Genomic DNA, 112077 nt, shown 5'->3' with positions numbered 1-112077 from the left:
CACACAGACGTTGAATCAAAACAAGCAGAAACCGTTTATCTCTGCCTGATCTTAATGGCCTAATAAATGAACAAAGCTCATTAGTATTGTTGTGGGCTCAAAAAACCCTGTATTGGGGAATGAGCCAGGTGACAGGTGACAGGTGAGCTCAGGACACTGACCTCTTGTTTGGGATGAGCTATAGACACAACCCTGGCAGAAAGAGGGAGGAGTCAGCTGGTTGTTGTCTAGAGCTCAACATCCACAGGGCGTTTCCTTCTATTGGCCTCTTCTGTGTTCCTGAGAAAGCAATCTGTATTAGAATGTTCTTCTCCCGCCAATACTTCCACTAGGTCCGGCTTACATTAGGAAGCAGCAGACGGGGGGGGACTGCCCTTTGAAATGAATAGTCTCGGGGAATAGCCCCCATCTGTTGATCAGTGCTCCAGGCCGATTGCCAAGGTACAATCATGTAATCATGTAAAAGTATTTGTATGACATGCATGCATTGTATAAATATATGTACTGACTTCTAGGCGGGCTTCTCTGGCTGAGACGCCTAACGTATGTAACCTCCAATTCCTGGCACAAATAAAGTGAACCTTTGTTAACCGACCAACGACTTAAGACTAAAGTTCTTGTACTATTAAACCTAAGCCTTTGGACCAAGAGAAAAGTCCACCATAGTATCCAGAAAACATGTCCAGGAAGGTTAAAATTCAAAGGATTACTTTATGGGAAAAAGCAAATAAGGATATGAATCATTAAAGCTATATCCTCTCAGTTGCGCACATCTCAGACAGCTTTTAATAATGGGAAACCTACGAGGAAGAAATAGGTATTCAATAGAGAACAACTGTTATAAACCCCCTTCTACACTACACAGCATAGGATTAACTTACTTTAACCCCAAAAATCTGTATATTTTCAAAAAGCTAATCTTGTTTTGTTCACACACATGCTGCTTTCAAGTAAACTTTAATTAAAAGCATAAACAATAGACAATATTTACATTTTTCAAACAGGGAAGTTGATATTTGTTTTTACAATTTCACTTCCCCAATGATTGACTAAATTAATATAGAAAAGTAAAACCTGTATTAGAGAATCCTTGTCTATAGCATAGTCATACACAGTACAAGTGGTTGCTTTGGCAGGAGTGGTCATGTGCAGTAAAGGTCCTGACAGGGTAGAGGATAGTGCACTCTTCTCTAGGCAGAAACAGGTAGGGACATTATAATTGCCTTAGCCTTAAATGTATTCTATACTTACATATGACTTTACATAAATGGTCTATACAGTAGGTATATTCACAGGAATTGTTATGCAAAAATGTTGCTACATAAAAAAAGTCCTCAAGCCTTTCTACAGGCTTGAATACAAAAAGGGCATGAAAAGATACCTCTCACTAGATATAAGTGTCAGTACTGTCCAAAACCATCACACGTCTTAAACTATCATACAGGTAGTTGAATACTGAGTACTGTACAGCAGTTGTCCCTGTCATAGAAAATACAAAGGTGGAGAACAGAAGGCCTTTAAGACCTTTACAAGTACTGAAGGATTGATGTCAACTATTATTGATGTCATGTTCTTGATGCTTGGGGTTACTAGGTGCAGGAGGTCTCCACAGGAAACATAGAAAATAGTTTAAAATGTCTCTCCCAGTTGTGTTGGTTGGTATATAGAGACCATCACATTGGCTCTCGTCTGTCATCTGAGTATCGTCAATATTGTAATCAAGCTCTTGACAGACACTCATGTGAACCAATCACAGGGATATATTTATACGACAAAGCAGGCGTCAACTCTTCACTTATTCGATCGTAGGAGGTGATGAGGTCACTTGTCTCTCTCTCTTTTCACTCCATCACCATGGGAACACGATGTGTGGCATGGTCGCATGGCAGGGTTCAGCGTTGATAGGTCAGACCATGGAGGTGGAGCTTGAGACACCCTGGATGTTGGTGCTGGTTGGCGTGCCACTGATGGCGTTGAAGATGCCTAGCGAATGAGAGAGTGTGTTTCTCGACCCATACTCAACAGCGATGATCTGACGATGAAGAAAGAAGTTCAGACATCAGTCACATATATGAAAAAAACCATGACTGAGCTTGAGTCATTTATAACTGGATAGCAAAGCAGCAAGTATCTACAATAAATCATATATTACCATCCAATCTGCTTAGGCCAGCGAAATCAAACAAAAGAGAAAGTTGTTATTGATATACAGGCAAAAAAAAAAACACAGAAGCCATTCAAGATCACATCACGCACTAGAAACAAAATCATGCAAGAAGAACATTTCCAAAATTTGTCAACACAAAGTCAGTAGATTTGAAAGGCTTGATAAGCTGTTGCTTGTCACCTGCTCGTGCATGATGTTGGACAGCTCTTTGGCCAGGTCTCTGTAGTTAGCCTTCATCTCATCGTGGTACTCCTGTTGATCCTCCTTGATGAGCTGCTCATTCACCCCCAGGGCCTGGCCACAGGCATCCACAAACTGCCTGTATAGAAATACACCCCACACCATTTACCACATATGTTTAGAGTGAGGGATAGCAGGGTGAAGGGGATGAGAGAGAGGAGGGGGGAAGGAGATACTAAGATACCAAAAGCAGATGGCTGGACATACCTGAACACCTCCTTGAGTTGTTTGACCTTGTTGTCGGGGTATTTCTTTTCTCCACTGTCATCTAGAAAAGCTCTGGCGTAGGCCAGGGGACCTGCGTTCACCTGAATGACAAAAGCATGTTGTATACGGTGAGGAGTACCAGGATCTAATGGATTCAAAGTCATACATTACTGATGAATATTACAGGGTCATCAATGCTAGTCCAACTAATGTGCTTGTTGGTCTACTTAGTGTACCTGCTGGTGTAACTAGTATACCTGCTGGTCTAACTACTATACCTGCTGGTCTAACTAATATACCTGCTGGTCTAATTAGTATACCTGCTGGTCTAACTAGTATACCTGCTGGTCTAACTAGTATACCTGTTGGTCTAACTAGTATACCTGCTGGTCTAACTAGTATACCTGTTGGTCTAACTAGTATACCTGCTGGTCTAACTAGTATACCTGCTGGTCTAACTAGTATACCTGTTGGTCTAACTAGTATACCTGCTGGTCTAACTAGTATACCTGTTAGTCTAACTAGTATACCTGCTGGTCTAACTAGTATACCTGTTGGTCTAACTAGTATACCTGCTGGTCTAACTAGTATACCTGTTGGTCTAACTAGTATACCTGCTGGTCTAACTAGTATACCTGTTAGTCTAACTAGTATACCTGCTGGTCTAACTAGTATACCTGTTAGTCTAACTAGTATACCTGCTGGTCTGACTACTATACCTGCTGGTCTAACTACTATACCTGCTGGTCTAACTAGTATACCTGCTGGTCTAACTAGTATACCTGGACGCTGATGCTGCCCTGCAGTTTGAGCTGGAGGCGGATCATGTCCACCTCTGAGGCAGAGCACAGCAGCCTCAGCTCGGACACCTTGGCGGTCATCTCGTCGATGGCCACCTCGATGGGGCTGAGGTCCGTCTGGTGCTGGTACATCACTGCTATCCGCTTCTTCACGTAGGGGAAACAGTGGGTGGCTGGGGGGGGGGGGGGGGGTCAGAGAGCGGTGACAGGGAAGATAAGGGGGATGGAATGTAAGCAAGAAAGAGAGGGGGTGGGAGGAGGGAACAAGGTAAACAGACAGACAGACAGACAGACAGACAGACAGAAAGGTAGACAGATGGTTTACTAATGAAAAAAAACATGTTAATTATATTTATAACTAGGAATGCTCATGTTCATCCATAACAAAGACAACAATAACACTGTAGGAGTGAGGTAGCTTGGGAGGGGGCTGCCTATTCACTCTTATCGCAGCTTGAGAGATCCCTTTACTTGCAAGGCCAGATAAGCACTGCACTTTGGGATTAGCTCTGTCATATAATAATAAACCCAGCCCTGATTAGACAACACTTAATGAAACACTGACCATGTCAGGAACACATCAGTAAACATGCAGTAAGTTCACCAACCAAGTATCACAGCTGTAATAAACCACCCTAATCAGTATCTAATCAGTATAAGTGCGTGAGTGTGTGTATGCACGTGTGTGTGTGTGTGTGTGTGTGTGAGACGTACTGGTGAGAACGGTCCTGCGTTTGCACTGTTCCTCCACCCCACCCTGCTTCTTCCCGGACACGGTGAAGGGCGTCTCAAAGACGAAACGACGGATATTGTGGCTCTTCTCAAAGTCCGTCTTCCTGTCCTCCAGCTCCTTGTCCTCCAGGTGGGGGGTCACATGGGTCACCTGGATGTAGGCATACTTAGAGTCCAGGTCCTTTGGGTTCACCTATAGAGATATATACATTATGAGCAGTGAATGGATGGTTGGATGTCCTGTAATATCAATGTTTAATGATTTACTGGTTAACCGGTTAATTCTTTTATTGCTCAAGGAAATGTTGTTCATGGACATGTGGTATTGGTAATGCAACTCATAAAAAACTTTATTCGTTTGGAAAAGACAGTCAAAAGCTTTGACCTTAAAGCACATCTTAGCATCAAATATACCAGCAATTAGCGCAACACTTGGACACCATCACGGTTAGAGAGAGCGCCAAAGAACACACACAAACACTCACCCTGCCAGAGTCCTGGATCATCTTCACATTCTCCTGACCAAACTTGTCGGAGTAGAGCTTGAGGAGCCTCTGGGAGATCTCAGAGAGAGGCGTGAACTTGGGCTCCTTGTAGATGTACTCCTTCCCATCCTCATCCTCAAAGAAGCCCTGCCAGGAGGAAACAGGTCAGACCCCACTCTACCCCAACCCTGCTGCTCTGGCCTGGCATGTACAGTACGTAACCACGGTGATGTGTTTCAGGCACAAGCAAATGCGAGGATGGCAACCAAAAGGAAAGCTATGGGGAATAATGCATGTAAGTTCATCAATACCTGGAGCTACATTTGAAAGTTAAACGTACATTTTATGTTCAAGTTATAAGCTAATGGAATTGCTTTAAAATAACAAAAAAACAACGGTATTATTGTAGGGAATTTTATATAAACATATGCATAACCAAAACAAAGTCCAAGCAATGAGAATTCGCCGCTTCCAACATGCCAAAGCAGCAAAGATATAACCAATGAGGGCTCCAGTGATCTGTGTTGTGTTTATCTGGAGGTCAAGCTGACCTGAGGGACTGGCCACAATGTCCTGAGTGGTTGAAAAGGAAGGGAATGGTAGTCAAATGGATTGTGATTATCGGGACCACACTGTATTGACTCAATAGAGTCCCTTTGGTCATATGCTTTTTAATGCTACCTGTTAACGATGTGAATCTAGCGTCTGTGTTTGCCTTCTTTGAAACTCATCCAGACACAGGTACAGAGATTGACTTCCTGCCTGTCATAAACCCATTACTGAACACAAAGCCAACAACCATGCCGACTTTCTCAGAAGGCAACACCAGTCTGTCACCATGGAGTTATCATGGAAATCAGGGTGTTACGGGCAGAGAGGACAGGTCTATTGAGTACTGTACCTACACTCCATTATTCTTTCACTCAAGATCATGCAGAGTAGCAAGCAACAGACAACATCTACACCTGCAAGCTGTTTCTAAACTCAGCCACATGAACTTTCGTCGGTTTCGTCCAATTCAGCACCAACACATTAATGTCAACGTATTCCCTCCACCAATCACAGAGCTTCTGATGAACTTTAAGTGTGCTAGTGCTGAGCTGGAACACAAACCCCTGGAGTCTTAAGTGTCCCTACAGAAGAGGAGGTGGCAGGTTCTTTAGCAGATGGGAAGCAGAGCAGTGTGTTAACAGTTGGCAAGGCGTCGCAGAGCAAACCAAGACACACAGCTATAAACGCATACAGCCACAAACTTACCGCCGCCTTGTAGGTGGAGAGAGAGGTAGAGAAGAGCATGTTAACAAAACCAAATAAAAACCTCCAGGCGAGGAGGTCAGATGAACATGCATTTAGTGGCAACACTGATTCATACGCGTTGCATGCTTTGGTAAGAATTATAAATTGCCCTAAATAAACAAAAAGCAGCATAAGCTGTATTTGAATACTTTTTAAAATACATTTGACCTCTTTACCCTCAACATACAGTATATCTGATGTTTAATTCTGTAACACTACTGGTCTGTTAAGAGTTTGTTTCTTGAATCCTGTGTTGGAGAAAAGAGAGAGCAGAAGAGTTCCCCTGTGACAGATGTCTCACCTGACCAAAGAAGGCCACTCTAAAGTAGGTTCCCAGCAGCCTCTTGCCAGTGTGCATCACCTCCATCACCTTGGTGTAGGCCCGGTGCAGTGTGTCATACAGGTGGGTCAGTTTCTGCCACACACACACATACAGCACACCTAGAACACCGGGCATGGCTCACTACTGATGCTCTGTCAACAACTATGAAATCTGAAAATCAAATATATTGATATCCAAAGTACGCATGTAGAAATGTTGGGAACTAGTGCGGAAGAATGGATCAATATGACATAAATATGTTATCCATTGAACTGATCCATTGAACTGATCATTTGAACTTGACTGTGAACGTTGGACGCGTGCACTGTGACATCGGAGTTGTAAGACAGCAGTGGGTGAGGTGAACACTGTGTCAGTGTCCGTGCTGGGAGGAAGTACCTCAAAGTCCCGCCGCTGCTCGTAGATGGGGATGACGAGCCTGTACACGTCAGAGATGAGCTCGTAGCGCTCAGCCTTCCACAGGCCATCCCCACACTCCTCCAGCAGCTCCATCAGCACCTCCTACACACACACACACATAGGCACACACACACACACACACACAGGCACACACACACACATATAGGCACACACACACACACACACACACAGGCACGCACGCATGCACATCAATTTCAGTCAGCTGACCATCGAACAGTAGTGCACGGAGTCAAGTCATTATGACAGCTCCATTCCCTGCTCAGCCATCTCTGTAACAGGTGACTTCGGCTCTACAGGGTAGATGGGAAGGAAATGGGCCTGTCTTTTATAGCTGGATGAGCCTAACACATAAAAGCGCATAAACCCACTGAGGTGAAACGTTAAAGCATCTGAACGTAATGTTCATGAATGCAGTACATACAGCAGCATCGTTTGCCAAGTATATCAATACCACTTACCCAGTTTACACATGAATCGGACACATTTAAAAAAAAAAATATATATATATATATATATATTTTTTTTTATCTTATTTTTTTTACTGTAAATGGCTGTGTCTGTGTCTGGCTGCTATAGAGCACCACACAGCACTGTTCTGATCAGCTGCCAGTGAGGGTGAACAGTGCAGATCTCTGGCTGATCTACTGGCAGATAGTAGAATCCAAAGGCTGCTTTGGTTTGTCAGGGCACTTATCTACAGAGACCCAGGGCAGACCTGACAACGCTACAAACATGCAAATACACGTGCCCGCTCACACATCTGCCTAGCCTACCAAACCAGCATGAGTGTACTTTAGAGTCATTGATAGTAACCTAATGGAGATAAGTCCTATAAAGACTCTTGTCATGTGAATCATGGCTGATGCCAGCTTACAGAACTGTCATAGATGTGGGACTACTGAAATGGGGAATTCTACAACCCACATCCTGTCGAACTTGATGGGTTAACCAAATCTCAGCAGAAGAAATACCGGTCACTCAGATGCATGATGGGAGCTCCCTCACCTCACTGAAGTGCACATCCTGCATGCCTACGTCTTCCATCATGGCCGCCTCCTCATCAATGTTGGGTGTGATGACGCGGAACGATGAACAGCCCTGCCTAAACATACCTGAAACACACAGAAAGAGATCGGCGTTTTTATGCAAGTGACTATTCTCAATATCAAACAAAAACATCCGAATAAACACACTCTAAAACCAATGAGGAAACCATGACACTACTCACATCTTTCTCAATTTAAAGCAGGCCACTTCAAAACAGTAATGTGTTCATTTAGCAGACCCGTGTTCATTTATTCAAACCTGAAACCTCACTAGACCACTCACCCAGAGACCATATTGACATGGCCTCCTTTGTAAGAGGAGAGGCAGTTCAGCACACACAGGTATGTCAGACAGACAGAGAGATAAAGACACATGCAGACAGGCAGACAAACAGACAGAAGGGTGGACAGACAGACAGGCAGACAGGCAGAAGGGAGGACAGACAGACAGGCAGACAGACAGAGAGACAGACAGACAGACAGAAGGGAGGACAGACAGACAGTGGAGGGCCTGTTAAAGAAGGTGCACCTCCCTAAACTCTCAAGTTGGCTTCATGTACTTGGCCGCGAGTGAAATGCTAGTGAATCCGTAGAGCCGTAAAGTCCTCTCACATTGCCTAACATTCTCTCCAGACCCTGACCTGAGCCTGGTAGAAACTCTTATCTGGAGAAGGCTAAGAGTCTTGAACATGGAAGCAAGGATGGAGGTGAACCTTGAACAGGTGTCTTTCTGCATCACACGTGGTGTCTTATCAGTTTGTGTTCATATGAAATATTATCAAGGATAAACAGTAAATGATCCCTTTAAATGGTCCCACTTATTCATCACTTCTTTGAAGCATTAAGTAGCTGATTTATAATGAAAGATGAGTTTGAATATTTAGATACATATCTTACTTTGTTTTTTACACTGGCCCCTTTCAATGGAGGTGTTACATTAGTTTACATACAACTCAGATGAATATGAATTGTTCTGCCTTGTATTTCTATCTGAGTTTAAAACATATATACTCTAGTATGCCTTGGAGTATAACATGATGTATCAGAACACATTTACTGAGCTAATGAAATAGCTAATAAAACCATTTGTCTGAACTATGAAAGACTGTAAACATGACTAATCACTTTTTTAATGAACTGCCCCTTTGACATAGGTTAACAGCTCTGAAGGAGCTGATTTCTACAGACTGAGGTAGTTACAGTGGTGCCACCAGGTGGATAAAACAGAAACTCACTTTTCCTCCAGAGATACTCCGCCACAAGAGCTGCTACATGGACGTAGCACATAGCTGCCTGCAGACCAACCAGAAACACACACTTAGAAAGCTTACAGTGGCGATAGAAAGGTTTATAATGACTTCTAATATGACTGCTAAGGACTTAGATACCCGAAACGACAACTTCACACATACTAACAAAATACTATATCCGAAAAAAAACGTTCTTGAGTTTGTAGGACCAGGATCTATTGGTTCAGCGCCTCCAGCCCGCCCCTGTGACCCACCTCAGACAGGTCTCCGTTCTTGTTGTGAATGCGGGCCATGCTGTCCAGCCAGGTCTTGCGCAGCTCGGGCGTGCTGGCGTAGGACTTGGCCAGGCTGTACTGGAGGTCCACCAGCATCTCCAGATCCTTCTCGTGCTCCTTCATCTGCTCCGTGGCCATCAGCACCGTCCGGATCCGCTTGGTGAGGTCCTTCACGTCCGAAGGGAACGCGGTGTGCTACGTGCGGGTGGAGAGGCGTTGTTGTGGAGGATTATCATATCCAGTAAAACATGCTTTACAATGGAGAATACAATGGTGAAAGGGTTTAGGTATGAACCAAAGGAGCAGTGCCTGCTGTCCTCACTTTAATGGTCTTGTCGCTGTTGGCACAGTTGTTGATAATGGAGAGAGACTGTTGGAAGCGGGTTCCTCCAATGCCGATGACATCAGCGATGAGCTTACTGACGGCAATCACCACCTGGAAGGATGTGAGAGAACAAACAAGCACACCCTCACTGAGTAAGCATCTCCCTTCCAGCCTTTGAAAAGGAATCTGTCTCATTTAGAGAACACACGCACACCCATGTACCTAGTTGGTACAAGTAGACTAGCATTTCTAAGAACTACGAGCCCTTTTCAGATGTCACCTGCAGGTGTGTGCGGACGAAGGACTTGCGGCCGGTGTAGTCAAAGTTGCTCTTCATGAGGAAGTAGAGGAGGTGGGCGGCGTCGCTGCGGATGGAGCTCAGCTTGGAGTTGCAGCACTTCAGGATCTCATAGCACAGAGACGCACACATGTCAGCACGGCCGTCGAAAAACGTACACGGGAACTGGAACAGAGAGAGAGACAGAAAGAGAGAGAAACAGACACAGAGACAGAGAGACAGAGAGACAGAGAGAGGGAGAGAGAGAAAGAGAGAGAAAGAGAGAGAGAGGGGTGGGGTTGTTAAAGAATGATGCGAATGGGAGAATCATTTGATGCCTTAAAAAATGCTAACCAGGCAGAATAAGCGAGAAAGACAGAAAGTCCCATTCTATCAGCCCAACAGCGAGCCGCACGCATTCGACGACAGCAGAGTGGCAGGTGACAGGTGGGCGTCTCCCTTACCTTGTAGATGAAGGTGCGCAGCGAGGCGAAGACCTGCTTGAGCGCTGCCTCTGACTGGGGGATCTGAAGGAAGCACAGGTGCACCTGGAACACCTTCTTCATCAGCGGGTTGTGGCCCAGGTCAGAGCTCAGCTGGGTCTGAACACATCGGACAAACATGGCGGACAAACATCAGGCACTGGGGCGACCGCGTCATCGCTGTTCTGACAGACTAAAAGACAACCAACGGCCAAAACACATTGAGCCAAATGGATCCATAGGGGAACTCATTGAAAAACCTTAGTGATGAAGGAGTCCTCCATTGCATGGTTTAAGGGACGAGATAGACTACGCTCCGACTTCCAGTAAACGTGTTTACGATAAACGCATTGCCAGGGTGAGTCAGCGGAGAGAGACCGAGAGAGAGGCGTTACCTTGAAGCCCTTGATGAAGGTGCTGAGCGTGTCCAGAACAGTCAGACACACCTCCGTGGTCACGTTAGTCTCCAGCAGAGACTGGCCGCACACGTCTGCGTCCGCTTGACAGTATGCTGCACACACACCACACACCAGGGGGCGACACTGAGAACCTGTATTACCCCCTCCCATGCCCCCCCATGCCCCCTCATTATCAAAGGTCACCCACTAGTCAACTTACCTCCAGAACTTATTGTCTGCTCGCTCATTGACTGAATTTACATGTTTAAATGCATTTTATAAACCGACCCACAGCCTTACAAGACTTACTGTTGTTAAAGGTGTGTGAGCTCTCCAGACAGCCCAGCTGTTGCAGGCGGGCGTGTAGTATTCCCGCCCTGTTACGAGACACAGGCAGAGTCAGAGACTTCCTGTCCTGCACTACAGGGCCCGCCCCCTCCTGGCTCCTGTTGGGTGAGGAGAGGGGAAGAGCACAGTGAGTGGTGGGCTGGGCTGTCATTCAGGAAAAAAAACGAGTTTGGTGGACATTCTCTGTAATTGATCGAAGCCTTCTCAATGGATTCTAAGATGAGATCTAAGGATCTAATTCAACGGAAAACTTTAGCTACAGACTATACCTGTGGAATGAGTAAACATAAGGTAAGAATATGGCAGACACTACAAAGACACACACACATATAGGACAGCGGGTCGAAGCACGCCAACAGCACACTAGCTGCAGGTAGAGGGGGAGGGAAAGGGCAAGGATGTTCCACAGAGTCCAGAACCAGACCAGGAAAAACATGGGCGTCTTATTAAGAAGCGGTAGCGTGCTTCAAGTAAAGGATGTGAGGTGAGGATAGGGTGGAAGGTGGCAGGTCGGGGGTGATAGGGTGGTGGGGTAGTCAGCGATAGGTCTTACCCAAGCGGGAGAGGAGAGGCCTGCGGCCAATGGCAATAATGACATTGCAGCTCGTCAGCAGTGTTTCAGCCAAGAGAACACACACACCAAGAGCTAGGGTTAGCAGAGAGAGGGGCGTCCTTACGCCGGTGGGTGTGTCCACATGTGTGTGCGTTTGTGTGTGTAGGTGTTTTCCCCTATCACCACTCAACGTGACACAGGTCTGTTGAAATATGAACCTGCCATATCATTGCATTTAATAAATACACACAATGAGTCCCATATTGAGGAAGTGCCTGTTAACTACTTTATTTTGCCATGAGAACTGGTGTATCCAACAGCACATTTACCTGGCAATGAATCTCTTCCCCATGTACCTGAACTGGTGGAGACACACTCTGCAGGATAGAGAGGCGACAGTATTAGCTGCATTGAACATGATGTCAGCTGTTCATGAAGTCTGAAAGTGATAAACTAACGAGGAAACCTTATAACAACTTACTCCACCAGTGTGAAGAAGTCCATGAGCTCCGATGGTGACGCTTTATTCCAGTAGGTGAACAAAGCATCTGAAAGACACAGAAGTAACACAATCGATTTAGCATCACAACACGAACCAGGGTGAATGCAAAGCATTGTGGTTATTGTAGTGCCGGGGACCCCTGCTGCATGGTCTCACCATCTGACATGCTCTTCAGCACGTGCAGGAAGCACATGAGCAGGTTCTTGATCTCGTCCCGGTCCAGTTTGTCACAGCGCAGGAGAGAGCTGCCCAAGGCAGACGCACACTGGTTCTGATCGACACAGGGAGAGTGTCAGAGGGAGAGAGAGAGAGAGAGAGAGAGAGAGAGAGAGAGAGAGAGAGAGAGACAGAAGCAGAAGAGAGAGACAGAGACACACAGTCACACACAAAGGTGAAAACGTAGTTCCGACCGTGGTCCGTTTTTGAGAAGATGAAAGAGGAGAATAGAAATTCTTGCATGTGTGCTTGGTAGTTGTGTCATAGAGAAACAAACACACAGAGTCCACACTGCACTCCACAAAGGCCCCAGCATGGCTTTCTGCCCACAAAGAAAAGCGGTAAGAAATCCCAAGTGATTTATATGGAAATCTGCTGTTGGAGTTGCAGTTCTTCAAGGCAAGAGAGGGTGCCAACACAGCACACACACTCCACTCCCTGGAGAGGGACACTCTTAGGGGGGGGGGGGGGGGGGGTTGGGGGCGGGTGTAGAGGGGTACTTGAAGATGTATGTCGCCATCTTCGTCTGGCTGTGTGAGAGTGGGCGGAGGGGCGTCCTGCAACCCAGCGCTGCCCTGTGGTGGGACGGGGAGGGGCGCCGAGAGCAGAGAGAAGTCCATGGTGACTCTCTTGGCCGCCCGGCCCAGTTGGGCGGAGTCACCGGGCTCCGGGGGGAGGGGGGGCACGTTGACTGAGTGCCTCCTGAATGTAGACTTGTCCCTCTGCCACCAGGGGAGGGAGGGGTGTGGGAGGGGGGGGGGGGTCGAGGATGGAGGGAAAGGGGTTAGAGGCTAAATATGTCTTTGTTGTCCCAGTTGAGGCCCAACCTTTGTACACACATCCAGGCCCCCGCCATCCTGAGGTGAGGTCAGCCACACTGAAGGCTGGACAGGGTCACGGACAACTGGGCATTTCACACACAGACTGCACATGTGAGACAGGCAGCACACCTGAGCAGATACATTAGATGGAACGATGTTGAGTCTGGGATAACCGGGTCATTTCACATTGTAACCGGACTGTCCTATCTGGCTGCCTCTTTCGGTCCATCTGTCTGTCTCTGCCTGCCTGCCTGCCCACCTGTCTGCCTGCCTGCCTGCCTGCCTGCCTGCCTGCCTGCCTGCCTGCCTGCCTGTCTGTCTGTCTGTCTGTCTGTCTGCCTGCCTGCCTGCCTGCCTGCCTGCCTGCCTGCCTGCCTGCCTGCCTGCCTGCCTGCCTGCCTGCCTGCCTGCCTGCCTGCCTGCCTGCCTGCCTGCCTGCCTGCTCGCCTGCCTGGCTGTCTGTCTGTCTGTCTGTCTGCCTGCCCACCTGTCTGCCTGTCTCTGCTGTCCATCGGTCTGTCTCTTGGTCACTGTTTATCCCTCTGTCTTTCTCCTTCATACCTTCTCCAGGGAGTTGGTCCTGTCGCTGCTCTTGTCCAGCAGGCTGTTCCCAGAGTCAGTGCTGACCAGGGAGCCTCGTGAGTCATTGTGCACAGAGCTGATGTTGTGGGTGGAGGTGTGGGGAGAGGCTGCAGTGACGAAGCAGAGGAGAGAGAGAACATCTGAGCTGATTCTCACAAATGGAGGAGAGAGTGTGTAAATGGTACACAGGATACCATTTATTTTGAGAAGAAACACACAAACACACATACGCGTGCACACACACTTCTCACCTGTGCCAGAGATGACTCCAAACACATCCTTGTGTAGACTGTTGTCCAGGCAACCCCCTAGCCTTGGAGGAGTTGCCATGGACACCCCAATCAGATAGTCATCTCTGCCATTCTAGAAGGAGAACCAGAGACGATGAACAAGAGCACGAGTCATGATATCCTGCTGTGATTCCACCGTTGACCACTGGGGGTCAGTCTTACGTTAGCAGAGTGGTTGGTTGTGAAGCAGGAGCTCTCCTTGACGTTGAGCCTGTAGACGTTGTCTTGGAGCAGGCCAAACAGAGGCAGGTACAGGGTGGCCAGTCTGGACTGCTGACTCTGGAACAACACACGCTGGGTTACTCTAGTTGGAGGCTCATCTCAAGTTACAATCCTATGCATCAGTTACTGGCTCAACCTCATCATTTGTTGCGGTTTCTCTTACTATAAATTGAAATCCATACAAGTATCTATGGGAAAGACTTCAATTGTGTTCCTGGAAGTAAGGGTTTTGATTGGGCAAAAACGTGGTGCCGGGTGGAGCAGATGAAGTGGGCAGTCTTCCTCACCTTGGCAGAGTAGCGTTCGTCGAAGGTATGTTTGATCATCAGGCTCTTCAGCACCTGGATAGCAATCTGACGGATGTCGTGGAGCTCCTGCAAGGCTCCGCCCACCTCCCTCAACAGCAACCCAACCAGGAAGTGGTTTCGACAGAAGTCATCAGTCAGCGAGTAGTCCAGCTGCAGGTCTTAGAGAGGATGTATCACGGGTGTGCATGGCTGTGAGTGCGTGTGTATAATGAGTAAAAAGATAGATCCTGTACAAATTACGTAAGTGTGTGTGTACCTTGAAAACTCTGGATCCTGCCTTTTCCAAAGGGCATGGGCAGGTTGAGAGGGATGTAGTGCTCATGGTTACACACCTCCCGCAGGAACTCAAACTTAAACTCGTACAACGTCTGTCGGACAGGAGCGGAAGGAAAACAAAGGAGTTCTGAAAGCTGAATATTCTGAAAACTCATTCCTCCACCTGTGATGACTAATTATTATTCACCAATAACAGTATACACTGAAAAGGAATCCACAACCAATGGCAATATCTTCAAGATGATGAAACTAACCTTGGGGTCTCCAGGTAAGAAGCAGTTGATGTAGTTATTAATCTGCTTGAAGACAAAGCCTCTGTCCATAAAGGTGAAACAGCGCTGGGAAGGAGAAACCCATGAGATAACAACCTTGTTTCCTCAAGACCGTACCCAGTGGTATGTCAATACACACACAAACACACACAGGAGTCTCTGTGTGTCCCTGTCTGGGGAGATCTGTCCTACCTTGATGAACACGGCCAGGCTGTGGTTGGCGTTCCTGGCTGCGTCCAGGTTGTCCTTGTATTTCTGGGTGATGTGAGGCATCAGCATGTTGACCAGGGTCTCCACCGCATGGTGGTAGGATGCAGAGAAGCGCTGGTTCCTAGATAGCTGGAGAGGAGAACAGAGAAAGGTTTAAGAAAACAGACGAGGAGAGGCGAGGAGAGGAGAGGATAGAGGAGAGCAGAGGGTGGAAGAGCTCACCTTGACCTTCCCACTCTCGATCAAGTGCTGAGCCATAGACTTCACTAATGCTTCAAAGAAGTACCACGAGTACTGTCAAATAGAAATATATTCAAATATCTTAGAAGAAGAACTTGCACCAACACACCCACAGACACACACACAGGGATGTTACCTTGAGCAGCTTGTTGCTAGTGAGAAAGTCAGTGGAGGGTTTGAGTATAGCTGTCATGGCTTTAGCTAGCTCCTCATGGACCATCTTCACGCTGCTGGTCATGTACGGTTCAGGCTTAAACACAAACTAGAGAGAGGGAGCCGAGAAGGTTCTTATCACTCTTAGCTTAGCATCATTTGCTGTATACCAGTTCTACAGACCAGTAACTACTAAGATAACTAAATTCCCCTTGAATGCTTTTGTCATGTTACAAACAGAGTAGGACTCTAGGCAGGCTTCATCTCACTGAGTGTTTTCTCCGGTCAGTGTAAGATAAGAAGTACAAGTGAAACCAAACCTTAACATAGGATCTCAGATAATGTTCAAGGCCTTCCTCGTGACACTGAGCTACAACATGCACCATCACCCTGGAGAGAATGAGAGAGAGGGAGAGAGAGAGGCAGAGAGAGAGAGAGAGAGAGAGAGAGAGGGAGGGAGGGAGGGAGGGAGTGAGACAGAAACAGAGAGATGATAAGGAGAACAAGCCAGCAATGAAGAACACAGTAATAGTACAAGCCAACACCTTATTAAAATACCACGAGAGGACTTCAAAGGGTTACAGCACGGTCCATACAGGACCTTTTAAATAAAACCCACATATGGTGAGAGTTAGCCACAAGTGAAGACGCTTGAAAACTAGAGGCTTCCCACGAACAAGAACAGAAGGAGAATAAGAGACAAACTGGAAGTCTAAGTAAGAGCTGACAGATTCCTGGGTACTTCAGCCTATATGGTGAATATGGACCCTAGATTATCAATGGAAGTGCACTTGCATTACACTGTGCTGACCAAAAATCGAAAGACAAATACAATTCAAACAATACACAGGGCATTTTAGTATAGACCGTGACCGTCACTTCAGAGGGAGAACGGTTGTGGTTGACTGCTCACCTGGTCACATTGACCGCCACGTCCTCGTGGTTGGCTCTGGTCAGAACGCGAAACAACTGGTTCAAAATAGTTGGCAGGAAGTTGACCATCACATGACCCTCCATGGCATGAAGACTCTGGAATAAACACACACCATGAGCCAATGAAAAACACATTCATCTGACTGTCATTCTCTTTGGTGGCCCCTTTATTCAACAATCTTGTATTTATTATTATCATTAGGTCTCCTGAGGTGTCTCTGTACCTTCAGGTACTTGACCAGCTCCCCCTCAGATGCCTGTTCTGAATTTTCCATGCTCTGGCAGTGGTGGAAGAAGTTGTGTAGATGTTGGTCCTGAAGGGAGAAAATACAGACATCAAGGGCTGGAGGTCCACAACACTGTGGACTGGATACTAAACACCTAACCTTCTTGATGGGAAAAGACTGCAAGTTAGAAATATAAGACGTCATCAGAAACTATACGTGCTTGACAAATAGGCATCAAATACTGTACCCACCTGGGTGTAAACAGTGGAGACGAGATGAGTCGAGACTTTAAACAAGGTCTTCCCTCCATCCACCCATCTGATCTCTGGACCCGAGTGCTGGAACACACCATGAGGAGAAGGCCTTGAAACCAACCCTATTCCACTCTCTGCTTTCAGCTAAACCAATGAGCCCAGCCTGACACAGCACTGGTGCTCCTTCACAGGAGGGGCATCTCATTTGCTTTCTGGGAGGATCTTCAGTCCACCGGATTAGCCTACATTTGAATGTTAATGCAGTTCTACTGCACACAGATGGGAAAGCCTCAACAAGCTTGCCAAACCAATCAAGCCTAATGAGACAAAAGCCTGCAGACAGATCTTCAGATGTATTATTGATTGGAAAGTAATTCGATTCATGATTTTATGCATGCCAAACACCTGATGACCACGACCGGTATAACCTTGATGAAAAAGAGAGTGTGAGGCATAAAGAATACAATGTTGGTCATTGGTTGGAAAAAAAAAAACTGACCCCACTACCCAATCATAAACCATCCGAGTGTTACCTTGACAGTGCCATCCTGGCTGGTGAGGTACCCAGGGGGCAGGCTGGCAGCGACAGGTAGATGCTGCTCGCTCATGATGACCCTGCCGTCCCTGAGCAGGGGCAACCAGGCAGACCCCACTACACAGGAAAACACACAAACACACACGATCAGAGGCAGTAACAGCTAGGGTTTTCATTACTGGACCTATGTCCCTTCAATTTCAGATCGTATTCCCTAACTGTGTGAATGTGTGCATGTGTGTGTATGTGTGTGTGTTTTACGCGTGTCCCACCTGGAGTCTCCACGAGGTCCTTCTTCTTGCTGTTGCTGTCACAGCTGATGTGGTAGAAGGTGAAGAGGAGGTGGTGCTTCTCATGGAGCTGGGTGGGCAGCTCCATCTTAATCTGGGGCCAAAACAGAGTCGCTATTAATCACAGAGACCTAGTTCCAATTTCTGCCCGAATCACGTGCGTTCATTCGCATGCTCTCGAACATGCTCTCGAATTCCAGTTCAAAGTTTGCAAAGCGTTCTTGTGTAGGTTGTGGGTGGGTTCTAGTGGAGCAGAACCTCGTTGTAGAACTCTGGGTTCTGTTGGTGGTGTAAGACGGCAGCGTAGGCCTGCTTGGTGATGAGCTGTCCTCCTGGACGGCCGTAGATACACTGGAGGAACAATGTTTGAAAACACGCCTAGTCAGCTCCGCTAAGCCCCAAGATATCTGAGGGGTTTCCCAATAAACATGCAAACATAACAATGCTGAATCATATTGAAATGCGATGTTGTGGCTGTTTTGGGGGAGGGGGTGTGCAGGGTATTGCAAGTTGATGAGAGGTAATGGGGGATGCTGCTGATATGTTTACCTTTAGGGGCTGAGCGTCCTCCTCGTCTGAGTCTTTGAACTCAACACAAACCGCAATGTTCCTTGCCTGAGGAGTGAGAAAAGCAGAGACGAAGAGAGAGAGAGAGAGAGAGAGAGAGAGAGAGAGAGAGAGAGAGAGAGAGAGAGAGAGACAGAGAGAGAGAGACAGAGAGAGACAGAGAGAGAGAGAGAGAGAGAGAGAGAGAGAGAGAGAGAGAGAGAGAGAGAGATGCTGAATGAAATCATTGATTTGGCCAGACTGCCAGTAGGCTACATTCATTTAAAATTACATTAAAATTTACATTTGAAAGGCCGTGCGCCCATGAGCACCCACGGAAGAAAACATAAATCGGCGCCTCTGCTTGCAGCAGATATATTAAAAGAATAATGATCAAGTTGAGAGAAACATAAATATGAAGTGTAAGCCTAGAGCATGTATTTATTGTGTAATTCCCATGATTCCATCCAAGCCTAGGTACCTTAGCAAAGGCTTTCTGCCCGTCATATTTCAGGTGTTTGGGGTAGACATAGAGGTGGTTGTTGTAGATAGTGAAGGGCTGGGAACACTTAGCGATACACGGAACAAACTCCTCCACTTCCAGTAGAGCGCTGCCGGGCTCGTTGCCCTCAAAGTTCCTCACGGGGATGTAGGAGGAAGTGACACAATCTTCAGATACAGGAAACAGGAAAAGAACCAGAGGAAAAGAACTGAGTGACATCAGCAAACTCATAACTGGTGGTGAATATAAGACTTAATTGTGAGTAAAAAAAAGAAGGGTTAAAAAAAAAAAGTTAGAAGATGTCACATGGGCTGGGGGATTGGCTGGTCCTACAGGCTTACTGGTCACATCTGGAGCCACATTGTCTATGGTCACGTCTAAGTTCCCTAAGATCACCGGAAGCTTGGCCATCTTCTCTGGTCTGAGAGACAGAGGTAGCAGTTATTATCAAGTGTATGGTTGTATTGAAACAAGTCAGCTGTGAAGTTTATTCCACTAGATTTGTGTAAACAGTGTATGCAAATGATCTGGGTCTGTCGAAGAAGACACTGCAGACTGTCTATCAGGACCTCATTGCTAGTTCTCGATCAGAACTTACTTCCTGAAGTCTGTCAGCAGTTTGAACATGTCCTCGTCTGACAGCTTGCTGCTGTCCTGTCTGTAGAGCGCGGAGAAACGAGCGCTTTTGTCCAGAGTCCCTGATGCGTCTTTGAACACAGGCCTGCGGAACACAAGAGAACCCTCAGAACCACAGAAGGAATGGGGAAGAGCTTCACAAGATCTATTTAAATCCTTTTTCTTTTGAGGTGGTGCTTTTCCACCGAGAGCTGAGGCTGTTCAGAACCATGTTTTACGATCAACAAGTTTGAGAAAACAGCAGTTTGAAACTTAGCACAATCTCTCATCCTGACAAAAAAAAGACAGAGTATCTTAGGTTTCCAGACCCCGGGAGAGACAAGCAGGTTTCTTGTACCTGGCTGCCCATGCGAAAGGCATCCTGTACTGGCCCAGTCGGCTACAGGCTGCCCTAGCATTCTTCAACACCTTCTGAGCCACCTGAGAAACAACATAGCAACATACCAAAAATAAGAATTGATGGCGGCTACAGAGTTTAGGAAGGAGGGAATTGTCAGCCCCCACTAGGTTAGTAAAACAAACCGGTGTGTGTGTGTCAGATCTGTACCTTGGTGGAGTCAGTGTTCTTCATGTAGGGTTCAGTACAGTGGGTGATCCCCCCCTGTAGGATCTTCTCTATCCGAGCCACAAGGAAGATCTCAGGATGGGGGCACGTCACTGAAAACACCCCCTGGAAAGCACGTAGATACAAGGGGATGGGTGTGGCTCAGGGTTTAGTATCTCTGCACTGGTGAACTTTGTCAGCCTCCTAGAAGAGACCACAGGGTTTCTATAGTGGAAGTACGTGTCTACCTTCCTAGGGTACTGTAGCGCCCCCTCTGGTAGCCCGTGGATCTGTCTGTCGCCCCCCAGCGCTCCATCCACCCCTCCGTTGACACGCTGATCCAACCCTGACCCTCCTGACCAAGAGCCGGACGTCATCTGTCGGACCAGAGGGTGATTGAGGTCCACATGGAGGTCTGCTGAGATCTTCCTGCTGTTCTGAACGTCGAAGAGAGACAGGACCACGTAGAAGGGCTCCACCTAGGGACAGGGAGGGTTAACTGTCTGGGTGTGCACATGGGGGAGTGTGTGGTCTGTATGTAAAAGTGATTTGTGTTCCTGAAGACAGGAGCAATGCTTAAGCGTTGGGCGTGTGTGTGTGAGTGTGTGTGTATATGTGTGAGTCCTCAGCAGGGCTTCTGTTTCTCTTTCCCAGGGCAGAGTGTTGTTCACATCACTGAGGCAGACCTCAGGGAGTGACAGCAGGAAACCACCATCAGACTGCTCCTAATGCATTATGGGAGTCCTTGGCTGGTTTCCATGGCAAAACACATTTCCTGCACCACAACACTAATAGCAATGATTGGATCCAGCTAGCCAGAGCACAGGGGCTGTGGATGATCTTCTTAAGTGATTATGACCTAGTTCCAGCCATATTTACTAAAAGTATATTTTCCAGAATAGTGCTAGTTTGTGCAAGTGTGTGCTGTGTGGTGTGTGTGCGTGCGTGTGTCATTGAGCCCTACATTAGTAGTCGGCCCATCGTCGTTTTCAGCAACACAGCTTTGGAGGTTGAAGGACAGGTCATGGCAGTTCACCAGCACACGCTTGCCAAACTTCTCCTCAAACTGCCTCACATCCGGCTCGATCCCTGAGAAGTCTAGTTTCTTTAGAGACATTACAGAAAAATCAGCCTGCGAGGTATACAGTGGCGTACCTTCCTGAAGTAAGCAAAATGATTCATTTCAATTCACACAAAACCGTCAGGCAGTTGTTCGGCCACCTGTGTGTCTGGGTCCAGAGTGAACAGCTTTAGGCGAGTCTCACTCCTCATCTTGGACTCAATATCTCTGGCGGTCTGGAGAGAAATGGAAAAGAATTGTAGATGGCAGACTGACAAAGCAGTAGGTGACTGAGTGGTCCAAGTCTTAATGTATCGGCTGCCAATTCATATAGGTCTTTCCATTTTCCATTCTGCAACAGAGCCAGTGGCTCTGACGCTGGTCTGCCTCCACACTGCCACGTTTCCCCCCTGGACACTCATCCAGAGAGCAGACAAGCTGGCCTCGTCTGGCCTCTGCATTTGGAGGCCTCGCACACACAGCTAAACCAGATGTGTGTTGGGTTGGCACTTTCAAAGCCAGTCTGGACCTGGTGACTAGGATCATGAGAGGAACAGCTGGAGACCTCTGCTCCAGACACCCACATCTGCACACAATCAATGGTGTTTGAGATCGCTTTCACTGTAAACTATAACACCAATATCGTCCCAACCTGCTCAGCATAGATCTAAGTAGGGCTTAGCCCGGGTGTCAAATGGTAGACCATGACCAGTGTGAAAGGGTGTTACAGTTTAGGTTTCAAGAAAAGACCTACCTGAAAACTGTCCTGAAAACTTCCTGTGGACAGATCAGTCTTTAAAAGTTCGTCATCTATAGGAAAAGAACAAAATGCCTTTCATGTTAGTAACAACGGCACTATACAGTATGCATAAATGAACACACAAAAAGGGCTACAGTAATCTTGAGAGCAGCTCAAGTATTTCACGGTTGACAGGTTTTCATAACGTAACATCCCCGTGAGTGATTAGTGCTCCAACAAAGTCATCTTAAGAGGGAAACATGGGTGGTCTGCCATACCCAAGCATGTACGCGCAAATTCGCACACTCTTGGACAAATATTCAACAATTTCTTCCTCTCTCTGTCTCTTTCTCTCTTTCTCTCTCTCTCACACACACACACACACACACACCCACCGTCATGCAGATCTCCGTTCCTCTTCTCCTGCATGGCCAGTTCAAAGCTGCTGTGCAGGATCTTGTTGAGGGTGCTGATCCAGTCGTCCATCTCCCCCTCGCTGTCTGCTGCCAGCAGGTATGTGCTCTTGTCCTGCATCTTCAGCTCAAAAGCAAACCGACGCACTTTGCTGTTCTGCAAAACCAAAAGATTTTTTTGGGAACGTAAACAAAAGTTTTTTTTAAATGTATTTAGGGAAATTAAACACTGTGCCTGAAACCAAAATGAGTGTTACGTCTGGTCGCTTTCTTTCATGTTTCTCTTACCTGGACCACCCCCATGCAGGAGTCTAGGAAGATGGTTCCTTTGGGCTCCTTAGAGGTCTTCTCATCCTTGTAGAAGTTGAGGTTGTAGGAACCGTCCCCAAGCTGGGCCAAGTGGAAGTACCTCCTCTTGAAGGACTTCAGAACAGAGCCGGAAATAGAGGAAGTAAACAACCAGACACTGAGAAGATCGTCTGGTTACTAAAAATACTGAGCAGGGAAAAAGAGCTGGGGTGATGGGGCGTGGGATCTTGAAAGACTTGAGGCTACCGTATTACATTGGCTAATTTAGTTTCCATCTGCGCAGAGTTGTTTTGGGTAATATAGTAATAATCACATACTATGGTGAAAACAACTGTATTTTTAACTGAACATAATACAGATTAGCTAAACCATAAACGGCCCAAATAAGGGACATTTAAACAAAGATAATGGTCATGGTATGGTCATTGCCAATGCTCTTATGAGGGTTGTAAGATCTATATGCAACAACATGATCAGTGTGTGCTCTTGGAGATGGATGAAGTAAATAGTTGAAGTGAAGGTACTGAACGTGTAATGAGTATGATGCAGTGCTTCTGAGGGAACCTACTCTCATTGTGACACTAATAGCGTTGTTCATGTTGGCTTTATACAGCCAGCCATGTTTGGAGACCCCTCCTTTCTGGGAGCCCAGCGAGGCCGTGTCCTAGAGAGGACAAAGGAGAAACACAATAGGTAATTAACATGTCACACACACACACATACATACACACGTACAAACACACACACGTCCTAGTGGATCTGGGGATAGGAGCTGCCTTCAAGGTCTTCTAAAAGGAGTAGCAGTGTGTTGCGAGTACTGAGGAGAGAGAGTTCTTCACTGCATGTTTTCAGCCGTCACTCAGACATGGCAGCAATAGCATGCCTATGACTTTAAGACAGAGTACTGTCCTCAGTCTGTGTCGGGGTCACTACTGGACAGGAATACATGTGTTGTTAACATCAAGGAGTTATGGGGAGAGAAGCACGGGATGTTGACCAGGTCAGTCTGGGTATGTGCCAGAACAATCAGAAGCAAGATTTTTTATTATTATTATTATTATTATTAATTAAGTATGAATTGATAAAACATATGTTGTTTTACCCAAGTAGGGTTTATAGTTCAGATTCAAATATAACGGATAGGTGATTGGATATAATAGGTGGTTTATTGAGGTACAATGTGGTACCAAACACAGATTGTCTGTTGAAGGATTGAGTCGACTTGAATAATGAGCAAGACAAAGACACCTGCTGGGATATCCAGACAAACCAAAGAGCCTTCTGGGACTTTTCTGCTTACCTCATCTTTCTCCATGTCTTCATCCACCTCAAACAGATGGACCGGCAGCTTCTCTGGTCTGGACACCTTACTGTACAACAACACATTCAAACTGTTTACAAGTAAACTCACTTTGAATGCATACACATGTGATACATAATGGTTTTAAAACAGCTCTGTCTCAATGCCTGACATAGAAACATGCCTGGTCCTGTTTGTTCTTCGCTACATTTTGTTAACAGCACATTTATCTTTGCTCCTACACTGCCTGTCAGTCTTGGCTTACAATGGAAATCTTACCACTGAATCCACAGTTGTTATTACTGGTGACATTGTTAAACTGGGACAATGACTCACTCTGTCCTACATCCTTCTCAAGGCCAGGTCTGAAATGCTAGTCCAAGTTCAGACACAGCTGAATGTTACACTCTGTAGCTAAAACTTGAGCCGCAGATGTAGTGAAAAACCTCTGACCTCCACAGGACGGAGCAAGCTCCATGGGACATGTTAAGTAAACAACGCCAAGGTCAGGGTCAGAGGTTGCCTCTTTTCATGCTCACTGGCTACAAGCATGATATGTAGCATCTGTAAAGCACATTCCCTCCACTATGTCCTCAGGGAGGGGGCCCTCTAGAACCAAAGACTTTGGGCACAGACCCCATGGGTTGTGGAATACCACAACCCCCCCCCCCCCCCATGATGTTTTGATATCAATTGACATCAGTCCCAGAATAGCCCCAGCAGGCCTTGCTGAGGGGAAAACAAAGGAAGTCTGTTGATTGTTGTTGTGGATTACCTCCACATCTCAGGAGACAAACACATTTCCTTTGTTCTAAGTATCTGGACAACACAATCGAAAGGCAGTAAACAAAGTGTGGATGGACTTAGCATGACAAATTAAGTTCCACATCATTTTCAGTACTTAACTCAAAATGAGGGTTTGCTTGATAACTTGTTGACTTGATGATCTTGATGGCAATTTTGCAAAACTTTTAGCAGGATTAACAGTTCTGCAGTACTTGCTTGTATTTACAGAGTCAATTATATCAATACTTTCTCCTCTTAGTGACCTTGGAATGAGGCCAATGTTAACTTCATGCCAACTCAATGTCAATGCCAAGTTGATGTGTGTTAACTATGCGAGAGAGGACCCAGCTCTAGGTCTGAATAGGTCTAGTACAGTCCCAAGTGTCTGTCCTACAAAGGCCTAGTTCAACAGAACCTCTAGTATTCCCACCAAGAGGGTTGTCAGTATAGCTGTGTGTAGAGGCATCAGAAGAGTTGTTTCAATCCCTGCAGCGCCACACCTGCTTTTACAGCTGAGCTTGCCTCCCTGCAAGGCAGCACAGCTGGTACTTACTTTGGGAGCTGGCGGAAATCTCCGGAATAATCTTCATATTTGTAATTGACCACATGCCAATCCGACTTGTATGTCTTGATACACTACAGATTGGAGGGATAGTGGGTGAGGGGGAGGGAGGGAGGGGAAGGGAGGTAGAAACGGGGGAAGGAGAGAGGGAGAGTGAGTGAGTGAACAGATGTAGAGACAAAAACTGAGAAGTCTTTTTAAACAATAACAAAGTGACACTCCTTACAAATGCATAGCGAGGAGAAGAATATTTTTCTACCTTAAATAAAAACCAAAGTTAAACCGATGAATAGAGGTTCTAATACTGGAAGTGTGGTCCAGATTCCAAAGCCTGACCACATTATATAATGGTTAGGATGATTAAATCACCTCATACCAAATTAGATTAGCTAGCAAAACATACACGCTTAGGAATAAAGGATTTGGCAGGTAGGCCTGGGTGGAGAACTCAATTTAAGAGCATGGTAAAACCAACCAGCTACTCACTCATTATGAAGTATTAAAACGACTTAGCTGTGTCAAAGTTCTATCAACCTGAATGATGGCTTCTCCAATTTTCATCGGTTAACCGTTACAAAGAAAAACATCTTAATCAGAGACATGACCCTCCCGCAACAGGCTGCAGCTGGTGATGATGTCATGACGTCACTCCCCGCCCCCACGCCACAGAGGGGAAATCTCCCTGTACTGCTCTAATCTGACCACACCCTGCCCAGTGGGACCCCTTAGACCACATGCCCTTCCGAGGACAGACACACACACACACACAGAAACAACCACACACACACACATCCCCACCCATATACTGTACACAGAAACCCTATTGGAAAGAATGTTAACCCAAATGCTCCTGAACCCAGACTATATGAAGAGGTCTACCACACTAGTAGACATACATACCATATCAATCCCCCCCCCCCAACACACATTCGAACGCTAATGAAAACCCGTAGCAGTCGTCAAGTGAAATATCTTTCAGGTTTGTCTGAAAGGAGAACTTGGTCTGTTAGCTCAGGTGTGTGTCAGTCTCACCTCCTGGACAAACAGACTGTAGGCCTCCTTCTCAGCGCTCCCCGGCACCGTGGAGAACGTGGTTCTACCCTGACGCCTGAGGGTGGAGATCTGAGGAGACAAAACACAAGACATCACTCATCCATGCTCACGGCTGGACACGGGACTTTGGGCCTCGTGTTCTGAGCAGAAGAGGACCACGTCGCATTGATGCAGGTAACAGAGGAAGCGAAACAACCAAAAATCTCTCTTTAAAGGGTGTTTTTGTCCTATATTAGACGTTATTACGCTCTGGGAAGCAAGTCCTTAGAGGAAATCAACTGTCTTTATTCTTGTTCTCCTTAGGGACGTATGGTAATAACACAGAAGGATGAGGGTCTGTAGAAAATGCCCCAGAGCTTCGTTGCACATCTAATTCTGCTCCTCTGGGACAGACTTCCATAATAGATTCAGACAGAGCCACAGACAGCAGTGAAACCAGGACAGGGAGAGCCTGGAGGCAGCATGACACCCAGACACCCATCTTCTGAACTGCTGAAGGGTTGTGAAAGTCCAGTGGTCCTCGTCGTCCCAGTTCATAGTGCTCCTCCGCTCACTCAACAGGAGCAGTGACACAATGACCTACTGTACTCTTCAACTTGTGGCCAAAGCTAGTGTTACATCTTATTTTACACAGCTTCATCCATTTCAAACCCACTGTGGCACTTTTGATTCTGTCAACAACAACAAAAAATGGTGTATTTATCACCAGGAGTTCAGAGGGAAGCACACCCTGCTCAAAAAAGCAAACACGCTATTGCATTACAGTTTGTTATTAAAGACATTTTTAAACATACACAAGATGAGAAGAGCAATTGCATTGTTACTGGGTTCCAAAGGTGTCAGAAAGTGTCCAGTTCAACACCACAGCCCATCCAACAAACACTGACCAGTCACCTCAGAACATCTTAACAAGTCCACGTCAAACTTTGTGCAACCAATTAACAGCATTCCTTTCACGCCCATTAACCCTGCATTGAATGGTTCCCAGTCTGGGTGCGTGTGTGTGAGGGAGTGTGTTCCTGTCTTGCTACCCCCCCAGGGGCGGAGGAGCTGGAGGATGTCAGGCGTTAAATCTCCTGGAGAGGAAAGGGCAAGCGCTCTGGTAGGATGGAGGGATGATGGAGAGATGCTCCAGCAGAGTGACGTGGGGTGTGGAGGGATGTGTAAATGTGACAGGCCAGAAGACTTCCTCATTACAGTACAGTAGACCACAACCAACCCGTTCTTTGCTTCGGTCAACCACTGCCCAAATGGTTACTTTACCTCCCCAGCAATCTCTCTCTCTCTCTCTCTCTCTCTCTCTCTCTCTCTCTCTCTCTCTCTCTCTCTCTCTCTCTCTCTTTCTCTCTTTCTCTCTCTCGCTCTCTCTCCCGTCTGTGTATGTATAATGTGTATTTCCGTGCGATTATGTCTGCTCATCGAAGTGTGAATGATTAATTGCATGCGAGGAGGGAGGGAGTCGGATGCATGCGTGTGTATATGTGTGTGAACTGTATGTGCTGTGCATCTGTGAGAACCACATGTGCTGTGGGATGTTTGCCAGACTGAAGTGGTTTGTCAGGATGACAATACTCACACTCACAGTCGGTGAGAGTCACTGTCACTAAGGGCTAGGTCTGACTAGTGACTGGCACAGAGAATACTGCCTAACAATAGTCACACTCATAACCTGACAGACAGCTATCATGATAGCCGTGAATTGAACAATGTACAGTGTCAATACTGTATTGATCATGATTTACTTTAGTTAGAAAAAACATGATCTTAGAGTGGAAAACGAATCCTTACTGTTTCTCTGTGCTCTCTGTGGGTAGACAAGCCAGCCAATCAACAGCCTGACTGCATCTGGTCTCCCCTGTCTGTCCAATCCAAGCGGACATACACCAAGTGGAGCCAGGAGCTCAGAGGCCATGTGTCTGGCTGGCTGGTGTTCAGGCTTGTTAATGGGAACCACATGGAGTGTCAGAATGCCTTGCTCTGCCCCTGACACACCTACCACACCCAGGCCTGGACTGCACCTGAGGGACCAGCACTGCCAGAGAGAGGCGCACTACCAAACACCCAGCTCCCAGCGTATTTCTGCGTGCTCCTACAGAACGCACAGGGCCATTAGGTACTACACAAACAGTGCAACGCACGGGAAAAAGGGTAGATTCCCACTCCCTAACTCTTCTGGCGACATTACAACTACGAGACCATTGAGAGAGAGAGAGATCTCTTTGTCTTGTTCTTTCTCGTCTTTTCTCTCCGTCTCCACACCAAGATCGAGGAACGGTGATGTAACATTTACTCAGGGTATTGGTTCCTTTGAACACAAACAACATTTCCACAGAGCGTGCAAACGCTTCAAGTGGCCTGAGAGCCAAAGGACACACGGGAAGAAGATTTACGACCACTTCCACATGCGGGCTCTCTCTCTGGGTGCCGCATTCTGAAGGTTTAAAGTTGTTCATACAAACTCAAATTCCCGCTGGAGCTAAAAACGAGACATTTTGAATTCTTCACAAAACGGTTGCTCGATGGAGGGAAAGTGGATGAAGGAGGGCTGTTGAGGACTGAACGGGTATTCTAGAACCTGCTCTTCTGTGGTGGTGGTCCATTCTCACCTGGAAGTCATCCGGAGGGAACTGGAGCATGTCCCGCAGCACATCACTGATGATCTGGGTCTTCCTCTGCAGAAGAACACTCTCATAGTCCAGCGGCTCGACGACCTTAGGTTTCACCTGGAGGGACACACAACAGCAGGTCGTTAGCTTAGGTGGAAGCTTCCGGACTGATAGCTTTCAATGTCAGAGGTCGAACCTCAACCTCGGGGACAGCTTCAAAGACTAAGCTTGGAGCAGAACTAAAATGTTTTTTTTATGGACGATCTCCACTGATATGTTTCGTATGTCAAACTCAATCAGGCAAACTAAACTTTTAAACCATGGACAGATCATCCGAGGCTTGTGGTCTAGTGTACATTGTTGTTTGACAGAGGCTGCTCCCTGGCACAAGCAAAGGGGATGAATGAGGCTTGAGAGAGGGAGGGCAAAAGAGAGAGGGATGAGAAGGAGCAGAAAGGACGGATGGAGCGGAGGGGCCTTGTGTGCCACAGTACCAGTCACTGTGGCATGAGCTCACACGCTGTCCTTCGGCTCACACAGCCTCTCATTGGTCCTCTCAGACTATCCTGCTGTCCAATGAGAGCTCGCAACTTCTCTCTTGGGAGACTGGGACTTCATACCCATGCCTGCAGGCTAGAGCAGGGGCATCGGTGCTGGGAAACAGGTTAAAGGTCTGCTGGTTCACTAAAACACCTACAGCATTCCAAAACAGAGCTTCAGCATTCCACATGAGACCCCCTAAGGGGGGCCACTCCGTGTCCCAAGAACCCCCCCCCCCACAAGCACGACAGAGATGAAGATGTTCTATCAGCTGTGTGTGTGTAGGATTGGAAGTGGACTACAGTAGGGTACACATCATGTCTGTACTCACTAACATGATGTGTTAGTGAATGTGATGTGAGTCTATATAGGATAGGATATGGCCTAACTCTGACTCTTGAAAATCCAGCAAGCTTTAGCCAGGGTCAATACAGTAATCTTTCCTCCTATGTCTGAGTTCTGTTGATGGCTTATTATTTCAAGTCAGGCTGCAAAGCGTTATTGTAATTCAGATTATTTGGGATTAATCCCCTTGGGTGCCTATCCAACCAATACAAACAGACCTCCGTCCAATGACATACGTCTGAACACAGCTTCACCTATAATTCTTACAATCCTGCAAGAGCCTGGAGGATGATGTCAGTATAATATTCCCTCAGTTTACAGTGGACCACATCCAGATATTCAATATGGACTTTCACTAATGAAGATCATCTGATAATCATAAAAACATCATCTTTATTTCCAGCTGGACACTCGCCACTGATGCCTGACGATAGCCCAGCATGTTTTCATCCAACAAAAACAGTCCCATATGAGCACAATACACAGCCAATCATCCGCTCGTTGAGACAGAGTCTCACTCAGAACACACACAGCATGTCTGGAGTGGACAGCATGGAGCAGGAAAGCTGTGTTCAGATATGGACTCAGGATTCTTCACCAGTGGGCTCCACCTCTCATGTCTGATAGCTAGTAATCTCAACATGTCTCTCATCCTCTATAGATCTCTGGTGACATATAGCCATGCGCTCTAGATTACATGATATGAAAAACCTGTAATCCGCATGTCATGCAACATGATTATGGAAGGATGGAGCAGGGAATAAAGACTTTCTGCGCAATGTGAAAAGTATATGTTCTAGGCACTGCATGCATAAAAGGGTTTGGTTAGTTTATTGCCCAGATAAAGTAATAAACAGTATTTTTTTGCAATGTTCTTGACTATCAGTGGCTAAATTAACAATATATTGCATTGTTAGAAAGTAGCTATGGATTACTGAAAATGTTATTTTAATGTAATAATTCTAAAACATGCACAATCTAGGCAAACAGTTTTGGGGTTCCAATTCATATCCACAGATTACAGGAAGAGTTAAAACCTGCGAGTGCTCCAGTTCTAAAATAAGGATTAAAAAAGGATTCAAGTCCTAGGAGACAAAGTGCCCTGAAACCCTTCATTTTCCATTGCAATTCACAAAGCCCATTAGTAACATTACCACTTAAAAATCAAAACATGTCAAATGAATCAATAGAACTCTTTCTGTTTTTAAGTGATTAAAAACAGGACCACCAATCACAAACCTTGAAGCCATATTACATGCTGTAGTGTTCAATAGCCCAGCTAACGTATGGACATGGTCCTGGATCCAGGTTCAACCTTGCCACCTGATGTGGCTCTTTCAGCCAGACTTACCCCTGCCACCTGTGGGGCGGCCTCCAGCTCTCCCTCTGCCTCAGCCAAACTCTTGTACTGCTGGGGAGACTCAATCACCAGCTCCTTCTTGGCAGCTTTGCCAGCCCGTCCCTGCATTCTCAACAACCCAGGTACAGCCCCCAGATTGAAGGCTATTGCAGTACTCCAACAACACAGTACACACTTTTTCAGCCTCTCGGTCACGGCTTTCTTGCAGAGAAAACCATGCTCAGTGGGTGTAGCTTCTCAGATCTGAGAGTTCCCCACTGGACTCGCCTCGTCTCAATCCCTACGACCCTGCCTCGCTCACTCTCTTCCTCCCTCTCACACACACACACACTCTCTCTCTCGTGCTCTCTCTCGGGGCAGAAGGAAAAGGGCCCCTCCCACTCCCAGCTGTGCAGCTTTGGAGGCGTGTGTGTGACAGAGTGTGGGTGTGTGTGTGCATGTGTGTGTGTGTATATGCATGCATGAGGGAGGATAGAGGGAGGGGCGACAATATTAGATCACTCTAACTCCACTCCTCAACAAAAGTTCCTGGGGGCCATGAAGTCAAACGGTCAGCTGAGCAAACCAGATCCACCTGCCACACTCTTTCACTGCTCAAAGAGAGAGAGAGAGACAGAGAGAGACAGACAGAGAGAGAGAAAGAGAGAGACAGGAGAGATACTGTATGAACACCTAGAATTACCTTTTGAAACTCCAAATCCCCAACAATCAACAGACCTAAACCGGAGTGCTCTTCCGACCCTCGTCTCTGAGTCTGAGCCTGTGTTGATAAAGTCCCACTCCGCAGTGATATTTGGGTCTTCCTTTGATCTGTTGCTATGGCGTCTCCTGCCCAGCAGGCATCCACAGCGGGGTGTGTGAACACACACTTCCCCTCATCCGGCCCTTAGACGGCCAAGCCTGGCTGACAGCATTCCCCTCTCCACTTGGTGAGGAAAGGTTAATGCCTCATTTCTGTCTCTATCTCCCTCCCTCCCTCTGACTTTCTCTCTATTTTTCTCAATCTCCCTTCTCTCTCCCTCCCTCTCTCTCTTCTATCTGTGGAGGAGCAGTCTGAGTGGCGGGGAGCAGTCTACTAAATCAGTTGAAAGTGTCTGTGTGCCAAACAATGATAACATTTAGAATTGATCATCAAACGTAAATTAATGTGAATCACTAATCTAATCTGGGATTCGTTTTTTTCTCTAATCCTATAGGAACCTGCCTACAGATGTCCATGAAAACATTAACATTCAGATAAAACACACCTTGACCTTACAGTAGCCTGCCATTAATCAATAACCACTCCCTCATGTTCTGTCGTGAATCAACAAACACAAGCCATACCAAATACATCCAATCATTTGCTGTGGGTTACAATCGTGAAAGTGAACAAGAGACAGATAGAAAGTGTGCAGGGAGTGGAAGGCAGGAGTGACACACAGAGAAAGAGCCAGGAAGAGTGAATGCCATGACTCGGGTCAGGCTGACTTCAAAGGGACAATCTCTGCATTGCAGTTTCAGCATCATCATTACTTCCAAGCTACTGTACATAGAGGAAAGACCGAATATGAGTGTGTGCGCACACACGTATCTGTGTGTGTGTGTGTCAGTGTGTGTGCGCATCTTCTCATAGTCTCTTTGATATGCCTGTGAACTTGACATGATTTTCATTATTTATGCCGTCAAAAAAAATGACAAAAAAAATATTCACTAACTGCTCAAGGGTAATCCTTCGCTATACCACTAACATGACCACCTTTGTGATATGAAAAGAATAACAATAACTGCAGTATCATTTAATTGGGCTAAACTCTTGGGAATGCACACTAAAATAATTGTGAAATCTTAGATTGGACTAAGTTGCAAGTTGGGCTGTGCTGTACCGGTTCCTCCTGTGGACTGTGTTTCCCATACTGATAGAGAAGCTTGTGTGACAGTATCAGTCACCATGATAATGAGGCTGTTGTAAATTGCTCCCACTGCCATCGCCATTCAACCAGACTTGTGGAAATGCTCTTGTATCCAGGCTAAACCCAGGCTTTGTACTTGGGTCTCGTGTGTGTGTGTGTGTGTGTACGTGTATCTTTGAAGTCCATCCGAATAATGTTTTACCATCATGCAGAAGACAGAGTAAGGAAACAAATGAGTGGAACAGAGAGAGAGAGAGAGAGAGAGAGAGAGAGAGAGAGAGAGAGAGAGAGAGAGAGAGAGAGAGAGAGAGAGAGAGAGAGAGAGACAAAGAGAGAAATAGGGTGCCTATTTGTTTCAGACAGCTTGAACCCATTAGATCATGTGAGCCCTCCACACCCTTCCCCAGACACATACACACACATAGACCGACAGGCCCAGAGAGAATTGCATAAGAACAGATTGACGTCATGTTTGGGAGCCAACCTTCACTACAAGGCTAATAGGAAGAGATTGAGGGTGTAACCTGAAAAGTAATTAAATATGCCCTATAGGCCACACACACAGATTTGTATATTTTCAAATATATTTTTATTTTAAGTGTTTACCAGTTAATCAAGTTAACTTAAACTACATAAGTGCAAAGGCAATTAAGTAATGCCCTTTAGGCCACACACACTCTCTCTTGCTACACTCTCAAGGGATATGAAAGCTATTTTAAGTGTTCACCAGGTAACAGGATGATCAGGTCAAGTCAACATGAACTACAGAAATGCAAGGCCAAATCTCAGCCACAAAGACATAAAACGTCCTTCTCTCTACCAGTCCCCTGCTGCAATACACTGAGGAGAAACAGGTAGCAGAAAAACATATGTCATCCATTTGCCAATGTGAAATCTAAGAAGGGAGTTCCCAAGCTGGATGAGTGATGTGAGGGACTCGATGATGTCACCACAGCGTCTTAAAGGCAGTGGAGACTCTCTGGTCTGGGACTGGTTTATTCAGGACAGCACATAACATCTCTGGGTTTAGGCCAGACATCTTGTAAACAACTATGAGGCATTAAGTTTATAATTATCATTTGTTTCCATAAAGGCATATTTGATCATGGTGAAAGGTAGGAGGATGATTCCAAGAAAAACTTGGAAGCATGGTGTAAACAGACATAACTTAGTAGCAAACTGGAAACATTTGTGAAAGCTTATAATGCATTATCCCAGAGAGTTAAAGGCTATAAAACCATTTAACAAAGTGCTAAGGCATTGTATTAGTGAAGCTTTCTGTGACTGAAGAGGAGAAGCCTTATTCTGAGAGAGCTCTTACCCTTAAACCTTGAGCCAACCTAGCCATCCTCCTTTCCCTCCTGCCAGACTACACTCCTCCCTCACCCCAACCATCTCTCACCTCTCCTTCACCCTCGTCCTCAGCGGTCATTGATCGGTCATTCAATCCCATTGACTTTGCATGAGGACAGCTTTCCTTGAATGGAGCTTGCCTCAGATAATGAGCTTGGCATAGCACTGTGTTAATCTGTAGACATGTAGATGTCTTCAGGACAAATCCACGAGAAGGCAATTTTCCAGCTTTGACATTCCTATGATCTTAAGCCACTTTACACACATCTACACTACACGGGATATCCAGATCACATGCACTTGCACTCACACTCATACAGTATACACACACACACACACACACAAACAAACACACATCCCCGTTTGGGCCAAATGTACTCCCCATACTGTATTAGAAAAGCTGACTGGTACACAACACTTACCCCAGGAAGACTTTCTCATGGGAGACCATTAGCAGAAAGCTGGTCATCTTTGCTGCCAGCTAAAGCTGAGCCATGTATAGTTTACCAGGCTTCCACTTAAACTAGGAATGATTCATGAAAGATCATAACACCATGTCTTTAACATGCAAACAGTTTGTAGTTGAGGATGGATTGGTAGAAATATATATATATATATATTTTTTACACAATTTAAGATGAGTATGTAAAAAAGAATACTAATAGGGTATGTTTCCAAAGCTAGGTTTACCAGTGCTGTGGTGGTTTTCCAGGACTGAGCCCCCAGTCTCAGACTCAGAATGTCCTCCTCTTCCTGCAGCACTCCCAGCTCTGCGGCGCCTTTATACACATAGCCACAGTTCCTCTCAAGGATGGAGCGAAGCCCCTCAAACAGAACCACACTGGTGGTGCAGCCCATGGTTCCTCCACCTACACCTGACCATCACCCTCCAGGAGAACGCTGACCTCTCACCCCCTACCTCCCACCTCGCAACCTCCGATGTCCACTCTCGGTTTCTGACCAGCTAGAGGCTGTCCAACAATTAAGAATCTTCTGTTCTGCTTAATTGTTATTTCCACTCAGGAAACCCCCACTTTGGTACGTCCATATTCCTTCAAGTCGACAGAGGATGAGGGAGGTTCTAGAAATCCTCTGTGTAATCTCTTGAAAGACAGATTTTTGTCAGACTGATTCTTTGGGCCAGTCAGCGTATAAGGATCTGTAGCAAGATGCCTGGAGCAGTCAAGTCAACTGAAGTTGAAGATTGGAGATAAAGTCCGGGAGCTAATTCTCTGGTTCTGTGCTACAGCCGTGAACCGCACACTCCTCTTGGGTTGGTCACCCTGTGGATCGCTCATCAGAGATGGAGGGATGAAGAACGAGTCCAGGAGGGAAAGAGTTGAGCTGCTCTCTCAGTCAGAGCAGGGCGTCGACTCTCCTCTCTCTCTCTCTCTTCCTGCTGGTGGTGCTGATGCTGAGAAGTGCTCCGTCTCGCTTCCTCTCTCTCGCTTTGTCTGTCTCCGTGCCCCTCCTCCTCTCCTTGACTCTCCCTCCCTCTCTCTTTCTCTGTTTCTCACTCTTCCATTATACAGTACACTCCTTTCATTCACACTCTGCTCTCCTTGTTAACTGTGACATTGTGGGCGACAGCCACAACTCACACACACGCACAGAACCCTGCACTATAAACCACTCATCAATATATTGGTATACAGTCATCATTTTGATGTCATTCTTTTGGATTAAAGGACAAATATAGAAACGAGCTGACTCACAATAGGCCCCCAGTAGTTGGACCTCCATATCCCCCCTACTAACTATACACAAACACACACACATTCACACACCCCTAAATGCTTTGACCTGATTCATCCCACTGTAACACAGAACAAGCTCTGTGCTAACATGGCTGAATGCTAATCGGTTCCTGTCAGGTTGGATGTCAGGTTGGATGTCAGGTTGGATGTTAGCACTGAAGACCAGAGTAGTGGGCTCAGTCCTTCCCGGACCACTTTTCAGCCAGAGAGAAACACTTCTCAGGGCTTTCCTTCTTTCTCTACCAGCACCTATGAATATTTCATGGGGACTTGACACAGTCACCTACTTTAAAGGGGCATGATGCAGCAAAACGGATGATGACAACCTAAGTAAACCAGTGAGAGAGAAGCGTGAGAGAAAAAAGGAGAGAGCAGGAGGAGAGGAGGAGGGAGGGGTAACGGCGGGTGTGTTTTTCCAGAGCGCCAATACATCAATCTAAGGAGGATGGATTTTCCATTGAACGAATAAATCATCCTTGTAAAGGGAATTTGTCTTTTTTTAATCCAAATGAAATCCTCCCCAAAATTTTCATCACAAAAAACATTGTCTTGTGAAATGTGCTGTGGTTTCTGTTTGTCTTCCATTCGCAAACCCCACCCCTCCATATAGAGCCATCCCATTAGGGCCGTCATCCGACTTGTGGATGCATTAACCTAATGAACGTCCAGAGAAGCCAACCCAGGCCTTTAATGCACCGACACATCTTCCAACAGATCCCTCCTTAGGAGTCACCCCTACACACACTAACAAACACACACACAGATGCACTAAGTGTAGTCATATATAGTAAACCATGAATGTGCAGTGGTGTCATACAATATGAATATGAGCGTGAATATATGCTATCATTGGAAACTGACGTCAGTCCCTGTAATTATTGTCTACAAGCACTTCCACATCCTCTGCTTCGATGCTAAGCATGGAGGCCCTGGAATAATACATTCTTCTCTCCATATAAACTTTTATTTAGAAATTTGTTCCCAGAAACTAAACTTTATGGCTTCATATTTTTACTCAGGAAAATGTCTTAGTGTACTTGTTAGTTTGGACAGAAATCTGGATTTCATCGTCTGACCCTTTTAACTGCTGTACCGTTTACGTCATGAGCGTCTTTTTCATCTTTGGAAAACCTAAATGAAATATGAGAGCTTCACATAGAAAGTTAACACAGTTGGTCTGTCTCCAGGCGGGGGAGAAAGATCCTATATTTCTAGTCATGCCCAGGCAAATAACTGGCAGGGTTCAACATGATGCTCTCCTGTAGTTGTTTTAGGCCTTCCTAACCCAACAAAAACCCAGAGCTGACATGTTTGCTGTCATTTCCTCTATGCTTTCTGACAGCACATTGCCAGCAGCAATCAACAGATATGTCTTCTCCTGTACTGGGAAGTCTAAGCATGCCTGAATATTTACTACATTAGATATAATCCACAACTTTCGTATCTCTCACACCGGAGAACAAGGACTGTATTGCTGAGTTTTTGCACCCATGGTGCCCCCTAGGGGTGGACTTTGGAAATGCCACCCAACCAATGCAAAGTCATTCCAATAGGTGCTGGAAGGCAAAACCTGAAACCCTAATCTATCATTGATGCAACAGGCCAGCAGTGCTTGAGACTTATGTATGACATGAAGACTTGTTGTCGCTGGGATCTAGAATCAAACCAACAACCTAAGATCTGGGTTCTGCTTCAGTGAGAGTACTTTTTGAGTGCCCCGAAGGTATTCATGGCATGTCAAAGTTGACACCCTTTCACATGGTTTGATCAGGGGAGATTAAACGACAGGCTGGCTTCCACCATGTTCATTAGGCACTGTCCTCCTAGCAACCAATAATCAAGTCAGCCACACACTGCCACCATTGTTTAGGGTTAGACCTACATCCCAAAGTAGGCCATGCAGTATTGAGTCTCAGATCAGACTACATTTACATTTACATTTAGTCATTTAGCAGACGCTCTTATCCAGAGCGACTTACAGTAAGTACAGGGACATTCCCCCCGAGACAAGTAGGGTGAAGTGCCTTGCCCAAGGACACAACGTCATTTGGCTCAGCCGGGAATCGATCTAGCAACCTTCAGATTACTAGCCCGGTTCCCTATCCACTCAGCCATCTGACTCCTAGACTACAAGTAGCAGCTAGTTTTTGTTGGATTTCCACTGAAGAGTTGGTATGACAAGTACTACTTCTGCAGTGTCAGACATCTCTGCATCTCGATCATTTGATAACTCATAACATGACACACATTCCACATGGCCAGTCTAACTAGTTGGATAGGGAGTTCATCTCAGGAGACTGGTGTCAGGTTCAAAAGGCACCACTTGCTATCAGCCTCCATAGGATGAGCACCTAAAATGGAATACGACCCCTCCTTTCTATTGTTCTTTCCTTGAATGGACACTTCCTTCATGTAAAACTATCAGAATTGGTCCGATAAAGAAAAGAAAAAGTACAAGCAACGCTTCTTTATGCAGCAGGAGAGTAGATCTGTTGCAATGAGCGACATTGTCTCTCTGAGATCACATACATACAGACTGGAATCTGCCCGGCAGGCATGTTCTTGTTGCTAAAAATGCTCAACCTCTTCCAAGACAAACCATGCGCCTTGCAAACAACTGCTAAAACATGTTCTGGTGGGTACAGACTAGCCAAACTCGAAAGGTAACCCAAAAGGTGAACAGATGAAGCATATGTGAGAAAAGGGCAAGAGAAGCACAACAGACAAACCCCTTTTGTAGCAGTACAAACCATCAATATAAATGCATTTTTTAATATACAAATGTATACATAAATATAACATCAAGAATAGAGCCAGCAACAGCCAGTGAGACCAGTGGGCCTAGTCCATCCATACTGTCGCCTGCTGCCTTGTATCATGATATGATGCCAACAGCATCAGAGTGCAAATCTCCAGATAATCTCCACAGGGTTTTCTTTCACACAGTAATCAGTACAAATCCCCCTGGAGCAGCGTTGAACCATTTCAACTGCTGGCCGCAGATGAGGCAAAAGGGGGGGGGGGGGGTATAGAGGTATCAGGGTCCACCACTGAGTCGCAAACCAGCCCTTGGAGCTGCTAAAAGAAATACATGGCTGCCCAGTATGGTTGTTGTTTGTGAGTAGATTTAAAAGCAGGGTGACTGAAATCTGCAACTAGAGAAAGTATGAAGTATACGCTGACAGATATCAGTCTGACTGCTTGTGTGTGCGTGTGTGGGTTTGTGTATGTGTGTGTGTGGCAGGGTGTGTGTGTGTGGGGGGTGCCCATGCATCATGTGTCTGTGTGTGTGCATGTGTGTTTATACGCCCCTGTGGTGGAAGTACACAGCAGGGCTTGGCATGCAAAACAACCCAAGTCAGCAAGGCAAAGAGAGGGAAAAAATGAGGTATAAAAACTGTCTAAGACAGCATTTCCTTCTGTTGGAAGTGATTATTAAAACTGCAGGAACTGTCTTTACAGCTCGGCAGCTTGGCCAGTGAGCACACCACTTTGTGTACTAAGGTATGGCCAGATGCCCACATCTACCAAAACTACACACCAGCTAAAAAAGACTGTGTGAGTCACTGTGTGTGAGAGAGAGAGAGAGAGAGAGAGAGAGAGAGAGAGAGAGAGAGAGAGAGATCAAAAAGTAGTGCGCTTTTGTGTGGGTGCATGTGTACCTAAACTTCCAAAATACTTTGCCGAATGGATGGTTCATCTCAGTGCTGCTTGTGATTTTCAGTGTTGGATTCATTGTACTTTGGCATCAAGAAAGGTTTTTAGCAGTTACAGTAGGAACGTAACATATGAATGATATTCATAATTCAGGGCCCTGGGGAGTCTTGTGTAAAACTGCGCCACAAAAGAAAAAGAGGGCAAGCTTAAAAATAGCCCCGACACCTACCCTGTCTTCATACATAATTAAGTATATCAAAGAGAGTGGAGGTAACTGCGCCTGTGCCACTCCACAGTTTATCAGATATTACAGTACAGATTTGTACTGTACACAACTGTTATGACATAGAAGTTACAATACCAAAAGGGTTATTAATATCACATTTAAAAAGACGATTAAGATGCTCCTAAATGATTTGTGCATGTGTGTATGTGTCACATGAGATGGGTTGGGCACCAGAAACAGCTGTCCCCATAACCCCCAGGCACTACGAGGTGATGAATGTGTGTAATGTAACCCACACAGCATGGCCTTCATCACGTATCCCAGCCAATAGCCATTAGGAGAAGGACTTGTTTCCTTATTGTGTCAGAAGATTCTCTGGACCCAGGCTACTGGTGTGAACCAATAAGGACCAGACTTTATTTCCTGATTGGGTCAACTTGAAATATTCAGTCAATCAATACACTTGTTGTGTGGCTGTTTTTATGAATGTCATGTTATTTCAATAGGCTGGGGACAATTTTGAATTAAATAAGATAAATAATGGTCTTCATATAAGGCTGCTTTCTGCATGGTCAAGCAAACACACAATCCACAATTCTTAAGGTTATAGGATGTCTCTCAACAAGACTATTCAGTGTTAAGTAACTTCTCATAATGGTGGAACACTGTAGAACCGGAACCACTTGCTACTTTCCTCTACAGTAGTTCTCATTCAGAGCCATTTCACTTCCCAGACGAGGAGGGGCATTTGGACCATGAGGAAAAATGTGTCTACTGGGTGGTAACCCCATTAGTTGAAATGTAACATGGGCTATTGATCATCATTAATAGCCTCCAACACCCAGCTATAGGTCACAGGATGCTCACCACTGCAGGACAGGGCTGTCAACATAGACACAATCTGCTCTCTATTCAAGTCTAATAAGTATGGGGTGAAGAAGGGAGTGTTGGAATTTCTGAAATATTTACCTGTAAAACATTAGTTTATTTGTCTACATCGGAGCCTGATGTTCTTTAAAGGTACATCTTGCCAATTTCGAGATTTGTTTCAGAGGGTGAGGGGGATAGGGCTACAAAGTGTATAACCCCCTCCCAAACACACTTGTGCTGCCAAATAATGCAAAAACAACAAAAGCATCACATCCAAGTAAGCACAACCTGCTTTTCCCTGTGATGCATTTGAACACTTGAACAAAGATGGTCTCTCAAGTGTAACTGACAGTCTATTCAGCTTACACAGCTATTTCAAGCTAATGTAACCTGATCTCGGTGTGTGTGTTTTGAGGCTTCAGGTAGCCTGATGAATAAATAAACATTTGTGGTAATGCTCTGTTTTGTACTGGGCAGCTGACCTCTGTCTTCTCTTGAGATGGAGGGTGTCCTTTACTCTATTGCCTGGAAGTACATATTAGAAAGTTGTGGATACGTTTCAGCTTTCCCAAAGGCATTGCAGGAGTTTCATTTGTGTCCATGGTGATTAGCTTTTGCTAGCCTGTCCGAGACTGGAAGGCATTGTTATCAGAGTTTACAACACACATGACGTGCATCGTTCTGCTTACCATCAACACCGACGTCCTCACAACCTCAGAGACGCTCTGTCTCAACTCTGCTGCGGTTCCTGGTTTGTTCAGACCCCGCGTGAACTTCCTCGTATCAGGTTGCGTACCCAGAGACATTGCTCCTTTCATAAAGAATTGAACTTTATAATAGTGACTATAGCTGTGGAAAACTTGGTGAGGAAAACCTTAAAGCCCCCGTTTCCGACGCCCCTTCCTCCACTGCCTTTAGTAGAGGCACACCATCTGACCAGTTCGGTCCTCAAGGTCTTTATGGCAGACAGAAAAAGCAAACATTTTTAGTTTACTCCGTAGACGCAGCATTTATTTTCCTATTCTTTTTTTTAATTACCGGTCAGGATAATACAGTCCCATAGCTGTCTCTCCTGCCTTTGCTTTCTCAATTCTCGATGTGCGCAAGTTATCGTTCCTGCACTGAATCGACTCTGACAGTAGGCACGCCCCCTTGCAATTATACCTTGCTACCCGACGCATGATCCGTGAAATATTGCTTAACCGCGTAGGCCTATTAAGCGTTTGCCAATGTTAACAGTTGCCATAAATGCTTACTGACTAAAATGCTACCGATAAAGCTTTAGACACAATTCCCTTTTAGCCTATCGGGAAACAAATGACTGCCAACCACCAATTCGCCTTTTGAACACAAGGTGGCAGTGTATTTACACTCAAATAGTTGGCAAAGGCATTTGGTGTCATATCTATAGTCTGCGGTTGGGGGCGCTCATTTTCTGTCTCGTCAGCCGTTGGGTACATTCGTTTAGGTTACAACAAAGTCTATGTGCCAAGCCGGTAGACTTGGAGCAGACTATCAGTTATAATGCTACATTTAAACATGAAAATCAGCGAGCTATGAATAAAGTTATTAATAAAATAAATATGAATACGTTTTGAGTTACTTTGTTGTGAGCTAGCCGAATGGATACCAGCTGTGGAGTAAAAAAAAATACTAAGAGTGGCGACCTGGTCCACCGCAGGATGACCCGGGATAACTAAACAAAATACTTCTTAACTACCTCAACAACAATCCAACCCCCAAAGCAATGTGATACTGGAGACTATCCAGAAGGCAATTTTCCTGCAATGAGGCGTTCCCAGCCCTGCCGCTCCGTCTGCCATTCGAAGCTCTGCCACGACCAATGCCAAATGTAATCGCTAGTTTAAAGCCAAGGGAACAGCAGAAGAAACGTCGAGCCAGCACCGTGATATACAACGACAGGAATAGCGTAGTATGCCGAAACAGACCAAAAGGCACAATCTTCAACATGCTACTACAGTACCAGATAGCTAGCCAGTTATCCGACTAGCGACGAGGCAACGGCAGAGGACCATCTTTGGCTTTTTCTCGTTATGGACTAGACCTCTTGGCGGACCCAGCTCTTTTGGCTAACTTAGCTTGGTAGCGTAGCTACTTTTCTTAAATGTTTATGTGCTTGCTAACGTATGACGCTTTCCAGCACTTGTGTCACAGCGAGGATGAAAAAGACACATTTACAAAATAGCTAGATACATTTTCAAACTTCGTGGGCTTGCTAACTACTGTAGCTGGCCATCCATAGCTGGTGTGCTTGCTGGCCAAATTCCTTTTTGTCCCCCCCATCTTTTTTTATTCCTTTCACGAATTTCCTTTTTTTTGTAGGTAGTAAGCACAAGCTTGCCATCTGATTTAAATTAGTTTTGCGCCTAATAGTTAACAATATGAAAACTTCATAGTCAACTATGTGTACACTTAGTAACAGTTTGCTAGCTAACTCGCTAGCTTAAAGATCAGATGAACTATCAAGTCCGCACAGCGTAGACTAGGTCTCTGGACAATCAATCAAGAACTGTATCGTGCGCTCTTTGAATCACTATCAATGTACTGCTCCGTGCTTGACACTTCAGTTCAAGTCATTGAACTAACATGATAGGAGTAACGACCGTTTGAGATATTTTAGAGTACCTAACACGACTTTCAAGCCAAGAGAGGTTGGACAGAGGAGCCGATGACCCGAGACATCGAAGCTGGGGCAATGCTGGCAATTGGACTATGCGTGATGGTGCTCCTTACTTCCGTGGCCGGTAAGCAAACATTTCTTGTTAAGCATGAACAGTTACATTCATGATTATGTGACAAGCGGTAAGAACTTCATTGAGCGGATGCATCTGGAAGTAAACCTGGTTTCAGCAGGGGTTTCTATCAGGATTGCAGTTAGACATAGCGTTGGTCTGCAGTGATGACTAAGGAACGTTAGCTAACCATGACAGCTTGAGTAGGTGCTTAGACATGCTTAGACTTAGACTATCTACTAGATTTACAGTAATGTTTTTGTTGTTGCCATGTAAATCGCTTCTGTAATTCAAGGGAACTTTCCAATACTGAACGACAGTCAAGTTACCTAGCTAATGTGGTTCTGGTGGTATTCTATGGATGTCACAAATACTTTATTATGTGATGTTTCATGTGACCCTGGGTTTGAGAGAGATATAATTTGACAGTTCTGTTTCAAGGCTACCGATGTCTGTGTGAGTGTCTCAGTGGGTGAGAATGAGAGCACAGGGATGGGACATAAGAGACATGATGATGGTACTTCAGTTACTCTTTTCATACTTGTTCATACTGCTCTTGGCTTTCAATCGTTGTCAATAGATCTACCTGACTGATCACACATCATGTACTGTGTGTAGGAATGGGGAAGAAAAAAAACGGTGAAGCCTTAAATAACCTAGCTGGTACCGCAGGGCCTTTTTGGCAGAGCTTGTGGCCCGCTAATCCAGACTTTGGGTTAAAGCCAGGCTTCTGTTGGACCTTGAGAAGAGTTAGATAAGATAACGGTCTACCGGGTTTGCTGAGCAGCATTCGGAGAGAAACGTGAGAGAGCCGAGCAGAGTGGCTGCAACCGTCTGAAATATGTAGCAGCGAGCAGGGTGGAGTTTGAGTTTGGTCTGTAATTTGCCCCGCATCTGTGATGTAGCGTGGGAGTGTTGTGTGTGTGTGTGTGTGTACGTGTGTGTGTGCGCGCATATATGTGAGCCTGTGTTACAGTTATCGAGTTCTCCAGTCCAATGCACAATCCAGCATCTCATAAGCCACAGTTTGACATTAGACAGTCCCTCTGGTACCATATCATAGTACTGAATGGATCAATGTTTTGCTGATTGCTTAGGTGGACACACACGTACGACATGCAAATTACGAAGAATCAATCCCTTGTCACCTAATGAAAACTAGTAAACACTCCAAGCCCAGTGTACTGTTACCCTCTATCATCCTTTTCTTCCACTCAGCCATGGTCTTGTGACGCTTGCCACATAACCCTGTTATAGATTTATCTTTCATATAGGCCTACTTTTTTGTCGTTCATGGGGTCTAGTTGCCAGTGAATTCTTCCAACACAGCATCATAGATATGCAGGAATGTTGTCCTGTGCCCTTGTGATGAAGATTTTGATGGAGGGAGTTGAATGCCACCAATGTCAACCCCACCTCACCATATGTTCCTCCAACATTATGCCATCAGTGGCTATCCATTTTTCTCCTTATTCTCTCTCTCTCTCTCTCTCTCTCTCTCTCTCTTTCTCTGTCTCTCTTTCTCTGTCTCTCTCTCCAGCTCTCTCTCTCTCCAGCTCTCTCTCTCTTTCTCTCTCTCTCTCTCTCTCTCTCTCTCTCGTTTTGACTCAGAAAAGGCTATGTTACCCTCTCATCATTCCCCCCCCCTCCACGTGTTTCACCTGCCACCCGCCATCCCTCTCTGTCCCCCGTGACTCATCTACCAGTGGGCGTTTGCCTGCTGCTCAAAAATCTGGAGCGCCAACAGTGCCAGCCTCACGGGCATCTGCACAGGCTACCTGCAGCGAGCAGGTGTCCCCTGATAGAGGGGAAGAGAGAAGACGGGTAAAGAGAAGAGGGAGATGGGGGGGGGGGGGGTAAGATTGTGCTCTTTTGAGAATGAGTAAAGTATTCAAGGATTTCGGAGGTATCTTTGAGGGGGGCTCATGTGGTTCGAGCTTTTTATTTTATTTTTCTCCCCCCCCCCCTCCCCCCACTTTCTCTCCTCCTACACTCGGTCCTACAGTGCGCCCGACTGATGAGGAGAGGCAAGGCCAATGAAAGAGAGGGAGGAGAGAGGATTACTCTGTATAAAAGTCCACCTCAGAGAAAACCTTGAGTGATTTTCTCCGCTTGTCGAGAGCAAGGGGGTGTTGGACAAAGCCTTAAGCTGGGTATTGTAGGCTCCACAGAGGGAGAGTGACAGGCCCCATCCTGTCTCCACCCGGGACCCAGGTCACAGCACCAGTTCACTGGGGATGCTGGATTGGCCCATGTCTTATGTGGCAAAGAATAGACATGAGATGTGTTTTGTTTTGTTCAACAAAGGCTACGTCCAGCATTCATTTTTCCCAAAAAAATGTTAGGCTATAGATTTCCTACCAACGCAGGTGTAAACTAGTTAGTCAACCTAATGATCTGTTTCTGTAAGTTCACAATAGCACCATGTTTTTCCCCCCTCTCTAAAGTTAAAAAAGAATAAATGTCTTTGTGCCCACTGCTCAGAATTGTTCAGTTTAGTTACTGCATAGCGGAGCACACACCCAATGGCCAAGACAAAAGCAGACCTTCTGGTTTGGGGGGGGGGGGGGAGAAAATTAGCGGATGTTTAAGAAAACAAAAGAGGCAGCCTTGGGATGGTAACTAGGAGCAACAGCCTATGATTAATATTCTCTCCTTGGAGACAATGGGCCTTGTAAAGCTACTTCCAGCCATCCCCGGTCTGTTCAGTGGTGGCCTTGCCAGCCTGGCCTGTATAGGACGTTTAGGTACAGCAGGCATACTGGACATGTGGAAGTGTTTACACTCAGACATTCAGACATTTTCAGTTTTAGATGGTCTCTCATGTTTCTGCACTAGGGTTGCAAAATTCTGGGAATATTCAAAGTTGTAAACTTTCCACGGGAATTAACGGGAACATACAGGAATTAACGGGAGTTAACAGGACATTTTGGTGTAATTTAATTGTATTTACCTTGTCATAAGCAGACGTGCATGCAAACATTTATAATACAACTTTCAAAAATGAAATTTGACCTTTTGTGAGTAGAACTTTATTCTTTCATCGAACAACAAAAAATATTAAAATGAACATGGCTTCAGTTTACCAAGAGATCAATATGCTCGTTAATGACAAACAGTATTGGGGAAAGTTCACTTTCTACCTGAACTAGTTCAGTTCATAGTTGACATATTTTTAATTGAACTAGTTCAGTTCATAGTTCATAATTCAACATTTTTTTACTTAGTTCACAGCTCCCAAAATGTATTTTAATATGTTGCTAATATAATTGAAATCCCGCAATACTGGAAATTAACAATTGAAATTACAATACCGCTCTTGGCCTCTACGCAATTCGATGCTCTCACACTTGCCAGGCATAGGGCTGAAACGTTCAGACGCAAAACTGATGTCAAAGATGTTCAAAAACAACAGAACGTTTTATGTTTATGTTTCTGGCAGACAATTTTCCCAACCAGCTGCATTCAGGGTCCAGCTGAGCTAGGCATGCATAGTATTGTTCTCAAGTTCCCTGTTATATGCTTTTGCAAAACCCCTTTTTTTTTTTTTTTTCCCGTGGAAACTTTCGGGAAACTTTCTGCCCCTTTGCAACCCTATTCCCTATTCTGCATCCTAAGCTATGCTACATGGAATCCTCAAAGGGAGAGCCTACATATTTATTTACTCCAGTCCAGAATATTAGACTCAGATGCAGTTTGGCCATTTGGACACTAGATGACTGGTTACCCCTTCACCAGCCCACACGGTTTTAGAATACAGTTAAATCGGATGACCCCAAGATTAGGCTAGCCAACAACACCATTGATATAGGTCACCGTGTGTGTGTCTTGATCCTATTTTCAGGGACTGTTTGTATGTGCTCATAACTGCATGGTGGTAAATGATCGCCTGTCGGCCATCGGCCAAGACGGGCTGAGTGTGCGGTATAAGCTGTAGTAGGATTAACATAACTGTACCAGACCCAGACAGACACTGGCTTTTGAGGGGGCCAGATGGACTTGTGGAACACCGCCACAGATTAGAGCCCCTCTCGACTGGGTCCAACTCTAAATTGGGGGTGTCAGGACATGCACCCCTCCCCCCCCCTTCGGCCCCCACACTAACAAAAACACCAAAACAAACCCCACAAATGGGTGCGTATCCATGGTCCAAAGCCGTATCCCCCTCCGCCTACCCCTCCCCATCTCCCCCAGGAGCCAAGGATGGGATGGCTGCCCTTACAAGTGAGTTGATTACAGGTGAGGTACCCCCCCCCCCCCCCCCGGGATAGAACATTCCAGCCTGAAGCAGCTTCTGTGTTCTGCTTCGCCTCGTTAACGTCAGCAGTGGAAAGACAAGGAGGCTGACGGCACAGTGATTCCGCGGTGTGTTTCACCACCACAGCTCTCCAGAAGGTTCAGCCCCATGTGTTTCAGCCCCGCAGCTCAGAGGAGAGGAAATGGGAAGGAGAGAAGGTGGACGGCAGGATTAGGCTGTTGCTTTTCAGTCGTGAGGCCAAGAAGAGGCATGGGGGGAGTGGGGGGACTGAGGAGGGGTGGGTTAGTCAGTACGACGAAGGCCGGGGGGGGGGCGTTTTTTGTAATGGGGGGGAGGAGATTAGCGAATAACTGGGCCATGGGTAAACAGAGAGTAGTCGTCCAATAGGCACACTCGCACAAACAGGAGAATTACTCCAAAGCCTTTTGATATGACTCACTGGCCCGGCACACTCTGACCCACAATCCAACACTGCAGCTGGAGCCAGCTCCACAGGGGCCTCGCTTCACTGGAGCTGCCCTGCTCTGAGGCGTAGTACTCTGCTGACCAATCAGGACGCACTGCACAGGACCTCAGACCAATCAGCAAACTCCAGTGTGTTTTGTGAGGAATTAGCGTGAAGATTGAGAAAAGTTGGGTACAGCGTGTGTGTGCGCGTGTGTGTGGGCTGCCCCTTACTCACCCAGGACATGGAGCTAATCTCCCAGCTAGCTAGACCCACCCCTAGTCAGGGGTTAAGGGGATTTTTTAAAAGTTTGATCCCAGACGATCACGCGGGGTGGCCTCTCCGTCATCTCTAACCACAGTTGGCGTGATCAGGAACCGCCCACGAGACAGCCAGGGCTCGTGGTGTAGTTATGGATATAAAGCCTGTGCATCAAGTGTGCCTTGCTACTCTCCCTCCCTCTCCCACTCTTCCTATCGCTCACGTTCTCCTCCTTCTCCCCTCCCTCCCTCCCTGTCCCATGTCTCTCAGAGCCCCACAGAGGGCCAGGGTTGACTGCTTATCGGAGGGAGGGAGGGACTCTGCTTGGCAGAGCGGCCATGCTCTGCCTACATGAAGTAGCTCGACCTTGGGGTCGGGCCGCAGTAGAAGCCCCCGCATGGGGGAGGGGAGGGGGAGTGGGGGGGTGCAAACACACCGGCACACCATGTCTCTACAATCAGTGATTACGCACATTGTCCTACATAAACACACACCAACACACTACAACAAACTCTCTCTTGCTGCCCTGACCCTCACTATCTCTCTCTCACTATCTCATTTATGGCTGCCTACTGGAATACCTAGAACAGGCCTCGTCCCCACAGAGCAGTAACCCCCTCTCGCTCTCACACCCACTGACCCACCCGAGGGGGAACACCCCCCTTTGAGACGGGAGTGAACGAGAGCCCGGGCCAGCGCGCCAACAAGAAGCAGATTGACGGGAACTCTCTGTGCTTCCTGACCCCGGGAGGTTCTCTCTCTCTCTCTCTCTCTCTCTCTCTCTCTCTCTCTCTCTCTCTCTCTCTCTCTCTCTCTCTCTCTCTCTCTCTTTCTCTCTCTCTCTCTCTCTCTCTCTCTCTCTCTTTCTCTCTTTCTCTCTTTCTCTCTTTCTCTCTTTCTCTGTCTCTCTCTCTCTAAAGCTCCCCGGTTTAGGATTAGGGTTAGGACCATGAGCGCTCGTCCTCGGGCCGCCGGCCCACGCAGACCAGCGATGGAGGCATGGGCCGGAGACGTTCGCTCAGGCTCCCCTGCTCCCCCGCTGTGGCCCCCCCACCGCTCTGCACGGCCACGCCGAGCCCAGGAGCTGGGGCTCGGACGGAGAACAGACACGGTAGTCGTGGTCTGAGGGGAAGGAGCTCCTCGCCCATCTCTCTCCATGCAAGGCAAGGCTGTTGGTCGTCATGGTAACGGATGTAATAAAAGTTGTTGGATGGATGGTTCTGCCCTTCGGCAGGTAGACACCAGAACCCTGGGAGGCTTTGTGTTCGGTGTTTCCGACCAGCCGTAGGAGGATGTGTGTGTGTGTGGGGGGGGGGGGGGAGGGGTGGGGGGGCTGCGACGCTGGTGTTCTTACACGGTGGGAGAGAGGGAGACATTCCGATTGGCTGACCACAGGCCTGTGTGTGTGAGAGGGTGTCTGCAGTCATGGGTGTGTGTGTGCGTCGATGCTTGTGTGTGTATGTGCACGTGCGCACGTCCTGAGCTTGTGGGCTCCAACTGGGCTCGAGATGGCCTGTTTAAGGAGGCAGTGGCTCGTCCAGCTCCGGGGTGTGAGCCCAGGACCGCTTAGGCAGCGGGGCTGTGTTGGAGCGCGCTCACACGGGTAGTAGACGTCAGACAGGGTGTCTCTCACTGTCTCTCTCTCTCGTTCCTTCTTCCCCCAGTCAGTCAGATCAGAAAGGTTAGTCCACAAATAGGCTGCCAGACAACCTTGAGAGGCCCGGGAAAGTCACCAGTCAGAGGTTTTCTCACATTGGGTCACTTGTCTGAAAGCTTTCCTCCCTGCTGTCTCCCCCCACCCAGCTGCGCAGGGCGAGGAGAGGGAGTGTGCCTTCACCGACGACCAGCAGCCCTGGGAGGTGGAGCGGGTGGCGGGGGAAGGCGAGGGCCGTGTCTCCCCAGAGAACACCACCACCCGCTGCCCCGAGGGCCGCCACTGCTTCGGCCTGTGGGAAAAGAGCCCGCCCGGGGACGTGCGTCTGGTCAAACAAGGTGGGCACACACACACACACACACACACTCGTCAATGTTTAGTTAACCCTTATATTTTGTGTAAGGCATGATTTAAAGACATGTCACCCACTTAATCACACTCCCCTCCCCCCCCCCCGCGCTACACCCAGGTTGTTGGACCCACGTTGGCGACCAGCAGGAGTGTCGTGACGACCGTTGCGTGGTAACCAACCGGCCTCCGCACACCCAGAACGGCACCTACCGCTTCTGCTGCTGCAGCAGCGACATGTGTAACGTCAACTTCACTGAGGACTTCCCCCCGCCCAGCCCCACCACCACCCAGCCCCTCTGTAAGTCACGCTACACACACACACACACACACACACCCAGCCCCACCACCACTCAGCCCCTCTGTAAGTCACGCTACACACACACACACACACACACACACCCAGCCCCACCACCACTCAGCCCCTCTGTAAGTCACGCTACACACACACACACACACTCAGCCCCTCTGTAAGTCATGCTACACACACACACACACTCAGCCCCTCTGTAAGTCACGCTACATACACACACACACACACCCAGCCCCACCACCACTCAGCCCCTCTGTAAGTCACGCTACACACACACACACACACTCAGCCCCTCTGTAAGTCATGCTACACACACACACACACACTCAGCCCCTCTGTAAATCACGCTACACACACACACCCAGCCCCACCACCACTCAGCCCCTCTGTAAGTCACGTTACACACACACACACACTCAGCCCCTTTGTCAGTCACGCTACACACACACACACACACACCCAGCCCCACCACCTCTCCGCCCCTCTGTAAGTCAGGGTACACACGCAGCCTCTCTATAATTCAAGGTACACCAGCACACACACAGTGCCAGCATTGCACAGCCTACCCACAGTAAGTTAGGATACTAAACCCCCCCCCCCCCATCTCCAGCACTGCATAGCACCTCTAAAGGACACGATGCACATGCACGTGGGTCGGGGGAGCTCTCCGGTTGTGGAGAAGTGGACACCCTGAGTGTGCAGCCTGCAGCCTCTCTGCATCCTCTCCTCTGATGGGCAGTAGCAGCACCAACGTCCTCTCAGGGAAAGGAAGCGGCTGGGGACAGCAGAGGCCTTTCAGCCGGCAATATTTCAGGCATTTTCCCCAAGCCGAACCGGAGGAGATTTCCTTTTCGCCCGGCTAATCATCTTAATTATCTGAATTGTTGCAGAAGGGTGAAGTGAGGGAGAGGCAGAAAGGAAAACCGAGTCCGATAAAGAGATGGGGGGTAGAAGGGGGGGGGTTCTTTGTATTTTCAGTGTTGTCAGTGTTAGTTTGTTTTTATAGGTTGCATCTCGGCCTCTGACATCCATGGGGATTTATAAGCCCTTAGTGACATTTCTAAATCAATAAAAGTTGTATTATATTGGAGATGAGCAGACAACAACAGAAAATAAAGGCTGAAGATGAATAATGGTTTGACTTCTGAATGAAAAAGGGCTTCTTCTCTGTGTGGGTGTGTCAGGGCTGTACGTGCAGTCTGATCCTAGACGCACTCAGACTCAGGTCAAACATACACGTACACAGCGTTGTCAAGATCCTTGTTGAATTCAGGTTTTATTCTAAAGGAGCGGGAGAGGAACCAGGCTGAGAGATGTTTCTCGTCGACCAAGTCAGTTCCTCTTTCAAGGTCCAGGTTTCACATCAAAACACACCTCTGTATGTCTGGACCATTATTTATTCAGGGAGGTCGACGCGAGCCCTCAGGTCGATGCAGTCTTCAGGAGTCGTCCTCGAAATATGATGTGTGACCGCAGTGCTGGAGCTCACACACACACACGCAAGAATTCACACACTCGCTTGTACGCACATTTGCTTCAGACATTTTTCATATACAGACATTTTAAGTCATAGAAATCACTTATGTATTGTTAAACTCACACACACACACACACCCCTGCCACACACACACACACAGTATTTGCGAGGGAGCTGTCTGGTTAATAATTGATGGCGGCGAGGCCACTGAGCAGCCTTGACTGACAGAGACACGCACTCTGGCTCTGCAGGGGTTAACAAGGTCACAGCAGCCCTGGGTTCAGGGGGTTGTCCATCAAGCCCTCTCTCCCCTCCCCCGCCTGCTGAAGCAGACAGGAAACGCAGGCTAATTACACCGCTCACACACACACACACACACACACACATATATTCATAAACATACTCGGGTTCTCTCGTCGCAACCTCTGGGTCTGTTGTTTTCGCTCGCTCGCTCTGTTTGTGTCGCGCGACCACAAACGAGCCAGAGCCAGACACCTCGCCCACCTTGGAATGCAGACGAGCAGCATGATTCAAAGCATCCTCCGTCCCGCGTGTGTGTGCGTCGTGCCATCGGAGCGACCACATCCAGTGCAGTCAGTGATGTCCCCCACGCTGACGCACCAACCCGGCTCTGACCCCATACTGTCGTTAGCACTTTAGTCGGCTCCTTCTCTCTCAGCATCTGTAAATGCGCGTATGCTGTCGGCCGTTAGTGTGCTTCCGGTTCTGTGTGTGTGTGTGTGTGTGTTGCTCTGCAGCTCCATGTTTTCCAGTCTGTTGAGCCTGAACCATGCTCAGGCCTAATTGATTTGCTCATATGCTTCACCTCTCCTGCCCCAGTCGCTTGATCGGCCACAAACAGACATGCCCAAATCATTTTCATTTAGTACTTCAAAGATGTTTGTGTGTGTGCACGTCTAATATATGATCTGTGCAAGTGGTTGTCTAAATCCAATTTCCTCACAAATATATCGTCTCTAGACTCTAACGAACAACTTGTTTACCTCTTCTAGACTCTCGTACGTTGCAATGCGAAGAGACCGTTGTGATTGCCCTGGCAACCATCTCAGTCCTCGCTGTCCTCGCTGTGGCCGCCTTCTTTGCCTACCGCATGATGCACGGTAAGTTACCATGGCAATGCTAATTGCTGGAGGACATTTAAGGACTTGTTTTGGCAACAGGATTTATTAAGTCTTTTTTTAGATTAAGGTTCTATGCCCCAAATGGCTGCTATTTGTGGTTTTTGATAAGTTCATTGAAATGCGCGTGCTCATGTGAGGAGGATGAGAGCCGGCTCCTAACTGTGCGTGCTTCCTGTGGCATCATAGCGGACGGTAAACACGGCCTGCACAACTTGAACATGATGGAGGCCGCTGGTTCTGAGAGCTCTCTGGACTTGGACAATCTCAAACTGCTGGAGGTGAGACTGTGTTTGTCTGTTTGCGTGTCAACCTTTCACACTAACATTTAAAAGAGAATATTGATGGGCTTGAACAAAGAAAAAGCCGCACAGATCAAAGCTGCAAATGAAACCGGTGTAGGAAATCAAGCCAGAGAATCGATTATTCTTTTTGATCTGTTTGTCACCTTGTCCTGTCCCTCCCCTCCTTTTCTCTCTCAGCTGATTGGCCGCGGCCGCTACGGCTCGGTGTACTGCGGTTCGCTGGACGAGCGTCAGGTGGCGGTCAAGGTGTTTACCTCGGCCAATCGGCAGAACTTCCTCAACGAGTGCTCCATCTACCGGCTCCCCCTGCTGGAGCACGAAAACATCGCCCGCTTCACCGCCGCCGACGAGCGCCTTGGGCCGGAGGGGCGGGTGGAGTACCTGCTGGTGATGGAGTACCACCCCCATGTGAGTAGCACCGGGGGGAGCTGAGGTTCTCCAGTCAGAGGGCTGAGCGCTCGCCACACATCTCCAGCCCCAATCCGGCCCCAACGTGTGATTAGAAAAATGCCATGCAACCGTTTCCCTAAAAGCTGAAGTTGAGGTGTGTTTGTTCTCTGGTGGTACAAAGACCTGAATAATAGTGGCAACTCTCTAGTCCGCTCTACTAGCATTACAGTGGTCTAACTACTCAGCACACGCATGGCAAGCAACAGTAAATCCACTAGCTGCACTTAGCATCTCCCCAGCAGCACTTTCTTATTAATATGAATGCTTCCTTAAGTATGGCTCCTGTCATGTAGCAGTATGTGAGTAACCTAGTTTCTAACCTGATCAGATCAAAGCCTGGACTGGATCTCCTACTACCTGGGTCCAGAAAGCTGCTCTAATCTGACCAACTGATCTGAAAGGTTAGGGGTTACCTAGAGTCCTCACAAGGACTGTTAAAAGCTGAAACCACAAATGAACTCAAATGAAAGAAATCAGCCCCTCTTGTACCAGAACTTTCCGTCTGGCCCGGAAGGAATCGACGACCCAAATGGGACATCTTGGTTTTCAGCTCACATCTTGGTACCTGATCACAGCAGCCCGTAGGATAGCGCCTGCTAGCAGGCACGGCGGTTACCACAGTAACCGCAGTATCACATTCTGGGATGTGTGGTTCTTGAAGGCAGGTTGCATCCACTTCAAACTGAGAAGCCTAGTGGCAGAGAGGAACACACATGGAAACACAAAAGCTGTGGAAGCAGTCGGGGGAATAGAGGAACATTCAGTGTGTGGGTGTGGGGGTGTGTGTGTGTGTGTTTACCCTCCCCGCCCATCCAGTAGGGTCTCTGGTGTGTCTTCACAGCATGCCGTCTTTGATCTCCTTTGAAGGCAACACACCCTCAGAAGAAGTTTCTACCCATCGTTGTAAACGTGTCTTGGAACCTATATTTTTCGTCTGTTATATCTAGAGTGCCGATACGGTCTCTGTGCCAACTCCCTCCTCATAAACAATTCTTTCCTTTCTCTTTTTTTCCTCTGCGCCCCCCCCTCCCGTGACTCCTCTAACTCATCTCTCTTCCCTCCCTCCCTCCCTCCCTCCTCCCCCACCCCCCAGGGCTCGCTGAGTCGCTACCTGGGCCTACAGACAGGAGACTGGGTTAGCAGCTGTCGCTTGGCTCACTCCGTGACGCGCGGCCTGGCCTACCTGCACACAGAGCTCTTTAAAGGAGGTGGGTACAGAGAGAGAACACCTGCCCGCCCTGCACTCACACACACACACACACACACACACACCACAAAAATAACAATGAAAATATTCATATGCCACTGACATAGCAGATGCTCCTACTCAAAGCTACTTGCACTTGGGAGAATCCAGAGCTCTGATTTGAGCGTGTGTGTGTGTGTGTGTGTGTGTGTGCATCGAGCCTGCTAGAGTGCATCTGGAGCGCAGTGCAGGACCTGGGCCAAAGCCTCTAAGACTGCAGTGTGTGTGTGTGTGGCTCTTGTTTGACTTGGAGCGATTTGCATCCCTCCATGAAGGGAAGACCGCACACCAGGAAGGATATTAATAGATGTGGTCACAGTCGCCTAGAAGAGAGAGGGGGGGGTTGGAGCGAAAGCGGAAGAGAGATTCAAATGACAACTGATTCCGAGGCCCTCAGATGGAAAGATTGGAAATATGAGCCCTAAGCTCTCTGTGTCTCTGTGTCTGTCCATCTGTGTAGAGCTCTCTGTGTCTCTATGTGTCTCTATGTGTCTGTCCATCTGTGTAGAGCTCTCTGTGTCTCTCTGTGTCTCTATGTGTCTGTCCATCTGTGTAGAGCTCTCTGTGTCTCTATGTGTCTCTGTGTCTGTCCATCTGTGTAGAGCTCTCTGTGTCTCTATGTGTCTGTCCATCTGTGTAGAGCTCTCTGTGTCTCTATGTGTCTCTGTGTCTGTCCATCTGTGTAGAGCTCTCTGTGTCTCTATGTGTCTGTCCATCTGTGTAGAGCTCTCTGTGTCTCTATGTGTCTCTGTGTCTGTCCATCTGTGTAGAGCTCTCTGTGTCTCTATGTGTCTGTCCATCTGTGTAGAGCTCTCTGTGTCTCTGTGTCTCTGTGTCTGTCCATCTGTGTAGAGCTCTCTGTGTCTCTATGTGTCTGTCCATCTGTGTAGAGCTCTCTGTGTCTCTATGTGTCTCTGTGTCTGTCCATCTGTGTAGAGCTCTCTGTGTCTCTATGTGTCTCTGTGTCTGTCCATCTGTGTAGAGCTCTCTGTGTCTCTGTGTCTCTATGTGTCTCTGTGTCTGTCCATCTGTGTAGAGCTCTGCCGTTCCTCACACAGCATACACATTTGCATACAAATGTGTGCGCTGTGCATCGACACACTCTAAACCCACACAGGCCCCGACAGGAGAGAGAGACAGAGAGAGAGAGAGAGAGAGAGAGAGAGACAGAGAGAGAGAGACAGAGAGAGAGAGACAGAGAGAGAGAGACAGAGAGAGAGAGAAAGAGAGAGAGAGACAGAGAGACAGAGAGAGAGAGACAGAGAGAGAGAGACAGAGAGAGAGAGACAGAGAGAGAGAGACAGAGAGAGTGAGACAGAGAGAGACAGACAGAGAGAGAAAGACAGAGAGAGAGAGACAGAGAGAGACAGAGAGAGAGAGACAGAGAGAGAGAGACAGAGAGAGACAGAGAGACAGAGACAGAGAGAGAGAGACAGAGAGAGAGAGAGACAGAGAGACAGAGACAGAAAGGGAGAGGGAGAAAATAATTGGAAAAGAGCAGGGATGGTGAGAGACTGGAGATCTAGTGGGGCTGGGTGCTACTTCATTCTGCTTATAGTTTCCAGCAGCGGGCTCCCTGGGGGGTTACACTGGTAGGCCTCCTCCCCCCACTGTCCTTGCCCACCAATAGCAGCTGCTACAGCAGACTGCTGTGCCCGTGGCGCTCTGCCCTCTAGTGGACAGTGTGATAACAACAGAGATTCATTCTAGGTCCCACATGCTGTACATTTGAGAGACAACCAAAACAATTGACCACATGTGTTAGTGTTGTGTATGGGAGCTGTTTTGAGGGGGTTTGTGTACTTTCCAATTTAACGTTTTTGTGAAGAAGTCAAATTGTAACATCCTTCCTTCCCACTGCCCCCTCCCTGTACCTCCCTCTCTCCAGACTTGTACAAGCCTTCCGTGTCCCACAGGGACCTGAACAGCCGGAACATTCTGGTCAAGACTGACGGGACCTGCGTCATCATCGACTTTGGCCTGTCCATGAAGCTGACCGGGAGCCGGCCGCTACGCCACGGCGAGGAGGAGAACACCGCCATCAGCGAGGTGAACTGGGCAGGGGAACCTCCCTCAGAACCCCAGCAAGAGTTAGTTGTTAGGAATAAAGGCTAATTTTAACTTTTTTTTTTCCCCCCCCCCCCACACACACACACACTCCAGGTGGGCACCATCCGCTACATGGCCCCAGAGGTGCTGGAGGGGGCGGTGAACCTGAGGGACTGTGAGTCGGCCCTGAAGCAGGTGGACATGTACGCCCTGGGCCTAGTCTACTGGGAGACCTTCATGCGGTGCACTGACCTCTTCCCTGGTAAGATCCAGCACCTTCTCCAGCCTCCACACAGAACACACTTTAGTATGGGGTTTTAGAAGTGGATGGTTTTGGTAGTATGTGTTGTTGTGTTGTGTTAAGCCGGTCTCCTCCTTTCTGGTCTCCAGGAGAGACGGTTCCTGAGTACCAGATGGCGTTCCAGGCCGAGGCAGGGAACCACCCCTCGTTTGAAGACATGCAGGTTCTGGTGTCCAGGGAGAAACAGAGGCCCAAGTTCCCAGAGGCCTGGAAGGAGAACAGCCTGGTGAGGAGTGTGTCTGTGTTCCTGCGTGTAAGAGAGAGAGACAGATACAGTATGTAGATGTGTATATATATATATATGTGTGTGTGTGTGTGTGTCCCAGGCGGTGCGCTCTCTGAAGGAGACCATGGAGGACTGCTGGGACCAGGACGCAGAGGCCCGCCTGACGGCCCAGTGTGCCGAGGAGCGCATGGCCGAGCTGCTGCTGATCTGGGACCGCAGCAAGTCCGTCAGCCCCACCCTCAACCCCATGAGCACCGCGCTGCACAACGAGAGGTGGGAACACGCGCCACGGCCAATCACGGCACAGGGCTCCACACCGCGAGGGCCGTGCGAGCACTGAGCAATGACACACAGTCAGTTAACAACACCGCCTGACATCCAGTCAAGTCAAACACACCCATGGAATACGTATGTGTCGTGGATATTCAAAAAAGATTCATGTTGACGCCTCTCCTCATGACTGCCTTTACCTTATAGGAACCTCATGGCACCACTATCAGGCTCCTATCCAGACCACCCTTCTTCTTACATCGAGGAACAGGAGGGCGTGGTTAAGAACACGCCGGGCGACGCCTCCTCTTCCACCACTGGCCGGGCCGGCACAGGGGTCGGGGAGAGGAACAGGAATTCAATCAACCACGACCGGCAGCAGAACCAGCACGCTCGCATGCCCAGCCCGGACGGTAGTGCAAGCGGGATGGGCCGAGGGGGCAGCCCCTCCACCAACACCACTGAGTCCAGCCATGGCTTGGAGGGACCCACAGGTGGCGCTGTGGTGCCGGTCTGCCTGCACCTCACCCAGGAAGACCTGGAGACCACCAAGCTGGACCCCAAAGAGGTGGACAAGAACCTGAAGGAGAGCTCCGACGAGAACCTGATGGAACATTCCCAGAAGCAGTTCTGTTCCCCGGACCTGCTCAGCCCGGGCAGCTCCAGCCTGCTCTACCCTCTCATCAAGATGGCCGCCGAGGCCTCGGGCTCGGTAGACGCCCCACCCACCGCCATCTTCCCCCTCCCCAAGCAGCAGAACCTGCCCAAGCGCCCCTCCAGCCTCCCGCTCCGCACCAAGCCCTCCAAGAAAAACTCCACCTCGTCCTCCGCCGCCTCCTCGTTGAGGTTTAAGTTCGGCCGCCACGGCAAGTCCAACCTGCGGCAGGTGGAGACCCAGGGGGGCGGGGCTAAGGTGAACGTGGCCCCGCCCAACACCTCCCCCCACGTGGCCGAGCCCCGCCCTCACCGGGGCGCAGGCACCAACAACCAGCCGCGCGGGCGAGACCCCGCCGCCGCCGTCAACGGGATGAGCGCTCAGGCCAACGGCGGGACCCCCTCACTCCAGACGGCGGCCGCGGCGGCGTCAGGGCCCCAGAGGTCAGACGACAACCGCCTCAGCCTGATCACAGCCAGCCCCGACGAGAACGAGCCCCTGCTGAGCCGAGAGAGGGCCGACGCCCTCCGCTCCGCCCGGCCCAACGCCAACAACAACAACAACAACACCACCCGCGGCCAGGGGGAGGGCGAGAGCGAGGGGGAGAGCGATGGAGGCGGAGGCGAGGAGGAGAGCGGAGCAGGGGGAGGGGACGGCAGGGAGACGAGCTGTCCCCCAGGAGAGAGCTCCGGGGCTGGGGCCAGCTCCCACCCTGGGGCTGCTTCTGGAGATGCTGATGCCCCAGTGACCCTGCGAGGAGAAGCTCTGCTCAGGAAGCCTAAAGGCCGAAGGCCTGAGAGACCCAACTCCCTGGACCTGTCCTTCACCACCCGCGACCTATCCTCTCTGGGTGAGTACACACACACACACACTTGACAACTCTCTCATTGACATGGTCATGAGAACATACACCTTGTCCACGACACCATGTCTTGTTTTTAAATGCTTTTGTTTCGTCTGTGTTCCAGGCGAGGGCTTGGTGTCACGAGACGGACAAGCAGAGACTGCCGAGAAGATCAAGAAGCGCGTCAAGACGCCGTACTCCCTTAAGCGGTGGCGTCCCTCCACCTGGGTCATCTCCTCGGATACCAGGGGGTCAGAGGTCAACAACAACACTGGAAGCGGCCCTCGGGCCCCGGGCCAGAGTCAGGCTTCCACCCAGGCTCGGCCCAAATCCAGTTCCGCCGTGTACCTGAGGGGCTCCGAACCCAACGACACCCGAGTCTGACTTCCGACACGAACCCTGTGGCAGGAAGCAGGCCGTTTTCCGAGGTGTTTTCATCTTCGTCTCCGAACTAGTTTTTTTGTTTTGTTTTTTGTTCTCTCCTTCAGCAAGAGGAAGCTATCAAGAGTCCTGTTGACACGCCGCAGTCTGTTGTACAGTCCCTTGCTTCAGTGAGCCGATTCGAAACTTTGCTTGACGTGAAATCCGACAAGGAGTTTCCTTCTCCTGTGTTTTGTTTTTCATATGGATTCATTTTACGTTCTGACGATCTCTCACCGCATGATCGAGGTTCAGTTGCATCCTTTCGGATGCACTTGGGAACAGCTGAAATCAGTATCTCTTAAAGAGGGGGGTCTGTCGTGACCATTATAAGGAGTGGTCTCTAAACCTAAAAGTTGTGCAAAGGAGTAAAAGTCAACAATCAGTATTCGGGCGTTCTTCCTCTCGCTTCTTGGGTGCATCAAAGAAGATGAGTCGTGCGCTCCACAAAACACTACGGTCTTAAAGACAAGAAACTACTTTTTTTTTCCTTTATATACTTATTTTTTATGCAATGCTTATTCATATATTTTACCATGCATCTATCTTTTGTATCATGATTTGAACTGTGCAATAGTATATAGAAATGTGATGATTTTACTGTTTTATGGCTTCCATTCTTTTTGGTCATTGTTAATCTCTTGAGTATGTTATCCCTAGGTTGCACTTACGAACAGTCACAATCTTTTATTCAGCCTCTATCACAAAGAGGAGCCTATTGGATGGCAATGCTTTCTTTCTATCTCCCTTCTCTTCTCTTCTTTCCTCTCTTTGCATCTCTCTGTCCTCTCCCACCCACCCCTGTTCCCTGTTCTCTCTCCCCTCTCTCGCTTCTCCTCCTCCCCTCTGTCTCATGGGACAATCCATTGTGAAGTCAAGTGAGAAATGAGAGAAGCTACAGAGATCAGTACCAATCAGTGGGATTGAAAAAGGCTAATTTTAGTGGACAAGCTCACCTTTACATCCTGGCTTGCACAATACCTGGGAGGAGTCTGTCTGTGAAGCCGCCAATCAGGAGAGAGGAACCGAATCCGTTCCAGTCACGGACAGGCTAATGCAGTTGACTAATGCAACTGAACCTAGATATATCTCTCAGCTCAGAATCAGATTCTTTTGAAAACGTCTTTGAAAACCAAACTCTCTGAAGCACGCTGGAAGTCTTTACCTCTGTCGGTCTTTGTGGTGTATGTGCGTGTGTGTTCTGTCATTCATGGCCGTGTCTGTCTGTATGGAACATGGGTTGATTGCGTGTGTGTTTCCTGTACATGTGCCAGCATGTGCACATATATGGCTGTGTGAAAGTGTGTGTGTTTATGTAATGTTCCCTTCATATGTAATCAAGAAATGTATACTATACAGGCCTGTGGCTGCACAAGCCTATGATGTAACGGTGTAGTTTGGACTACTTGTCTCTCAGTGCTGCTTCAGAGCATATGAAATGATCCTCTGTTTTGTAATCTGTCATTTGTATGAGAATATATATGTGTATTGCAAAAATGCCTTGATACTTGCATAATTTTTATGGACTTCTGTTTTCATTTCATTAATTGGATTATTTGACAGGGACAATGTACAGTTAAATCAAGCCTGAAAATCTAATGTCTAAACCAGATAAAGCACTCAATGGACATGACATTTTTATTTCATTGCTATGCCTCTGCTCTGTACAATTTCTGTAACATTCTATAAACATTTTTGACTCAAAATGAGAAAAAAAATCTGAATAAATGTATGAAAGCACAGTGATGTCTTGTTTGATGTTTTTCTGATTCAAACACGTATACAGTCCTATCTGAGCTTGCAGGATAGTTTGATATCATAAAATGTGTCCTTTACATCTTCACATTCTTTAATGCTCAAATGCATAAATCAATGGCTGGTGATACTGTTTGACACATCATATATGATGTCCCTGGTGTCTTTTTCTTTTAATATAGCAAACCGTAACCAAACCATCCCAAAAATGATAAGACCCCAGCTTTTGTCCAATTGGCAATATGATAGACAGATTTACAAGACCTGTAAATTATGTTTTGGCCATGTACAATATTGCCACCGGAGGGAGACAGTTCCACACCAATCTGTTTACTATTCTCCCATCTGCTCCTCGCGCCCTAGCAACTGCAGCATCAGCACGGGCAACGTGGTTGTGACACGCTACGTCCAAATCACGTACCCCTAGACGCTGTCTCCTGCTCCCGCTAGCAAAGCGTCCCCTCTGCTCTGTTATTTTTATTTCCCTTATTTTAAGCACGCTTTCTGGTAACAGACACTCGGTAAGGGAAATAACGTCGGTCACCTGCATTTGGACTGGAATCATCACGATTTATTCAACAACAGATGCTATTGCCACATCATCAACACCAAGCGATTTGCATCAGCAGCAGAAAAAAAACATCTCTTCACAGCAAGGCTGCAATTACAGCAACGCCCATAGCAACTGTATGCGCATCCACGATACCACATCTGTTTACGGTTGCTTGTTTGCATCCACCTTCGGCACTGACCACCGCCCAGCAGTCCAAGATCATCTCCCCAGCATCCTCAGGTAACGGCAGATTGGACCAGGGTTTGAAACATCGTATTCCCCCCCTGCGCTGGTGATCGAGGCGCACAAAGCCCCTATAGGCCACATTCTGCAGGTAAGCGTGGAGTAAAGGTACTCTCATTTAATGAAAAGACTTAACACTAAACATAACGCCTCGTATTAAATGATTGTACAGAGCGCAAATATTATTTATACGGCCTCGTGCGCAACCCATGTTTGGAGTGCCGATCGATACATTTGGGTATGCGGCGCTCGAAAGGCAGTGGGCATGATGGGGGCATTCTATTGCAATAGAATAGTAATCTGTCAGAGTGCTTGCATGGTATGGCAATGGTTTGGGTAGGCTGTGTATTGAGTCCACTTCAACGTGGTCTTATCAAATTGTCAGGACACGATGTTGAATGCGTTACATTTTCTCTGGCTCTTTGTGAGCGTTTGCAATCTAGACACTAGCCTCAGATAGCCTTCAAATGTCGGGCATAATAAAGGTAGACTAGGCAATGTAGCAAACCATATGTGACATAAGATGCATTGTTGACTATGAGAAGGGACTGTGTTCAATTATTTTTCAAAGCTCCCTGCAAGCAAAATCCTGCCAGATATACAAAGCAAAGTTAACATATGCCATTCTAGCGAATGTCATTGTGTTATCGAGTCAGTAAGAGAGAACGAGAGAAGGGTTGGCAACTCTGCTGTTGAGAGACACAGATGTGTTTGTTGAAGAGCCCCCTGGCTCCATGGCAACAGTGATGTACTGTGGTGGGTCTCCTCCAAATATAGCCACTGTAGGACACGGAGTGACGCTGGTTAGCGACAATGTTGATTAGTGTTGTTTTGCGGAAGTCTCTGAGCGTCACAGCCAAACGCTCAGACGTCTAACCAGTGACTTCTCAGTCTGAACTCAAACAGGCCATTACAAGTCTATGTGTAAGGTTTGTGCAGCTAGCCTGACAGCTGTACACACGCGGCTTTCATAAACAGCTAAGCCGATGTTTACATGCAGAAAAGTGACCGGGAGAGGAAGGATGGAGGGAAAAAAATGGGAGGTCATAAGGACAATGGGTGCTGAGGCAGCGGTTTAGGCGCCACATGGGGTTAGGAGGGATGGAGGATGGGGTTGGCAGGGGGATGAGGGTTGTGCCTAGGGTGAGGGGTGTGGGGGTAATAATGACTGCCCTGCTGAACTAGGTCTGTGGAGGAGAGCGGGGAGGGGGTATTTGGGTCAGGGGGTATGAACCCTACAGTATGTGGGCTAAAAGGAGGGGCGGGGGGCAGACTGGCACCTGGTTCTCCAGGGTCTCCAGCGAGCCAGACCTCTAATCCTTTATAATGCCATTGAACAAGGTCTGTGGTCTCAGTTTAGGGGGGGGGACCCAATCCAACAGCCCAGCTCAGCTCAGCCCTGTACAGTCTGGGGGAATGGAGGATTAAAAGCCCTATCAATCTGGCAACCCAACATTCCCTTTACCATTGCCTCTACTCTCATCCTCCCCCTTTCCCACTCTCATTTCTACCAATTCACCTCATTTCTTCTGTCCCTCCCTCCCAGTCCTGGTCTGAGAGCTCTGTCTCAGACCCCGGTCAATCCAGAGGCTTAGGCTGTAGCCCAGCTGTGGTTTCTGTGAATAAACTGTTTGTTTACATGGCCTATAGCCAGTTTGTTTACTAAAAACCCTCAACTTGGAGCCCCAATCATTAATTGGGTTTGATGAATCTTCTTGTCACTTTATTTGTGTCTTTTTTGGGGGCTCATCTTTGACTGTGTTTCTCCTCTGCTGTTGTGTGTGTGTCTACAGTGAGGTGTGTGTGTGTGTGTCTACAGTGAGGTGTTTGTGTGGCCGGCTTGCTGCTGACTGCTGCTCCAGCTGCTGCCACTTCCCGCTTTCCTCTTCCTCCTCTTCCTCTGGCACTGTGTCCAGCTGTGGCCCTCACTGGGCACGCTCCCTGGCTCTCACCTGATAGGTCCCTGGCCTCAGGACGGCAGCCACACCCACCACGTTCCCTACATGAGGGACAAGGCTACTCAGGTGAGTCAGTATGCATGTGTTTGTGTGTGTGTGCACCTGCATGACCGCTAACATTGTCAATCTTTAAATGCATGAATGGCTGCGCGTCTGTGTGTCTGCGAGTGAATGTGTGGGTGGGAATGTTTGTGTGGGCAATTGACTTGGTAAGAGAAAGACTACTCACTGTTGTCTCGGCTCAGCTCATTTGTTGTACTATCAGCAGAGTTGAAAAGGCCATATAAACACGGCCTAGATTCATGTAGAGTCAATGGCTTTCTGTCTCTCTGGACGTCCTTTTTCATGTCTCTGTCTGTCTGTCTCTCACTCACTCACTCTTTCTTTGTCTCTCCATCCAGACCCCCAGGGCCTGGGCAGATGAGAGGAGGAGGGGCTCCCACAAACGCTCCGCCTCCTGCGGGAGCACTGACCAGCTCAAAGAGGTCCGCAATGCTCTCAACACCGATCTCAACATCCATTTCATAACTAATGTCACTCGAATTTCACAACACCATTCAACTAAAACACCCCCATTCAACATCCCTCTGCTGGGGACACACCACTGACAAGCCTAACCCCATGTGGCATGGCATACTACTTTGTTTTTCCACAGCCAATCCCCATGAGCATCGAGTACAAGTACAACCATACGCAGTACTGTAGAGTAGAACAAAATCCACTCTTTGAAACAGCTTAGCCGTTAGCTAGCAGCTAGCCGTTTTACATCTCCGAACCTGTCCTCAACTGTCGCTTGTGTCTGCAGATCGCTAAGTTGCGCCAGCAGCTCCAGCGCAGTAAGCGCAGCAGCCGCCATCGCAGGGACAAAGACCGCAAGTCACCCTTCAATGGCAGCCATGCCGCCATCATCCAATCACAGGTGACCAAAAAAAAACGAGCGTGGCTGTGCGTTTGTGTGTGCGGAGGGGAAGTAGGCTGCATCCCTTTTTTCTTATGTGTCATCTGAGGGTAGTTGGGGACGGCCCACTTTCCCTGTCTGTCCTAGATCTGTGTGTGTGTGTGTGTGTGTGTGTGTGTGTCTGTGTCCAAGTATGTGTGTGTCTCCAGAAGGAAATGGAACAGAGACTAGACAATTCCCTGAACTCTTGCAGTTTATACTCAATATGGCCTAAAATTGAACTTCTCCAGTCCTCTCTAAAATGAGCCCTTCTTCAGTAGCCTTTCTCTCTCAATCTTCAGAGGTCCCTCTCACTGGAGGGCTCTGCTAGCAGGTACACATTATTCTATTCTAGTCACATTATTCTAGTCACATTATTCTTTCGGAAGACGAGACTGACTGTTACAAGTCTCCTGGCCTTTGAACTTTGTCAAGGCAGATCACTGTTCTGCAGTTTCAGACTTGAAACAGGACAGCATCCAGCCCTAGTTTTGGAGCTGTTGTAGCCAAGTGACTATTTGGTTTCATTTTATGTACAAATTAAAATCTAGGCAGTCAATCTGAGATTTTCTAGTTAGTTTTTTATTGTAATTATTAGTTTAAAAAAAAATCTGTGTCATTACAGTAGTCAGGCTATTAACTAGTATTTGAATTTGGACTTGGAATAGACATGAACAGGCTCATTAGTGAGAGGGAAAGTGTACGCCCATCAAAATGAGCACCCTAAAGACAGTTTAAGAGCTCTCTGTCATCAAAGGGAGGGAGGGAAGATGAGAGAAAAATAGAGGATAAATAGAGGAGAGCGAGCAAACTGCAAACAGAAGCCAAGCTTGAGGAGGATAAAACACATAGCTTCCAGAGTAATCATAACTGGTATGTTGACATTTGTAGTCCTGTCGTGTTTGTTATGTTGTTGTGAGTAGCTGGAAAGTGAGAACTGTTAGCTCTCCATTTTAGGCTTGTTCTGCCTGTATGCCTGACCTATTTTCTAACTGAAAATGTGCTGTTGTTGTCTGCCTGGTTGCTTGCCCATTTGGTGTTGAGTGTTTTTGGTTCCCAAAACACAGGTGCAGGTAGTAATGTATGATAGACAGGCAGCTGGTGTGTGTGTGCGTGTGCATTCTTATCTTTCATCATGCAGGATTGTGTGTTAGCTGACAAATTTGAACAAAATGTATGGTTTCTTTTTCTCTGCATCTCTCTCACATTCTCTCATTTTCTCTGTCTTTTTTTCAGGCTCAGATGCCTAAGACCATCCTGATCCCTATCCCCATCTCCAAGTCCACTGCCCCCCGCTTTCGCAACAGTGTCGAGGGCCTCAACCAGGAGATCGAACGCATCATCATCCGCGATACCAGTGAACGCGAGGAGGTCATCATTGTGAGCAACCATAAACAGCAAAGTCACATGAAACATAAGTGTATACGATACACACAGCGCACGTGTCCTAACCTACACATGCGCACACTGTGTAAACTCACAATACAGTGTCGTGATGATAAACCTTCGCGCCGTCATGTTTGGGTTTGCCCTCAGCCTCAAGACGTTCCAGATGGGCACCGCGCGCCCCCGCCCCTCCCCCCCCAGCGCAGCAGCAGCACCCGCAGCATCGACACACAGACCCCCTCAGGCGGGGGCCTCACTGGCGGGAACCATAGCAACTGCAGCAGTCGTCCAGACTCCATCTCGCCCTCCTACCTCACCATCCTCAACGACCTAGGAGGGGGGAGCCCCTACCCCGGAGAGGAGAAAGGTGACTGAGGAGGACGGCGGAACGCACACACACACACACACACACACTGTTTTGTTTACACCCCCCTATCACACACTCAAGCACACATCCACGTTGAAAGGGATTTTCGCTCATTCAAACATGCAGAAACAGCCACTCATAAACAGACGGAGGAACGCACACATGTGGTGTTGTGACGGCGTGTCGGCTGTGTGTTGGTGACGCTCGTGTGGTTGTGTGTCCTCAGAGCTCGGGCCCTGCTCTCCGTTGCCCAAGTACGCAGCTTCCCCCAAACCCAACAACAGCTACATGTTCAAGAGGGAGCCCCCCGAGGGATGTGAGAAGGTCAAGGTCTTCGAGGAGTCACTGTGAGTGCAAGACCTCTGACCCCCAGTGCAAGAATACAAATAAAGTCTCCACCTTATTCCTTGCTACGCCTTATTTTCATTATGAGTAGCAACCCTTAGTAGTTTGTCGTCTGTCCTGTTTGCTTGCTGTTTAAGATAAGTTTCCTCTTTCTCTGATTGTTACAGGCCCAGACCTCTCCAGGAGATCCCCCCTTCCTGTGTCCCGACCGTAACAAGGTCAACTTCATCCCCAAGAGCGGCTCTGCCTTCTGCTTGGTCAGCATCCTCAAGCCCCTGCTTCCTGCCCCGGAGCTCAGCTTCAGAGCAGGGGTGGGTCTCCGCAGCTTGTCCCCGTCCCTGGTGCCTCTGGGTGGGGTCGGCCTACGCAGTCTCTCCCCCTCTCTGGGGCTCACCCGGGGCTCAGCCTCCCACCAGCAGCCCTGCCTCCCCCGACACCTAGAGGAGCCAGAGAGTTAGAAGGGCTCCTCCAGTGGCCAGACTGAGAAATGACAGCTGCTGTCTCAGAAAATCTCCAGTTTTCCAAATCGACGACAAATGTGAAAGCTGCCTCTCCGGTCGCCTTCAGCATGCCAGGCTCATTGGTTTACCCTTACTCTGTGAAGCTTCGACTTTCCTCTCTCCGGCTCTCCCCTGAGGAGAAAAACCATGACAGCTAATCTCTCCATAGCTTACTCAACCTTCCCCCTGCTACAGCTCTTTTTGTCCACGTTCCTACAGTACAGGAAGACTGTTTAGAAAGGCTAGTTTATTTCATTGCATTATTATACCATGAAGCCTTTGCCCACAGACATATCAGATTTTGTTTTTTAGAAACCAATTCTTAACATTTCTCTTGATAAATATGCCTTCCTGTGCGACGCTCCGGGTGGTTTCCATGGCAATGGCAGGGAGGTCTTGACGGGTGCTGCCGGAGATATTGTAGCAAAACTCTTTTAATATGAGGGGCGGTTAAGGTTGAAAAAAAAAAAACGCTATGAAAAACGTGCCTGATGTTTTTAAACATGGCCTGGCTTACTGTATGATATGTGCAGTGTCCAACCTTGTCTGCCTGCATTTCCTCTATCTCTAATTTCATCCTTCCCTCCATCCCTCCCCCTAATATTTGCTCTTTTTCTCCATTGCTTCCTCCCTTTTGGCATCTATTGTTCTTCTGACCCCTTTGCCATCATGCAGTGTATTTATCCCTCTCTCTCTTTCTGTGTGTGCGCGTGTTGCTCAGCTTGTGTTTGGTGTTGTGACCTGTCTGTCGTCTAGAGGAGTCACCTGACTGTACACTGCTAGATGGGGCTCTGCTGTCTACCTAGGGCTAAAGAGAAAGCCTTGGTCAAAGCTCTGGTCCGCTCTGCTGTATATTTGTTATTACTGCGTTACTGTGCCTGCTACTAAGGAAAAGTCTAGAATGTATTGGGTTTGTACATATATAAGGCACACTGTGAGTGTTTGTATTTTAGACTGACAAGGAGGCATAAGATGAAGAATCTAATTGTATCATACAACCCCACTGCACCCCACCCAGTAACTGTGAATTATTATGTATGTACTATGTATTTCATATTTATGTTTAACTTGCTACTTGAGGAAGACATTGGTTGTCTAAAGGTTAACGAACCATCAACAAAGCCCCTTTGCCCAACTCAGGGTTCATAAAACTGACAACCGTGATACAGAACTGTACTAACTTCTTAATTCTTACAGCATAAGCAGATACAAAATACCTGCTATCCATGTAGCCTTTCATACTGAAGACAGCATTTTATGATGTTTACAAACATGTAGCAGTAGACTTGGTTTCATGTCAAATTTAGCCATTGTAAAAATTGGCGTATATGAAACAGGGTACCTTTAAGCAAATAATCAGCACCATCTTTGGTAGAAATGTATATCTTTTAAAGAATAAGAAAAACACAGTTAGCAGAAACAACAGTTTATTTATTGAAGTCCCATAAACATTATTTGTGGGAGACAGACCTCCAATTTTATCAGATGACGGTACATCCTTTGAGTGAAATAAAAAGGCATAGTTGAATCAAATAAAGCATTTGTGATTGATATACATTCTTTATCTGTTTAATAGAGCATAATTACTGCATCACAGACTGGTTATAGAGATTAAACTAATCAATACACTCCTGTATGCACTGCACCTTGCAAATCAAACCATCCTTTGTACTGATGATACACAGCTGAGTTTGTAATGAACTCTTTACAATCTTTTGCTCACAGGGCAATTGTAGTAAAAGGTTATTGTGTCAGAAAGAGATAACAGATAGAAGTTTCCCCTGCTGTAGCAGCCTTTATGAGGTACAGTATATTGAAATAACAGCTTTTCCTCCGGTATCTGGACCTTTCCACACCCTGCAGAGGCAATACACGTTCATACACAAGGAGAAAGAAATGGGGTTGTATTGCCACATCCTTCTCCTGCGGGGGGGGTGGGGGGTGGGGGGGGCTGCTCTACTTGCTACCTGTCTGAGTTTGTGTTGGATATTTAACCCAAACAAGCAGCTGTGGTCTTCCCTTCCTAGCCAATCACGTCTCTCTCAGGAAGTAACCGAGACGGGAAGTACAAAATTGTATGGCTGCAGACTGTCACCTGACAGGAGTTGACAAATAAATGAATTAATTACACCATTAATGGGGAAATATACATGTTGAAAGTACTCACTGCCACTGCAGGATCAAGTGGGTAATGAACCATAGCCAGGCCTTCATTCCCCCTATGGAAGGGCTTAATGTGAGATCTATGAGCCCTCGTCAGCAGCTTCAACCAAGATGAGGGTTAAGAGTCCTTGTATTTTACTCCAGTGCCAACACATGTCCATCAGTAGTTTAAAAAATACAGCACCCATCTCTTACATACAATAGATTAAATAGATTGTTAACAGATCATGACTCCGGGCTTCTCTCCTTCGCTGCAGCTCACAGCAAAAAATAGACATCTCAGCTAAGCAGCAGTTATTGATATGGTCTGAAAATATACAATATTCTGCAGATGCACAGGATGTCCTTGGTTAGTTATACAAGTAACATGTCCATAATAGGGCATGTATAATATTGTTTTAAGGCCAATGGAATCCTAAATATAATACTCCTAGCCGTTTACAGTAGGTGCCTTGCGTAAAACCTTTTATGAGCCATGTTACACAAATTCAGATATGAGATTAGTGTCTAAACCTCAGAGGTTCACTAGACACTAATCTCATATCTGAATTTGCCTTCTGTGCAGTAGTGTCAATGTGCTCCTCAGTTATCGATAGCCTCCTATAGTATAGATATATGTGTAAATATACATAAATGTAATATAATATAGAAATAAATATAAAGATAAAGCCAACCATTTCCCGTCCCGGGTCCCTTTCAGAAAGAATACAGTAGACTGCAAACACAAACCCTAATGAACAGAGAATATATAAACCCACTCTTACACAACACACAGAGACCCCTTCGTCCTTTTTTCGAAAGACAAGACAAGCTGAACATCCTAACAAGAACTTCCTGTGAGTCATATCGTGTGACATATGACATTTGAACCTCTTCAAGCACACCTCTCGTCCTCCATGCAGCAGCGGGTCTTCCACCGCGCTGTAGAGGGCCAGTCCTCCACGTGGGTCTACGTTCACAGTCACAGTCACACCACATCACGATTATCACCGCTGGTGCTGGGTGTGTGTGTGTGTGTGTACCTCTTTTATACAAATATGTACAAATGTCCTTTCCTCACATGAGGGACATTGCTCTTTAAACACAGGCGTGTACACACACACACACAGGGCTGGACTCACACACACCCCTTAGGCGTTGAGCAGTTCTTCCTCAGAGCGGCCAATAGCGTCTGGGTTAGAGAGAGGGTCCAGGTCTGCAAACAGGTTGAACCAGGCTGACATGTCCCTAGATCCACCTTTAGGAGCTGCACACACAGATATATACATTACTGACTGAACACAAACACACGGCAGTTTGGTGCTTTCAAACTAGCCAGTGGCACAAGACAATCCATCTCATGGGCTCTCACCGCTGGCTGTTGACTTGGGGCCGGCCTGAGACGACTGGTTCTGATTGGAGGAGGGCGGAGGCTGTAGGGGCGGGGCCTGGAACATGGGCGGCGTTGCCCAGCCTGTGAGATGAAGTCAACAATGAGGAAGACGAGAAGAAGAGGAACCAACATACGCCAACTCAACATGAGCCCAAACACCTGACATCATCGGACTGTTGTATAACGTCCAATAGTGCTGCTATGAAGACCTGCAGCCACTGGGGGGCAGGACTGAGGTGAGCACAAACCTGTGGAGCTGAGGCTGTGGTCCAGCAGCTGGGAGGGCAGGAAGCCTGTGGGGCTGGGGGGCTGAGAGGGGGGCCGTGCCGCCCCATCGGAGGGGGCAGAGGTCGGGGAGGGGGCAGGAGGGGGGGCAGGGGGAGACTCAAACAGGCCAAAGGCATCCTGCCATTCGCGGCTGAACTCGTCGGAGCCCCCGGGGCCTGGGCTGAGGAGGTCCTTCAAGAAGGACATGTCACCCCTCTCCTTGTCCTCCTCCTCCTTCAGCCTCTGTTCGGCCTCAGGCCCAGCTCTGAATCCAGCCCCGAACCACTCTTGCTGGCTGGGGCCTCCGGAGAGCAGGTCCCCGCCTGGAGCAGCGGCAGAGGATGGAGGGAGAGGGAGAAAGAAAAAGTTACAGAAGTTATAAAGAGGAGAGAAGCCATGTGTGACACAAACAACAGCGTTGTATAGGGCATCGTCAGAAGCAAAACCACGTCATGTTCAGACAGGACAGAACGGCAGTCTGACAGAGCGAACGAGCGAGGTCAGAACCTGAGAGGACGGAGGAGTTAACAGCGGCTCACGTTTCAGAAAAATCCCAGAATGCCCCCGTAGAAAAAGACAGTAGAGGAGCCCACCGACAGAAAAAACACACACAATGAAAAGCAGGGTCGAGAAAAAAAGACCAGCAAGGCCAACAACAACAAAAAGTGGTGTCATTTAGCTGGAAGCTAGAATGGGCACCAGTGGAGAAGTGTGGAACTGAGAGGGCAGGGGTGGTGGCTCGGAGCAGAGAAGAGAAGCACGGGCAGACATGGCGGGCAGGAAGGCCTTTACCAGGGAGAGGCAGCTCTGTGAGGCTGGGCTGCAGATCCCCCAGGCCCCATAGCTCAGCAGAGGGCTCTGTAGTCTGTGGAGAGGCCAGGGGCTGCTGGAATAGGTCTGGCTGGGCCTGGGGCTGGTCACAGCCCATGAGTAAGAGGTCGTCGACGACGCTGGCTGCATTGAGCGGCCCACTAAGGTCACACAGGGCTGGGTTGGAGGGATTGACCAGGTTAGGGGGAGCAGGAGGCACTCACTATGAGCCTGTCGTACAGGTGCGGTCATTGTGACATTCACAGGCAGCTGATAACTGAGAATAACAACTATCTGCTAAGTGATAATAACACACATACACACACACTTACCAGAGTCCAGACTTGCACACAGAGAACTGCCACTGGTTTGGCTCTGCCCCTCACCGCTGTGGGCGGGGCCTGTCGAGGGAGGAAGGCAAGCCCATATTAGGTACAGTCAGCCAGATACACATCCTCCCTTTTCCCACAAGGGGGAGTACCTACCCACGTCAGAGGGACACGCAGCTGGCTTGTCCTCGTCCAGGGACACGAGACTGAAGGAGACAAGAGAGGGACAGGATCAACACTCGCTGACTAAATCCATTCATCCTCCCCTTTGATGCTTTTTCTAGAGCTTTCCCAAACCACGACCAGCTACTCGGAGAGCTCCTAAAAGTCTAGGTGAAGATGAGGGGACAGGAACTGACTTGGGTGCGTGATCCATCCCTCTGTTTCGCACACACACACACACACACACTTACATGTGTGTAAACAGGGCCGTAACACCGGCCTCTCGGGCGATGAAGACAAACCTGAGGAGGCAGTGTGGAGGAGGGGACAGGACAGACGGACAGACAGACAGATGAGAGACGACATCGGGTATATGGAATATGGAATGTGTGACCGACCACGGCGAGATGGAGGGAGAGAGCCAGAGGGGAGGAGGAGGAAATAACAGATGACTGGAAGGAGAGGAGGAGGGGAGGCAGGAGAGAGAAGAAGAAGGATATTTTGACGTGTGCCTCACTTGTCGGTGTTGCTCTGCACGGCCTTCTCTCGGCTCTGCTCCTGACTCTGCAATTCGGTCAGCTGCTCCAGGGGGTCCCGTAGGTCCTGGTAGAGAGAGGGTGGGCATCAGCGCCACGGTCACTTATAAACACGCGCGCGTACACACACATACACAGAGTGGTGGTCTCTACCTTCAGAGTGGTGAACTGGTAGGGTACATAGCCTTGGAAGGCCACATGGATCCCAGACATGACATGGGCTGTCTTCTCCCAGTACTGCAGGAGGGTGGTCTGCAATGACAGCATATTGGTTCAACTTCCACCTTCACACGCGAGCACACACCCAGTATGCCAGGCTGACATGTCTTCAGTGCACTGCAACACACCTGGTATGTGCAGAGAGAGTGGGACAGCATGTTGCAGCGGCTGGCTCCTAGCATGTCCACCTTCTGACACACGTCATTCTTCAGCTTCTCAAACTGGCCCTTGGTCCCTCTAACCTGGGCTTGTACCTGGAAACACACACACACAGTTTAATGACCTAACTTCCAGGACGACTACAGCAACCTGTTTGTCTCTTTCTACGCCTCTTAATTGCCGACACCCACACCATTCACCAACTCACACACAAACACACACACACACATCCACCATCCACCCACACACCCTCCACACACGGCCACCTTGCGGAACTTCTCCAGTTGTTTGTATGTGTCCGGGTCCAGCTCCAGGGACACGTCCTTCATCCAGAGCAGAGCCCCGCGGTACTCTGTCCTGGACTTCTCCATCCGGGTGACCGTCAGCAGCGTGTCGGCGATGGCCCGCCGCCGGAACGTCTCCACCTCCTGCTCCATGCGGTGGAGGGGGGGGCACAGAGCCAGCCTGGGACATGGAGAGGGGGGAGGGGGGGGATTACAGCTAGCGCTTTCTGTGTGTTATTAACTGGGTTTGTGTATTGGTTTTTCCGAGTGGGAAGTGTTATGCTTGGGGTAGGAGCTAGGAAAAAGCTGAGGGGTATGTTGAAAGTAGACTTATTTGGCTGTCTGTGTTTTAAAGCGTGTGCATTGTACGGTCTATATTTGTGTACGTTTGTGCCTGTGTGTTTTGGGGCGTGGGGACCAGGGGGGGTATGGGGGTTGTGCAAGTGTGGCTGGGCGGAGGAGCCTTCACCTCTGCTTGGCGGAGGAGCACAGGGCCTTGCTGGTGGCGTCCATCATGTTCCCTGCCTTGGTGCGGTCGTGCTCCGCCTGGAAGCGCAGGAAGAGGCCCAGCTCGTTCTCCTCCTGGGACAGGTCTGGAGGCCCGGGGGAGGGAGCCCGCAGGTTAGACCACGGGGACTGGCCCACGTCATGGGACTAAACAGAGGCAAATTCAAGAGGGACACTCACGTGTGATTCTCTGCTGGTACTTCTCGATCACCTTCAGCAGCTCGGTGCACGTGGCCTGGACAGAGCGGAAGAACTGGAGGGGGACAAGGACAACATTCACACCGCTGGTTATACAGCCCCTCGGACAATACGTGCAACAGGCCTTGAGACGTCAGTTACAACTACTATGTACAGTATATACACACACAAAAAACACCCTTATGAGTCTATCCAACATTGTTTCTGCCTTGTCTGAGGTCCTGCTAGACAAACAGAAGGTACAGACAGGATTGATCGGATACATTAAGTATATCTGTCTCTGATAAGACATTTATTTCTTCAGCCTGTATTTCTGTCTGGTTCTCGCTCCATTACCCCACTCATCCAGATAAGAACAACTCTGCCATACAGAAAAGAGAAATCCCTTTAGCAGACAACAAGCACCCATCTGTCCGGTGGTCATTGCAACCTTAAATTTGAGACGGCTTCAGTGCCCTCTGATTGGAGGTAAATGCTGAGAGAGCAGAAACTGTTGGGTTGGCCTGTAACTTGAATGCTTACTAGGCATTGCTGTCGCATGGGCACACACTCAGTGTTTGCGCAAATCTTTCATGTGGACATGAATCACTAATATGTGTTTGTGTGTGTTTCCTTAAAATACTATTTCCATATTTTTTAATCCAACTTCAAGCCACACAAGTTCTTTCCATGACAACCTCAACACACTGATAAAAAAAAAGGGTGAGAGCCACAGAGAGAAAGAAAAGAGGGAGAAAGAGAAACAAAGAGTCACAAAAGAGAGGTTTGACGTATTGCAGTTACTGATTAACCCAAAGCTGCATGGTATTGGGCACCACCCTTTTCTAGCTGGCAACCTTGAGCCGTGTGCCTGGTGATACGCAAAGACACACAGGCAGTGTGCACACACACACAACAGAGAGACCTGCACTGTTCCTCTGTGCCATCTCGGTCTTCTTAAAATGGTCCTCCTGGCCCATCCAGACACAGAGCACATTGATAAGATAAAACAACAAAGAACTATTCGATTACAAGGTATTTTTCTTACTCTACTAACCAAACCTTTCTTCAAAGCCGAAACGGAAATTGGTTTGAAACTGAGCTTTTAGCCAGGTACAGTGCACACGGTTACCGAAAGCATCCGCTATCAGGTCCCATTCACTATGAAGATCAAACAATGGGAACAGACAAGAAAGGGCTTTGAAAGCAAGCATCCTGGCTTAGTGATTTTGCTAATGGAAATAAGATCGTGAGTGTTATTGAAAGGTCTATCTGTTGTTCCTCCAGTAGCAGAGCTGGGGGAACAACAAACCAGGACAGAGACATCTGCTGCCCTAATCTGGACCCAAGTCCCAAAGGGAGATTCAGTCCGGAGCCTGATATGGTTCTCTCCAACGTCCTCGCCATTTCTCTCACTTTGTGTTTCTCTACCAGGCAATTTGGCTCTCTTTGCACTGTCTCCAAGTATTCCTTTCTCTGTCTCTTTTCTACTGATAGCTCTCTTTTCGTAGTGTCTCTTGCTCTCTGCCTCTCTCTGATATGCCTGGACAAAGAACAGAACAACAGAATAAGGTCTCTTTGACTGCAGCCCGGAACAAAGGCCTCTCAGTCTGTTGCCACTGTGTAGCAGTAGCAGACTGTCCTCCCACAGGCCCAGTATCCAGTATCCAGTAACCACTGCTCTGTCTTACGCACATGTCGGTTGGTAGACCAATACCTGGCTAATAGAACCTCGGACATGCATAATGTCCTGCATTACCTTGGCTAAAAGTCATTAGGACTACAAAACACATTGAAACCCCTGATATAGGCACACATAAATATGAAGTATTATTTACGAAGCAAAATAAATGTGCGCACACGTACAGACATATTATAATGTAAAGCACACTGTTTTTATTACATCGTAGTAGACTACAGTTCCCCACCTCCAGCTTGGCATCCAGGTCTGCATCGGATGCCACCACATACTCATCCTCCTTCTTCCCTGTGGCCTTGATCAGGACCTGTTTGGTTTTCCAGAACTTCTTCTGCATGCGGGCCATCACTGAGCTGTCCTCCCCCAGCAGTGCCCGGCCCCCACTCAGCATGTCCCCAGGGAACCTAGGGGTTGAGATGAAGCGGAGCAGTGGTAGGAGTGGTTGATGAGGATGGGGACGATTGGAGACAGTGTGGTCAGAAGAGTTAGGTGGGACTTATCAGATGCGACAGGCTTATATCAGAAGTGTAGGCTTTAGCAATTGCTTGAATGACAAGTGTAAATTATGGTCTGTGAGGTGAGGGTTATTTCTCCCAGTCCCAGAACATAAACAACTCCCTGGCCCTGGCTTAGTGAGATAAATTTAGTGTCAGATCCACAATGAAAATTCCCAACAGGCCTGCTAAACCAGAAACAGGATATGCATGATGCATGTCTGAGTTGGCTTTGAGGGGGAAACGGCCATACGTACCCGTCCATCCTTTAATGTTTAGTTTAAGTTCTCTGCAAGGCAAACAAAGAAAAGGCACGAATGGAGAAAGGTTTGTTTGAAGGTCTGCAGTGTCAAAAACAATCCAACCACAGTTGATAAACCACTAAACGCTACAAATAAAACGAAAAACACATTCATAATAAAGAATAGTTTAAGCCTACACGATTTCATAATAACCTTGAGGTAGCAATTGCTTTAATTAAAATGATTGAATTAGTGTTTGTCACTGGTATAGCCGACAGCTGTTAGCACTACGTAATCGGTCACTGCATATTGTCTTCCATCTAAATAATATCAAACACTGGCTAAGAATTTGTCACCGCGGTTAAATAATTGGCCGTTTAAATTATCAGTTAATATGGCACAAGGATAATCCAGTAAACGTAAACTAATGTCAAACAAGAATGCCACCACTGCACACCGTCTTGTTTGAGTGGACACTAGCCTAGGAGTAGGAGACCTCAGGCCAGTTAGCAGGTGTTTGGTTACGATGATGTTGGAGGTTAAGCGATGAGTATGAACATAAAAAAATTACGTTAAGCTACGAATATAACATGGCACACGCAGGACAGAAAGGGTAGATCTTAAATGCGTTGAGCTGTCTCCCAACTGTTGTCTTGCTAGCTAGCAATAATATAGTAGAAGAATGCGTAGCTTCCTAGCTAACATTGCTGCAGGAACAATGCCACTGTGGCATCATCCAGTCTCCCGATTTAGACAAACGAATAATGGTTCCATTATATATTCTAAAAGTAGTTTACAAAAGTACTGCACGCTATCATATTATGGCCTTACCTTCAATACAGCTTCGTCATCAGATTTTATCAAGCAAGACAGGGGACATCTAGCTAGCCAGCTGGCTAGGTTTAGGTGGCAGCTTCCAACACAACAGTAGGAGCTCCTGCTTTACCATCATCTGACATTCTGACTCAGAGAAACAGGATATGCTAAGGACCTGTACCTTTTTCTGCCACAAGGCAGCGCTTTAGAAACATGATCCATCAAGTAAAACCAGCTAAGGAGGAAACTAGGAACTTGAGGAAGTAATAGTTTAAAAGGAATGTGAAATGTGTTCTACTTGGTATGGCAATTGTAGGTGAAAGGCAAAAACAACACGTATTTGTGGGAAAATTAATTTACTGACCGATACAGCAGAAATGCATTCAATAACAAATGCACAAATAACACAAACTTGAAAAAGAAATGAGTCATTCAGACTGATTGCAATGGGTATAGCATGTGTTAAATACACAATCAAATATAAAAGGTGATATGATCCATACTGTCTGTCATTGCATCCACTTCAGTATACCAGCTCTGAAAAAGCCAACATGTCAGTCCATTTTTATGTATTTGGAGTTCAATCTGATTCAGGTCTCTGTGTGGATGTGTTTGTTTGACTGTATGTGTTTGTCTTCCACAGTCTAGTCTATGCCCCATCGTCAGACATACAGGAAGAGTATTTGTAGGTGTATAACTTATTGTCTGCTCCTCCGCTCAACATCAGCTGTTAGAGAAAGAGAGGAAGACGGGCCGAGTTAAGACACGTGGTGGAATCAACACACACAACTCACCCGTAAATTCCCTGAGAAAGAAACAATGACGACGTGATTGCAAAATGATACCAGAAACAATTCTATATCAACACAATTCATTTTCCAGTGGTCACACACGCACAATTAACATCTAAAGTTGCTGAACAGTTCTGTTTAATTAAGTTTAAAGAAAAATGAGACCATCACTGAGAATATGACCAAGACCAGTAAAAACTGTAGGTGAGGCTAAAAGCCGACCAACACAGCGCATGCCAGACAGGAACACTGAGGTGTAAACCATCGCTGGTGAGCTGCTCTCTTACCCCACTGTCTGTCCAGTCTACACACAGAACCTTGTCCTCGTGGGCCGCCAGGTCATACAGGGGGGCCTTACAGCTGGAACGTCACACACAATAACCACATGTTTACACAGTGTATACGTTTATTAGGACCTCAGCCAACTGGTGGAAATATTTTCCCACAATGCCATCGCTGGAACCTCACCGTTCTGGGACAATTTGGACAGCTACTGCTAAAGCTGCAATATTTGTATTTTTACAATAAGCTCAAATAATGTATGTCTGTTATTTTAGGCATGTGCTGTATGTTTTTTTGTTGCCCCTGTAGATGTTCAGTGATTTATGACTAGAGATGTGTGCTATATGGGAAGGTTTCGTACCTTCTGGTGTCCCAAAGCTTCACCACGTTGTCGAGTGAGCCAGACATCAGCTGGTGTTCGTGGGACGGAGCCCACTTCACCGCCGTGACCCAGCCCGTGTGAGAGGTCAGGGAGAGGAGGACCAGGGACCCATCTGAACCAGACAGTGGAAACACACACAGTAAGAGACCTATACACACACAAAATATGCAGCCCCCCCCCCCCTGCCCACACACATTTAACATACTTCCAAATGCACACACAGATAATAGATATCTACTGAAGCCCTGAGCCGCAGTACACAGTCTATGAGCATCCTGACCTTTCGAGCGGGGGTCCCAAAGTCTGATGTGTCTGTCTGTGCTGCCAGAGGCCAGGCGGCGGCATATAGGGGAGTAGGACACGCAGTTGAACACTTTACTGCCCGACTGCGGGGGAAGAGGGAACACAGGTCATCAATCTGTCCATCAATCAGCTCATCAATACATGTGTGTGCGGTGGATTGGCCTTCTCACCAGTGTGGTCTTCAGCCCCCCCGTCTCTGCGTCCCACAGACGCATGGTGTGATCCCAGGATGCACTGCACAGCTCCGCCCCGTCACACCACAGCACCGAGGACACCGCCTCGTTGTGGCCCGACAGAGTCATGAGGGGGGTCTGTGGGGAGGGGAGAGACGGTTACCATAACACATGGGCAAGTCAAAACAAATTGTACCTCAAGTCAGTTTACATCCCTGGTCAAGTCAAGTAAATGTTTACTAAAAGTTTTAGTATTTGTCCATAAACAACCTAACGGTAGCTGTTAGAAGTATTAACTCCAGGGCTAATCTGGCTCCCTCACCCTGGTCAGCCCCATCTGGTCAGTTTTCTGCTTCTTCCGGGGCCTGCTGGGCGCCTCCTCCACCTGATCTTCCTCATCTGTGGGAACTGAGAGCACAGCAACTCATTAAGTACCCCGATGTATCACTTGTATTTTTAATGTGAGGTTGTGTGATTGTGTGTTTCCCTATGACAGCACCTGCAGACCAGATCTTGAGCATCTTATCCCACGAGCCGCTGCAGAACTGAAAATTAGAGTGACTCAAACTGTTAGACTTCTGCCCTTGTCAATTTTGTTGTTTTCTCACTAACGTCCCTTTTCCAATTCTCTCCCACCGTCTCTGTCCTTCTCACCTTTGTGCGTGAGGGATCGGTGGCAATTGTGTCAACACTCCCAGCATGTCCACGGCAGCAGTGTTTGGCTTTCAACTTGTTCCTCTCAAAGTCCCACTCCCACAACAGAATGGTCTGGTCCAGAGAAGCCGTGAGTAGCAGGGAGGTCAGCCCATCTGTAGGGAAATAGGGGTGTGCAACTGGTCAGAACTGCACCCAGTCAGGAAATCAGAAGTACACCTATGCGTCTGTCCTCCTCACCTCTCTTGACCCACGCCACGTCCTTCACCACATCTGTGTGTCCTGCCACCGTCATCACAGCCTTGCCCTCCAGGGACCAGATCTTGGCTGTCTTGTCATAGGAGCCTGTCAGAATCCTGCTCACACACCATCCATGTCATTTAGTTCATGGTCATTTTATTTATTTTGCTGACGCTTTTGTGTGCAGAAATGAATTCAATAGCTTTGAGTGTGGCACAGGTGCTGTTGTGACTACCTTACTCACCATTCAGAGTCTGCCTCCACTGAACTGATCCAGTCATCATGCATCATACACTCCTCAGGCTGAGGTGCTGTGAATCTCTCCACGTACTCTATCTCCACAACCTCTTCCTAAGGTCACACAGGTGCACACGAGTGAAACACACACATAGCCCTTGTCATTGCTTTTGAGTTGGCTGGGCAGTGTGAATGCCAGTCAGTTAGTGTTTTTAATATGACAGGATGATCTCACCGTGGATATGCCCTCCGTGTCCATGTGGATGGACAGAGACGTCCGCAAGAACTGTCCGCGGACCAGGAAGTCAAATTCGACTTGGCTATGGGATGCTTGAAACAAAACCACCACAAAATGTAGTATAATTCAACACACGTCATTTAACTAGACTTGCCGTTATAACCTATGTCTCTCTAATTCTGGAGAAACTGTCCGGTTCGTATTAAGCGCCTGTTCTCACCATTCTTTGCTTCCAGAAGTTTGTTGATGACATTGCTGAGATCTTGCACCTCGGAGGCTGCTGGTATGGAGAAAGGGACGTCATCTATTGCATATCTGAAAGAAAATCCTTCGATGTTATTAAAGGTGACTAGTCAGTCACTGGAAAAAAATATATATATATTAGCATTTCTGCCAGACTGTAAGGATTTTAGCTATAGGCACGAATAGCCATGGCATGATGTAGCTTAGGTAGAAAGCTGTGAAATGATGATGGTGAACGTTATTGGCTTGCATTTGTTGTGAAACAGTTCTGACTATAAGCAAGCTAATGTTAGCTGTTAGCTAACTGGCTAGAAAATAGTTAATTGACAATGCTCTTTCTCGTATTTAAGGTAAACTTACTTTTTGTTTTCTGTGAAGAACCTTGCTTGTAATTGAGACATTTTTGCTTTTGTATGGTTACTAGCTACAAACTAAAAGCTAACTAGATTTTCTGTTAGCAAGGTACTTTATAAACAGGTCTCATCCATGCAGTGTGCACTCTTGCCATGTGGTGTGAATGAAGACATTTTAGTTGAGCACAGAAAACTCAATCGAGGACTTCAGGCGAGGAATTTCAACTAGTAATGTCTAATATCTTGCCGTCGGTAAAGGTGTCACCGGTAGTGTCGCTGTAGTGTAAGCAATGCAAACTCCGGAGTCAAATGTTATGTAATTTGTTGTTGTTTTATAATAAAATAGATTGATAAAACATTTTGAGGGAGGGTCTAAATAAAATATGAGGGTTAGTGTTTCCCTTCTTCCTCATTGCTGCCTTTAGGGAGTTGTCCACCCTCAGTACTTCTGGTTAGGGAACCCCAGGCTCGTGCCCTCAGAGGGGGGCTGGTAGGATCCACGGTGTGAGATGCCAGTGGAGGGCAGCAGAGCCATATACAAATATTTTTTTTTTCATATATCATATTTTTTATGGCTCTGGAGGGGCAGAAGCCAGCCCTGAGACACGTCAACCATAGCTGGAGAACAGAAACCCTAAGCTGTGCGGCAGAGGGCTGGAGCCTCCTTATCAGGCTTGAGGACAGCACAAGGTGACTGACCCTGTCACCACCAGACTGACTGAAAACATTCACTGTGCCTGGTTCTTGTTGGCCTCATTAGCCAATTTGGATGGCACCTTAATCAGCTCTTCCATTTGGCCTCTACTAATTTTCTTCAGGAGACCCACAACCTGGGGTTTGGAACCAGTGGGAGAATGCCCATCAACTTATGGTTTAACTGAGTCCAGTCAGCAGGTTTAGCATAGTAGGGAAGCACAGCTCTGAAGTCACAAGAAACGTAGTCATTGACATCACCATATTGAGTATGCTTTGGTGAAAACGCATGCCAACTATGCAGATGCTGCTTAAATACCAGTTCTGGTCTTCTACAGAATGTGAATCTTGTAAAGCTGTTTAAAACTGTAAGCAAGGCACTATAACAACATTGCAAAATGTTGTTATAGTCCATTATCCATCATGAGTATATGTATACTCATGATGGATGTTTGATACATTGAGAACAGTTTAGTGCATGGAATTAAGACATGAGCATTATGATTTCATTCCGATGTAGGAACTGCAGAGATGTGCTCTGTATACTCAAATGAATAATTCTAGAAGATGAATAGCTTAACAGTTTCAGCTTGGCTTAATGAGGGCAGCAGTGTACAACTTTAATAAAGTTGAATACATTGACGACTGAAAATATACTAAGAAAAGAGAATACCAGAATAAAAATAAACAAATTCATTTAATTGACCAGAAAATGACATTGTTACCCTTTAAAAGGCAGAGGCCATCCTTGGAAAAAAGCTTTTTTTATATAAAGGAGGTATGTGCGCAGAATGAGACGAGATTGAGTGGAGAAACAAAGTTACACTACACTAAATCGATTTTCAATTATTTTTAACTCAAAACATACTCACATACAACATGACTCACATAATCATCCAGACTTAAGCTTGTAAAAACATGTTAATTCCTCATTTAGGAATGAACAATTTCTTAAACGAAGACACCTGGTTCCCACAACAAAGGACCTTGCCCAGTCTGAGTCAGATGCATGCGCAGTGACAAACGCAAACAAATAATATACACTATATCCCCATCCATCTCATTCCCCTTCCTCCTCTTTAATCTTCTTCTTTTTCTTCTTCTTCTTCTTTTCTGTGGTCTTCAAAGAAAAGAACACAAATTAATATGTTGGCAAAGAAAACCAAAAGAAATGCACACAAGATACTGAGGATTACAGAACTGATCCTTACTTCCTCTGTGGGTGCCTCCTCCATCTCTTCCTCCTTCACCTCCACCACCTCCTCCTCCTCGGCTGCAGCCTCGGCCTTCTTGTCCTTCTTTTTCTTCTTCTTCTTCGGAGGTTCTTCGGCAGCCGTCTGCGTTTCTGGTTGGATAAAAACCAAAGCAGTTTTTGAGCATCTCGGGAAAACAGTCCAGTAAGCGGCCATCACGTGGGTCCACCAAGGTTACGGTTTGTGCGACCGTCCGATGTGTGAGTACTCACCCTCTGCTGCTGCTGCTGCTGCTTCCTTCTTCACCTTCTTGGTCTTGACGGGCGTTGTTGTGGCTACCTCTTCCTCCTCTACCTCCTCAAACTTCCTCTTCTTGGAGGTTGAGGGGAGCGTAGAGTCACCAGAGGGATCGTACACCTTAACGTCACTGGAGGACACAGGACATGCGTCACTTAACATCTATTGTAATCAACAAATTCATAAATAGCTCTAGCAATTCCCCGACTAAAAAGGGCATGCATGTCCCATACTGAGACCCAGTTTACCTTTTGTGTTGGTATTTATCAGCCCTGGCCAATACTTTTCCTGTTCCACTGATTTTTCTGATCTGAGGAGAAAAGTGGTCAAATGTTAGCAATAGTTTTTGTTTCCCAAATCACTTATCTAACAAATGCTATGTCAGTCTGATAATGGAAATAACACAGATGGATTCCTAATGTACTTACTCCCTTGTCCTCCAGGTGGCGTAGTCTGATCTCCAGCTTAGCACGGTTCTCAATACCCATCTCAGCGTTTGTGTCTTCACCCAGGGCATCATAGCGAATAGCTAGGGCTGCCTTGGCTGCAAGCATTCTGGAGATCTAAAATGGAGAAAAACACATTTGCATTCAATTATGCAGCAGTGTCCTATACACAGTCCTGACAAGTCACCATGTGACCATCTAAAACAGCTCCAGTCTGGATGAATGACTCCACCCCCACTCACCTTGCCCTTGTTCTTGGCTGTGGTCTGGCCCACCATGGAGGCGTGGTAGATCAGCCCGTACTTGGGCGTGTCTCTGCGTGTCTTCAGGGCTCTGAACAGGGCCTTCTCTGCTCCCAGGATCTGCACTGTGGAGGCGGGGTGCTTGGCCAGATTCAGCAGAGATCCTTTACATGGACAGAGCATCAGACGAGGGCAGTCAGTCTGAGGTAAGGGTTTTTGCATGTTCTGTCTAAATGAGGAGGTACACCAAGGGAACAGCTCTTAACTAGTTTCCATTTGTTCTAGTGTTGGGACAAGCTCAGATGAGGTAGTGACTTAAAGACATCAGGTAGTTTCAGGAACAGTGACATATAGTCATCATCATCACTGCTTGTTGTATGCACTTTTATATTATATCTGCTGACACGAGAGATTTTTTTTTAAATTAATTTGAGAATTGTGACTCACCAGCATGTGAGATGAGGCGAGCGCCCACCAGTTCTCCCACCATCACAGTCAGGTTGGGGGCGATGGCCGTCATACGGTTCTTCAGATAGTCGTAAAGCTGTGTGCGATACTCTGAGATATCGATCACCTAGGTAGGACACAAAACAAGACAGTGAGTGTCAATGTGATAAGGGTTTACTAGACAAAACCCTGATGTGCGGTGTTGGAGAATGGCCCAGGGATTAACATGTGACTGTTCAGATGAGGTAGTGACTGAAATACCCACATGGTCTGTTTCAGGACAAAGGACAAATATGTCGTCATCATCACCACTATCAATGTTATTCCAGATCCCAGGGCAATATGAGACCATTTTCTTTGTATTGATTGGTTTCTGGGTTGATTTTTACCTGGTCACACAGGTGCATGATATTGTTGATGTCCTCCTCGGATACCTCGGTTCCCATGGAGATTTCAGCGGCGAGTTTGACCTCTGCTTCGATCTCCTCAGGGATGAGATCTGAAAGGTCTGTGGTGGCCACGTTGGTTCGGACACCTGAGGATGAGGGGTCAAAGGTCATTCATAAAACCAAAAACAGGCTGTACATCAACAGCAGGGCATGTTTGGGGGAAGGGGGTCATTCAACCTAGAACACTATTTAAACTATGCTGTGTCAGACAACTTCCTCAGTACCCATTCAGGCCAGTGTCTGGACAAACCTATCTTGCGGACACTCTTGCAGTATGCCAGGTTGTCGGTGATGATTTTTCCCAGCTCTGGGAAGTGCCAGCCGTACCACTCTCTGCAGCGCATGATGTAGTTGTTCAGTTCTTTATCCAGGTCATCCAGCAAAGCTAAGACAAGGCGTAAGAAACAAATGAGCTGCCAAAGCCTTTCATCATTAAAGGAGCACCACGTGCCATGTATGAGGGGAGCTTACAGATGGCTTGAACGATCATGGTGTCCACCTTGTCTGGACTGAACTTCAGCTTGTAACGGGACAAACTAAAAAAGAAACCAGACAATCGGTTAAATGTGATGGAAACAAATGGTCACAGTGATTCAAAATTCTCAGTTGTTTAGGTGTTGCCTCAGTGGTAGTGACGAATGCTGAGGAAAATCAACAAGTGGTTTCAGACAGCATATGATAATCATGGGCAGCCTACCAGTCAGATGGGTGCATGTAAGGGTATACACACTATGCCATACCTGTGTGCAAGTCCAAGGGACATGGCACTGATCTCACGAGGAGGCAGCCCAGTGATCAGCCCCTCCATCTGGGTCCTAATGCCCCTCATCAGCTCTGCTATAGCGGGGCTGTGCACACAGCTCAGGTTCAGCTTGTCCTGCACAATTGCAGCAGGGAAAATGTCAGGGAAACTGCATTGAGATGTCCATCAAAGTTGGTTCCATTCGCCGTTTCCTGCCCACAAGAGGGACAGAACACTCACCTTGATCACCCCTCCGAGTTTAACATCACTGATGGCAAGCTGCTCGTGAGCCTCTTTGGCCACCACTTTCTTCAGGATCTTTTTCAGGCTTTTCCCAATCTTCCCCTCAGTCATGGCAGTTGCCGCTGTAACCAGTGGGAAGATACTTGTTAAAGCGAACTGCTGCTGCATTAAGGCTGGTTTAAATTTAATTGCATTGCTGGGACTTTGAGGGGGTTTTAACTAAAAAGGCTGTAGTTGTCTCAGTGGTAGTGACGAAAACTGCTGAATGACCTCACACTTACATCAGACACAAGAGATACATCATTGACTCCACAGCCATTAACTTTGAGAATCATTTGATCCTCTGCTAAATGTGTCATGCACAAGGAAGCTACGCAATATCTGTGCTGTTGATGTGGTTTTACCTGCCAATGCCTCTGTGGTATCTTGGAATTTCTCAAAGTGTTTCAACTTCACACTGGCAGGGAAAAGTACAGTTAGTACATTCATTTTTGCTTACAACATCTCAATAATTCACGCCAGCACAAGTTACGGTAAACAATGTTAAGGCAAATGTTGACACAGCAGCGGGCATTACTCACACTTTGTTGGCTTTTTCTGTGGTTTCAAACTCCTTCCATAGATCGTCGACCTCTTCGAGTTTCGACTCATCGAGGACCTGTGATAAAACATTTCACAATATAAACCATCACGCATTCATTCTTCGTGTTCTTAACATGTGTTCTTCTCGCGTAATTAAAACTAGTAGAAGTGCTACCACATGTCGTAGGTCGGCATGCGGTCCTTGAAAATGTTTAGCATCTACCTACAACCGGTTTCAAACCATGACTTTTCTTGTTACTAATGATTGACCATATATCGACACAAATGTGTTTAGTTTGGTACGTTTTCCAAATCATGTAAAATATATTTTTACATGAATGGTTGACGTCAGGCCTAGTCCATGCTTGCTTGCTAAGCTAGTTAGCCCAGAAGCACACTGCGCCAACAACTTAAATCTAGTGTACTTTTGGTAAAACCTTGCAAAATACCTACCTTAAAAATGGCATAGCCAGCAGCGGTCTCAAATAAAACGAGCATTGTGATGCCTTTAAGCAATGAATACAAAACTGCTGCTCTCCAAGAGAGCCTTGTCTACCCAGAAAATCACAACTACCACGCTGCACAAACTACTTCGGAACTAAGAGAAGGAAAAGACATGCTTGCATGAACGGTGGGCGCACGGTGGACATGCGGGGATCTTCATGAACCCGGAAGTACTTCACACTACACTACTTTAATTAAATGTTTCCAGAAACAAATATGCATTTTTATTTGTAATATATTATGTATATATGTGTGTTTTTTGAACATATGATTACAATTTACATAAAGAATAAGGAGCAGAAACGTTTGTTTATAAAACGATTCCGTCATTTCCGTTGTTGTGGCCATAGACTTCCGACTTCGCCATCGTTAACCAGTAGTGTATGCACTAATCCATCGCTGTTCTGGTCAAGAAGGCCAAATAGCGACAAGGTAAGAGTAACTTAAACGTGTCATTTAGCCTTATTTGTTCATGTATCGTGCGTTGTTTTGCATGTCGAACTAATCTAAATGCCGTTCAAGCAATACAACCTCACCACCACCCCGTGTCCTTGAAAGGAAGCTAGTTAGCCTAGCATAGTTTAGCCATTCTGTAGTCCAGCGGTGTGGGAGTCAGAATTTAGTATAGAGTTCAGAGAAGGACACATACCATTTGTGGCACAAATTAGTAATGAATTGGAACTACACTTTAGAATTTGTATTTGGATATTCATATACATAGCAATATTAATTGTGTTACATAGACAGCTACTGTTGTCAGATCGTTGTCTAATTGGCTAACATGACCAGGTTTTGTAACGTTGTTCTTGCTGTTGTGTATAGACTTGAATATATTTAGTAACGCTACTTAATGGCAAGATGTCAGAGGTTTCACAATAGTACTATACTAGTCATATTGTTAATCTCGTGTCTGTCTCTATTTTGTCGCTTTTCTTTCTCTCCAGCATCATGTTGCGTTTGCCAGCCGTGAGCCGCGCGCTAGCCGGGACAGCCAAGGGCAGCCTGGCTCCCTCAAACAACGGTAACCAGGCCACAATAACATTTGTCTTGCACTGTCTGTCTGTGTATGCCTCATTATTGTGGTGAAGTTTCAGCTACAGTGGGGTTTAACATGACCCTGGTGTCCTTACGCACCCTCTAATCACTTGGATATCTGCCAACTCAGTTCCCCAGATCTCCCGTTGAGTTAATCATGTCAACCATCTTGCACATGCCTTTCCCATTTCATTTATGTTTTCAGTGTATGTTAACAAATATTGCTGTGTGGTCAGTTTTAATTTGTATGCCTTCAACTAATAATAATGTGTTGATGCAAATGTGTGTTTACAGTGCGTACCTCCATCCGGGCAGCTAGTAATATGGTTGAGGTGTTTGTGGATGGAAAGCCAGTGGAGGTAGCAGCTGGAACTACTGTGCTGCAGGTAACCTCAGTGTGACCGCTATATTGTTATATGTAAATTAGCAATACCGTTTAAGTATTTGTTTACATATGCAATGCATATTGGTGTGTTTCTAGGCCTGTGAAAAGGTGGGTGTACAGATCCCACGGTTCTGCTACCACGAGCGTTTGTCTGTCGCTGGGAACTGCAGGATGTGTCTGGTTGAGATCGAGAAAGCTCCAAAGGTAAAATGTTTACAAAGTAGTAATTGTTGATTGAATGTACTAAGCTAGACTAAACACACTGAAAACGGTGGGATTTTGATGGAAAAACGGTATTTGTTGTCTGGTCAACAGCCTGTGGCAGCATGTGCGATGCCAGTGATGAAGGGCTGGAACATTCTCACAAACTCAGACAAGACCCGTAAAGCGAGGTACATTGGCATACTTGACTTTGGTCAGCGACAGTTACAGATGTACACAAATCTTGGATGTTGTCAAAGCGGATTTTTCACAAGGGGGCGTGTGTGATTGTGTGTAAACAGAGAGGGGGTGATGGAGTTTCTGCTTGCCAACCATCCCTTGGACTGCCCCATCTGTGACCAGGGAGGAGAATGCGACCTACAGGCAAGTACATATGCTCACTCGCTCACACACACACACACACACACTCTCGCTCTCTAACCATGTTTTGTGTTTGCGCACCGCAGGACCAGTCCATGCAGTTTGGTACAGACCGCAGTCGGTTCACTGAGAACAAGAGGGCAGTGGAGGATAAGAACATCGGGCCCCTCATCAAGACTATCATGACCCGCTGCATCCAGTGTACACGCTGCATCCGGTGAGCTTTGCTCTGTTTGTCCCTTTGGGCCTCTGTACTTTTCTCAGAAGTGTTTTTAGTGCTACATCTCGTTGATAGTGGAGCCTGCCTCTGACTGGTCATCTTTCTTTACCAGCTTTGCCAGTGAGATCGCTGGTGTGGAGGACCTGGGCACCACCGGAAGAGGTAACAACATGCAGGTGGGCACGTACGTGGAGAAGATGTTCATGTCAGAGATGTCCGGAAACGTCATTGACATCTGTCCCGTGGGAGCCCTCACCTCCAAACCATACGCCTTCACTGCCAGACCCTGGGAGACCAGGTACTGTGTGTGTGTGGGTGAGAGACATAGAGAGACACAGAGAGAGACACAGAGAGAGACACAGAGAGAGAGACACAGAGAGAGAGACACAGAGAGAGAGACAAAGAGAGAGAGAGACAGAGAGAGAGAGAGAGAGACAGAGACATTGTTCATGTTTTTGTTACAGAATAAATGTTTTGATCATTTTAAAGACTGTTTTAACTTTTTGCGTCTGTAGAAAAACCGAGTCCATCGACGTGCTGGATGCAGTTGGCAGCAACATCGTGGTGAGCACACGTGCCGGTGAGGTCATGAGGGTCATGCCCCGTCTTAATGAAGACGTGAACGAGGAGTGGATCTCAGACAAGACCAGGTCAGATTCGGGTCAAATATTAGTTCACAATACGTGGGCTGCAAATACATTTAAGATCATCGCCTACCATGTATTCATTGTACCTTTATCCACTGAAGTGTGATTCAGGGTCATATACTGTATATATGTGGGTGTAAGAGTGTCTTAAGTGTGTGTATTACATTGTGTATGTGTAGGTTTGCATATGACGGGTTGAAGAGGCAGAGACTGACCCAGCCCATGGTGAAGAATGCATCCGGTCAGCTGGTACCCACATCCTGGGAGGATGTCCTCACCCGTGTGGCCGGAGCAGTAAGTAGCACACTGTATCCTGTACGGCGTGTGTCAGTGTGTGAAGAAGATTTCATGCATGTAAATGTGTGCCTGTAGCTGCAAGGAGCCCAGGGCAGTGACGTGGCAGCCATAGCGGGAGGCATGGTGGATGCAGAGGCCCTGGTGGCTCTGAAGGACCTCCTCAACCGGCTGAACAGTGACACACTCTGCACTGAGGAGGTGTTCCCCATGTCCGGGGCTGGGTGAGTGTGTTTTTTGTGGGGGGGCCGCTCGGGAAAGAGCTTCGAATTGGGTTTGATGGCGTTTATGTGGTTGGAACGCGTCGCGTGTTCTGGTTTGTGACTCTGGTGTGTGACGCTGTAGTACCGACCTGCGCTCCAACTACCTGCTGAACTCGCGGATCGCGGGCATTGAGGAGTGTGACCTGCTGCTGCTCATAGGGACCAACCCTCGCTACGAAGCCCCGCTGTTCAACGCTCGCGTCCGCAAGAGGTACTTTTACGCACACAGACGCACACAGACGCACACCCTTGCTAAGACGTTTTGCTAATAACAATATCTATCTATGTCATTCCCCTCCCACCCCTCTCTCTCTCTCTCTCTCTCTCTCTCTCTCTCTCTGTCTGTCAGCTGGCTCCACAACGAGCTGCAAGTGGCGCTGGTGGGGACTGAGGTGGACCTGAGCTACACCTACGACCACCTGGGGGAATCTGCCCATGTACTGCAGGAGCTGGCCAATGGGACACACCCCTTCTGCCAGGTACCCATGGCAATACCCAAGTCATTGGTGGGAGCTACTGGAAGTGATTGGCCACATTCACTGGCCACATTATTGTGGTTCTTGCTTTCAGTAAATTGTAGTTTCTCAGAGTCAGGTCTACTTTCTGGCCATGTATGTAACCCTTCTCTCTCCCTGTCCCATGTTAGGTGCTGGCCGAGGCCAAGCGGCCGGTGGTGGTGGTAGGCAGCTCAGCTCTGCAGAGGGAGGATGGGGCGGCCATCTTGAGCGCTGTGTCCACCATAGCCCAGAACGCCAGGACCAGCAGTGGGGTGGAGGAGGGCTGGAAGGTCCTCAACGTGCTGCACAGGTCAGCTTAGCCAGTCCAGAGTCCGTAGAACATCTGTATGTATTAATAGTGTACAGTATAACTGCAGTCATGCTTACTTCACTGCATCCAGTTGCACATGTCCAGGAATCCAAAAGGCCAATCAGAGTTAGCATGTTAGCTTACTGTGTTTTGACCTGTCTGCAGAGTGGCCAGTCAGGTGGCAGCTCTAGACCTGGGCTACAAGGCGGGGGTGGAGGCCATCCGCCAGGCCCCGCCCAAGGTTCTGTTCCTGTTGGGGGCCGATGCAGGCTGCATCACCAGACAAGACCTGCCCAAGGACAGCATGATCATATACCAAGGTAGGAATGCACGCGCACACACGTTAACGTACGATCTCACACGATAACGTACATTAGCACACACGTGATGCTCATGCCATATGCGGTTCTTCCTAGGTCACCATGGCGACGTGGGAGCGTCCATGGCTGACGTCATCCTCCCTGGGGCCGCCTACACCGAGAAGGTGGGAACCTACGTGAACACGGAGGGGCGGAGCCAGCAGACCCGCGTGGCCGTCACAGCACCCGGCATGGCCAGAGAGGACTGGAAGATCATCCGAGCCATCTCTGAGGTACACACTCTTACAGTATTACTCATAAACACACTCAAATCCATTATACACTTTTAGAGACTGATTCTGCTAGCATTGGCATGTCCTGTGCCTGTTAAACGTGTGTGTGTGTTTTTCCAGCTGGCTGGCGTGACTCTGCCCTATGATTCCGTGAGAGAGCTGAGGGACCGACTGGAGGAGGTTTCCCCCAACCTGATCCGCTACGATGACGTGGAGGAAGCCAACTACTTCAAACAGGCCAACGAACTCTCCAAGGTCACTGCCTGACCTTACACCTCTCAGCCCTCAATCTCGTCATTGATCATCTGAAGGCCTGATGATATTTCTGTATAAAGGGCAAGTCATTTTTCTCTTTATTTCTTATATTTCGATCCCTCTCTTTCCTTCAGACGGTGAACCAGACTGTCCTAGCAGATCCTCTTGTTCCTCCTCAGCTCACGGCTAAAGACTTCTACATGACAGGTATGTGTCTGTGTGAGAGACGAATGTGCTTACTTGTAGGTCAGCTAGATCAAACATTTGTGTGTGTGTGTGTGTGTGTGTAACTCTGGCTCCCTTTTTCAGATTCTATCAGCAGAGCCTCTCAAACCATGGCCAAGTGTGTAAAGGCTATCACAGAAGGAGCAGACGCTGTTGATGAACCATCCATTTGCTAAACAAGCGCACACATATATATACACACACACAAAAACTCGCACACATGTATTGACATCACATTAACATTCAGTGGTGACTCTCATTTATTTAAGTTGTCCTTGCTGCTTGTTGTATATGATACCATTTCCACTCTTGTGTAACCTGCACAAGGGTTAAGAAGAGGGCTTTGTTGAAAAAAGCTGTAACTGTAATGATTATGAATAAATCTTTATCCTTATGTGTCTGTTAGGGAAACAATGGAGTTTCAGGTATGCTTTTCAGTGCCATTTTACCCAATTAATGGAGACGTCTGTTTATGAAGGATACAAGTTGACTACACGTGTGAGCTACTTTATTAGTGGGATTTGCCAGGGTTAGACAGTGTGGGACAATACAGCAATACAGGGTCACATTCATTGTCTGGATGGGACCGTAGGATGATTGTCAATTGTACAACATAAACACAGGCTGTTCATTTGCCAACACTAAACAACTGACATGAACGTATTGTATCCTTACAAAACACATGATATTGTTTTAGGACTTAATATATTACAGTAATACTGTGACATGTAAAGAATTAGCCATGCTTCTAGTATGCCATGCGCAGCTTCGTTCAGTGTTTCCTTATTTTACGGTGATGCTTCTGAGTGCTGAGGTCAGTGGCGATAGTTGGGATGTTAGGCGGGCCACGTGCAGAAGCATTGAATTCTGGGTATAGGTCAGGGGTCAAATGAGGTTCCAGACAACGGTCAGTGCGGCCACTATGCCATTCAGGACAGCCACGCTGTAGCCCACATGGAAGGACTGGCCTGTCAAACGCCTACAAGACACACACGAACATGCACATGCACACACATATCATAATCATTATGATTATCATTAGCATTATCATGTTGCACAGCTGTGCAAGGTTTATGTTCCTTTGTTGTATACGTGTACTTATTTCCCCTTAAACTTTGAATGGAAGTGTGTGTGTTGTGACTGTAATACCTGAGGTAGGCAGAAGACAGGGGGGTTGGGGGAAACATGCCTGGCTGATATGAGTCAAAGTATGTAAGTGTCCATGAGAAACTGCAGCAGGAGAAGCCAGCCAACATTGACAATACCAAAACACTCCAGAATCCTTCAGAGACAACAGGGAGGAAAGGAATCAAACCAGAAATATGTAACAGATAATCTAGGAGAAGGGAGAAATTGCGGTCTCAACACCTCCATGGCTCCACCTGAAACTCACCCAGGACGCGGACCTCTGTCCCATCCTCCCCCAACATCCTCTCAACACTCAGGTCTGAAACAGTTACAAACGTTACAGTGGGAACAGCATATCAACCCACAAAAGTAGCACAGTGTTATGTTTATGTGGATGAAGGGCATACCTTTTATAATGATGTATAGAAATGCACAGAAGACAGCGACAGCCAAGACCAGGACAACACTACAGAGCATTGACAAAGCCATCTTTGGCCATGGTCGCCGGTTATCCCAAAAACTCTTGCTCGGCTTCTGGGTCTGAGTTACCGGTTGTTTGAACTCCAAACCAATCCCGGTACCACTACGAGAAATGTCTTGGACCTCTGGTTCCAACTCTTGGTCTAGTCTTTGCCCAAACATATCAGTGTCACTTACGAGAGCTGTCATATCGTTGGTTACCCGTTGCATATCAGCTTCAGACCAATTTTCGGAATACTTCGCAAACGCGAAATAGAACTTTTCTGTTCCTATTCCAAACAAACAAGTGAAAACGTAGCCACTACACAGTAACCTGATAGAAAATAATGTATTTAGACGGGATTCTCTGTCATTCTGAAATGAAACCAACAATCTTGTTCTAACATGACCCGAAAACTTCGAACACACTGTAGTCGCTTCCGCGTGAATACATTAAAGTCCGCCCATTACCTTCCAGCCAATCAGAAATCAGATAATTTGACGTAATAACGATTAATCTGATTTTTCGATGTTCGGTAGTCAAACCCAGGGGTACCACCTTCTTTGTATGTGCTCTATATTAAATCTGATTAATTGATCGAGTGCAGTAGAGTACATTGGCAGACTATGGTCATGCAGTAGCCTAGACCTAGGGTCAGTTATTCAAATGATTACACAAGGGGTTTGTAACGCGCAGTTATTTTTTTAAACGATCATAGACTGCAAGCTTAATGTTTTAAAGGGCGTATCTCGCTTTGTGGGGGTATGGTGAAATGCTGCCCTCTTGTGATTTACAATATGCATACAAACTATACAATAAAGTGTTCTGTTCTCTGGGGTAAGTCTAATGATACGGACACAATTCCAAATAAAACTCAGAAAGGCCTCACAGTCTGACAGGGAAGCATTTATTTACACAACATGTGCAGGATTCAACATCAACATTGAGGAACACTCACAAAGCAGGGTACAGGCAATGAGCAGGATTCCCTAGAAAATATATATACACATAGTAGAAAAGTATTGTGCTGTTGTCACTCACATTCCTGTTTTCTTTTTAATAGTTTGATTTGAAATGGAGAGGTTTATCTTGCCCAGGGTTGGTCATGAGACAGCCAGGGAGGGAGCAGTGTTAAGTGGAAAGTGTATATATGTGTGTGTGTGTGTGTGTGTGTGTGTGTGTGTGTGATGTCAAGGTGTTAGCCTGTCTCCATGATCTAAAACGCTACATCCTTACAATAACAAGACATAGCATCGATTAACAGAAACACATTAGCACCCAGGTGTGTGTAATGTGTGTGTGTGTGTGTGTGTGACAGAAAGTTTAGTGAAGTTACAGTAAGATAAGATAACAACCTGTATTGTTTAGGATAAAGGTAGCAAATACAGTAGCAAACACAGTAAATGTGGTGGATGTAGAAACACTGTACAAGTTTGACTGTTTCACAGTCATTATTTGGACTGATGGTGTTTCACCTGTTTTTGGGGTTGTGAGTTTTTTTTTTTTTTTTTTTTGAACAATAATGTTTTTTGTCTTTTTTTCAGTGATCTGTACAGGCATTTAACAGCTCACAATAAACACAGGTAACCAGAGCCATTCTGTAGATGCTGAGTTTGATCATTAAGTAAAATAAACACAAGAACCATTTGGGCTTGTGTGGTGCATCCAAGTCAACATTAGACCAATCTCAATTTATTTGATGGAATGGTTTTATGTTATTTTATTTTAAACCACGTTGAATTCAACGTCTGGAATTAAAACTAAAAATTATAATTGCAAGTTTAGTTACTGAATTGCAGGGAGGCACCATATCCAATTTTGAGCAAATACTCTCCCTACACATGACTCTGGTATTACCGCAATTCAATAACAAGTCCAGTCTAAACTCATGAAATTAACAGCCCTTCGTAATAGCATCAGAAAGAATCTGTTGGAATGTTCAACAAAAAAACATGCCTGTCAGTCTTTCTCTTTCAATGTCCTCCACCATCTAATCCAACCATGTCTTCTTAAATTATTTCTTTTGAATTGATGAGATTTGCAAAAAGTGCTGATTGATTCCAAGGTTTGAAGTCTGTGAGCACAGGGAAGTAATGGAGAGTAGTGAGGAGATAGGCTTCATCCCAGGTCATAGTGAGACAGAGTTCAGAGTCAGTCTCTCTGCTCGGAAAAGACAATACATGAGTGGTTGAGGTTTTATTTTCTCTGTCTCTCTCTTGTATCTCTCTCATTCTCTACCATGCACTCTCTCTTAATCCCTCCCATTCCTATTCTACCACTCCTTTCTTTCTTTCTCTGCAGCTCAGAGCTCAGTAGTGTTCTTCAGTGTGGGCGGGATCACAGAAGAACCGAGAGCTGCGTTTAGCTGTCCTGGCAGTGAAGGGGACGGTTTTCAGCACTGCAGCCAGAAAACAGCCAATTAGATCACAGCAAACAAACAAACAAACAAACAAACCAGTAAAACGACAGCAAACAGCAGTGTGTGTATTTGTCTGTGTGCACGCATAATTTCTGTGTGCGTATGTGTGTTTGTATGTCTGTGTATGTGTGTTTGTGTGCGTGTGTGTGTCTGTGTCTGTGTGTGTGTCCGTGTGTGTGTGTGTTTGTGTGTACCTGTGATGATGTCCTCTATGGCTCCATCTTTGCCTTCATAAACATGTCGGCTGTCCTTCCCAGTCTGACGCTTCCTCAGCTCTGTGATCAGCTCCACCTGCTGACGTTTACCCTTGTGTGAGGGAGACTGTGTGTGTGTGTGTGTGTGTGTGTGTGTGAGAGAGAGAGAGAGAGAGAGAGAGAGAGAGAGAGAGAGAGAGAGAGAGAGAGAGAGAGAGAGAGAAAGTGTAAGTGGGAGAGAAGCAGAAAGAGAAAGAATCGTTTTTTTCTATTCCACTGTGAAGACACAGAATGTCACAGTGATGAGGCGGTCACCATGGCGACACACGGCGCAGGGCCGTTAGGCGTGTCTCCATGGTAACGGGCTGTACCTTGGGCTCCACCTCCTCGTGCTGATGCTCCTCTTGCTCCAGTTTCTCCAGCATCATTTGCTCCTGTCTCCTTTTCTGCTCATTCTCCTCATCGGCCAGCTGCACACACACACACGCACACGCACACGCACACGCACACACACACACACACAGAGGAGTAAACATAAATATAATGAGAAAGAAAGAAAGAGACAAAGAAACAGAGCGGGAGACAGAAAGCGAGGAAAGAGAGAGACAGAGATAGGAGAGAGAGACAGAGAGAGACAGAGAGAGAAAGAGAGAGAGATAGGAGAGAGAGAGAGACAGAGAGAGACAGAGAGAGAAAGAGAGAGAGAGAAACAGAGCGAGTAATAGACAGACAAGCACTGAGCTGTTCTTTTGAGTCATCTTTTTTCTCTCCACAAATGGAAATGGAGCTTGTTAACACCCACACGTCCCCAGCACACACATGTCCTGCTCACCCTGTAGGCTTTGATGAAACGCACAAACACAGGGAAGAACACGGAGGGGGGCATTGTCTTAGAACTCTCCCCGTAGAACTTGACGGCGTCATCAAACGCATCCTGAGACAAGAACACAGCCGTCAGAGAGATAAAGAGATTGTAGTCGTCTGATAAGTGTGAAGGTGTGTGTGTCTCTGTGTGCGTGCGTGTGTGTGTGTGCCTTGCCTGCGCTATGCGCGCATCCTCCTGTATTTTCTGCAGGCGGGTCTCATGCTTGCTGATGAAGTCTTTGAGCGTGGCGTTGTGGCCGTGCATGCTGTACTCCCTCCAGGTCAGCTCCATGCCTCGCTGCAGCTCCTTCACATCGCACACCACGTTCTCCAGAGATACTGCACAACACACACACACACACACACAAAGTCAAATGAATGGACTTGTGTGTTCTCGTGGCGTCTTGTGTTACTCCTTGAATAACTGTTATTATATTCAGGGTTTCCCAGGAACACACACACACACACACTCACCTGCGGCAGCCTTCTCTACATAGTGCAGTTCGTTGTAGAAGAGAGCAACAGTAGGGTATTTCTCCCTCACTACATTAGCTATGTAGTGTAGCAGAGTCAGCTTCCTGTCAGTGGTCTTAGTCTCCAGTAGCTGGAGGAGGAATAAGCACGCACACAATTGCATGTCAGACGTGTTTTCAGAAGTATGAAGTGTGTGTGAAGCAGACGAGCGTGTTTGCTTTGTGAAGGCGGCACCGGTCTCTTACCAGGTCTAAACTCTGCAGCTTGAACCCATACACGGCTCCTCTCTTGCTGCTGTTCATGTAGTTCCCCAGAGCCAGGATAATCTAATAACCACACACATGCACACACAGACACACACACAAAGGGTTATCTGGTACTATTATTAGACTTAAAACGGCAATTCAAGGAGAGGGAGAGAGAGAGAGAGAGAGAGAGAGACAGTGAGAGGCTTTTTACTGAAAGACAGGTATCTCACACACCTCTAGAATCTTCTTGAGTTTCTGGGAAGACTTGATCGACACAGATGCAGCGATGATGGCATGGAGTTGCTGCCACCAGAAAATAGAAAGATAATCAATGTCACATCCTTATTATGTTGTGTGTGTGTCTATGTGTTTCTTTGATAAGTGAAGGTCAAATGTAATCCATGCAACTACACGTACAGTATGGCAGTGCAAAATATAGACATTGTATTAAAATCCAACCATCTAGTAAATTACACTGGTGTCACAGAGTGGCACATCAGTGTGTGTGTGTGCATGTCTTACCGGGGTGAGCATCTGGATATTATCAGTGAAGTTGCCCATGAAGGTGATGATGGACATGCGCTGGGCCACCCTCTCGATGCGGCTGAACTGCATCATGAACCTGTCCTCGTCGCTCAGGGCCTCCAGGGGCTTTCTGTCCCTCTCGTACTGCCGTAGGACCTTCACCTCGCCCTCGGTGGGCAGGAAGCGCATCAGGCACTCCACAAAGTCCATCCGCACAGCGCGCAGGTCAAAGCTACGGTACAGAGCGGAGAACACACAGAGATTAAGGAACAGACAGACAGCCAGACAGATGCTGGGCCTTTCAGAACACTTTCAGAAATATAAATGGCGGGACGAATTGGAGAGGGGCAGGGAAGGGGCCAGGACAGGACAGAGAGAAACAAAAGAGAGAGAGGTAGGAAGGGGGGTGGAGGTTAGGAAAAAAAGGAAGAAAGGCACTAAGAGGAGAGAGAGAAAGAATCACAGTATGAAGGATGAGGAGGATGTGGAGTTTACTAGGGAGTCAGGTGGTTTGGGGTCCGGGGGGCTTACGTCACAATGGCTCTGCATATGAGCTCAGGCCCCTGGCCGGCCTTGCGGAGGGTGATGGCCAGGTTCTTGGCCCTGTTGGCCTCCAGGAGCGAGACTCTGCTGGGGCCTTTCTGAGGGGCCTTCTGCCTGCTCAGGGTGACGTCCACTGCTGGGCCCTGGGCCTTGGTCTTGAACATCTCCTCAAACTCCTCCACGTTCAACTCCTGTAGCGCACATCTCCCGTTATAGTGTGTGCGTGTGCATGTGCGTGCGTATGTATGTATATATGTATGTGTGTGTTTGTTTGTGTGTGTTTATGCACACTCAGTGACTGTGCATACCTGGAGGATTCTCTCATCGTCAATGTCGTTGAAGACCGTTCCATTGATCTGACTGGGCTTTAGGGCTACCCAGTTGAATACTGGCATCCTGAACTTAGTCTGAATGGGCTTCTTAATCTTAACAGCTAGAGGGAAAGAGGGAGAGAAAGAGAGAGCTTAACAATACTGTATGAAATAAATGATTATAATTTTCCACAAGGTAAGATTGGTATATGGAATGGAAATGTTAAAGGGGATTGCAAATGAGAGACAGAGAGTAGGGAGTCACTGCATTTGAGAGAAGAATCCAACACAACAGGGGTCAGAAAAGGGTCAGACTGAGTATGACAATATCATTCTAAAAGGGATAGTTCAGGAGCATTCATCCTAATCCAGACTATGCAAACCCATCCGAACTATTAACAAATTCACATCATGGTTTTTGCAGTATTTGTCTTACCGAACATGCCGGACATCGCCATTAACCGGGACCAGTTACATTTAGACAAGGCCAATTCTCTAATCTGGATTTAGAAACTTGATTGACTTGGAAATGAACCTGGTCCAAAACCATAATATTTACAGAGGTAAACGGTGAGTTAAAACAATCCAGATTACAGATTTGAAAATAACTCAGTATCAGGGTATATCAGTGTACCCCTGGTGACTAGGAGTTGTACATTTACAACACTATGAAAGAACAGTGTGTGTGTATTTGGGTTTGTGTGTGCGTGTGTGTATCAGGAGGAAAGAGAGAGAGCGTTAAGAGGAAACCTACAGAACAGCTTCAGAGGGCCCTCTGAGAGCAGAAGAAGAAGAGGGAGAGAACCGAGACAGAACATTAGAGAAGGTTACAGTATGGTATACCAAGAAGAGAAGCCAGGCAAAAGCAGGAAACTGAAGGAAATTGAAGCAAAAACATGAGATATTGAATGAGGTGTACTTTTTAACACAATCTACCAAGGGTTAGGTAGTACTCTAAGATGCTAAGACAAAGTAGTAATCTTCCTGAAAACACATGCAGACACACACACACACACACACACACACACAAGCCTTACCTGCCAAGCCAGAGTTGAAAATGACAGTGGGTGATCCTCCACATCCAGGGAGAGGGGGGGCCACGGGGGGAGGAGGGGGGGGCAGGGGCCCGGAGCACGTGGTGTCCATGGAGCGGCAGGGAGGGGGAGGAGGAGGGGGCGGGGGAGGAGGAGCAGGCGGGGGAGGGGCGGGATAGGGTCCATTCGACACTGGGGGGAGGAGTTTAGAAGGGGAAAAAGAGGCACTTGTCAATTAATTTGGATTTGAATTCTTGGAACACCAAGTTTACCAGTGTTTTATTGTTCGTTCATTGTTGTTAGCTTCTTCACGTTCTCACAGCAACAACAAGCACTCTGATAGGCTAAAAAAAACACTCACTCATTCCCAACATCTCTGGCATTGGTGGAGGGGGCGGGGGCGGGGGAGGGGCCGGCATCCCCATCCCGGGGCCAATAGTGTTATAAGCCATGGACTCTGGGCTGGGGGAGAGGGCGGTACCTAGGGGGGGTGAGGGTGAGGGTATGTCTGACACCCCACCGTCCCCTTCGCCCCTCAGGGGGTGCACCCCGCCTCCTGCCTGTGCCTCTTTGGCGCCCCCTCCCTCCTGCGCCTGGCGTTCCAGTCTGCTCTGCCGGCGGATGGTCTGGTCCTTCTCCTTCACAATCCTTCTCAGAGTGTGGACCTGGGTGTTGGCGCTAGCATACACCTCCTGCACGACATCAGCACAGTCAGCACAGACAATACTAGCTGTTAGCTGTTTGCTAGTTGCATTAACACCCAAACACTCAAAAAACGTGACACTCGCTCATCCGGGCCTCCCATTAGCACGGTTAGCTTACTGAATTTGTCGAGCGTTAACCTATTTAAATGGTACAGTGGATCGATTTTAAAATGACCTCATTGCATGTATAGAAGGTGGAACTAACGGACTAACAGTTGGTCAATTACGAATCAATGAATCAACAAATGAACTAACTGACCCTTATGCTGTCCAGATCTTTGTTGGTCTGCATCAGCTGTTTCTCCAGCTCTACTATCTTGGCCATGGCCTCGTTCTCTGTGTCCAGGAGCCGCTCAGACATCTGCAGAGAAACACACAGGAAGCATCGTTGACATGCTTCACGGTAACAACATTTGACAAAAACAGGAAAAACATACATCATCAATGTATGTCTTCCAATGTGTTGGCGTATGAATGTGTGTGTGTATCTTTGAGTGCCAGCGTCAGTGCCTGTGTGGGTGTATGTGTGCGTATCCGTGTGTGTGTCTGTGTGTGTATGCTTAAATATGTGTGTGCCGACCCGTGGATTCGCGCGTGTGTGTGTTCTCTCCTCACATGGGTCATGCTCTCCTCCAGCTCCTCCACCCTCTCCAGGGCAGCCGTCTTGGTCTCTGCGTCCTCCAGCAGGGTCCCCACGTCGAACACGTTGTCCAGGTAGGCCTGGATCTGCACCTGCAGACGGTCGCTCTCCGTGTGCTTCAGCCTCTACAGGGACGCACACAGCGCAGCAGGGTTACGGCTGGATAGCACTTCATCCAAAACACAACTTGACCCTTCCTAGTTTGTGACAGAGAGAGAAAGAGAGAGAGAGGGTGTGTGTGGGTGCACGTGTGGGTGTTCTAACCTCAAGGTACTCATCCAGGCAGAGTTTGGTGAAGTCGTACTGCAGATGGACTCGGAAGTTCATGTCCTCCACTGAGTGGACCACAATGTTGATGAACTGCATACAAGCCACCTGTACACACACACACCCCATCCACACACACACAAACACACAAAACAATTCATAGTTAATCTGGGTCTGAACATTGTAGAAAGAGATGAGAATATTTCTCAGGATATAAAATCTGGCATTGAACAAATAAGACTTTATAGTTGTACAGATTTACATTGCAGCAAACCAAACAAGACATTCCCAAAATGTGTGTGTTATACCATGAAGTCAATGTTGTCGTCCTCATTCTTGAAATGCTCCATCAGCTTTTCAAAGCGCATTGTTTCAGAACACACCTGGGTACAGAGAGAGAGAGAGAGAGAGAGAGAGAGAGAGAGAGAGGGAGGGAGAGAGAGAGAGAGAGAGAGAGAGAGAGAGAGAGAGAGAGATGTGCATAGAGGACAGAGAAAAAAGAGAATGAGATAGAGAGATAGACTATCTCTTGGGATTGCAGTGACATAATTAACATTTCATAGCTGTACTTAATGTGCAGTGAAAACTAAATATTTTACTTGGTCAATAAAAATGGATGATGTTCCTTATTCTGTTAACTTCTACTCTGTGTCTGTGCATCACAGAGACAGATAGACAGGCAGGCAGATAGATGCATTGTTACAGCAGCACTGAACAGCTATATTGCGGCATTGAATCAAAATGTTCCAGTAATTTGATAAGCACACTGGCTCCTACCGTTTTGAAGTGATCAAAGGCAGCCAGGATGATCTCATGACCCCCCCTGACCAGACACACAGCAGCAAGCAGCTCCAACACCAGAGCCTTGGTCCTGAGGGGGGGCAGGAGGGGGGTTACAGATTCATACCAATCATTCAGTGGCACGTTCTAGAGTGAGAATGGACAACACATGGCGCTATGCTGTGTCGTACTCACCTGGGGTTCCTGTTATTGAGGCTCAGGGCTATCTCATTCACAGCATGAGGATGGGACATGACCATGTTGAAGCCATACTGCACAGAAAGGAAGGGGGAGGGAGAGGGGAGTGAATGAGAGAGAGAGAGAGAGAGAGAGAGAGAGAGAGAGAGAGAGAGAGAGAGAGAGAGAGAGAGAGAGAGAGAGAGAGAAAAGGTGAGAGGGTATTTGGGGGGGAAAAGCGCACCCCCACCATGCTTCCACACCCATATATACATCCTTCCCCCGTGCGTTGTGAAAACTGCCCTGCATACAGCCTACTGCTACTGTTAGGGAGAAGATTATTTGAACTTAAGTTATCTTTCAGGGTTAGGTTTGAAAAGAGTAGAGCTGGATTCATCCATCTAATTGGACATAATTCTACAAGGATATAATGGTGGATAGCTATTGTGCAGTTTAGTCTCTCTGTTAGGGACCTGAACGAGAGCCTCCTACCTGGTAGTTCATGATGGCACGCAGACACATCACACACACGTGGACGTCGTCCTTCTTACACACCAGACGGGAGTTCTTCAGCGTCTTCCGGCTGGGTAGTGTGTTGGACCTGGACACCAACGTAGAACTAACAGCAGGGTTTGAATCATTACCACCAGCAGGGTTTGAATCATTAACACCAGCAGGGTTTGAATCATTAACACCAGCATGTTCACCATTTCCCTCACAACTCCTTGGCAAACTGTATATGCTACTTGGATGTTTGCATTGCGTGGACTGTGAGTGCGTGTGTGTGTGTGTGTGTCTGAGATCTATTGTGTGTGTGTTACCTTATGGAGTGGCGAGAAGCGCGTGGTACATTGTTGCCACTGGAAGGTGAAGGCAGGTTGCTGTCGCCATGGAGATCCTCTATAGAACGACTCCAGGGAGAATCTACTGAGGACTCTGTACTGGGCTCCGATACCTCCCCATCGAACCTACACACACACACAAGTCAAAACCATCTCAGAGATTCAACGCAAATACGTTTGACAAACATACACCACATAGTCTTCGGTGCAAAGGTCAACACATACACACACCTGTACAAACACACACATACAGACAGACCAATAGACCCATAAAAACCAAATCAGTCTTACGTGACGGCATACTGAGCAAAGGACAGATACTCCACAAGGACGTCCAGACCCTGGTTCTCCTCATTTAGAAACTCCCGCACCCACCTGTAGGCAGGAGACAGGCGTTTAACATCACACACACGCACACACACACACACACACACACTCTCCAGCACACCAACCCACACTCACCCGATGTGGTTTGTCCGTAGTGAGATCTCCAGCTCTCGGAGCACTTGAGTGGACTCCTGCACTCTCCTCCGGAATTTCTGAAGGGAAACATAAAGAAGTGAGCCTTCATCATCTTCAAGGCGCAATGTTTATACAGCGTATCAGCCAAGTTTATCATCTCATCTTCCAGGCTTGAGAGACTGTCACCATGGTTATTACAACTTTAGTACATAGAGCAAGAAGCCCGACAAGTGAGGGTGCGTAACCGAGGCAACAGAGTGGCGGCCCACCTTGCGCGTGACTGCGGGGTCGAGGAACCCTCGCAGCTTCTGGATGTATGTGTGAGGGGGGTTCTTCACCTGAAACCTCTCCTGCAACACACACACACGTTATAAACACAAACCGTCAACAACACGCTGTCAACAAGGCCTTCACAGATGTTAAACACCCCCTTCCCCAAGCGTCCAACACAGGTCCCAGACCATGTCCTAGTGTGCAAAGGCTATAACAGTAGGAGCATACCCCACTGATGAAACTTCCTTTTGCTAGTGCACGCACAAACACGCATATACACACACAAACACACACGTCTTAGTTTCTGGTTTGACATACTTCCCCCCCCCCCCCTCCTGTCTCACCTGATCACATATCAACTCCCATTTCTTCTCGTTGTCGTAGCAACGCAGCAGACGCACCTTGTCTGGAGGTAGGTTCATCGAATTCTGAGAGAGGGGGGAGAAAATGGAGAGAGACAGCAGGGAGCGAAGAAAAGGAAAGAGAAAAAGGGATGAGAGAGAAAAAAAGAAACAAATAGGACATTCTTGCTGACACACACACACCGTTTCTTCTCAGTAGATATTCCATCTCTACTGAAGACTAACATTCGCTCATCAGCGGGGAGATACAAGCATGTGAGAGTAGTGAATAAAACATGAGTGTGCACGTGCATATGAAAGAACCTCACTGATACTCACACACACACACACATGCACAAACACACAACACACGAACACATTGAATTAAATATGGCAGTGTCTCATTGGAAAACGCTGCAAGTTCAGTATATGAAGGATATTCAAAACAACGCTGATCAATTTAAACCAGTCAGCCACAATGGATTAGCGTTAACACCAACACACACACACATTTTCAGCACCCTGCCAGAAGTGTTGTGCTTTGTCAGAACGAGCCAACCAAAAGCATAGATCAGTGAGCAGTTAGTGAGTGAACATGGGGAATTGGGCATGTGGTGTGTGTGTGTGTGTGTGTGTGTATGGGCGTGTGCATGGATGTCTGTGTGTATGGGTGTTTGTGTGTGTGCATGTTTGCATGGGCCTTTGCATGTGTGTGTGTGTGGGCGTGCGTGCGTGCGTGTGTGTGTGTTACATACCAATGCGATGGAGAACCTTTCCTCCAACTCTGCAGGGTCTGGCATGGGCAGTTTGACCGGGGCACTCCTCGCCCGGATCACTGCCAACTGGGACTCCATGCTCTCTGCGTTACCCATGGTTCATACACACACACTCCTTCAACTCTCTTGCACACACGTTGTCAACCAAGTATTGCACACATACACTCAAACACACCCCTGAAAGTCAGCTCATAGACCCTGACTGGCAACAGCCCACCACCTTGTATTCAAACACACCCTTAGCACTGATTCACAGACTGTACACACCCCTCGCTGTGAAATCACAATAACGTGAACAACAGGCTCAATATTTCTATAGCCTATAATCAGTGCCTCCCAGTGAAGACTGTTCGGTTCCTCCCCGAGACAGCCAGACCTTCAGTCAGACAGAGGGCGGTGCGAGATCAGAGATGCGGTAAACCGGAGGCGCGTGTCTACCGGGGGGCCATGTCTATCCTCCATCCGTTCATCCTTTCCTATTGTCCCCCTTTCTTCTCATCTCCGCCGTCAGCACGGCGTTCGCAGCATTTACCGATTCCCCAGCTGAGGCAGACGTCCTCCTCTCTTAGCCTATATTTGCATCATGTTCCCGGTCTCGGTGTATCCTCAGTAACGGGCATGATGATGGAAATCACGAAGGAACCGGGCACGATGTGTGATAGCGAGAAGGCTACTTAATCCGCCTCCCTCCACCACAGGCGACAAAAGCGAGAGTTCAGCCTCCAAGCACGCTCTCGCTCCCCCCACTTCGAAACCCCCTCTCTACCCAACACACAATGAGCCTTCTGCCGCTCCGCTCTCCTCGCCTCCCCCCTGCAGCGAATAGCCCACAGTCGTCAGCAAGAAGAGATGGGAGGGGGAGGTGGGGGTGAAAGCAGTCTATAGACACTGTTCTCCGCTCAGTTCAACAGTATTAGTCTATACCGGTGGAGGTAGGGTATGTTCGTACGGAAAGCTGATTCTGGGTCTGCACGTAAGGTTCAACCTCAACCCGGCGATGCTTTGTTTTGTTGCGATGCATCCTGGATATTCGAGTCTTAAACCATTAGCTGTAAATGATGTGCTTTGTCTTTGTATGTCGTATTCTGGGACGTTCTGTTGTAATATCGGCTGGCATCTGTGATATACAGGGCAGGATAGTCTATGCTTAGAATGGACCAGGCCTTGTGGGGGACACTTGGCGCCTTTAAGGACCAGAGAAGCCTATGCTGTGTTACAAGAAATTAGCAAAATTAGCAATAATAAAGACAAACAAACAAAAACATTTAAAAACACATTTTAACCAAACAACCAAAAAACAAACAGTCTTTATTTATACATTTGTAAATACTATATACACTCATGTTTTGGCAAACAATATTGAGTGAAACTATTTAGGCTACATATTGTCTGCAAAGGCAATATATTACACCAATGTGTAAGGACCACATAATCTCCACCATGTCTGAATGGATGTCTTCACGAGGGATGTGCGTCAGAGAATCATGACCGAATCAAGAAGTCAATACAAACATGAATTTACCGGCAGCGGTATCATACTCATCATCCACGCATGTGTCTATAAGCCGCCTTTGTCCCCGTTTCTGCCTGATATGTGGACAGATGGGACATTCTCAACCACCAATGTGCGCCTGGCCTCTAGTGGACAACACGTGTAAATGACACCTCGGTATTTACAGCCAGAGCCCATATTGTTTTACATTGTCTCTCACTTTTATAGGCAGGTGTATACCATCATTATTGTAGGCCTACATGTTCATATTATACCTATTTAACTTTAACCGTCGATTTACATGTAGGTCACGGGCGCTGTCAGAGAGCGAGGCTTTCCTTGATACCATTCATCTTGCCGGATTTCAGGTTTCAGGATTATGCGATTACTCCAATATTTTGGGAAACAAAAGCCAACCCGTAATTAATCCGAGTCTAACTGGAGTATGGCCAAGGGCCTCCGTGCATTGAAAATGCAATAGTACACTCTCTCCACTGGAGAGCAGCATACTCCTAAACAAACCAGACCTGTACGGCAGGTGCTCATGAGGTGTGAAAAAAGGAAGAGAATAATCGTAGGTAATGCTCAATGCCTCCTCTCTTTGTTCCTGCCTTAAGGACACGCGGATCTTTAAGTGGCTTTAGAGGTGCCAAATGTTAGTCCCATCACTGTCCATTGTCACTTCCTTGATCTAAATATTCAATATCCTTTATGTCGTAAGTGTGTATGTGTTCCAGGGATAGAGACGAGACTAGTTTACCAAGGAGGATAGAAACTCCTCCGCTCACAATTTATTGCTTTCCTCTATATCACCATGGAAAATCTCTTGTGTGAAAACAACCCCGGTGACACTAAGAGGGTCAAGAATCATTGGTAATGGAAGCTGTCCATCAGGAACACTGAGTATGCGCTGATAGGTCGCTTGTTGCAGCACCCCTTTCTGAATTTAGACCCGCAGCATCTCTCACGCCCACAGTAGCCTAACCATTCCATCAGCCGCGTGCGTCTGCGCGCACCGGGCTGCGACAGAAGGAGTGGCTGAGTGTCTGAGTAGGGGAGAGAGAGCGAGTGAGAGGGAGCGAGAGAGAGGCAGAGAGAAAGAGTTATTGGAGGAATTTTCACGCGCTCACACACACGCGCATCCTTCCCACGGTCAATGGATCTGAGTGCGTGACGCTCTGAAACACCAGCACAGGACCAAACCAGGGAGCTTGGAGTGCCGCCGGTGTGTTCTGGGTCGAGCGCTGCAGTCATGGGCACGATTCTGTCGCTGTCGCCGAGCTCGCGGAAGGGGGGTGTATGTGTCGATGAAAAATTGGACCTTGCGACCGGCGGTAAACCTGAGAAAAGCTTAAAGAAACGTCACTCCGTGCTGCTCCACGCGCTGACATGGAAGCGGTTGGTCGCTACCTCCGCAAAAAAGAAAAGCGCAAAAAAGGTGAATCCGAACCCCCCAACGAGCCAGGCCCGACCAGACCCGTTGGTAGATCAGCTCAACACTGACAACCTTAAGAAATCCTTAACAAAAGGGATAAATGACCATAAACCTGGGCCAAAGCAAGGACCCATCGCCGTCCCTGTGCCCACCGTTCCAGACCAAAACCGTCGTCAAACACAGAACGGTCGGCCTCTACTCTCTCCTCGGCGGGTGGTGGTACAGGTAGGTGGTGTGTGTATGAGTGCTTGTTTGCATGGATGTGATTTGATCTAATGTCCAGTGTTTCTAATGACTTGCCCTCCATCCTCCAGGCTTCCACAGGAGAGCTCCTCCGCTGCCTCTCAGACTTCATGTGCCGCCGCTGCTTTAAACTCAAAGAGCTTTCCCCGAACGAGATCATCCTGTGGTTCAGAAACGTGGACCGGGCTCTGCTTGTCCAGGGCTGGCAGGACCAGGGATTTATCTCCCCAGCGAACCTGGTCTTTGTGTATCTGCTGTGCCGGGAAGCCGTAGAGGAAGACACGGCTTCGGAATATGAGCTCCAGGCCACCTTTCTCACCTGCTTGTACCTGGCATACTCCTACATGGGTAACGAGATTTCCTACCCCCTCAAGCCATTCTTGGTGGAGTCCAGTCGCGAAGCGTTTTGGGATCGAGCCCTGGGGCTTATCGATAAGATGAGTGGGCCGATGCTTCGCATCAACGCCGACCCGCACTACTTCACCGAGGTGTTCCAAGATCTGAAGAACGAGGGAGGATCTAGGGAGAGGGAGAAGGAGAAAGAGAAGGAAAAGGAGGGTGAAGGGAGACGTATTACAGACCTGGATCGTTAGGAGGGAGCAAAAGTAAATAAATCATTAAGCTTATATTGGGACAAAAGTTTACGGGCGCAGACACCAATCCTGCTGGTTGATAAAGCGGGACTGAATGTAAACCCGGTTGGTAGACCGCGGTCAGAGGCGCGAGGTGTTTATATCATAGACCGGGCCCGGTGGAAATAAGAGGCCTGCAGGCCTCTCACCGGTTGGACCCTTGCCTCGCCTCTTTAAAGACATGTCATTATTTATGTAAATCCAATCTTTGGGAATCTGACACTGAAGACAGGGTCTGGGAGAAAGGGATAGTATAATTTACTGCATGCTGTATAAAAAAAGAGTATTCTGATTGTACCTTCTATGTGGTTTTCGGGAAACTGTAGACTGTGTGTGGTCCAGGCGATAGGCTATGAGTTTCAGTGATAGCTTATGTGCGTTCATGTTTTGGGGTAATACATTTCTATATGTCATTCGGAGCTGGATAGAGGAGAGGAGAACTCTCCATGGTCCTGAATCCGATGTTTCTCCTCAGAACTTTGAATGTATGGTACTTTTACCAACAAATGGACGGACTTAACCGTCAATATGTGCCAACTGTTGCTATGATAAAACGTTATGTTTTATATGGTACTCTCAAAAATTATAAATCCTAACAAATGACTGTGTTTGCGTCCCGGCACTGTTTTGGGGGAATAACATTCTGACATATGCAGGGTAGACGTCGTGAACGACATCCATAGAAGTCTTTGCCATGACATTGTCACATCAAACAGGTCTTATGTCGAGTAGAAAAAAGCCTCCTCCAAATGATTGCGTTTGATTTGGTACGTGGACAGAACAAGACTGAGCAAGACACCCACTGCAACAGGCAAACTGAGTCATGTTCCCATGCACGGCAAGTATGCAAGACCTGTTCAGTCATAAAAACGGCAGACCGCATCTCTTATGAAGGTTGAATAAATAAGCCTAGTTGATCTTGATTACGCAAGTCTAATCTGCTTCTCAGTCATGCAGCTGTTTAACACCGTAACCTATGTATGCTGCAATCCACACTAGCAGCCTATAACCTGTACCGAATTGGTTCGATAAATGTAAGGTCAAATTCA

General features: G+C 47.3%; 10 protein-coding genes and 2 non-coding genes across 21 annotated transcripts; 4 read left to right on the top strand and 8 right to left on the bottom strand.

Annotated features, from left to right (window-relative positions):
* Window positions 1-940: 940 nt before the first annotated feature.
* dock9b (dedicator of cytokinesis 9b) lies at window positions 941-42070 on the bottom strand. 6 transcript variants are annotated; one of them, XM_084667594.1, is made up of 54 exons: window positions 31268-31581; window positions 29032-29148; window positions 26405-26494; window positions 25364-25446; window positions 24025-24094; window positions 23293-23388; window positions 22704-22838; window positions 22398-22572; window positions 22018-22073; window positions 21425-21499; window positions 21168-21308; window positions 20452-20682; window positions 20207-20329; window positions 19997-20079; window positions 19622-19744; window positions 19365-19444; window positions 19003-19190; window positions 18525-18590; window positions 18234-18326; window positions 17958-18069; window positions 17684-17802; window positions 17148-17234; window positions 16894-16983; window positions 16650-16765; window positions 16057-16126; window positions 15720-15845; window positions 15566-15637; window positions 15326-15472; window positions 15116-15199; window positions 14842-14953; window positions 14565-14743; window positions 14218-14334; window positions 14017-14128; window positions 13745-13872; window positions 12863-13075; window positions 12303-12417; window positions 12126-12192; window positions 11974-12021; window positions 11053-11189; window positions 10741-10856; window positions 10328-10465; window positions 9867-10049; window positions 9584-9697; window positions 9241-9456; window positions 8972-9029; window positions 7696-7802; window positions 6649-6771; window positions 6229-6342; window positions 4632-4778; window positions 4129-4339; window positions 3397-3587; window positions 2615-2715; window positions 2348-2486; window positions 941-2032 (listed from the first exon to the last, which is right to left on the bottom strand). In XM_084667594.1, the coding sequence occupies exons 1-54, from the start codon at window positions 31382-31384 to the stop codon at window positions 1907-1909; spliced, it is 6477 nt and encodes a 2158-aa protein (XP_084523720.1). In that variant the 5' UTR covers window positions 31385-31581; the 3' UTR covers window positions 941-1906. The 6 variants fall into 6 exon arrangements, with proteins under 6 accessions (XP_084523720.1, XP_084523718.1, XP_084523722.1 ...); XM_084667592.1 differs by lacking the exons at window positions 12863-13075; window positions 31268-31581 and adding an exon at window positions 41721-42038; XM_084667596.1 differs by lacking the exons at window positions 12863-13075; window positions 31268-31581 and adding an exon at window positions 41721-42038 and having other exon boundaries at window positions 11053-11120.
* A 704-nt stretch (window positions 42071-42774) lies between these two features.
* Window positions 42775-62187, top strand: LOC146260953 (bone morphogenetic protein receptor type-2-like). Of its 2 annotated transcripts, none has more exons than XM_084667498.1 (13): window positions 42775-43796; window positions 50552-50740; window positions 50872-51051; window positions 53554-53661; window positions 53869-53960; window positions 54162-54392; window positions 55528-55642; window positions 57569-57729; window positions 57844-57991; window positions 58120-58256; window positions 58357-58529; window positions 58734-60031; window positions 60150-62187. In XM_084667498.1, exons 1-13 carry the CDS (start codon window positions 43721-43723, stop codon window positions 60407-60409), a joined length of 3168 nt encoding a protein of 1055 aa, XP_084523624.1. In that variant the 5' UTR covers window positions 42775-43720; the 3' UTR covers window positions 60410-62187. The 2 variants fall into 2 exon arrangements, with proteins under 2 accessions (XP_084523624.1, XP_084523625.1); XM_084667499.1 differs by lacking the exon at window positions 42775-43796 and adding an exon at window positions 49650-49911.
* A 429-nt stretch (window positions 62188-62616) lies between these two features.
* Window positions 62617-69865, top strand: fam117ba (family with sequence similarity 117 member Ba). The gene is given in 9 exon segments (XM_084667502.1): window positions 62617-63087; window positions 64816-65020; window positions 65356-65439; window positions 65760-65873; window positions 67128-67271; window positions 67428-67644; window positions 67871-67991; window positions 68157-68179; window positions 68182-69865. Coding segments are annotated over 8 exon segments (990 nt in total). The 5' UTR covers window positions 62617-63087; window positions 64816-64999; the 3' UTR covers window positions 68448-69865.
* A 34-nt stretch (window positions 69866-69899) lies between these two features.
* On the bottom strand, window positions 69900-78929 carry ical1 (islet cell autoantigen 1-like). Of its 2 annotated transcripts, XM_084667500.1 has the most exons (15): window positions 78741-78929; window positions 77925-77956; window positions 77403-77577; window positions 75478-75550; window positions 75260-75383; window positions 74773-74971; window positions 74476-74601; window positions 74282-74380; window positions 74110-74195; window positions 73587-73636; window positions 73434-73502; window positions 73084-73278; window positions 72273-72614; window positions 72004-72105; window positions 69900-71898 (listed from the first exon to the last, which is right to left on the bottom strand). In XM_084667500.1, exons 2-15 carry the CDS (start codon window positions 77930-77932, stop codon window positions 71783-71785), a joined length of 1764 nt encoding a protein of 587 aa, XP_084523626.1. In that variant the 5' UTR covers window positions 77933-77956; window positions 78741-78929; the 3' UTR covers window positions 69900-71782. The 2 variants fall into 2 exon arrangements, with proteins under 2 accessions (XP_084523626.1, XP_084523627.1); XM_084667501.1 differs by lacking the exon at window positions 73084-73278.
* Window positions 78930-79064: 135 nt separating this feature from the next.
* On the bottom strand, window positions 79065-82794 carry wdr12 (WD repeat domain 12). Its single transcript, XM_084667916.1, has 13 exons — window positions 82629-82794; window positions 82246-82340; window positions 82023-82117; window positions 81795-81901; window positions 81551-81666; window positions 81311-81465; window positions 81156-81201; window positions 80979-81064; window positions 80654-80794; window positions 80461-80566; window positions 80160-80292; window positions 79804-79876; window positions 79065-79452 (listed from the first exon to the last, which is right to left on the bottom strand). The coding sequence occupies exons 1-13, from the start codon at window positions 82667-82669 to the stop codon at window positions 79375-79377; spliced, it is 1272 nt and encodes a 423-aa protein (XP_084524042.1). The 5' UTR covers window positions 82670-82794; the 3' UTR covers window positions 79065-79374.
* Window positions 82795-83992: 1198 nt separating this feature from the next.
* On the bottom strand, window positions 83993-88624 carry nop58 (NOP58 ribonucleoprotein homolog (yeast)). Its single transcript, XM_084668425.1, has 15 exons — window positions 88409-88624; window positions 87955-88031; window positions 87778-87830; window positions 87371-87495; window positions 87129-87265; window positions 86860-86924; window positions 86639-86773; window positions 86329-86474; window positions 85940-86066; window positions 85493-85656; window positions 85233-85367; window positions 85053-85114; window positions 84780-84934; window positions 84526-84659; window positions 83993-84434 (listed from the first exon to the last, which is right to left on the bottom strand). The coding sequence occupies exons 1-15, from the start codon at window positions 88451-88453 to the stop codon at window positions 84375-84377; spliced, it is 1620 nt and encodes a 539-aa protein (XP_084524551.1). The 5' UTR covers window positions 88454-88624; the 3' UTR covers window positions 83993-84374.
* LOC146260949 (small nucleolar RNA SNORD11B) lies at window positions 85784-85867 on the bottom strand. The gene has a single exon (XR_014724920.1). It is a non-coding gene; the product is annotated as a small nucleolar RNA SNORD11B (small nucleolar RNA).
* LOC146260948 (small nucleolar RNA SNORD11B) lies at window positions 86169-86256 on the bottom strand. Its single transcript, XR_014724919.1, has one exon. It is a non-coding gene; the product is annotated as a small nucleolar RNA SNORD11B (small nucleolar RNA).
* A 177-nt stretch (window positions 88625-88801) lies between the features above and the next one.
* ndufs1 (NADH:ubiquinone oxidoreductase core subunit S1) lies at window positions 88802-94178 on the top strand. Its single transcript, XM_084668319.1, has 19 exons — window positions 88802-88891; window positions 89404-89480; window positions 89789-89880; window positions 89976-90083; window positions 90195-90271; window positions 90383-90464; window positions 90548-90678; window positions 90794-90979; window positions 91197-91331; window positions 91508-91622; window positions 91701-91846; window positions 91968-92096; window positions 92235-92364; window positions 92532-92692; window positions 92858-93012; window positions 93109-93284; window positions 93405-93539; window positions 93674-93746; window positions 93849-94178. Exons 2-19 carry the CDS (start codon window positions 89408-89410, stop codon window positions 93938-93940), a joined length of 2196 nt encoding a protein of 731 aa, XP_084524445.1. The 5' UTR covers window positions 88802-88891; window positions 89404-89407; the 3' UTR covers window positions 93941-94178.
* Window positions 94179-94502: 324 nt separating this feature from the next.
* arl6ip6 (ADP-ribosylation factor-like 6 interacting protein 6) lies at window positions 94503-95789 on the bottom strand. Its single transcript, XM_084668320.1, has 4 exons — window positions 95300-95789; window positions 95158-95211; window positions 94914-95046; window positions 94503-94743 (listed from the first exon to the last, which is right to left on the bottom strand). Exons 1-4 carry the CDS (start codon window positions 95580-95582, stop codon window positions 94650-94652), a joined length of 564 nt encoding a protein of 187 aa, XP_084524446.1. The 5' UTR covers window positions 95583-95789; the 3' UTR covers window positions 94503-94649.
* Window positions 95790-96252: 463 nt separating this feature from the next.
* On the bottom strand, window positions 96253-107635 carry fmnl2b (formin-like 2b). Of its 3 annotated transcripts, XM_084667793.1 has the most exons (27): window positions 107206-107635; window positions 106454-106537; window positions 106106-106186; window positions 105837-105913; window positions 105666-105749; window positions 105354-105500; window positions 105025-105151; window positions 104551-104627; window positions 104353-104446; window positions 103884-103958; window positions 103573-103683; window positions 103284-103433; window positions 102928-103029; window positions 102326-102656; window positions 101968-102156; window positions 101685-101705; window positions 100928-101052; window positions 100608-100810; window positions 100074-100308; window positions 99786-99854; window positions 99549-99629; window positions 99304-99433; window positions 99005-99168; window positions 98798-98899; window positions 98337-98435; window positions 97966-98092; window positions 96253-97750 (listed from the first exon to the last, which is right to left on the bottom strand). In XM_084667793.1, exons 1-27 carry the CDS (start codon window positions 107320-107322, stop codon window positions 97662-97664), a joined length of 3291 nt encoding a protein of 1096 aa, XP_084523919.1. In that variant the 5' UTR covers window positions 107323-107635; the 3' UTR covers window positions 96253-97661. The 3 variants fall into 3 exon arrangements, with proteins under 3 accessions (XP_084523919.1, XP_084523920.1, XP_084523921.1); XM_084667794.1 differs by lacking the exon at window positions 101685-101705; XM_084667795.1 differs by lacking the exon at window positions 101685-101705 and having other exon boundaries at window positions 101968-102191; window positions 102337-102656; window positions 105025-105133.
* Window positions 107636-109970: 2335 nt separating this feature from the next.
* On the top strand, window positions 109971-110989 carry cdk5r2a (cyclin dependent kinase 5, regulatory subunit 2a (p39)). Its single transcript, XM_084668185.1, has 2 exons — window positions 109971-110378; window positions 110468-110989. The coding sequence occupies exons 1-2, from the start codon at window positions 109971-109973 to the stop codon at window positions 110987-110989; spliced, it is 930 nt and encodes a 309-aa protein (XP_084524311.1).
* The last annotated feature ends 1088 nt before the right edge of the window (window positions 110990-112077 follow it).

Source organism: Hypomesus nipponensis, chromosome 12 (genome assembly GCF_054491055.1).
Source record: "Hypomesus nipponensis isolate SF chromosome 12, ASM5449105v1, whole genome shotgun sequence".
In the NCBI taxonomy this organism is placed as follows: domain Eukaryota; kingdom Metazoa; phylum Chordata; class Actinopteri; order Osmeriformes; family Osmeridae; genus Hypomesus; species Hypomesus nipponensis.
Note: the sequence above shows the minus strand (reverse complement) of the source record. Positions and strands in the feature narration are given on the sequence as shown.

Coding starts and splice junctions, on each gene's coding strand:
- dock9b (XM_084667594.1), bottom strand. CDS start 31,384: ATGCAGGGACGGGCTGGCAAAGCTGCCAAGAAGGAGCTGGTGATTGAG. Junction 23,389..24,024: donor AAGACATGGAGAAAGATGAG/GTAAGCAGAAAA, acceptor TGTCCTCTCTAG/GACACGGCCTCGCTGGGCTC. Junction 22,074..22,397: donor GAACGGAGATCTGCATGACG/GTGGGTGTGTGT, acceptor CTTTTCCTATAG/ATGACGAACTTTTAAAGACT.
- LOC146260953 (XM_084667498.1), top strand. CDS start 43,721: ATGACCCGAGACATCGAAGCTGGGGCAATGCTGGCAATTGGACTATGC. Junction 51,052..53,553: donor CACCACCACCCAGCCCCTCT/GTAAGTCACGCT, acceptor TACCTCTTCTAG/ACTCTCGTACGTTGCAATGC. Junction 53,961..54,161: donor ACAATCTCAAACTGCTGGAG/GTGAGACTGTGT, acceptor TTTCTCTCTCAG/CTGATTGGCCGCGGCCGCTA.
- ical1 (XM_084667500.1), bottom strand. Junction 73,637..74,109: donor GTGCAGAGCAACACCGACAA/GTGAGGCACACG, acceptor TGTCTCCTTCAG/TCTCGTGTCCCTGGACGAGG. Junction 71,899..72,003: donor CCCCAAGTCAACAGCCAGCG/GTGAGAGCCCAT, acceptor CTGTGTGTGCAG/CTCCTAAAGGTGGATCTAGG.
- wdr12 (XM_084667916.1), bottom strand. CDS start 82,669: ATGTCTCAATTACAAGCAAGGTTCTTCACAGAAAACAAAAA. Junction 82,118..82,245: donor ACTTCTGGAAGCAAAGAATG/GTGAGAACAGGC, acceptor TTTTGTTTCAAG/CATCCCATAGCCAAGTCGAA. Junction 80,795..80,978: donor ACCAGATGGGGCTGACCAGG/GTGAGGGAGCCA, acceptor CCCTCCCCACAG/ACCCCCCTCATGACTCTGTC.
- nop58 (XM_084668425.1), bottom strand. CDS start 88,453: ATGCTCGTTTTATTTGAGACCGCTGCTGGCTATGCCATTTTTAAG. Junction 87,266..87,370: donor AACTCGGAGGGGTGATCAAG/GTGAGTGTTCTG, acceptor GCAATTGTGCAG/GACAAGCTGAACCTGAGCTG. Junction 84,435..84,525: donor AGGAGGCACCCACAGAGGAA/GTAAGGATCAGT, acceptor TTTTCTTTGAAG/ACCACAGAAAAGAAGAAGAA.
- ndufs1 (XM_084668319.1), top strand. CDS start 89,408: ATGTTGCGTTTGCCAGCCGTGAGCCGCGCGCTAGCCGGGACAGCCAAG. Junction 90,084..90,194: donor AGATCGAGAAAGCTCCAAAG/GTAAAATGTTTA, acceptor TCTGGTCAACAG/CCTGTGGCAGCATGTGCGAT. Junction 90,980..91,196: donor GCCAGACCCTGGGAGACCAG/GTACTGTGTGTG, acceptor TTGCGTCTGTAG/AAAAACCGAGTCCATCGACG.
- arl6ip6 (XM_084668320.1), bottom strand. CDS start 95,582: ATGCAACGGGTAACCAACGATATGACAGCTCTCGTAAGTGACACTGAT. Junction 95,047..95,157: donor GACAGAGGTCCGCGTCCTGG/GTGAGTTTCAGG, acceptor TTGTCTCTGAAG/GATTCTGGAGTGTTTTGGTA. Junction 94,744..94,913: donor CTGTCTTCTGCCTACCTCAG/GTATTACAGTCA, acceptor TGTGTCTTGTAG/GCGTTTGACAGGCCAGTCCT.
- fmnl2b (XM_084667793.1), bottom strand. CDS start 107,322: ATGGGTAACGCAGAGAGCATGGAGTCCCAGTTGGCAGTGATCCGGGCG. Junction 106,187..106,453: donor GGGAGTTGATATGTGATCAG/GTGAGACAGGAG, acceptor TGTGTGTTGCAG/GAGAGGTTTCAGGTGAAGAA. Junction 98,900..99,004: donor AGGATGCGCGCATAGCGCAG/GCAAGGCACACA, acceptor TTCTTGTCTCAG/GATGCGTTTGATGACGCCGT.
- cdk5r2a (XM_084668185.1), top strand. CDS start 109,971: ATGGGCACGATTCTGTCGCTGTCGCCGAGCTCGCGGAAGGGGGGTGTA. Junction 110,379..110,467: donor CTCGGCGGGTGGTGGTACAG/GTAGGTGGTGTG, acceptor TCCATCCTCCAG/GCTTCCACAGGAGAGCTCCT.